A 106,307-nucleotide genomic window follows, 5' to 3' on the forward strand; every position below is an offset into this window, starting at 1 on the left:
GTCAATAAATGCTTAGCCAATGAGAGGAAAGAAACTAGAACTAGTATCATGGTATAAATCTAATTATAGAAGTTGAGTTACCTTGAGAAAGCACTGGGCACAGCCTTTGGGCAGACAAATGATGTCGTTGGACTAGACAGGAGAAATGGCTGTGTGCTCTTCTTTGAAGATCTCTAGGCTGGAAATGCCAAACCATTCATTTGTTTATCCATTTGCCCATATAAGTTCAGTTCAGTTGCTCAGTCGTGTCTGACTCTTTGTGACCCCATGAACCGCAGCATGCCAGGCCTCCCTGTCCATCACCAACTCCCGGAGTCCACCCAAACCCATGTCCATTGAGTTGGTGATGCCATCCAACCATCTCATCCTCTGTCGTCCCCTTCTCCTCCTGCCCTCAATCTTTCCCAGCATCAGGGTCTTTTCACATGAGTCATGTAATGGTTATTTCTTGAGCATGAACCGTGTGAGGTGCTAGGTGATGGTGACAATTCCAAGAAGTTTCAGTCCTCCCTGCCTTCAAGGAGCTTCGTGTCTCAAGAGGAAACTAAGATGTAAATCATGACAATAAAATGTGATAAAATTAAATTAATAAGATACAAGCCCAGAAGGGAAGTCCTAACTCCTCTGCCAATTTCATGTTTCACTCATTTGATTGAAGACTTGTTTTGGTATAGTTCTCTAGGTAGAAAATCCACCTGCCAATGCAGGAGACACAGAAGATGTGGGTTCTATCCCTGAGTTGGGAAGATCCCTTGGAGGAGGAAATGGCAACCAGCTCCAGTATTCTTACCTGGAGAATCCCCATGGACAGAGGAGCCTGGTGGGCTACATTCCACAGGGCCACAAAGAGTTGGACACAACTAAGCACATTCCTCTTCCTCCTAAGCTTTCTTGCTGTACATTTTATCCCTTTAGTCTTTAATTAAATGCCCACCAGGTGTCTGGTTCAAATAACTTGTTAGAAAGAAAGTGAGGGCACTCAGTCATGTCTGACTCTTTGCGACCCCACGAACTGTAGCCTATCAGGCTCCTGTGTCCATGGGATTTTCCAGGCAAGAGTACTGGAGTGGATTGTCATTTCCTTCTCCAGGGGATCTTCCCAACCCAGGGATCGAACCCAGGTCTCCCTTGCAATAACTTGTTGAATTAAACCAAATCCACTTCCAAACGTTTATCCAGCTAATACCCTTCTCTTTTATGGCATAACCTCAACTCCTGTGATGGAGGTAAAACAGGATAGTGTAGTGGTGAGAGCATCGTGTTGTGATCTGACTCGTTGTTCCTCTTCTGCCATCTGATCTCTGTGTGGCACTTGGATGCAACTTTAGGGGATTTCTATAGTAATCTGTAAATATCCCCGCAAAGCTGAGAGCCTCAACTCCTCCTTTGTGGTGTTCCACAATCTGCCACTGGAGGGCAGCATAGAGACTTCTCCAAGGTGTTTTCCTCCAGAGTCCTCCTTGCTCCTACTTGAACATCAAACACTTCCCCCGCCTCTGTCAGGCCCCACTAATGCCCTCTTAGTCGCCAAGGTGAGTCCTTTAAGGTGAGTCAGGTACATGAGGTGAAATGAGGCAGGCACCGGGGCCCTCAGGAAAATTCAGGCCAGGATGCTTGCCCTAGGGGTCCACACCTTCATTATCTATTTCATTATGAACTGAGTTTCCTCCATCAGCCAGGCAGGGCTCTGGAGCTGTGGAAGCAGTGGTGAGTCAGAAAGGAGGGTCCTGCCCTCACGAGGCTTACCTTCTACTGGGGGAAGTGAACAATGAGCAGATGCATACAGGATGTATGTGATAGGAAATCATGTCCAGAGCTATGGAAAAAAAGAAGGCAGAGGAAGGACATAGAGAATGATGGTCCCTGAGTGTGGGGATGGGGATGGGGGAGTACAATTTTAAATAGAAAAATCAGAGGCAGCTTCTGAGGAGGTGGCAGACCGCAAAGGACAGAATGAAATGAGAGACACTGCCAGGTCATGTAAATATCCGGGGAGAAGAGGAAAAGCTAGCTTGGTGCTAAGTATTGGCTACAGCATCAGGATTCCAGGTAAAGTCCCCAGCTTCTGGTAGTAACCGTCATCTTAACACCCTGAGCTTGTGTCTGCAGCAGCAAAGGATAAACAATAACCTCGGTCTCCTAGGAGCATTGAGAGAATTAAGATAAATCCGGCATGTGCTGATGTTGGTGATGAGCTGATTGTTACACCCCACCAGGGAGGAGTCAGTGTCCTTCTCTGGTTCTAGTCCTGGGGCCCCCAGAGCAGAGCTGGACACGGGATGCCAGCCTCTCCAATGGGATTCTGTGTTTCCTGCTGTGCCAACCTGCATGTGTGGGTAGTTCTTCAGGCTCCAGAGACACACTGGCGGGTAAGAGATGCTCCCTGCCCACAAAGGGCTCTCAGCGTGAGAGACTGAGACAGGCGGGAAGAAAGAGAGAAGACTGGCCCCTGCAGATCCCACCCCGGAAACTCCAAGGGCCACACCCTGCCTAGATGTCCCTCTGACACAATCCTTCAGCCTCACCCGAATACACATTCAGGTTGCACCGAGGTCCCCTCTCTCACCCTCTCCTGCTGGATCTGGAGGGAGCTGGGTCTGTAATTCTGGGTGACCAATAACAATAAAATGCATGAATGGCAACAGTGGAAAGAATGACTATTTAATAGCTGAGCGTAATGAGTGAACGATGAGCCTTGGTTTCCCTAGCGCTTGATCCACAGAACAGAGAAGAGGAAAAATATTGTTGTTACTCCGAGAGCTAATCATAGCCTCCACATTCACCTCCTCACAAGACAGGAAGGCCAGTGGCCAAATCAGATGTGGCTGAAACAGAGCTGTGAAGTCTCGGACTCAGGGAGCATGACCATCACTCAGCTGACTCCCTGATTCGTGCAGGAGGGCAGGAGGAGGAAGGGGAAAGAATGGGGCTAGGGGGACAGATAGCCTGGTGGGCAGAGCGCCCACCTGCCAAGTTCTTCCTCTGCGGGACTCACTGGCTGAAGTCCTGGCTCTGACCCCGGCCCTCACTCCCTGTCCCTGCTCTGGTACCCGGGTCTCTTGAAGTTTTTCAGCAGAGCTGCCAGGATGGTGAGGACAGGGCCAAGAGGAGCAAACGGGGATGCTGACGTGCTGACCAGGCCAAGTTCCAGGGGAATCAGTCTTAATGGAGAGAGTGATGGACCAGGTTGCCGAGGGGAGAAGAAGGGAGGGTATGGCTGAGTAGGGACCACACCGTGGAATATATATATGTATGTATGTAATATTTATTTATTTGGCTGCATCTGATCTTAGTTGTGGCATGTGTACTTTTAGTAACCGCATGTGGGATCTAGTTCCCTGACCAGGGATTGAACCTGGTCCCCCTGCATTGGGAGCAAGCAGTCTTAACCCCTGGACCACTGAGGAATTCCCCCATGGAATGTATTTTGAAGATCACTCTCCAGAGCAGTGATTCTCACATTACGTCGGGGTGAGCTCCCCTGAGTCACATAAGGGATTTTCTGACACAGAACCACCCCAGCATCAGATGAATCCTTGTTCAGGGGGAAATCCCAGGACTTCCTCCTCAGGGCCACGTGAGCTCTGCTCTCTGTTAATGGAAGTGTGCTGCGTCCCGCAGAAGAAAAAGCTCATCCAGGGGAGAGAGGAGAGGCTCAAGGGGGCCAGTCACTCACGAAGAATGAGGGCGGGACAGACGGGCCCACGAGAGAGCACAGCTGAGTGGCTGTGTGTCAGAGCCAAGTTCAAGTCCTCCACAGGTGGAGGAAGTGCGTTGGAGAAGCGGAGAGCAGGTGAGGAACATGGTTTTGGAGCTAAAGGAGGGGAGAGCCCACAGGCCCTGGAGCCCAGAATGGCCCCGCTGGCCTCTCCACCTCTCCCCGACACAGAATAACCTCCTCTTTCAGGCTTTTTCTCTTCCTATCTAAAAAAAATATATTTATTTATTTGATCTTTGTTGCGGCACTCAAGCTTCTTAGATGCGGCACGTGGGATCTAGTTCCCTGACCAGGGATCGAATCTGGGCCTCCTACATCAGGAGCACAGAGTCTTGGCCAAAGACCCACCAGGAAAGTCCCCATTTTTTTTTTTTTTCTCACTCCTTTTCCCCCTCAAGCATAAGCCTTAGCTCTACTGAGGACTGCTGCATGGAACATTCATTCTAGAACTGCTGTCATGGCCCATGCCTGCTGACTTTCAGGCCCGTGGGTGAAATGCAGAGAAGAAAAGGTTGAGTGGGAGGGACTTCCTCACTCAGGATTTAACTTCTGAGACTTCGATGACAGAGGAATTTGCACATCTTCTTACAGGGTTTAAGGATCCGCTGAAGCCTGTCCATGGACCACTGCCATTAATTTATGGCACAGGGCCAGCTGCATGAAGAAATGAGACCTGAGTGGACTGGGTTTGAGTCCTTTCCAAACTCTTTTGCTTATTTTCAGCTGGTTTGGGCAAATAATTTAAACTCAGTTTTGTCATCTGTGAAATGGGGGAGAAAAAACACTCATCCACAGGGCTGTTGTGAGGATTAAACACCAGAGCAGGTGTTGGCTATGTGGGACCAAGTCTGGCCCACAGTCGGCAATCAGGAAACCGTGGTTCTCTACTCCAAACCTCCTCTCCCCAGGCTGTTCCCACTCAGACCTCTCAGTTCCCTCACCCTCCTCTAACCTGGTTGTGGTCACCACCCTGCAGGTCCATTCCTCCAGCCTGCTATTCTTCTGTGTCTACGCTTCCCACACCGACCCAAGCCAGGGCACCTTCTAAATATTCTTTCAGCACTGGCAGGGCCCCGAGTCTGAGCTGCCTGCTCTCTCTCTTCTCATCATTCCTCAAGGGCCAGGGAAAGTCCTGCCGCCTCCTCAAAGCCAAGGCCGGCCTTCCTCCTAGGCTGTGAGTTCGCAGCTGGAACGCAGCTCCTCAAGGGCAAGGAAGGGTCATCATCCCCCACCCGTCTTGCAGTTTAGGACGGTGGACATTGAACCTGCACCCCAAGCAGAACACGACAGCCCCGGGGAGGCTTGGAGGGGATGCAGCCTGCCTTCCTCAGACACAGGGCAGGGACCCTATGGGCGGCACGTGCTTTAAGCTTGACCTTGTCTGATGGGGGGCTGTCCCCTGCCTCCCACACTCTCACTCCCTCCTTCCACGGGCAGGGCGCTTGCTGGCAGGTGAGAGGTAGACTCAGCGGCTGGAGAACACAGTGGACCCACCTATGCCACATGGGCCTCGTCTCACCGGTCAGTGTCCTGAGGTGGCCCTGACTTGGGCAGTCCCTGAGTCAGTGCCCTTTCCTGCCCTCCTGGGTGCCATCAGCTTCAGATTTTTGCTGCCTGAGCTGAGAGAGGGGTTAATGGGGAGATCCAGGGACATAGCAGAGTAAACCACGTCGGGGCTGATTTCAGAAAGAAACAAGGGGCTCAGAGGGCCCACGTGTGGCAGGCGGTGGAGGGATGGGGCAGACGTGGGTGCACGATGGGGTGGGAGGGTGGACAGGAGGACAGCAGTCGGGAAGAGGAATGTGGCCACATCACTGTGTCGTGTGGGTGGCTGGAGATCTGGCGAGAGGCCCAGAGAGACTGTGCCTCCTTCAGCCCCAGCCCCGCCAAGGTCAGGAGGGACGGGAGGGAAAAACAGGACAAACATCACCACCTCTGTTTGCGCTGGGAAAGAATAACCCACAGAGCTCGCTGTTCCTCCTCTTCTCGCCTCCCACGAAGCTCCTCTCCTCTCGGCCGCTCCCCTCTCTGCTCCCAGGGCCCCCTCCCTCCTTGCCCGCTGGAACTGGAGCCAGTGGGGCCTGAGAGTCTAGGAAGGAGCAGCATTTTAAATAGCACCCCTGTGTGCAATGTCTGCTGTCCTGTAGGAGGGGAAGGGGGCGGAGAGGAGCCTCCTCGAGGTCAGCTGGACTGGAGAGGGCCCGGGGCTGTGGGTGAGCCCAGCCTAGTCGCCTTCCCCCGGTGGAGGACACAGACAGGATACAGGCATCATTTAAAATACTCCCATTTTGCAGATGGACATATTGAAGTTCAGAGAGTTTGGGTGAGTTACCCAAAGCTGGGAGGTTAGCTGGGACTTGAACCCAGGTCATCCTGATTCTGAAACCAGTGGGTTTTTTTTTTTCCCTCCCCACTGCATCAAGCCTCTTCAGGGACTGCTGTCTGGCTACCCCCACGGTCCGCCCTCTCTTCCACTCTCATTTTGGGTACTGGCGGACACTCAAGGGCTAGATTCAACTGACTGTAGCCACTAGGCACATGCAGCTGTTTACATTTAAATTCAAATGAAAAATTCAGGGCCACCCTGGTGGCTTCGTGGTAAGGAACCACCTGCCAATGCAGAAGATGCAGGTTCCATCCCTGGGCAGGGAAGATCCCACGTGCGGCAGAGCAACTAAGCCCATGTGCCCTAGAGCCCGGGAGCCGCAACTACTGAGTCCACGTGCCGCAACTACTGAAGCCCGTGTACCTGGAACCCATGCTCCGCAACAAGAGAAACCAGTGCAGTGAGAAGCCCACGCACTGCAACTAGAGAAAGCCCGCACACAGCAGCAAAGACCCAGCATAGCCATCAGCGAATAAATCTTTAAAAAAGATTTGGTCCCTCCAGTCATAATAGCCCCATTTCACATGCTCAGTGGCCTCAACGTGGCGAGTGGCTACCATTTTGGACAGCACAGAGTCAGAACAATTCCATGGTTGCAGAAGATTCTGTAGACAGTGCCGAGCTGGATCAGGACCAGGACAGGAGATAGAGAAAAGGACAGAGGGGCCCGGGGCTCCGGGGGAAGGGCTGCCTCTGTGAGGAGACCGGGTAGTATGGGACTGAGAGTCCGGGCGAGGGGGCAGGGAGAGGCCTGGGTGGGCTTGGGAAGGAGGCAGAGAACCTGACCCGACTCCCAGGTCCCTCCCTCCGATACTGATACTGTGGGCAGTATCAGTGAGCAATTAATTGGCTGGGGTGGGGCCAGGGTTAAAGGCAGAGGGTGGGGAATACAGGGGAGAGGGACCACCCCGCTCTTAGCAGACCTCGGAGCTCTGCTCCTCCAGGCCTGCCCTTCATCCTCAGGGACCCCGGAGTCCGCTGACCCTCCTTTGTCCTACCCAGGATCCTACCCAGGCCGAGCCAGCTGCTTCCTGTTCGCTCATTCAGGCCAGGCAGCCAGTTAATGGGCGGCAGGGCCACCACCTTCCCAATTAGTCTTATTAGCCTCTTGCTCACCCACTGGAGTCAGGGTCACCCCTGGAGGAGGGGCTGTGAGTGGCCTGTGAGTAACCGAGGCCCAGCTATGACAGGGGTCCCCAGCCCAGGCCTGTCCTCAGGCTTAGGCCCTGGAGTCCAGCACCCGCGTGCTGTCCCTGGAGCCCCCCGGAAGGGAGAGGTCAGGGGGCTGGTTTTGGTGTGCAGACTCCGAAGGCCCACTCACTGATGGAACACAGAATAGGAGTGTGGCAGGCATGGGACCTAGGCTGTGACAGCAGGAGGTGGGGAGGGAGGAGGAGAGGGGAAGCTGAGTGATGGGTCCCCAGGAAAGGGACGAATCCAGGAGCTGTGGGTGGGATCCCAGGTGGGGTGGGGGCTGCAGCCGGTACCTGAGGGCAAGCTGAAATTTGAAAGCTCTCCATCTGTGCATGGAAAGAGAATGGGGTGTCAGACACGCCAATACTGGGGAAGGCAGAAGAGTGAGGGAGCCAGGTGACTGGGCCCCGTGGTGAGAGTGGCTGCTCCGGAGTGGGCGGCCGCTGGGGCAGAGCGCCTGGTTCCGGGTTAGGCAATGAGGAGCCAGAGCTGGCCGGCCAACTGGCCCCTTGGCCAGGGCACACGCCACACACTGCAGCCGGCCCTGCTGCTGAGTAGGCAGATGCTCAAACTGATTGCTTCAGCTCCTCCCGGCCACACCAACTTCCCCCAGGCACCTACCCCTCCGCCCCTCCTCTCCTCCCCACAGTGACTCCTGCCCCGAGAATGTCCTGCCCTGGCATAAAGGCCCTGGGTGTCCAGGAGCTGCCGTCAGTCAGGAGGCCACACGGTCCAAGATGGGCTCTTCGCGAGCATCCCAGATAGGGTGTGTGGGAGGGCGAGTGGTGCTGGCTTTGCTGCTGGCTTGTCTCCTCCTGCAAGGTAGGAGGTTGGGGCCCTGAGAGCGGGGAGAGTGGGGAGAGGAGGGAGATTCAGACAACCGGTCAGGGAAGGCTGGAGGGAGCCCTGCGGGGTGAGAGTCCAGGAGAGGACCCAGAGAGGGGGGTTTGGGGGAGGGCTGAGGCTCTGGAACCTGATGCTTGAGTCTAGAGGCTGCTTCTCACTGCCTTGGCACCTCAGGCAAGCTACTTAAACTTTCTGAGCCTCCCTTTCTGAAAGTTTTAAAATGAGCTTAATGTTAACACCTCGCTCTAGTTTCTCTATGAGCCTCTAATTAAGTAATGCATGTGACACTGCTGTGGAAATTCTAAACGGTTATATGTTGATGGATGTTGTTGTAATTATATTATTATTAGGGTGCTAGAAGATGAAGGTTGGATATTTAGTAGTCAAAATAATTGCTATCATTCATAGAGGCCCTTTTATATGCCAGACACTATTAGCACTATGTTTATTTTTAATTTTTTAATCATGCTGCGAGGCCTGTGGGATCCTAATTCCCTGACCAGGGATCAAACCTGTGCCCCCTGCATTGGGAGCACAGCAGTCTTAACCACTGGACTGCGAGGGAAGTTGCATGTACTAGCACTTTAAGTACGTTAGCTTTTTTAATCAGTAGAAGTACATTAGCTTTTTTAATCAGTAGAAGAATGGTGTGATAGATTTGTTAATTCCCACTCTGCAAAGGAGGACACAGAAGTTGGAGAGCTGAGGAAACTGGCGCAAGATCACAAATTAGAAAACAGTTAAGCCGGGCTCTAAACCCCAGGCTGGGTGACTCTGGGGCCTCTGTTGGGTGACCACAGCTGCGTGGCATGGGGGAGCAGAGGAGGATAGCGGGGTGCTGGCTGACCGGTGCAGTGGAGTGGAGGAGGCTGCAAGCAGAGCTGGGGGTTGGTGTGAAAGTGGATGTGTTGAATTTCTTTTTGAGGAGAGAATGGGGACCGCACGGATTGTGGAGACCCGGTTTTTGGTGGGGGTTGAAGGAGGAGTAATAAATCATGGATAATGCTGTCTGTTTTTGTAAAGCAGCTTCTAATAGATGATCACATCCATGGTCACAGTAATGCTGTGAGGAAGGCAGGGCAGATCTGGCCTCTCCAAATGTATAAGCTGAAGCATGTGGCTCTTGGGACCGGAGGGGTTCGAGGAGGGGAGCAGAGGAAGGATTGGGGGGGAGGGTGTGCCGGGGTGAGGAACAAAGGGTCAGTTCAGGAAAGACAGAAATGCAGGAGCAGTCAGATGTGGGCCTGGGGGCAGGCAGGCCTGCAGTACAGCTGAAGGTCAGAGGCCTGGGGAGGGTTTCGTTCCCATGTCCCTGGGCTTGGCTTGGGGTGCAGTGTCCCATCGCTGCGTGGGTACCAGCAGATTCTGAAGCAACAGTGCATGCCCCTGTCTTCTGGCCCCCGCCCAGGCTTCCTGGCATGGCATGCTGAGATGGGAAGCAGGATTTCTATCCTGTACCTGAGCCTGGCCTTTTGAGGGAAGCAGGTGACCGAATCATGGTCCTCACGTGTCCTGTCCTTTGCTGCAGTCCCTCTGCCTTTCTCCTGTTTCTCTTTTCCCTGTTTTCTTGTTTCCTTTCCCTGTTTCCCTGCTTCCTTTCCCCTGTTTCCCCTGTTCCTCAGCGTCCCTTTGGCTATTTCCCCTCGCTTCTCAGTCCTCCGTCTTCCTGTCTTTCTTCTCCTTCTATTTGGTCCCGAGGTCTCCCCCACCTCTCAGAGCCTCTCTCCCCCCAACTCTCTGTCTCTTTGCTGTTCTGTTTTTTAGACCTGTTCATTCCTGCCACTTCTTCATTCCCTCTCATCTTCCTCTGAGGCCTCCTGCTTTGGAGTCTCATATTCTTTTTCTCTGGTCGATCTCCGGCTTCCCTCCTGCCTCTTCTCCCAGAATAAGCTGCCATCTCATTTTTCTTCAGCTGTGAAAGCCACTTCTCCCTGCCTTTCCCACCCCAGACTCTCTCCCTGGGCTCCTCTCGGGGAGAGATCAGAGTGTCAGATGTCTGAGGTGGGCCTGGGAGGGGAGGGAGAAAGCCCAGCCTCTCTGGCCCTTACTAACCACTGCTTTCCTCACCAGGGACCTTGGCCAAGAGCATCGGGACCTTTTTAGACCCCTGCAAGGACCCCACACGTATCACCTCCCCCAATGACCCCTGTCTCCTGGGGAAGGGGGGCTCCAGCAGTTCCAGTGGTGGTTCCAGTGGCAGCTCCAGTGGTGGTTCCAGTGGAAGCTCCGGATCCAGTGGAAGCTCCAGTGGCTCCAGTGGAAGTTCCAGCAGTTCCAGTGGTGTTTCCAGTGGCCTGAGTGGTGGCCCCAGTGGTGGTTCCAGTGGCAGCTCCAGTGGCCTGAGTGGTGGCTCCAGTGGCTCCAGTGTTGTTTACAGTGGCCCCAGTGGTCGCCCTGGTGGTGGTTCCAGTGGCAGCTCCAGTGGCTCCAGTGGTGGTTCCAGTGGCGGCTCCAGTGGCTCCAGTGGTGGTTCCAGTGGCTTGAGTGGTCGCCCCAATGGTGGTTCCAGTGGCTTGAGTGGTCGCCCCAATGGTGGTTCCAGTGGCAGCTCCAGTGGTGTCTCCAGCAGTGGCTCCACTGTTGCCCATGGTGGTTCTTCTGGATCTTCATTATTTAAGCCAGGAACAGGGTATTCCCAGATAAGCTACTCCTCTGGATCAGGCTCTACTCTACAAGGTGCATCGAGCTCCCTCCAGTCAGGAAGCATCAGCTCCCAGTCAGGAGGAGGCTTGAGCTCTTCTAGTTCCCAAACCTCCTGGCTGTCCAGCAGCGGGGGCCAGAAGGTCAGCTCCAAGCTGCAGCCCTGTGGTCCCGACATCCCTGACTCTCCCTGCAGCGGGGGGCCCATCGTCTCACACTCTGGCTCCTACATCTCCAGCTCCCACTCTGTGTCCGGGGGTCAAAGGCCAGTAGTGGTGGTGGTGGAGCAGCATGGCTCTGGTGGCCCCGGTGGCCCCGGAGTGGGTCAAAAGGCCCCCTGCCTCAACGGAGGCCCTCCAGGCAAGCCCTGCCCCCCCATCACCTCTGTGGACCAATATGGCAGCTACGAGGTGGTGGGTGGCTCCTCCAACAGTTATCTGGTCCCAGGCATGACCTACAGTGGGGGCAAAATCTACCCGGTGGGCTACTTCACCAAAGATGGCCCCATCAAAGGCTCCCCAGGAGTGCCCTCCTTTGCTGCCGGGCCCCCCGTCTCTGAGGGCAAGTATTTCTCTGGCAACCCCATCATTCCCAACCGCAGCTCTTCTAGCTCCAATATCTACCAGTCTGGAGCTTCCTCGACTGCGGTGTTCCAGCCAGTGGGCTCTGGTGGGGTCCAGCCCTGCGTGGTCAGCTCCCTGGGCTCTAAGGGGCCCTGCTCCCTCTCCAGCTCTGGAGTCTCCAGCAGTTCCAGCGTTTCCAGCAGTTCTGGTTCATCTTTCCATCCCTGTGGTGGTGTTTCTCAGGGGCCCTGCTCCCCACCAGGCACTGGCTCCCTCGGCAGCAGCTCTAGCTCCCTATCTGGTGGCAAAATCATCCTTCAGCCCTGTGGCAGCAAGTCCAGCGCTCCTGGTCACCCTTGCATTTCTGTCTCCTCCTCGACCCTGAGTGGAGGTCCAAATGGCTCTCCCCAACCTGACCCCTCAGCTGGTGCCAAGCCCTGTGGTCCTGGCAACTCTGGAAAGAACCCTTGTCGCTCCATCCGGGACATCCTAGCCCCGGTGAAGCCTCTGGGACCCCAGCTAGCTGACCCTGAAGTTTTCCTACCCCAGGGAGATCTACCTAACAGTTCATAAAGCAGATTTTGCCTCCACGTGTGTGCAGGCATACACCCACACCCCCACTCCCCACACTCCATCTCCCAAGTGGGAGAAGTTCAGGGGTAGTCCAGGCATGGGGTAGCTCAATTTCCCTCCTCCCTCCCAAGAGAGCTGCCCCTACTTCCCCCATCGCCCCAGTGTGGCGGACTCTCCCTATCACTTCTTTTTTTACCTCCCCAAACTGTAGGCTCCAAATCCAAATCTCCTCTTCTACTGCAGTGCTTCCCGACCCCCACCAGATTTCCACTCCCCAGAATTTCCTCTGCCATTTCTTTGAGATGGTATAGTCTACTGGCTAACCCTACCCATTCAGATTCTTAACTGGGAACCCCCTGAAATCTCCTAGAGTTAACTGTGATGCCTGGACAAATCATCCCCTCCCCACCCTCATCCCTGCTTTGCCACATAAAGCACAAACCAAACGATTATTTGAAAACAATGACCATTTTTCACTGATCTCATTCCACCATCTGGTCAACCAGCGAGATATGCTATTGGGTTCTCACACTCCCAGTTCCACTCCCACCCTCCATTATAGGGCTCACCACGCCCTTTGTGAGTTCCCAAACACTCCTCCTTGTCTCTCAGTCTTCATCTCAGTCCCCTCTTCCTGGTTGCCACTTCCCTCAGCACTCAGATGCTTCGCGCCCTTTGTTGGGGGAGATACCAGGCTCTCTGCAGAGACTGGGACAGCCTCCCTGCTCTCACTGGGTCTGGCACAGATGTTTCAATAAACTGTGAGAACTAGATTAGACTCTTTGCCTTCTTGGTGTCCAGGGTCTCCTCTTAGGACCTGGGTGATGCTCTCCTATACCTCTAAAGGTCCTGTGTCCCCCACTTTTGTTTGTAAATTGGCCCCGGTATTTCTTATATCTTATATCTCCTCCCACAAAGAAGGAAAACAATAAATATTTGTTGAACCGAAAGCAGGAGGCCAAGCAACCTTGGTCTCCCAGATCCTTCCTCCCATGTCTCTTCTCTCTCTCTCCCCAGGAAATCCATTCTCTCCACCACCCATTCACCCTGGGGTCCTCCCCTTTCCTTACGAAGAGCCCTAATGATTTCCTCCCTGCCCCACACCCGCTCCTTCTCCTTTAGTTGGCCTCATCTTTTAGATGCCATCCTCTCTGGGTGTCCTGAGCATTGACTTCCTAGGTTTCTGGGACACCTGGAGCCTTGGGAAGGCTGGAACTCAACAGCCCAGACCAGATTCCTGGGGCCTGAGTAGGAGCCCAGGCGGGTGTTGTTTTGGGAGCTGTGGGTGGAGAGAGTAAAAGACAGAGAGGACGAGAGCACGACGGGTGTGCAGCCCAGCGCGGTGACTCACTGGCCTACACTGACATGCCCCAGCCGTGGTAGAACAGAGCCAGCAGTGTCCTTTCCGCCTTCACTCTCCTGCTGCCTCTGCGGTGGGTCTAGAGAGGTGAGAGGGGAGCGCTACAGTGGGAAGGGGGCGTGGCCTCCTCCAGAGAAGACCAAGATTGTAGAGAACGTACCGAGGGCCATGTGACTATGTCTTGGAGACAGCAGGGGAGATGCCAAGGCCAAGGCAGCTCTCACACCCCAAGGAGGGACGGTGAACTGTGCTTATCCCTACAGGAAGGGCCTCACCCCAAAGCACAGGGCACCTCCCAGAGCCTCTGCTTGGCTGCAAAGGAACTGGCCCTTGCCCTAGGAGCCACTTCATTCTCTCCTGTTGAGATGGTATTCAGTTCAGTTCAGTCGCTTAGTCATGTCCGACTCTTTGCGACCCCATGGACTGCAGCACGCCAGGCCTCCCTGTCCATCACCAACTCCTGGAGTTTACTCAAACTCATGTCCATTGAGCCGGGGATGGTGTTAGCTGGCTCCAAATTTTGGACTGTTGTTGAGATTCCTGAACCAGCAGAAATATGTTACATTGATCAGAAGTGACCTGGAGCAGTGAGCCAACCTGCAGGGTTGACTGAAGACAGAGGAGGGTTCCAGAACAGTCCTGTCTGTGTTATCACTGTGGAGTTGCCCTTGGTTACTATTACCTGGACTGCAGCCAATGACAGGAGTTAAGACCCTCACAGGCTCTGTGGACCACCACTGTGGGAGGGCTGCAGCCTTTGACCTGGACATTCCTCTAGTTTCTGGCATGATCCAGGTCAAAAAGTTTTGTAAAACTGATGGATGTCATCCCAAAAGGCTGCTGTCCTGTACCCACTGGCCAGATCTGCATCTTTTTTTTTTTTTTTTAATTTTTGTTGGAATATAGTTCCTAGTTTAAAAAAATTAAGCATTATTAACATTTACAATAGGCTATTCAGATTTGGGGCTGCCTTGGTGGCTCAGTGGTAAAGAATCCTTTTGAAAATTCAGGAGCCTCAAGTTCAATGCCTGAAATATCAGGAAGATACCCTGGAGAAGGAAGTGGCAACCCATTCCAGTATTCTTGCCTGGGAAATCCCATGGACATAGGAGCCTGGTGGGCTACAGTTCATGGGGTCACAGAGTCAGACACTATTTAGCAACTAAACAACAACCACAAATAGTTGACTTACAATGCTGTCCACTGGCCAGATCTGGAAAGAAGCTCTTCCAGGAGTCAGCCAGCAGGGCCTGGGGATGAGGATGAAATGGTAAAGTTTAGTAGCTAATATTTAGACTTCCTGCAACAAGGGAAGCCTAGTATGGGTGTGTCCTGGAAGCAAGCAATAGTAATAAAGGCATTTAGATACTTCTTATTGTAAAAATATCAAGCAGATTTAAGAGTAGACAAAATAGTTAATGAACCCCTATGTTCTCATCACTCAGCCTTAACAATGATCAACTCCTGGCTACTTGACAAGTGCATACCAATGCCCTCCTTCTACTTAGCTGGAAATATCTGTTCTCTCTCTGTCTCTTTCTCACTGTATCTCTTGTATTCTGTGGACATATTTGACCATCTGAGGTAGGCAGAACGGTGCCCTCCCCATCAGCTAAGATGTCCATGTCCTGATGCCTGAAAACTAGAGTATGTGAGGTTACATAGCAAAGGGAAATTGTTTGCAGGTGGAATTAAGGTTGTTAGTCAGATGACCTTAAAATAGGAAGATTATCTGGGATTACTTGGGTGGGCCCGATGTAATCACAAGGATTTTTAAAGAGGGAAGAAGAGGAGGTCAGACTGACGCAGTATGAGAAGATCCTACTACTTATGGCTTTGAACATGGAGGAAGTGGACCATGAGCCAAGGAGCCCAGGTGGCCTCTAGGAGCTGGAAGATGCAGGGAAATGGATTCTCCCCTGGGGGCCTCCAGAAAGGCTCTACCTAGACTTCTGATCTTCACAATTTAAGATAGTAAATTTGTATTGTAAGACATTCAGTTTGTGGTTACTTGTTAGAGCAGCCATAGGAAACCAATATACCACCATCTTTTAAGGATGGGAACCAGGTCTATTTCCCAAGACCCAAGGTCTCATCTAGGAGCAGCCGCTCAGATGAGGGCCATGCAGAAGCTCCTGCAGTTCGAGGCCATGATGATGGAGCTTTGGGGGTACATGAGAAAGGGGTGCTGGAAGGGATAATCTGGATCCCAAACAGAAAGAGAATCAAGTGTTTCTATTGCTAAGAAGTGAAGAGATGGAGAGAGACTCCAAGGGTGAAGGTCCCCATGTGCTTGGTGTAGGGAACCAGGAAGAATAGGGCTGGCAACCCGTGATGAGACTCAAGCCAGAACACCTGGATTCAGAAGGGGTGGGGAGGCTGAGGAAAAGAGCAGGGTGGGAACACCTAGCTTCCCTGGGTCATTCAAGTGGCACCTGTTGCCACAGAATGAATTAGAAATGAGGGTGGAATGTGGGGATTTATTGTCTCCATAACCACTGGCTCAGCCTGTTTCTGATGTCCCCCACCCCACAGACAGGATAAAGGGCTGGATGTCTAGGGGCTGAGGGAGATGCAGAGCAAGATGCAGGGCCGCGTGGTGGGGAGCCGGGCTCCTCTGGGGCTGCTCCTGGTCTGTCTTCATCTCCCAGGTAGAGAGGCTGTGCCGCTCCTCTAGCAGGAGCGGACTGGGGGTCCTCAGGGGAACTGGGATTGAGGGAAGGGGTAAAGGCGGGAGGCTATACACTTGGGTCCCTGAGGAGGTAAGAGTTGGCTCAGGGGAAGTGAAGGGACTTGGAAAAAAAGAGGCTCAGGGAATCAGGGAGGGGAGGGCATTGGGACCAAACATCTGGTCCACTGGCTGCCTCCTCTTCCCCTTTCCCAGGCCTCCTTGCCCGGAGCATTGGTGTGATGGAGGAGAAAGTTCCTCGAGACCTGGGGATCAGCTTGCCCCTGCTGGGACCACCTCCCTTGACCGGCCCCTCCAACACCGAGCATCCTCAACCCAAACCAGCCCCTGGGCCTAATGATTTGGCCAGGGCTGCTCTGAAGCCCAATCCTTCTCCACCACATGGCTCTCAACCTGTAGGAGGTCCTGGGGTTCAGGGCTGGCTCCCCTCTGGGGGGCTGCTCTCCATGGACTCCTGGCCCTCGGAAGACCCTTGGCCGATGATGGCAGCTGCGGTCGAGGACCACGTCGGGGAAGTGCTGCCCGGAGAACTGTCTTACCTTTCTAGGGTGACTGCCCTCCCAGCGGGCAGTGGGCCTTGGCCTGCAGGGCCCTCCGCACACCTCGGAGACCCCTCACGCGAGTCCTCACTCTTGCACCGGGACTCTGAGTCTAGACGGCCACTCCGTCCTAATGTGCTGGGCTCCCCGAGAGACATCCTTGCCCGATCCCCACTCTGGGCTCTCATCAACAGACTACGACAGCCACTTCTGCCTGGTCACCCCTGGGGGACCCTGAATCCCAGTGCGTCCTGGGGAGGTGGAGGTCCTGGCACTGGGTGGGGAACAAGGCCCATGCCATACCCTGTGGGAATCTGGGGTAACATTCATCAATACCCAAGTACCAGCTGGGGGAATATTCCTCTATACCCAGGTATTAATCGATTTCCTCCCAGAGTTCTCCGTCCTCCTGGCTCTTCTTGGAGCATCCCAGCTGGCTTCCCCAATCCTCAAAACCCTGGGTCACAGTGGAGTTAGGAGGATGGCAGAGCGGGGAAAACCCTAGTTAGAAGTCAGAGGAGGAAGTCTGGCTCCCTCCCCTTGTGGCATGAGCTAAATCAAGATCCTATCAGTTGTTTTCTAGCATCATCCCCACTATCATTGCCTCCCTGCTCTCTGTACGCTGATCTCCAATAAAACACAGCACTTACTGAATCCACTCCTTCTCGGTGTCTTTGTTTCTGGGTGCAAACTGGAGTTTTGTCCATCCCCATTTTCTAGTCATCTCCATGCCCCCCCCCCCAGGGTCCTCCTGATACTCTCTTTCTATCCCCATCTTTTGCAAAAGATCAAAGCCCAGGTGTCTGAGGGTAGGGCCTCATGGTCTCACCTGGGCCAGGTGGGAGAGCTGGCTCCACTGTCCTGGACTCTGAAAGGGAGAAGAGGGGCAGCAGGACTAACTGGATGGCACCTGTGGCAGGAGGGAAGGATGAGGTCCAAGTGGGGAGTGAATGCCCTTTCATTCAGAGACACAGAGGGGCAGAGAAAGTCATTTAGTCCGCATTTGTCTTTCTTCCCAGAAAGTCACGGTTCCTGGAAGTGAAGGAGGCACTGATCTCCTCCCTTACATGCATCACTTGGTACATTGTACCCCAAAGAATCACGGGCTTAGGGCATTTGCTGAACAAAGGGCAGACTTCTATGGAGGAAGAAAGAAAGGGAGAAGGGACAGGAACAGAGAAATGTGGAGCCAACAACCCCACCTGTGGCTGAGTTTGATGTTTTTGTCCCCATGTGATGACATGGCCTCTTCTTCTGGTCACACTGCCCTCCCTCTGGTTTTCCCAGGAGCTCTGCATCCTTGTACAGGAGTTGGAGTACAGTGATGAAGGCTCACTCTAAGAAAGTGCAGAAGGAAGTTAACAGAAGTTGGCAGGGGTGATGGGGTTTCTAGAAGGTGCAATCCCTGGTGTCCACCCATGTCCTCCCATCACCAACCACACGACCCTCTATCAACCTCCTCTCTCAATCCTTTCCCACCCTGGACTCTCAGTTTCTCCCAGTGCTGGGGCAGGCAATTCTGGTTCTGATTTCAGCACCTGTCTCTTCCACAAGCCCAAGTTCATTCTCTTGGGCTTGGTCTCATTTCTCTCTGTCCCTCTCTCTGGCTGCCTCCTTCTCTCTAAGTCACTTCTATTTGCACTTTTCTTTATTTTTTTGGTTACACCATGGCTTGACTGATCTTAGTTCCCCAACCAGAGATCGATTCCACACCCCTTGCATTTGAAGCACAGAGTCTTAACCACTGGACTGTTAGGGATTTTTAAATTCTGTCTCAGCACTCCCCTCCTCTGTTCCCCACAAACTCGGCGGGAAAGGGGGTTTGTTTGGTTCACTGAGGAACTGCCAGCACCATGGACAGCGTCGGGACCAAGGTCAGCACTCAGCAAATACCGAGGCAACACTCCTGTTTTCTCTCTTCTTCCACTTTATTCCTGAGCCACAAGCCTGCAGGTAGACTCCCAGATGCTACCCATCCAGTAGCATCTGGACTGCTACCGTGCCCTTCCCAGAGCCTCACTGACATCTCCCCAACAAAGCCTTTCTCAATCAGGAATGCCCTGTACATTCCATTCTTTAACCTTCATTAACAACTCTGAGGAAGGTGTTGTAAGTAAGATAAAGCAACTGAGGCTCAGAGAGATTAAGCAATTTATACAAGGTGACACAGCTAGCGTGTGACAGAGTCAGTGACTCAAACCAAATATTTCTCATTATCTGTCCAGGGAGTGTTCAGGTATAATATGCAATTAACAAAAACCCACCTAATTTTTATTGAGTACCTGCTATGTGCCAGACTCCAGATGAGGTGCTTTCATAATATCCTTCCAGCTAATCCCCAAAACAACTCCACTGGGTAGGCACTGCTGGGCCCATTATACAGGTGGAGATACTGACGCCCAGATACAGAAGTGAGCCAAGGCTGACAGGGTAATATAAAGCTGAGGAAATGGACTTTGTCCACTACTCGGTGCAGATGGAGGGTCCTGGGTAGCTGTGGTCAGCTTTGTTGGACTGGTCCTTGCTTTAAGGTTGTTTTGCTTTAAGTTGTTGCTATTTAAAATAGTGGGATTGGTCAGTGATCTGTGATATAATAAATGTCCTAAGGTTTGCAGTGAGAGCTGCTGCTCATGTACTGATTTGTATGCTTCTTGTTGTTGTTCAGTTGTTGAATCATGTCTGACTCTTTGCAACCCTATGGACTGCAGCACGGCAGGTTTCCCTGTCCTTCCCCATTTCCCAGAGTTTGCTCAAACTCAAGTCCATTGAGTTGGTGAGGCCATTCAACCATCTCACCCTCTGTCGTCCCCTTTTCCTCTTGCCTTCAATCTTTCCCAGCATCAGGGTCTTTTCCAATAAGTCAGTTCCTTGCGTCAGGTGGCCAAAGTATTGAAGTTTCAGCTTCAGCATCAGTCCTTCCAGTGAATATTCAGGGTTGATTTCCTTTAGGATGGACTGGTTTGATCTCCTTATAGTCCAAGGGATTCTCAAGAATCTTCTCCAGCATCACCGTTCAAAAGCATCAATTCTTCGGCACTCAATCTTCTTTATGGTCCAACTCTTATATACATACACGCCTACTAGAAAAACCATAGCTTTGACTGTATGGACTTTTGTCAGGAAAGTGATGTCTCTGCTTTTTAATATGCTGTCTAGGTTTGTCAGAGCTTTTCTTCCTGAATTACAAGGCAGAGTCTTTTTTTTTTTTTTTTTTTTTACAAGGCAGTCTTAACCACTGGACCACCAAGGAAGTTCTATTATGCTTCTATTAGTGGTTAACTGGTGGAAGTGGTGACTGGAGTAAACTCATTTCTTCTGCCCCAGGAGGGAAGGTCCCATAGTAGAGTGTGCTCGTCTGGAAGCTGGAAGATGAGGTTCCCTTTCCAGGTGCCTGGACGGCTCTCTCAGCTGTGTCAGTTTAGCTGATCACTTGCCTCTGCAGACCTTGCTTTGCTCATCTGTAAAATGGGATGAAAGCAGATGTCCAATCTACTTCACAAGGTTGTTATGAAGTTTAAGATAATAATAAAGTAGATTAGAGACTGAAAATGGAGCAATTGTGAAGATTAGAATTCAGGATGTTGTCTCAGTTCAGGAGATCCTGCTGGCATCACAGAGAAGGAAGTGTCTGTAGTTGACGTCACAGTTGATTGTTGAGTGTGGTGTGATGCTTCCCCCTGGGAATTACACCCAAGAGAATTATCCCAAGATCAAGAAGGGAGAGTCGGCTTCTACTTGAACTATTTCATTCCTTGAACTCTCCTCTTAGATGTTTTTCACTGATGCACTTTCAGGTGGTCATAATAATGGCATCGATTAATCACATATATACCATGAACAAAACCTGTTACAGGGTCATCTTACTTCTCACAAACAATTCTAGGATGCACTTACTCTGATTATTTATATTTTACAGGAGAAGAAACTGAGGCTCAGGAAGGTTAGGTAACTTACCAAAGGTCACAGCCAGTGAGGGGGAAACTTAGGTATGGTACCATTTGGAAATAGCAAGCAAAGGCAGGCCAACTGCACAGAGCAGGTGAAAGCGGGATTCTCCAGCTCCCATGGCTTAATCACCACCTGGAATCCTTCCTTTGACAAGTTCATCTTCACCCATTTTCATGTCATCTGAAGACCAGCAACCAGGCTAGTGGTTTCATCTCTCCGTCAAGGCCACATGTCTCCTATGTTCCTCTCATCCCACTGGAAAGATGTCCCATATTGCTTATTTATACCACTTTATTTCTTTCTTCCTACCTCCCTTCCTTCCTTTCCATTTTTTGGGTACTTTCGGGATCTTAGTTCCCCAACCAGGGATTGAACCTGCGTCCTTGGCAGTGAAAGTGCTGAGTCCTAAGCAGTGGACCCCCAGAGAACTCCCTCTACCCCTTTCTAGGTTGGTTTTCCCCTTTTGCTGCCAGGAAACTGGTGAACACGTCCAGAAGACACTCTTATGAACCCAGATCGTCAGACCTGAGAGTGAGTACACCAGCCCTTGGGAAGACGGGCCACATGCCAGGGTTTCGAGTTCCGTCCACTCACAGAATATCCTGGTCAAGGAGGTCTGCACAGGGACCTCCCTGGTGGTCCAGGGGCTAAGACCCCGGCTCCCGATGCAGAGGGCCCGGGTTTGATCCCTTATCAGGGAACTGGATACCACACGCCACAACTAAGAGTTTGTACGCTGCAGCTAAAGATCCTGTATGCCACAACCAAGATTGCAGATCTGGTGTGCTGCAACTAAGACAAGTTGCAGCCAAATAATTAAATATTTAAGAAAAAAAAAAACACAGCTCACTCTAACCTCTAAAAAAAAAAAAAGGATTTCTCTGAGTGGAGAATGGACTGATGGAGAGTGAATGTGAATGAGCCAAGGGGAAGATTTTGAAGATGGAGAAGCTTCAGTCCTATGAAAAATGGGTGCAGAAAAGGGCTTCAGATTTGTGGGCTGCTTGACTCCAGCTGGACAAGTCACCTGGAGAGGAAATGACTCCTCAGATGCCTCCTCGGGGCCTGGCACAGGGCATGTTTCATGCACAGGGAGGTGCTTTTGTTTAATTATTAAATTTGTTTCCTGTTTGTGCTCTTCTTTCTCACAGGGGGATCCTCATGGCCTCTGGCCTGGGTGGTTCCAGCCATCTCCTGATCAGCCTCTTACACACAGGCCTCATCTCCTCCAGCCCATCCTAAGTCAGCTGGAGCTGGGGAGAGCAGAGAACCAGGATGTATGGTTTAAAAAGTATAGGCTTTCAGACTTACAAGATGAAAAGAGTTATGGTGATGGATGGTGGTGACGGCTCCACAACAATGCAAATGTTTTTAATATTACTGAACTGTACACTTAAAATGGTTAAGATGGTGTATTTTATGTTACGTGTATTTTATAATAGTAAAACTTTGAAAAAGTCAGCTCTAGTCAGGCCACTCCCCTGCTCAAGGATCAGCCAGCTGCAGAGCCCAAAACCTGCACTGAAGGTCATCACCATGTGGCCAACTGCCCCTCTGACTTCCTCTGTTCCTCACCCTCATTCCTGGCCCTGATCTCTGCCAGGGCAGACACCACTGGAGGAACTCAGAGAGGCTTTAGAACAGATGAATGTAAGCAAGCAAACACTTAGCTCCCTGCCCTGCACACCCACGTAGAACCCAGCCTTTAAGCCCCTGGCCATTCTGTACCCTTACTCCTGTCATCCACCCCTCTTTTCAGCGAAAATGAGGAAAGAAAAAAAAATGATCCCAGGAAAAAAAGAGAGACATACAGCTAGATCTCTTTCAAGTAGTCTATTCATGGAGAAAGTTCTGTTAGGATGTTATTCAGGGGTTACTCCCTGGTACTGGAAGCTGAACTTTGTAACCATAAGCACTGTTTAAGGAGCAAATACATACAATCCTAGGTTTACAATGAAAATAAAGAAACCAAACCAACAAAGAGGCCGACCCATCTGTAAATGACTCCTGGTTCAAGGAGTCTTTCCTGACCCCTCACTGAACTCTCCTGCCCTCTGCCTTTTTTTGTGACATTGAATCATTATGGTTACAACTGCTGTAACTAATGGGCCAGGTACTAAACTCTCCAAACCTCAGTTTCCTAATCTGTATAAGGGGGACAGTCAGTTCCCATGTGATAGAATTGTTGAGATGACTCAAGCAAATAACTGCTTGTTAAATACTGACCAGAGCATCTGCCAGAATAAGAACTTAATAAATCTTTGGTTGCTTTTATTTATTTTTTTAATTTATTTACTTTTATTTTTTGGCTGTGCTGGGCCTTTGTTGCTGCACATAGACTTTCTAAATTTGCAGCGAGCATGGACTACTTTTCATTGCAGTGCCCAGGTTTCTCACTGCAGTGACTCTTGTTACAGAGCACAGGCTCAGTAGTTGTGGCTCATGGGCTTAGTTGCTCCACAGCGTGTGGGATCTACCCAGGACAGCAATTAAACCTGTGGGCCCTGCATTGGCAGATGGAGTCTTAACCACTGGACCACCAGGAAAGTCCTGCTCTTACTATCATTATAACTTATCCTAATCCCAAACAACCTTCCAATGTAGGCATTATCAACATTATAAATGATGAAAATAAGGCTCAGAGAGGTTTGGTAACTTGCCTAAAGTCACACAGCTAATAAAGGGCTTCCTTTACTAGTTAGATGGAAGTTCATCACCCATGAGTGAAAGTTGTGGCGAATTTGCACAGTACATGAGAGACCATCTGGGGATGAGACACCATCCGGGGAAGGAATTATAGAGGTGCTAAGGAAGTTTAGGAATAACTCAATCCAAACAAAAGAAACATGCCTGGCTGGAGACTAAAACTCAGGAAGAAAAAATTGATTTCAGGGTACTGGACTCTATCTGAAGAAAAAAGTGTGGATGCAGAAAAGGGTGAACTTCACGGGATCCAGGAAAGGGAGACCCAGGGGATACAAATTGTGAGTTGTTTAATTACTCCCTGTAGGGAGACAGGCTTGTTCTGGCCATGAGTATTCTTTCTGTTGTAACCCACTGTTAATCACACCAAATGGCTGTGATGTCAAGTGTATAATAGCACTGAACTAACATTCATGCTCTACGTATCAAAAGATGGGTGGAGAGAACTTCTTATGTCAGTTTGATGAAGAATTCATGATTACACTAGAATCTCTCGATGGGTTAAGCTGGACCAACAGCAGAGGCACATGGATTGCGTTATTTTGAGAGACTCTGCCTAAACGGGGTACCACCAGCCATCACAGGGACACTGTAAGAAATGAATAAATCCTGTGAAACTTGTATTCATGATAAAGACATGTCTGGGATTTTGTCCACTTTATCCCACCACTTCTATGGAGACCTCCTTGTCCCAGGAAAAGGAATAGCTGTGCATCTCCTGAGAGACTCTGGTCTCTTTTTAGTTTACAGATGCTGGGTGCCAGTTAATGACTGTGTTTCCCTCTTTGAACTGGCTGCTAGAGAGCTCAGTTACAAATTGGTAGTTTTCCTTCCAGCATGATGTATTATATTAACCTTACTCTTGGTTTTATTCCATTTTTCTAACTCTTCATTTCCCTGGTTGTAATTTTTATTGTTTATTTTAGATTATGTTTAAAACAAGACCCTCCTCCAGGGGAAATCTTCCTGACCCAGGGATCGAATTTTCATCTCCTGCAGCTCCTGCATTGCAGGCAGATTCTTTACTGTTGAGCTACTGGGGAAGCCCTGTATAAAACAAGGCTGGTATAAGTGAATACCATGTTTATTCCAGGACTGGTATTTACTGTAACCTGGATGAAATGTTTCCAAAGAACCCACCTCTCTTGATTCTGATTTCTTGGTCACCAAGCAATATTTTGATTGGCAGTCATCTTTTCTCTTCTAGGAATCTTACTACTAGGAGGGCCGCATGCTGGATAGTGGGTAAAAGTATTCCATCTCAGGAGCTAAATGGTTTCTAAACCAGAGATTCAACAATATCTTGCATGTGTCCCAGTTTCTCTTTGGGTGTGGGGATTATTCTAGAGCTCAGAAGGGAGCTTCCTGAGCAAAAGCACAATATAACCAGTTCTCTTATTTCATTTTATATGAGGTAAACCCCTCTGTGAAGCTTTCCAGGGGAAGACAGAGGAAGGAACCAGCATTAAGGAGGGACGGAAAGTACTAGTCAGCTTACTGTGTGAACACATTCATTTTGGTACTAGTAGCTGCTGACCTGGGGCAGTTTAGAGCAGCTAAGTCTTCATTTATAAAATGGAGATAATAAAGTCGCCTCCCAACTTGCAGCTTCCCAGGTGGCGCTAGTGGTAAAGAATCAGCCTGCCAATTGCAGGAGACGCAAGAGACGCAGGTTAGATCCCTGAGTTGGGAAGATCCCCCGGAGGAGGAAGTGGCTACTGACTTCAGTATCCTTGCCCGGGAAAATCCCATGGATAGAGGAGCCTGGTGGGTTACCGTCCATGGGGTTGCAAAGAGTCGGGCACGACCGAGCACCTGAACACCCAACTTGTATAGATTAAATAAGACGACTCATGTAAATCACTTAGCATAGCTGCTACAACTATTGCCATTTCTATAACCATCAATGATACTCACTACAATTCTGCGAGGTAGGCTGAGTGAAGCGAAAGTTGCTCGGTCGAATCGGACTCTTTGTGACCCCACGGACTATACAGTTCATGGGATTCTCTAGGCCAAAATACTGGAGTGGATAGCCTTTCCCTTCGCCAGGGGATCTTCCCAATCCAGGGATCGAACCCAGGTCTGCCTCATTGCAGGCGGGCTCTTACGAGGTAGGTTGAGATGATATATTTTGAAGACTGGACGCGGGTAATGCGCGTTCCTGTCACTCCGCAGGCTGCCACTAGAGGGCAGGCTGAGGTAGGGCATGCGGGAAAGAGCAAGGCCTATGGTTAGCTCTGTAAGCCGAAACAAGCGGCAACAATGGGGAACAGAAGCAACCAGCTCTTAACGAATAAGTGTGAGCCCCGCGGTTTTAAAAGTACTAGCCAAGGCTCTGCCTCTTTCTCCCCGTCCCTCTGCTCCTTAAGTCTGTCTGTCCGTCTCAAGGTCTCGGGTGGTCTTTTCTTCTTTTCCGATGACTCAGCTCACAGGACACCTAAATCCACCCCCTCTCATTCATTCTTCTCTCCATATTCTCTGAGACTTAAGGACTCTTTTACCCTCAGATTTCTTTCGCTCAAATAAGTAAATGAGAGACAGGATACCAAATCCCCACTCTGGGGCAACTCAGGTTTTTCCTGTAGGCAGAGCGACAGCAAATAACATGCATCATTCCGTCCTGTAGACCCTTGGATCCACAAACTCACTTGATTCCACCACCATAATTCTGGTGACGACCCCCGCCTAGAGCCTCGTCCCATCCTGCCTTCCACCCACACGCTCCAAGCCCCAAGGGCAGTCCGTATGCAGAAGCTTCTGGTAATAGGGTGAGTGTGGGGAAGGCCTCATGCCCTTCCGGGTGCAAAATAGGCAACATCGAGATTTAAGGAGTTACTGCTAGTGTATTCTAAGCACAATTCTAAATGCACCAATAGTTGCTCTTTCAGTCCTGGATTCTACTGGTAAAAATTACTGTGAATGCACGCTGTTTCACTTTTAAATGTCTCAGGCAACAGAAGGCATCACAGATTCTTCAGACCCACTGAGAAAGCTCCGGGCTATCCATTTAGCAAGAGGACATTTCAAGAGGGGACTCTGGCTCAAGAGGATTCTGGCCAGTCTGGTCCCCAGACTCCTAACACTGGAGCCCAGTGAGGATCCAGTACAGCAAGTTTGGTTCTGTGAGCACCACAGGGAAAGGGCCTTTTTCTGTTTCCAGGAGGAACCGCTATTCCTGTGTGTGGCTTGTAAAGATCACATACAGCACAAAGGCCACTGGGTGCTGCAGAAGGAAGACGCTGGGCCTCATGAGGAACGTAAACCCCTTTACTGTTAAACCAGGTACAAGCCCCGGGATGACTGGCTATATTACTGACCTATGTGCTAGTACAGAAAAATAAACTGCTCTATTCTCTAAACACAATTCTAGATGCAATAACAGTTGCTCTTTCAGTCCTGAATTCTATTGGTAAAACTTTCTGTGAACACACACTATTTCACTTCTAAATGTTTCAGGCAACAGAAGGCATCACAGCCTCTCTATCTGCAGAATCTATAACCCTGAGTGCTGCTCTGAGATTTCACACACCCTCCAGAATCCCCTTCAGATTTCTGAGTGTGAAGCGGACGTGATCGGACGTGAAGTTGTACAAATAAAAATGCTTACGATAAATAAGGCTTTCCTTGGGGTTGGCTCTATTATTTGGGCAAATAAAAGCTATGTTATTTCTAGAAAAATAAACCAGATATATTCATCAGCTGTGTTTCTACTGAAAGGCAGAAATCTGACTCAGGCTTCTCAAAGGGTAAGTCATTGTCTTACTGAACAAACCAAAGAAAAGCCAGGGAGCAGGTGAACCTCAGGTACAACTAGAACCAAGGGCTTGAATGCAACTAAGACTCCCCATCTCTTGTTTCCTCTTCTCTCCCACAGGGGAGCTGTATGGCTCCTCCCTGGAAGAATGAGGGCTCTATCCTGCTTAAATTAAGGCTACTAATGTCTACCACATTGATACAAAGTGGGAAAAGTTATTTTCCTAAAACAAAATCTTCATCATTCTCTACTTATTTCTTGGGATCCATATATTGGAACCTTGGGCAAATAGGCCCTAAGTTTTCCTTCAAACAGTAAGACTCTATTCCTAATCTCCTGTTGCTTCAATTGCCTGGAAAACCAAGGAGGTATTAACCTTGAGTTATACAGCTTCCATTTCTTTTACAGTTTCTTCTCTTCACTCTCAGCACCTGACTCTCCTTCCTCTACTACGCCCGCTGGCTCACTCTGCGAATCATCCTCTAAGCCTGCAGATCACCCGCTGTGCCGGATGCAGGCTCTTAATGTCATCAGCGAATCTGAGAAGCCATGATAATCCTGAGAACCAAGGAACACTTTTCTGCAGGATTCCAAATCCACGAATTAGAGAGTAGAGGCTTTTCCTCTCTCTTCCAGGAGGTGGCGCCAGAGGACAGGTTTCCGCCTTCACTCACTCGTGTTTCCTGCCTGAGACTGGGCACGTTCCACCCCTGCACCTCACTCAGTCCCCGGTCAAGGGTGTGGCCCCTCATTGCTTCTTGTGCCTCCAAAGTCTTTGGTTCCTTGTTGAAGCCAGTGCCGCTGGCATCGTTGCCTGGTAAACTAGGATAGTAGGTCCTTCGCTTGTGTCTGGGATCCTCTGACCCATAGGGGGAATGAGTGAATGGAGGCGGCTGGGATGGTGCAGGCATCTCTGCCATGTCCTGGGCTGTCAGGTTCTCCTTCTCCGCTTCTGTGAGTTGGGGGTGGAGAGGCCGAAGCCATGGGCATCTCAGTGGCTGGTGGGTTGGGGCCCCAGGACCCACTTCTGTGGCTGCCTTGTTACCTGGGGCTCTGGGCACCACTGAGGCTGGAAGGCTGGAATTCCGGGTCACCTTGCTGCTACTGCTGGGGGCTCTGACTCTTCTGGCTCCATGGCCGCAGCTGGAGAACAGGATCGGTGCACCGCCTCTTCCCTTCGCTCGGTTCCGCCTCCTCTCTGTGTCCCTGTCCACCCACCTTTACGCACAGTGTGGGGTTCTCCACATCCTGGGGTGTTGGGCAGAGGCACCTCTGTTTTGTTGTGCATGTTTATGTTTACTGGTTGTGTATGGAAGGGGAGAGACAAAGGCAGCTTTTTGCTCCTCCTTCTCCTCAGGTTCCAGTTTTATGTCCAGAATCTGCTGATCCTGTTTAGCTGGAGGCTTGACTCAGCTGGAGCCTGAGGGGCCCTGGGGAGCCTCCCTGACCTGTGACCCCCAAAGTCCTAGGTCACCATCAAGGTCAGAAATTAGATTTGGGTGCAGGACTGCAAGGCCTTTAATGTCAAGTTGGAAGGTAATCCACACACTGGAGATTTCTGGCTGCCTTTTCTTTTTATTGTACATCTTCCTGTTGCTGCCCAAGTGCTGGAGCTTTTTCTAAGTGGAGGCGCTCAGACCTCAGTGGCCTCATCCTGCACTCTCCAGATGCCACTTCCTGAGTCAGCTCACTCTCACACCTCCTGAGAGGCTGTTCTCACCTCCATTTCCCTCCTCAATCCTCTTCACTGTGTCCCACTCCCTGTTGTTAATAGTGAGCTTCTTAACTCAGAAAAGAAAAAAGGACTTAGGTGAGAAGTCCATCCTCATCCCTCACACTCCCACCCCTGCACCTGCATCCTCACCTTCCACAGTGATGATGGACTGGACGGTGCCCTCCTGTCTAAGGCCGCCCCTCAGCTTGGGCACAGGATCCAGCTTCATCCTCCCCTGTATCATCAGTTTCCCACGTTCTACTGGCTCCTTCAGTCCTGCATACAAATGTGCTTCAATTCCTTCCACTAAAAAAAAAAAAAAAAAAAAGTCCAACAAAACTAAATAAATATAACAAAGTCCTCCCATAAACATCCACCACTCTGTGTCCAGTTTCCTTCCAACTACTGCTCCATATCTAGGACTCCCCTTGCAGAAACAGTTCTCTTACCCACTGGGTTGTCTTTTTATTTTTATCTAATGAATATATGCACATAGATTTCAAAAGTAAAACTCTTCTGTAAGACTTGATATCAAGACTGATGTCCCTAATCTTCCATGTCACCCCATCTCTTGAATCTCAGAGACAGCTGTTTTAGTTATTTTGGCTGATTCTCTGATTGTCACCTCAATGCCTCTGAATAGCATGCCCCTTACCATACTCCTCTGTTTTTCAGTTTTATGTATCATTTTTCATTCTGGTTCTTTCACAGACCCCTCTCCTTCAGATATAATTAGAACTTTATTTTCCCTGAAATAAACAATATTTTAGCTTTGTTGTACTTATTTTAACTCATTCCCACCTCTCCTTAGAGTCCTGTCTTCGTGAGTATCTGTGAACACTTTCGATGTTTCACCAGCTTCAACTGTTTGCACAGACTCTCCTGCAACCCTCAGCGCTGCCCCATGGGGACAGGTTCCCGGCACACCTGGGGTCGGATCTCCTCATCTCAGCCTAGGCAGCCCTCTGCCTCTGGGTTCTGTTCCCCTGTGATCCATTTATGTTTATCCAGTGAAGGAAAACAACACCAAAAGCTCAATGTAATGTAGATAAGGATTATCTCCAGTGATGGGCAGTTTTGAACAATTATAACCTTGAGGTGAAAAACTTCCTTGTAGCTCAGTGGGTAAAGAATCTGCCTGTAAGGCAGGAGACCTAGACTCAATACCTGGATCGGGAAGATCACCTGGAGGAGGAAATGACAACCCACTCCAGTATTCTTCTCTGGAGAATCCCATGGACAGAGGAGCCTGGTAGGCTACAGTCCATGGTGTCGCAAGAGTTGGACACGACTTAGCAACTAAACTATGACAACTTAGCAACTAAACTATGACAACTTAATGTCTGAACATGCTAGTTGTTAAAACACATATTAATGAAATTTTCTGTGCATGCTACATTTTAAGACTCTTAAGAATTTCTATGTGAAGATTGTAATTTAATATGTATCAGCCTATGAGTCACACAGTATCCTTTGAGGGGAAGAAACTGAAAATTAAGAACACTCTAGATATGCACTATCCAATGTGCTAGCTACTAGCCACATATGGCTATTTAAATTAAATAAAATTAAAATAAACACAGACTTACAGATATAGAGAACAGATCTGTAGTTGCCAAGGAGGGGGGCTGGGGGAGAGATGGACTGGGTGTTTGGAGCTAGTAGATGCAAATTATTACCTATAGAATAAATAAACAACCAGGTCCTACTGTATGGTACAGGGAACTATATTCAATAGCCTGGTATTAAACCATAATGGAAAAGAGTATAAAAAAGTATATATATGTAAACCGAGTCATTTTGCTGTACAGTAGAAATGGATACAACATTGTTAATCAACCATAATTCAATAAAATAAATGAAATATTTAAAAACTAATTAAATAGAATTAAAGTGCTCAGTACAATGGCCACTTTTGAGGTGCAAAATAGCCATGTGTAGCTAGTGGCTACCTGCCTGGACAGCACAGATATAGAACAATTCCTTTATCACAGAACGGTTTGTTAGACTGGACTGCTCATCATGATTTGTGGCCCTCAAGTCAGATACATTAGACACATGGGAGATGAAAGGGCTAATATTATTTCTCTTAGACACTATGTCAGATTTCTGTATGGGATATGAACACATATTAAGCTGGTATGTAACAAAAGCAGACTAGGTTGTGAGTAGGTCTGGAGCCTTCAAGTACAAACTCTTCCCAGGTCCAAAGGAAACACCTGTCCCTCCACCTCCCTTCCCAGACTGAGGACACTCTCTGGCATCACTTACTAGGGGCTGAGTTCTCTCCTAGAGAACTCAGGAGAGAGTTCTCCTCTCCTGAGGAGAGGAGGGCAGGGCAGGGCCCTCAGCTAAGTTTGGGGAGGCAGTGAGTCCAGCTCAGGGGGAAGGAGTCTTTGAAATGAAGAGAAGGCAAAGGCAGGGATCAGCTGGGAGACCCCCTGGTTTATTCAGAAGAGCAATTCTCAGTGTGTGGTCTGTGGAACCCTTGACATCAGTGAGACCATTTCATGAGATCCATGAAGTGAAAACTACTTTTATAACATCACTAAGATATTATTTGACTTTTCACTATGTTGAAATTTGCTTTGAGGTATAAACAACAATAATAGAGACTATGGCGGGATACAAAATTAATGCACAGGAATCTCTTGCATTCCTATATACTAACAGCAAAAGATCAGGAAAAGAAATTAAGGAAACAATCCCATTTACCACTGTAATAAAAAGAATAAAATATCTAGGAATAAACCTACCTAAAGAGGCAAAAGAGCTGTACTCAGAAAACTATAAGACACTGATGAGTGAAATCAAAGATAACACAGATGGAGAGATATACCATGCTCTTTGATTGGAAGAATCAATATTGTGAAAATAAATATACTACACAAAGCAATTTGCAGTTTCAGTGCAATCCCTATCAGATTACCAATGACATTTTTTACAGAATTAAACAAAAAAAAATTGTACAATTTGTATGGAAACATGAAAGACTCCAAATAGCCAAAGCAACCTTGGGAAAGAAAAATGGAGTTGGAGGACTCAGGCTCCCTGACCTCAAACTATACTGCAAAGCTACAGTAATCAAAACAGTATGGTACTGGCACAAAAACAGAAATATAGATCAATGGAAATGGATAGAAAACCCAGAGATACACCAACACACCTATAGTCACCTAATTCATAACAAAGGGGACAAGAATATACAATGGAGAAAAGATAGTTTCTTCAATAAGTGGTACTGGAAACCTGGACAGCTGCATGTAAAAGAATGAAATTAGAGTACTCCCCAATACTATACACAAAAATAAACTGAAAGTGGATTAAAGACCTAAATGTAAGGCCAGACACTATAAAACTCTTAGGGAAAACATAGGCAGAAAATCCTCTTTTTTTCTTAATATATATATTTTTTTCTTGAAGTATAGTTGACCTACAATGTTTCAGGTGCACAGCAAGATGATTCAGTTATATAAATACACATATATTATTTTTCAGACTATTTTATGTTATAGGTTATTACAAGATATTGACTATAGGACACTGTTTGACATAAATTATCAGCAAGGTCTTTTTTGATCCATCTCTGGTAGTAATGAAAATAAAAACAAAAATAAACAAATGGGACCTAATGAAACTTAAAAGCTTTTGCCCAGCAAAGGAAACTAAACAAGATGAAAAGATAACCCTCAGAATGAGATAAAATGTTTGCAAATGAAGCAACTGATTAAGGATTAATCTCCAAAATATACAAACAGCTCATGTACCTCAATATAAAAAAACAAACAACCCGAACTTTTTGTTAAAAGTGGACAGAAGCCCTAAATAGACATTTCTCCAAAGAAGACAAACAGATGGGCAACAAACACACGAAAAGATGCTCAACATCACTAATTATCAGAGAAATTAAATAAAAACTACAATGAAGTATCACCTCACACTGATCAAAACGGCCATCATCAAAAAAGTCTATGAACAATAAATGCTGGAGAGGGTGTGGAGAAAAGGAAACTCTCCTACACTGTTGGTGGGGAGGTAAATTGATACAATCACAATGGAGAACAGTATGGAGATTCCTTAAAAAACTAAAAACGGAGTTATTGTGTGCATACTAAGTCGGTTCAGTTGTGTCTGACTCTTTGCAACCCTATGGACTATAGCCCACCAGGCTCCTCTTGTACGTGGAGATTCTACAGGCAAGAATACTGGAGTGGGTTGCCATGCCCTCCGACCCGGGGATCGAACCTGTGTCTCTTATATATCCTGCATTGGAAGGTGGGTTTTTTTTTTTTTTTTTTAAACCACTAGTGCCACCTGGGAAGCCCAGGACATATATTAAGTTAACCTCAAAAATGCATTCCAATATACATTGGGTGCAGAAAATACTGTTTGATTCCACTTATATGAGGTACCTAGAATAGTCAAATTCATAGAGTCAGAAAGTACATTGGTAGATGCCAGGGGCTGGGGAGTGGAAAGGTGGAGAAGAGGAATGGGGAGTTACTGTTTAATGGGGACAGAGCTTCAGTTTAGGAAGGTGAAAATTTCAGGAGATGGATAATGGTGAGAGTAGCACAACAATGTGAATGTACCTAGTGTCCCTGAACTGTACAGTTAAATATGGTTACAATGGTACATTTTACATTATGTGACTTCCACCATAATAAAAAAACACTTTTAAAAAGTGGAGACTAGGATAGCAAACTGACATAGTAATTATTTTCACCACCACCTACATGCAGATAAAAAGCAGGTTTGCTTTAATAACTCCTGATTGACACATTACTAATTCTTATCTTTCCTTAATAAACCACAGTGGTAAAAATATGAAAAATAATATATGTATAAATGAATCACTTTGCTGTATGGCAGAAATCAACACAACATTGTTATACTTCAGTAAAACAAAATTAAAATGTATAAAAATTCTTATCTTTCCTAAATTATCATCTTAAATCCACATTGTGAAAGTATCTTCTGAAGCCTCTGAGATGCAGGAGCTTCTGGAAACCCGCTGTCTGAGGAAAGGGAAGCTGGAGACTGAGTTGATCCCCAACTACATGACGCTTCCAACAGGGGAGCAGAACAAATACAATGATGAAAGCATCATTCTTTGAATAGGTTGATATAGAGCCCTTGTTTGAGTTTCCTGAGCCATACAGAAAATTCCCATTGGCTATCCATTTTACATATAGTAATGTAAGTTTCCATGTTACTCTTTCCATACATCTCACCCTCTTCTCCTTTCTCCCCATGTTCATAAGTCTATTCTTTATGTCTATTTCTCCATTGCTACCCTGTAAATAAATTCTTCCGTACTATTTTTCTAGATTCCATATATATTGCATTAGGATACAATATTTATCTTTCTCTTTCTGACTTACTTCACTCTGTTCAATTCCCTTTTTTAACAGTGATCAGAATCATTTATCTAATGTAAGGGAAGGAACCCAGATATCTGGTACCTAAAACAGAGGTGCAAATTTTTCCTTTTGTCTTAAAGCTTGTTCCTCAACACTTCCTAGGGAACAAACACAGCAGCCACTGTTGAAACTTGCTCTCAACTTGATGCAGCATAAAATGTTCTCATTTCTTCAGAAACAAATATAGGAATGTCCTTTGCTACAGTCAGACCATGTGTCTTCTGAGTTAGCAAGCAAATGCATTTAGAAGGTCTGAGGTGTACAAGGTCCAAAATTGAAATCTGAGAGACAGTGCTAGAATTTAAGCAAGGCAGGATTTTTAGAGACTACCCAAATGAAGATCTAAGTGAAGCATATAACATTCAGTTCTTTTTATTATTTTTCAATTGGTAATTGATGACAACATTCCCTGGTAAGGATGGGTAAGTGGTGTTATCGCCAGGTACAAAATATCCCAGCTACTTAAAGTAGGGCCCCCAAGAGGAGAAAGACACACAGTGGTCTCTGGAATTGTTTTTTGCCTTTTTTTTTTTTTTTAAAAAGAAATAGTAGTGTCAGTTGCACACCACTGGCTGAACGGGTTTTCATCCAAATGAGAAACTCTACCCCTTATCTCTAATGGGACAGGCACCAGGTTCCCAGAAGCAGCAACTCCCATGTCCTGCAGCATGGGGTCTTTGACCCTGGCATGAAGAATAAGCTGACACAGAGCCCTGACTGCTGGCATCCAGGCTAGATGACATTTCATGGCGTGCAATTGTGTGTCAAAGCTTTCAGGTTGGGGGCACTGGTCTGGTGACTACAGCTCCTGTGAGAAGTCACATCCACCTCAAAAACCTCATGAATAGCTTTTCGGAAACAACAGAATTTATAGTCTATTAAGCTTTTTCATTCAAAACTTTCTTCCCTATGGATGCAAACCAGTGCCAAAAATTTAGTCACCTCCTTTAAATACAGGACAGTTGTGTTATTCAGCTTGATGATGGCCTTGGACTCTTTGTGGTAAGCACTTCCACTACTATCTTTCTTTAACTCAAATATACAACACACATCAATTACAATATCAATCATGTCACAGCAAATTTCCTATGACTGCATATCCACAGGAGAACTGTCTGTTGCAATGTAGATTTTGCTGACAACATCAAATAAAAAAGCTTTTTCAATACCTGAATTTGATATAAAGATATTTAATAGGTTTTCCAAGGTCGGTAGCTGTGGGAAAAATTTTTGCAGCACCTTACTAAAGGCTGCAAATATTGAATGGTCATAAATACTAATAAAATAAAAGCTAAGATGGAGTTTTTCTATCCCAGCATCTGCAAGGTCATCATTGGCCCTTTGATGAATGTCCCTCTGTGTTTATATTTTGTAACCATCAGACAGACCATCAACGTTGTGAATAAAAACCTCAAAATTCATGTCTAGGTTAACTTTGTAGGCTTTAGAAACAGTAAAGTTTTGTTAAAGCTTCCATGTAGTCATCCTGCGCATCAATGACATATATCAGTATTCCTGTCCCCCTAAAGATGATCTCAAACCAAAAGCTGGGTCAAAAAAGTCCATTTGCCCAGGAAAACCCCATATTTGGAAATTCACAAAGGAGCTATTAGGAATGTCATTTTTGTAAGTCTTGCTGGTCCTTTCCAAAAAGAGGGTCTCATTGGGTGACATTTTATGAAACACCACCTTCTGAATGCAGGACTTGCCCGTTGCTCCGGAGGCCCATGAGCAGAATCCTTGACTTGGAGCTGTCAGCACCCCACTCGGGCTACAATCTTCGCCGGCCCCCGTCCCAACTCCGCCGCCCGCCGCCTCCCCTTCCTCCTGCTTCACGACATAGTCAAGTCCTTTGGGAACGAATCCGCCGCCAGGTACTTGCCTGCGAGGGGCGTCTCCTCCGCCCGGTACTGCAGGGACAGGGTGCTGAAGCCGCAGCCGCCCGCGCCCTGACAGGCCAAGCCAGACCGCTGCCTCCCCAGTCCGCCGCCGCCTGTAGGCAGATTCATTACCATCTGAGCCAATATAAATTTAGATGAAATCATACAGATAGGTTGAGTGATAATTTTCTAAAATGTTTTATTATTAATATAAACAGAAAAGTGCCATAAATTGCTTTGCTTGGGTAGACTAACTTCTCCCCAGCAGACCACAGAGCTGGGGTGTAGACAAGTGAGCCCAGGGTTTTCCCATCCTCCCCCTGCAGTTCCCCTGAGGCAGTGACCTTCTCTTAGTCTCCCCTCTAGGGCCTGACCCAGGGCCTGACTCAGGGGCTCAATCAACACTCCCTGAAACACTACACTTGGGAAATGGCCTCTTGTGTCCAAGTCAAGACAGTGACTTCCTCTAGTAGGCACCCCCAAATACTGACTCTTACAGAACTTTTGATTTGCTCTAACAGCAGGACTGTGAATGTGGCAAGTGTAAATGTTGGCTTCTTTTGCTGACAAAACCATGGAGCCGGCAGCACTTGTGCTATTTCACAGAAGGCCCCAGAGGACAGAGTATGGCTGCTTATGATAAACACTCACCCTGCGCCCCCCCGCCCCGGCCCCCTACTCAAAAGTTTTTTTTTCCCCAGTTAGCCTTAATCAGAACATGTTTGAACTTGGAGGATTTCTTGAAGGTACATTGATTTGCTTTTCTTCTTTCATCTCGCTTGGAAGCTAATAAAAGTCCACTACAAATAACAAATATAAGTTGTCATAAGTTGTCCTGTGACACATGGATGGTAAAATTACGTGTCCAGTTCTCAATCTGTATCTAGCCTCTGTCCATCCTCTCTCCATCCATAAACATCTATCTATGCAACAATCTATGTAATGTACTAGAGATGCTTTTCAATCATGTTACCAAGGATTTGTGACATGAGTCTCTGTGTACTAAGTGTTCTGCTCAGAAGACAGTGGGAATGTCCCTGACGCCATGTGAAGATGGGCAGTAGGTCTCAATGGGAGTCGTCCAAAGTGGAAGATCCACTCGGGGTAGTCAAGGTCAAGTTCATACTGTCTCCTGTCCCCAAAGCATTGAGTCTGCCTTCCTGGGGGAACTTTGTTAAAATCCTTCATATTCTAAGAAACATCAGGGTGCAAATAATGAGCAATATTTACAATAACTGTGGGAGAGAGATAAAGTGATGGTTTTAATTACCTGCTACTATGTCAACAACAACCTTCACGGTATTCCATTACAACCGCTACTCAGCCATGTGAGAGCAGAGTCTATACCTCGGTTTTCGAGTGTATTACAGACTCTCAGCCCAAAGTATGAGCCAAACTGGACAAAACATGTGTCAATACTGTTGGATGAATACATTTGGGATCAGGACCTGACAGATTGGAGAATGTATTTGATATCAGAACTCTTCTGGAGCCGTCCTGACAGGAAGTAATCATAAATTGTCTGCTACCTCGCCTGCCAGGCCCTGGACACTGTTAACCTTCCCATATCACCCCTCAGCCAGGACAACCCTGATCACAGGTATTCCCCACATGAAATCTCACTATCAACTCTAACTTCTTCGGCTCACTTTGGCCTCCTTGATTGTCCTACTGTGTGTTTACCACTCTAGGGATTCAGGGACACCTCTGATTCCCTTGGGGAACTAATATCAGATCCTATGGTTCCAAATAGGAAAAGAAGTATATCAAGGGTGTATATTGTCACCCTACCTATTTAACTTATACGCAGAGTACATCATGAGAAACGCTGGACTGGAAGAAGCACAAGCTGGAATCAAGATTGCTGGGAGAAATATCAATAACCTCAGATATGCAGATGACACCACCCTTATGGCAGAAAGTGAAGAATAACTAAAGAGCCTCTTGATGAAAGTGAAAGAGGAGATTGAAAAAGTTGGCTTAAAGTTCAACATTCAGAAAACTAAGATCATGGCATCTGGTCCCATCACTTCATGGGAAATAGATGGGGAAACAGTGGAAACAGTGGCTGACTTTATTTTTCTGGGCTCCAAAATCACTGCAGATGGCGATTGCAGCCATGAATTTAAAAGACGCTTACTCCTTGGAAGGAAAGTTATGACCAACCTAGACGGTATATTAAAGAGCAGAGACATTACTTTGCCAACAAAGGTCCATCTAGTCAAACCTATGATTTTTCCAGTGGTCATGTATGGATGTGAGAGTTGGACTATAAAGAAAGCTGAATGCCGAAGAATTGATGCTTTTGAACTGCGGTGTTGGAGAAGATTCTTGAGAGTCCCTTGGACTGCAAGAAGATCCAACCAGTCCATTCTAAAGGAGATCAGTCCTGGGTGTTCATTGGAAGGACTGATGTTGAAGCTGAAACTCCAATACTTTGGCCACCTGATGCGAAGAGCTGACTCGTTTGAAAAGACTCTAATGCTGGGAAAGATTGAGGGCAGGAGGGGAAGGGGATGACAGAGGATGAGATGGTTGGTTGGCATCACCGACTCCATGGACATGACTTTGGGTAAACTCCGGGAGATGGTGATGGACAGGGAGGCCTGGTGTGCTGCCGTCCATGGGGTCTCAAAGAGTCGGACACCACTGAGCGACTGAACTGAACTGAACTGATGGAGCTAAAGTTTAATGATGAGACTTAATTGACAAGGCAAGAATTATATGGACAAATAAAACTCGACATGACTTAACTTGATGGTGTTGTTTTCCTGGAGCAATGAATGGTAAACTTGATGGCATAAAACAGATTATGTTTTTTTCTTTGAAGTGAGTGTGCTTGGTGAACATTAGCTTTACTCTGATGATGCTGAAAAGGATCTGATACACTGCAAGAGGAACAGAAGTAAGCATATCATGTTATAACAGAGCATAGAGTGGTATGTTAATTCTACAATCTGCTATTATTCACTTGTGTTAGATTAACTTAAGAAAACCTGGTGTGAATATCAGCCTGTCAAAATTCTCATGCTTAGATGAAATTCAAAAGATGGTGTTCTAATCTTAACATAGGCCTTGCACAAATATTGCTATGTTGTATTTCCTATTGCAAAAATGAGCTGCTTCTTTTAGGAAAATCAAAAGGCTTATAGTCATATTTCAAAAGGCAAATTAAGATATTTTTCTAAAAAAAAAAACTTCTAAGATGACATAGGAAGTACACATCAAGCACTTCTGCTACATTCCAAAGTATTATATCCCAAGGAAAATAATTTGTCTGAGCTGAACTAACCTCTTTTTCATGGAATACAATGTTTATTTGAAAAAATGAATGATGCTGGAAGATCTACAAAACTTAGTGAAGCATTGTATTAGTTTAAAAAATTTATATTAGTATAAAAGACAGTCAATGTGCAACATAAACTTATGGATTTTAGTGTAATAGAATAGGAAATATTCAATAATATCATTTTAGGCCACTTTCAAAATAACTTTGAGAAACTACCACTTTTGTAGTTTTAGTTTTGGATCAAAGATGAGCTTAGATAATTATCTGAAAAGTGATTTAAAATACTATTACGTATGTGTGGGCTTTTTATTTTCATAGATTTCAACCAAAGTAATGGATTTAACATAGAAGCAAACATAAACATCCAGAGATCTTCTAATGAGAGTGACAAGAACAGACTTGCAAAAATATAAAAATGTAAAAAGCTCCACTGTTCCCACTGTAGTGTTTATTTGGGGAAATAGTTATATTCCATATTAACTGTGTGAGCTATTAATATTATTCTAAATAAATGAATAAACAAACTCTAACTCTATTATTTCTACTATGGAAAATATCGATAGAAGTAACTATAAACAAAATTACCCTTGGGGTCCTCACTAATTTGTTGGATTGTATAAATATTCTGACCAAAATGTTTTGAAAATCGCTGACTACACAGCCTCTGGGCCAGGACTCAGGGAGTGGGACAAAAAGCTCTCGGTGCAGGACAGAAGGGATCAGGACAGAAGGGATCAGGACAACGTCCCAGGTTCCCCGGAGGGCGAGGCGCTCAGGGTCTCAGGGTCAAGGGCCCTGTCTGGGGCCGGGACGCTCCATCTTGGGTTTCCCGTCTCCCCAAGTTTCACTTTCTCTCTCACAACCCGTGTCGGGCCCTCCCGCCTGGACACGCGTGACGCGGCCCCACTTCTCACTCCCATTGGGTGTCTGATTTCTAGCTGCCAATATTCATCTCCGCGGTCCCCGGTTACAAAGTGTCCATCCACACGCTGGACTCGCTTCTCCCCACACCCGCTCCCCAGACTCGCTACTCCCATCTCCCCAGGAGATGAGGATCAAGGGGAAGAGGACTCTCCTCCTGCTGCTGCCCGGTGCGCTGGATGTGACCGAGACGCGGGCGGGTGAGTGCGGGGTCGGGAGGGAACGGCCTCTGCGGGGAGCGGCGAGGGGACCCAGGGAAGGAACGATCCCGCCGCCCTCGGCCAGACCTGCCCCCTCCCCCTGTCCCGTCCTGTCCCTCCCTTGCTTCCCGCCCCCTCTTCTCTGCCCCCCAAGTCCTGGTCCTTTTCCGACATTTTCGGCCTCACGAGCCCCTCGCCCCTCCCTCCTCCCAGTTTGTCACCTCAGACCCGGGATCCGAACCGCAAGGAGGGTCGGGCCGGGTCTCACCCCTTCCTGCCCCCAGGCTCCCATTCCCTGAGGTATTTCTACACCGCCGTGTCCCGGCCCGGTCTCGGGGAGCCCCTCTTCATCATCGTCGGCTACGTGGACGACACGCAGTTTGTGCGGTTTGACAGCTACGACCCTAATCCGAGGATGGAGCCGCGGGCGCGGTGGGTGGAGCAGGAGCGGCCCGAGTATTGGGATGAGGAGACTCAGAGAGCCAGAGACGCCGCACAGACTTTCCGAGTGAGCCTGAACACCCTGCGCGGCTACTACAACCAGAGCGAGGCCGGTGAGCGACGCGGGCCCGGGTCCAGGTCACGACCCCTATCCCCAAGGAACGGCCGGGGTCGCCCTGAGTCTCCGGGTTCGAGGGTCACCCCAACACTGCTGAACACGCCCGGCACCCCGACCCGGGAGGAGCCGTCGGGACTTGACCCGGTTTCATTTCAGTTTGGGTTTAATCCCTGCGGATGGTCTGGGCGGGTTAGGGTCTCACACCCTCCAGGAGATGTACGGCTGCGACGTGGGGCCGGATGGGCGCCTCCGCGGGTTTGATCAGTTAGCCTACGACGGCAGAGATTACCTCGCCCTGAAGGAGGACCTGAGCTCCTGGACCGCGGCGGACACGGCGGCTCAGATCACCAAGCGCAAGTTTGAGCAGCGCCGTGTGGCGCCGTGTGGCGGATGACTACAGGAACTACCTAAACCGCGAGTGCGCGGAGTGGGCTCCGCAGATACCTAGAGAGCGGAAAGAACACGCTGCTGCGCGCAGGTATGAGGGGGGCGGAGCCTCTCTGATCTCCCCTTGGGCTGGAGCTAGCCTCCCACGAGGAGAAGGAAGTGGGGTACCTGTGGGAACAGCACCCCAACTTCTTATCTGGAGAGGGAGGAATGCACCCAGGTTTTCGTATTCTGTACAAGACAGTGACTCGCCAGTAGCTTCATTTCTCTGAAGGACAATTAAGGAATCCAGTGTCTTTGGAGAAGAAGCAGGAAACCATCCCTGAAATAACTGGTCAGCGGTGCCCTTTCACCCTGCCCGCCATCTTATGACTCATGACTTTCTCAAGGCCTGTTCTCAGTCTGAAGCAGCATAAGAGGCCAGACTCCAGCTTTTCTGAGTCATTTAGTTTCCAGCAAAGTCAGGACCATTGCTCTGTATTCTCCCCCTCAACGTGGAGCGTCCTACCTTGGATCTCACCCTGACTCCAGAACTTTACAAGGACTAGGAGATTTTCCCAGACCTCAGAGCCCAGGCTGGTGTCTGGTGTTTGTGCTTTTTCTTTTCAAACTCATTTTCTCATCATTTCTCAAAATGGTCACATGATGCTTCCTCCGTGGCCCATGGGAGTAACAAAAAGTGTGAATTTTCTGATTCTTCCTCAGACCCTCCAACGACACATGTGACCCATTACCACATCTCTGAACATGAGGTCACCCTGAGGTGCTGGGCCCTGGGCTTCTACCCTGAGGAGATCTCACTGACCTGGCAGCGTGATGGGGAGGACCAGACCCAGGACATGGAGCTTGTGGAGACCAGGCCTTCAGGGGATGGAACCTTCCAGAAGTGGGCAGCCCTGGTGGTGCCTTCTGGAGAGGAGCAGAAACACACGTGTCATGTGCAGCATGAGGGGCTTCAGGAGCCCCTCACCCTGAGATGGGGTAAGGACGGGGATGAGATGGAGCTTTTCTCAGATAAAGCAGGAGCCCTTCTGGATACAGTTCAGCAAGGTCAGGACTCAAGCCTGAGGTCAGGGCCCCTTCCTTTTCCTCCACAGAACCTCCTCAGCCTTCCATCCCCACCATGGGCATCACTGTTGGCCCGGTTCTCCTCGTGTTGGCTGTGGTGGCTGGAGCTGTGATCTGGTGGACGAAGCACTCAGGTAGGGAAGGGACGGAGGCATCTGAGTTTTCGTGTCTCACTGAGGGATTTCAAGCCCAGGTAGAAGTTTGCCTGCCTTGTTCCTGGGAAATACCATCCACACATATGGGCTTGCTGGTCTGGAGCTGATGCTAACATTGACCCTTTTGTAAAGTACATGTGAAAACGAAAGATAGATTTTTCACCTTCATAATTCCAATTGGGGCCTGTTTCTCAGCACTTGAAGGTCGGAGGGGAAGGTCCCCACTGAGGTCAGACCTCTAGAAGGGTTGGAGATGGTCCAGTCCCCCCACATCTCCTTTCTTTATATTCCTGATTCTGTCCTGGATTTTTAGTTACAGTTCCAAAAAGTTCTCTGGGGTCCAGAACTAGGGGGTTTCTCTAGGATATCATGATTCAGTCTTCTCCATGGATTCTCACGTGATGTTTTCTTCTTGCAGGTGAACAAGGAGGGAGCTACACTCAGGCTGCAAGTAAGTACAGAGCGAGTGTGATTCCTGAGACCCTTGTGAGGGTGCAGACAAGAGGCCATGGGGGCTCACCCTCCTCAAAGTTCCTTCTCTAGTTTCTCTCCTGTGGGTTCTGACCATATCCTGGTCTTGTTCTCCCCCAGGCAGTGACAGTGTCCAGAGCTCTGGTGTGTGACCAGGGCTCTCATGGATCCTAGAGGTGAGACCCTGGAGGGTCCTGACTGGGAGAGGAGTTGCTGCAGGGAGGGACACACTGGGTGGTGGGGGTCTTTGAGTGGGACATGTGAGCATGTGGAGGGCTGTTGAGAATGTGAGCACTTACATGACTGACCTACACTGGTTCATGAATCTTTTCTTTCACAGTGAGAGACAGCTACCTCGTGGGGACAAGATTCCATGTCCCATCCCTGCACTATGACTTCAAGATCTTCTGACTTCTCTTTCTGCAGAAGTCATCTGAATGTGTCTGTGCTGCTATTAGCATAATGTAAAGAAGTGGTGAGCCTGGCACCCACTCTGTTCACCACGACCCCTTCCCACACTGTACTGTTTTCTCTTCTCTGATGGTCCTTCCTGATCCAACAGAGGCTGGGGTTGGGCTGTCTCCATCTTTGTCTTAACTTCTTTTGCATTTTCATATTTTATTGAAAATCAGGATCCAAACTACAGGTTTCCCCCATGGGTCCTCATCTATCTTGTACCCTAGTGTTTGTCTATGTGGGTCTGTTTTGTAAAACTGTAAAGATGTTTGTACAGTTTTAGTATGTCTAAATGTCTTTAGTAATATTAAAAGCAAAGAAATTGCTTTTCCTTTATGATCAGTTTAGTCATCTTCATATATGCTTTATCCTTACTAATCAAGTCTTTTATTTCATTTTGCAGTTTTTTTTTCATTTCCCTCGAAATATCAATGTTACTGGTTTCTAAGAACTCATTTATGACTAAGGATAGTAGCTATTTGTCATGCAGCTTAAATGAAATACCATGTTTTATTGCCACCTGGTAAGCCCTTAAAGCAGAGTCTAATTTAGGTTTATATTTGGTTGGAAAAGGACAGCTCCAGGGAGGGTGAGGCAGGAGGCAGAGGGGCCTGAGGGGCTGGGCTGTGGCCCCAAGAGCGATGAAGGTGGCCAGTAACCTGGGGGAGGGGAAGGAGTGGGTCTGGGCCCAGAGTGCACAGAGGCCTGGTGAGGCCCCGGGTGGGGAGGTGGCTGCACCTGCTAGTGTCCCCTGGGAGGAGTCAGTGCATGCGCACAAGGGTCATGGGGAATTAGGAGTAGGGTGGCAAGAGAAGATAGAACTGAAAGCCAGGGTGCACATTGAAAGGACCTACATAGTGGGAGCAGTTGGAGGGAGTCCGCAGAGGGTTCGGGTCAGGCAGCCAGCACAGGGGGCATGGGGCTGGGAGAAAACCCCCTCTAGGGAAAGACCAGTTGACCCAGTGGCATAAAACAAAGATTTTGTTGAGGTAGTGAGAGCCCGTTGGGATGACGGTGATGAAGAGAGGGTGATGAAGGCCAAGGAGGTGGGCAGTGGACCAACGGCAGTATTCCTACTGTGAAGGAGGGGCAAGAGGATGCAGAGGAGATAGTGGTGAGGGTCTGGGACTTGGGGACAGGGGACGAACATGGCTCAGGGGTGACCCACCTTGGGTTAGGGTGAAGACAGGAGAAGAGGGGTGCCCTGGGTGAGGGAGGGTGAGGGTGAGGTGGTGATTTGGGGAACCACAAGAGGGGGCCTGTGATTAATTACTTGGTGAGGGCCCAAGGCACTCAGACAAGGGTGGGAGCAGGGCAGGGTGCCATGGGGGAAGCTGCAGAGGGACCAGATCAAGTGGAGTCCAGCACCTGTGGCCTGGAGAGTGGAGGAATCCAGAGGGTGAGGTTTAGGATGCAGGAGTGGGGGAGGGGCCGTGTTGGGCGAAAGGCCCCCCTTGGATGAGGGCCAAGAGCAGGTGCCTGCACGGGGGCGGAGATAGGAGGATGGGTGTCAAGTGGGGGACAGGTCCTCCCCCAGGGGCTGGGCACTGTGCTCAAGGCCCAGGGATCATTGGCAGGAGAGCTCCCCCTGGTGATGAAAATAGGGCTGTGAGGGTGGAGGGAAGTGCCCCTGAGCAAAAGTCACCCTGGGGGAAAATAAAGGCTAGTAAAAGCCGAGGGGAGGTAGGAGCCTTGCAGGTGACTGATCCTTGCAGGTAAAGACCCATGAGGGGAAGAGAGGGACCTGTGGTGGGAAAGGGGATATGGGGGTGGGGACTCCCTAGGAAGGGATCAGGGAGCTGTAGGGAGGAGGGGGCAGCAAGGAGGGGAGGGCAAATCCCAAAGGAGCACAGGAGATGGCAGGGGAAGAGGTAAGAAAACAGCTGTGGGAACACCAACACAGCAGAAAGTTTGAGTTCACATTAGTGGGGAGGTGGGATGTGAAGAGGGAAGTGGGGAGTGGAGACCACAGATATCGCAGGAGGAGTCTTTTGGCCACAAAACCACCAGACTAATTTCTGTCTATGAAAATAATAAACAGTCTGTAATAATAGAATGGAGTTTTATTTGAGCCTAACTGACTAGCCTATAAACCAGCTACTCAGATAATTCTGAGAAGCTGCTCCAGAGATGCAGAATTTTCAGCACAGTTTATTTTTTGTTGTTGCTCTTGGTTTATTTTGTTGTCTTTTGTTTTGGTTTTGGGTTTTTGTTTATTTTTTGGTGTTTTTTAGGCACACCAAAGTATTAGTTCCCAGGCCAGAGAATGAACTCGGGGCCAACAGCAGTGAAAGTGCAGAGTCCTAACCCCTCCACCACCAGGGAATTCCCTTTAAACAGAGTGGTATGTCTTGTCACAACAAAGAACATTAAACAAGTTAGGAATAGATTTCTCCAAGGTTCAAAAAACAAAACCCAGACCACACGTGCGGCACATGCAGCACGGCCTTGGCACTAGGAGGTAAGTCTTAATGAAAGGAGGACCAGGGTCTGCAGCCCAGAAGAGGGGCATTTAGTTTTTAGGAAGTGTGCTTCAGGCCTTCGTGTCCTTCCCAGAGCTCCTGGTCGCTAGAAAAAGACCTTTAACTCCAAGGACTGAGGCCCCCTGAGCAGTCAGCCTGGAAACTCCTTTATTCCTGAGATCAGAAATGAGAAGAGGGCAGAACTGGGAACAGAAGGAGAAGACAGCACTCAGGGGCCTCGGAGGGCGCCCCACGACTGCTGGGAAGTGGTCACCTTAGCCTCTGCCCTCCAGGAGCCCTTGCATGCCTCTGACAGGAGCAACGGGGGAAGTGGGGGGCAGCCTTCCCACCCAGGGGGGTCAGAGGATGGAGGTGCGTGAAGAGGAGGAAAGCGGGCAGGGGGTGCAGCAGGGAGAGCAGCCGTTGGAAACTGGGAAGAGACAGAAAAGCGGGATGTGCTGTGGTGGCAACAGGTGGTTGCAGCAGGCCGTGTGTAGACCTCGGCCGCTTCTCGACCTTACCTTGCCCCCCCACGCTCCCCATCCTCACACTCCCCCCATCCCCTCCCCAGGCCCCACCCCTCCCCGCCCCGCATGTGAGATGGTCCCCACGACACTCACCGAATCCCACCCACACCTCTGAAGCCGCCCCAGGCTCCCAGCTGAGGACCTCAGTGAACCCCACTCCCCAGCGCGGTAGCCAGGAGTTTCAGAAAAAGGCAGCGCGGGCCAGAAACGGCGGGACAATGAGCTGCCTCGCCGGCCGCGCGGAGCTGGACCGCTAGGTGGCGCTGCTTCTCGCCGGGCGATGCCGCCTCCTGGTGTGTGGTCAAGTGGAATCTGTGAGTTCCTTTGCCACTCGCTTCTCCTTTTTGCGCCTCCTCCTTCTCACTTGTTCTATTCTTTTTCCCTTTTTACACTCACCCTCAACCGTTGGAGGGTTTTAGCTGTGCTGGCCCAGGACCTGGGCATTTTATCTTTTCTGTGGGAAGACCTGTCTGGGGCTGTGATGGGAGGCCTTGATGCGGTGATGGAGGCCATAACCCGGCCTTGTCTCTGTTTCTTCGTCGCTTCGTCGGACTGGGGCTGTTAGGCGAACACCCCAACTAAGGCACATACGTGCTTGAATTTAACACACACGGTTGAGTTCCTGTGTTTCTGCGCCCATCTTTTTCAAGGAGAATAGTGTATCTCTTCAGACGGAATTTCATCCAGGAAAAATAAGTGGCCTGGAATTATTGATGTTCCAGGAATTACCCTCAGAGCCTGGACTAGACATGTTTCTTCTGTTTTAATGATATTTTACACCACCTAAACTCATTAGGAAACCCACTGAGGTGGGAAATGTCTCTCATTAAAAACAATCCAGGTAACTTCTCCAGTAACCACCTGCATTAGCCCACTAGCTCCCCTCCTTGCTGAGGGCCATCCCTGGATTATCTTCTAAGATCCATCAGTTCCACACTCTCTGGTGACCCTTTAGTGATTCTCAGCTCTTCCCACGCGAACTAGACCAGAACACTGTGGAGTCTTGTGCCACAAGCATTGGCTTGGATTAGACTCAAAGCACTTCCTCTTCAAAGGGCAGCACTTTGAAAACTAGGAATCTATCATGTTAGTCGTGATGGAAGGAGATTTCTGGAGTTGCAAGTACCAAGTCTACCAGAGAGGGAAAAAAGGATTGATTCCCGGTTTCGATTAACGTGCCATAGTATCTGAGATGCTTTCGTTGGGGTAAGTTGGTTGAAGGTTGAGTGGGACATCTCTATTTTTGCAATGATTTTTGGTGAGTTTAGGATTATTTCAAAATGAGAAGGAGGGAGAGAATCAGGGAGAGGAAGCAGAGAGAAGAGAAAGGAAGTGGAGGGGAAGAGAACAAAGAAGAGGCGGGACACTAAAAATGTCCTTAATGAAAAATTGAGGACATTTCAGGAAAAGGGGCTCTCTTTATTCCTGAGGTTTTGGCCCCAACTGTATTGTGACTTCCCACTTGAGTGAGTGAACTGGATTAGTGAACATGCCTGCTTACAGTGACTTTTTCCTAGACGAGGCTGGGTTGTGTGGAAGCCCACCTCACCATGTTCTGTCATGTCCCATAAGTCCTTCCCTCTTAGGCCTCCACAATAGGGGCACTGAGCCATCAGGAAGACCGTGGAGCTTATTTTTAAACCCACTATATGTCCTAGTGCTTTAACATATATTATTTCCCTGATGTGTTTTTGCTTATTTGACTGTTTTTTTTAATTTTTTTACCAAACTTGTACATGTATATATTTCTAAAAGTCAAAAAAGTCCTACAAGCCATAATGAAAAGCTGTGGTGCTTATACCACTTTCCAAATCTCTGATTCTCTTTTCCTAGATGGAAACATTTCAATAATCAATTGGCTTTTATCTTCTTGTTTTAACAACAGGTTATATCACAGGAGGAGAAATTGGGAGGTTGGGATTAACAATTACACACCACTGTATATACAATAGATAACTAATAAGGACCTACTATATAGCACGGGGATTCTACTCAATATTCTGTAATGGCCTATATGGGAAAAGACTCTGAAAAGAATGGATATAAGTTTATGTATAACTGTTTCACTTTCCTGTACACTTGAAACTAATTGTTGTTCAGTTGTTAAGTCATGTCTGACTCTTTGTGACCCCATGGACTGCAGCACACCAGGTTTTCCTGTCCTTCACTATCTCCCAGAGCTTGCTCAAACTCATGTCTATTGAGTCAGCGATGCCATCCAACTATCTCATCCTCTGTTGCCCCTTTCTCCTTTTGCCCTCAATCTTCCCCAGCTTCAGTGTCTTTTCCAGTGAATTGGCTCTTTGCACCAGCTGGCCAAAGTATTGGAGCTTCAGCTTCAGCACCAGTCCTTCCAATGAATATTCAGTGTTGATTTCCTTTAGGATAGACTGGTTTGATCTCCTTGCAGTCCAAGGGACTCTCAAGTCTTCTCCAGCACCACAATTCAAAAGCAGCAATACTTTACACTCAGCCTTCTTTATGGTCCAACTCTCACCTCTATACGTAACTACCAGAAATACCATAGCTTTTACTATAAGGACCTTTGTTGGCCAAGTGATGTCTCTGCTTTTTAATACACTGTCTACGTTAGTCATAGCTTTTCTTGCAAGAAGCAAACGTCTTTTAATTTCTTGGCTGCAGCCACCATCCACAGTGATATTGGAGCCCAAGAAAATAAATCTGTCACTGTTTCCACTTTCCCCCTTCAGTTTGCCATAAACTGGTGGGACCAGATGCCCTGATCTTAGTTTTATAAATGTTGAGTTTTAAGCCAGGTTTTCACTCTCCTCTTTCTCTTTCATCAAGAGGCTCTTTAGTTCCTCTTCACTTTTTGCCATTAGGGTGGTATTATCTTCATATCTGAGATTGTTGATATTTCCTTTGGCATCCTTGATTCCACCTTTTGATTCATTGAGCCTAGAATTTAGCATGATGTACTCTGCATAGAGGGCTTCCCTGGTAGCTCAGCTGATAGAGAATCCTCTTGTAATGCAGGAGACCCTGGTTCCATTTCTGAGTCGGGAAGATCCCCTGGAGAAGGGATAGGCTACCCACTCCAGTATTCTTGGGCTTCCCTGGTGGCTCAGATGGTAAAGAATCTGTCTGCAATGTGGGAGACCTGGGTTTGATTCCTAGGTTGGGAAGATCCCCTGGAGGAGGGCATGGCAACCTACTCCAGTATTCTTGCCTGGAGAATCCCCATGGACAGAGGAGCCTGGGCTACAGTCCATGGGGTTACAAAGAGTCGGACACGACTGAGCAACTCAGCACAGCACAGCGCTCTGCACAGAAGCTAAATAAGCAGCATGACAGTATACAGCCTTTACATACTCCTTTCCCAATTTGGAGCCAGTCCATTATTCCATATCCAGTTCTAACTGTTGCTTCTTGACCTGCATACAGGTTTCTCAGGTTATAGGTAAGGTGGTCTGGAATTCCTGTCTTTTTAAGAATTTTCCACGCTATGTTGTGATCTACACAGTCAAAGGCTTTCACATAGTCAATGAAGCAGAAGTGGAGGGTTTTCTGGAATTCTCTTTATCCAACAGATGTTGGCAATTTGATCTCCAGTTCCTCTGCCTTTTCTAAATCCAGGTTGTACATTTGGAAGTTCTTGATTCACATAATGCTGAAGCCTAGCTTGAAGGATTTTGAGCATAACCTTACTATCATTTGAGATGAGCTCAACTGTATGGTAGTTTGAACACTCCTTCGCATTGCCCTTCTTTAGGATTGGAATGAAAACTTACCTTTTCCAGTCCTGAGGCCACTGCTGAGTTTTCCAAATTTGCTGGCATATTGAGTGCAGCACTTTAACAGCATCATCTTTTAGGATTTTAAATGGTTCAGCTGGAATTCTCAGTCCATGGGGTCACAAACAGTCAGACACGACTGAGTGACTTCACTTTCACTTTTCACTTTCAGCTGGAATTCCACCTCCTCCACTAGCTTTGTTCATAGTAGTGCTTCTAAGCAACTAATACAACATTGTGAGTCAACTATACTCCAGTTTAAAAAAGAAAAGTTGTATCAGTCAAGGTTGAGTGAAAGAACTAGAGGTTACTCTACATATGTTAAATAAGAAAGGGTTTTACAGAGGCTGTCAGGAGCTTTTGACATCTTTAGAAGGACTGAGGGAACAGATTGCCAGCTAAGCCTGCTGAAACTATAACCAGAACAATGTAGATATATCAGATGTTCCTTTGACAGCTTGTCTATAGATTTGTCAGTAATTTGTCACCAAATTCTCCTTCAATCATGTAATTTTCCTCTCCATTCAAATGCATGCTAATTAATCAGTTTCATCTTTTTCTTGGACATAGCTTTCTGTAGCTAGTAAAAGAATTCTTTTTATTCCTGAGGTTTTGGCTCCAAACTCCTGTTTCAATCTGGACCTGTTGACCCCTGCTTAACATCTGAAAGTGACAAATTATTTCAGATTAGACATTTATGTATATAAAACAATATTGCTTAACACTTGAAGGTGACAAGAAAACTCTGGAACTTTCTTGACTCAGGACAGAAAAGAAAGATAGGACTGTTGGTTGCCAAGGACACTGTTTCCTTTGCAGTTTTGACTGTCATTATGTGTAGTTTGTGCTATGGAGAAAAATGTAGCTTTTCCTTGATATAACAGTGATCTAAACTAAGGTTGAGAGAGATTACACTCTGTTAAGGAGTGGAACTAGATTAGAACCCAGGTTTTCTGACTTTCTCTTCTCTGGTGTCTATTTTCACTCCATAACTTACCTACACTCAAAAAATGACTGACTCATTTGTGGCAAAAATCATCAGAAATCCTATAGTCACTAGAACAAAAACCCCTGCAGAAGTGGGACACCCTGTCATTACTGTAGCCTCAGTGCTGAAGTGAATCCCTGTCCCAGAGCAGGTGCTTAATAAATGTGTATAGATGAATGAATAGGTAAACGAATGAGTGGTGTGGCTGTTTATAAGTGGGAAAACACAACTCCTGAAATGTTAAGCACCTCGCTGAAAGCCAGTTATATTTTACAAATTACAAGACGTGTGTGAACATACGCTGTGCCCAGTGCCCAGCAAGTGCAAAACAAGGAGGGAGCTGGGGTGCGACCCTGTGAGATGTAATGCCAGCCAGCCTCCCCTGAGAGACCACAAATTTCCAGGAGAGGCTCACCTCTTAGAGGACCACTACCCAGCCATTGCCACTAGAGGGCGCATCGAGACATTTCATAAAGAAGATACAGGCAGCCCAGGAGCCTCTTTTTGTTCTGGCCGTTTGTTGTCATTGTCAGTTTCTTTGACGTTTTTTTACTATCCTTGTATTCCTTCTCCTTCGGCCCCCGCACCCCGTACTCCCCACCTCTCATTACTTCTTTTCCTATGCTGACTATATTTTCAAGTTAAATCTTCAGTTTAACAATTTTACCCCATCGAAATTTTCCTTATGCCAGTTTTTATCATCCTGACATTTATGTATTTGACTTTACTAGTGAGTTCTATTTTTTAAATACTTGCAGGTCTGTGATCCAGTTTCCAACCCTGCATTATACCTCAGTGCCATTCACAAACTGGGTATCAACTGCAGGCAGCTAAACACAAGCAGTGAATACTAATCAGAACAAAGAAGAATGGATCTGCTATGGTCTCAGCGTGAGAGAAAATGCCTCTGCTCAAGCGTGCATCCAGGCTCCCCTTGCTTGCTGCCCTTACAGTTACATGACTGATAGTAAATGTCACTGCTGAAGGCTCCATGACTTTTTTTAAGGTTCCCAAAGAAGGTGTAGCACATTAAGAAATTTAACAACTTTTGCATCTACCTGACAGTAATGTCCACCAGCTCCCCCCAGGCACCTTGAAGGCAGAAACTGTTTATATGTCTCTCCACTGTGTCCTCGGAGCCACACAGAGTAACTGGCATATGTGTCCTTAGTAAAGATCCGATGGATGGTTAAATGAATCACCACACACCATCTCTCCCACGGGTAGGGCACGGGAGCTGAAAATCTCTCCTGAATGGAGAAAGTCACAGTTCCGTGAATCTGCCCTGATTCAGGGCTGCTGCCTTGAAAACTCTTGGGGTGGGGTCCTGAACCAAAAACGGAGCAATTCAGCTTGTGTTCAGTCTTCAAATTCTTTTGAGGGTGGGGCCTGAGATGCTGCAACTATTTTAAAAAGCAGAATGCACCTGTCAAATAAATGCCCTCAATGTCAAAACTGAAGACACATTTCCTATTGTTCATTGCTCACATGAGCTCAGAAAAGTTTATTTGTGTCTGTGTGTCCCAAACTCATTTTCAGGCTGGGGTCTCCCCAAGAATGGGGAAGGTGTCCAGTTTCTCTTGCTTGGCTCAGAACTCAAAATAGGTTAAACACTAGGTCCGAGAACCTGTCACTGCAAGCCTAAAGAAGAAGAGGCTGAAGGATAACGGTTTGCTGAAGAGGGTGCTGAGGTTTGCTTGAGATTCAGCTCTAATGAGGAAAACAGTGGATGAGGACCTGAGTTTTACTCCGCCTCTTTCCGTCCCACTCTGCCACTCAAAATTCATGTGTTGTTGTTTAGGCAGTGAGTCATATCCAACTCTTTGCGACCTCCTGGACTATAGCCCGCCAGGCTCCTCTCCTCTGTCCATGGAGTTTTCCCACGCAAGAATACTGGAGCAGGTTGCCATTTCCTTCTCCAGGGGATCTTCCTGACCTGGGGATGGAACCCAAGTCTCTTGCATCTCCTGTATTGGCAGGTGGATTCTTTACCACTGAGGCACCATTTGGGGACAATTTATTTAACTCCTCTGAGCCTCAGTCTTTGAATTTCAAAAAGGGGGATGATTTTCCTACCTCACAGAGCCGATGTAAGGATTAAAAGAGACCAAGTGTGTGAAAGTGGCCCAGAGTGCCCATAGACATGTCATAAACCTCAGGTCAATTACCCTGTCTCCCTTGGGAAGATTTTCTGTGTCTGCAGCAGCTGAGGGACCCACCCTAGGCTTTGGGCTTCATCCCAATACATACTTCTATTAAAGTACCTTACAATGGAATTGTTGGTTTTCTTGTCTTCAAGGGCAAGAACTATGTCAATTCACTTCTGTTAGTCTGACATCCTTGTTCTCAAAAGAATCTACTGGACACTCATTAAAGGAATTTTAATTTCTTTGTGTTTCCGAACAAGACTAAAACTGAAGAAACAGCATCAAAAGCAAGCATGTGTTCATTTGTTTATTCCAAAATATGCTTATTTCATCAACTCTAAAAAGACACTGAGTTTAAGATACACCATTACTCATGTCACACTAAGAAAGAAAAAATGCTGCCAACTGAAGTAGGACATACTGCCAATGGCAAGACATGTCTCCTACTTCTTTATTTATTTGCACCTCCTTTCCAGTGTTCTATTTTAATGTCAAACTGAAATTTCAATTTAAAATGATTTGTTTTATAATTTTGAGTGCACACAGATAATAAATCCCCTAAAATGTAGTAAAGAATTAATATGGGAAAGACAATTAGCTAAGTGTTCTGAAGTTGCTCCAAAAGTGGGGAGGAGGGTGGTATATAGGTTTTGTATTTTTAGATTCGGGCATTTGTTTATATTATTAATTGGAAAATTTTTGTTCAATACAACATTGATCTAATGATAATTTCATTTAATATTTTTTAGAAGGAAAACTGTTACCTTATTAGTTTGTTTAGAAGTAGAATATAGTATGTTTTATTTCATCAAATTTTGGTCAAGACTTTTGATACTTTCTGATTCAGCACTTGTGTGTGGTTAAGATTTAAAATCTTAAAGCTTCTGCTCTCTGCAATATCTTACTATTTGTTATAGGAGCTTTCATTAATATTAGACAAAGGCAAATGCAGCAGTTAAAGAAAAGAGCTTAAATTGAAACTTTCTTTTTTAATTGAAACTTTTAAGATGAGACTACTCTTTTTTTCGGAACTGAGGTATAGTTGAGATACAATATTATATAAGTTTCAAGTGTACAACATAGTGATTCACAATTTTTCAAGGTTATATCCTGTTTAGAGTTATTATAAAATATTGGCTATATTCCCTGTGTTGGATATATTATAAAGGATATAAAATATCCTTTTATTTTATACATGGTAGTTTGTACCTTTAAATCCCTTCCCTTATCTTTCCTCTCCCCTCTGCCTTCTCCCTGCTGGTAACCACTAGTTTGTTCTCTATATCTGTGAGCCTGTTTTTGTTGTTGTTGTTGTTATAGTCACAAATTTGTTTTATTTTTTAGATTCCACATATAAGTCATAGCATATGGTATTTGTCTTTCTCTGTCTGACATTTCACTTCTTATATTGCAAGTTCATCCATGTTGTTAGAAAAGGCAAAATTTTATTCTTTTTTATGGTTGAGTAATATTCCATTGCGTATGTATACCACATTTTCTTTATGCATCCATCTGTTGATGGATAGTTATGGTGCTTCTATATCTTGGCTATTGTAAATGGTGTTGCTATGGACACTGGGGTGCATATATCTTTTTGAATTAGTGTTTTGGGTTTTTTTTTTTCTTTGATATATACTGAGGAGTGGAATTGCTGGGTCATATGACAGTTCTATTTTCAGGTTTTTTTTTTTTCTATTTTCAGTTTTTTTAGAAATTTCCATACTGTTTTCCACAAGAGGCTGCACTAATATACATTCCCACCTACACTCTACAAGAGTTTTCTTCACATCCTTGCCAACCTTGGTTATTTGGTTCTTTTTGATGACAACCATTTAGATTATGTTTAAAACTCTAATGTAATGGGGGAGAATGAAGAAAATGATTATTGAATGCCAACTCTTATTTCTTACATTGCTCTCAAGATCCCTATTCTCAAGGACCTAACATTCTAATGGAAGGAGATATACAGTGAACAATGGAAGGAGATATACAGTGAAATTAAAACAGAGATTCAACTTGCAAACTTCTGTTGGGATGCTCTATAAAGGAAAAAAGTGTGGTGATGTATAGACTCTAGAGTTAGGGGTTTTAGATAAATCACAGAAAAGGTCATGACTAGATTAGAAAAATAACTACATGTTATTAAGGTATCAAACAACACCTTCTGTAGTGAGAATGTTGAATCACTTCTGCTGGACAACTTCACCAAACATTCTCGTTTGTAAAGACAGGAGACTGGGCTGGAATGTGCACTCACAGACATTTCTGTGAGGGGTGACACACCCAAACGGGCATAAATCTTGTTCAGGCACAATTCTTTAAGGGGTGTGCTTGCTCGGTCTCCCCAGTCTGGGCAGCACAGTAACAGCATCTGGCAGTTGGGGTCACCTGGATTTTGTACTTCTGTGTAACAATACCTAAGGAAAGACTTTCTCAATACATTGGGCTAAAGAAGAAAAGAGGATTAGCTGAGTGGGGCTGGACTCACACTGGATGAACTGTATACAGTCGCTAAAGAGATGACACGCATAGATACGTGTAATAAATTATAGTGTCACAACGAGTATGAGCATAATATGACGTGGAAGCCACTACCCAAGCCTTGTATGCCAGGGTCCCAGGAGTGGTCAGGGAGGGATTTCCCTGACTCTTTGAGTCTTCCTATTTGTCCTTTGGGATGTTTCTGCAGCATCTTCACCTTGTCCTTTTCTACCTTCAGTACTATCAAGAGACCACATCTCTGTGGGCCCCCTTCCCAGCAGTACCTTGCAGAGGTGGTCACATTCTGGAGATGGAGGCTAGATGGTAAGATGAGAGAGGTGGACTTGGCAAAGCCCCCACGCTTTTGGCAGAACTGCTGACCCAGAGGGACATGGGTGTCTTGGGGGTAATTGATATGGGCCAGTTGACTCTAAGAATCTCCTTTACCCTGGGTATCCTTATGCCATTATCCTATGTAGTGATACAACCCCAGGATCCGTGGAAGCAGCAAAAAGAACGAAAATTGAATTTCCCTCTAGTCCACCTGGTATTCAGTACATACTTGATGAGTGACTAGTCGGCTTCATCCTGTAGATGACCCTACATCCTTAAATGTGTGCTCTTGAGAGAACAGAAAGCTGTATCCTTCAGCCAGATGGACCGAGATGAACAGACAGAAAGGCATGGAGTGTTTGACCCATGCTGGGCCCTTTTGTTAAAATGGCTGGATTTAGATACATGACCTAGACAGAAACAAGTATTTGCTTCATTTCTTTGATCAGACTTAGTGAATATCTCTTATATCTGAGTTATGTTTATCTTCCCCAAATAGTTTTCACATCCAAACCTGGTAGATAGGTAAAGGTAATTTTCCTGAAGACATAACCATGGCCAGAATTAGGTGATACTCAAAGTGGACGGCATTCTTCCGAGTGTCCCTAACATGCTTATTCTCAGGGCTGGCCACCTTCCTCATCTGGTGGTTCCGGGGCTCTAGACTGGGGGAGGAGAGTGGAGGCCTAAGAACACATATTCACACTTCGTGGGTTCTGTAGAGGCTGGGAGGAGTCTGGTTTGCTCAAGAACCAACCGTAGGCACTGTTGGGATCCTCCTCATGGTGCACTCCAATCCATGACGTGGGGATGATAAATAACTCTGGTGAATGGATTTAACGGCTGCAGGAAATAATTTTTCTAGGGAGAAAGAAAGTGGTTTGTTTTTAAGACTTTGTTCCTCTCTTAACCTGGTGGTTGTGGTTTATAAAGACCTTCCCATTCATTTGTATGACTCTTTCCTATTTGTCACTTTCTTCAGATCCCGGGACTTACTGCAGAAGATGCAGTTTCCAAAAACGCTGAAGTGATGTCAGCAAAATAAAACTATTTTGATCAGTGGATTTGGGGGAGGTATAGAAACACAGATGATTCTGTTTTTTTTAACTTTTTTGGTTAAATATTTAAAAGTTAAGAATTTAGTAAGTTTGGGAATACGAACTTTCCTTTTATTTCCTGTATCCTGGGTCTTTGGAATCGTCTCTTATTTTTAGTCTCTACAAGAGGTTAAGAAGGTGCCCTTGCTAGTGGCCACCCGGTGCCAGCACTCAGAGGCTGGCTTGGAGGGAGGAAAGTCTTCCCCAGCCTGGAGCAAGAGTATCTGACTTTTCATTGTGAGCCATGTGATCAAAAGGCCACTTGTTTGTGATTCCAGTGAAGTCAAGGGCCTCCATCTACTGAAGAATATTGAACGTGACTCATGCATGTGTCAAGTACATATGAAGGCTTTCATTTCTGTTTCCCTTTTGTCAGTCATCTTTCAGAACTCCCTAGTTTCACGGTATGCTTTTGGTAGAATTAAACATGAACACCTCAGCTGAATAAAGCCTTACGTTTGGCTTAATCACACAAACGGATCCTGTGCTATGAGTTTGCCTCTTGGGACAGAGGTCAAATGCACACTGCCATCAGTGACCAACAGGAATGAATGTGGTTTTAATGACCTGCGTGAGCTGGCTAATCATGTAAGCCGACCCTGCTGAGATTCCAATGTGCACTTCATCCTTCAGTCAGGATGGCCCCAAAGGGCTGGCCCTTCTGTGTTCAGCAGAGACCACAAGCTGAAGGCTTGGATTTTAGACCAAAGGTCAACAGGAAGTCTCAGGGCTGGCACAGAGTCCTTTTATCTCCTGTTTTAGAAACAAGGCCCCTCAGAGACAGAAAAACACCTAGAGCTCCCCTTTGAGCACTGACATCCATTGTCTGTCCAGGAGAGAGTAGCCCTGCTCATAAAAACCTACCCAATCTTAGTTTTAAGAAATCTGCAAAAAAAAAAAAAAAGAGAGAGAAAATCTGCAGAATTCCCCAGTGGGTAGCAGTTAATACAAAGTAACAAAATTTCTGATATGCTGCTGCTGCTGCTAAGTTGCTTCAGTCCTGTCCGACTCTGTGCGACCCCATAGACGGCAGCCCACCAGGTTCTGCTGTCCCTGGGATTCTCCAGGCAAGAACACTGGAGTGGGTTGCCATTTCCTTCTCCAATGTATGATGAAAAGTGCAAGTGAAGTCACTCAGTCATCCGACTCTTCACGACCCCATGGACTGCAGCCTACCAGGCTTCTCTGTCCATGGGATTTTCCAGGCAAGAGTACTGGAGTGGGTTGCCATTGCCTTCTCCGAATTTCTGACATGAGTGGATGTCTAAAATGCTTTCATTTTCTCCTCTTCTCTTATCCCTGCCTTAATTTCTCATCTTATAAAAATTTACAAATTTTTGCATCTGTACTTACTTAATAGTTCAAGCCTTACTCCAGCTCACATTATGTTTTAATATATTTGTGCTCTTACGGTCCTCTTTCTGTGCTCATTTTCTCTCTCCACATTTTCTTCCCCTTCCCTCCACTCTCCTTTTCCCTCTCTCGCACCTTCCTTTCTCCCTCAGTTCTGCCCTCAGCTTTTTAAGCTTCTTGCTCCTTTTTCTCTCTCTGTGTCTCTCTATCTTTGCAAAGCTCGCCCTCTGTAGGTTTTCTCACTTCTGACAGTTTTTTATGTTTCAGCCCCCCTTGCTCACCTCATCCTCCTCAGATGCTTTCATTCCCATAATGTCCTTCACATTTCAGGGCCAAATACTCACCACTAGGAAGCCAAATCCAACAAAGATTGCAACAGTGACAGCGGTGGCAGCCAGGGAAATGAGGATGATTTTGATGGGTGTCAGGAGCCCAGGGGGTTTCACTGCTGTTACTGAGTCTGTTCCCTCCAGTTGAGTGTCTGGATATTTAGTGGGGTAGTCGTCTGTGGTCCCTGAGTCTGGTGTGGTGTAGTCCTTCATGGTCCCAGGGTCTGGTGTGGTGTAGATCTCTGTGGTCCCGGGGTCTGGAGTGATGTAGTACTCCGTGGTCCCTGGGCCTGGAGTGGTGTAGTCCTCTGTGGTCCCAGGGTCTGGAGTGATGTAGTCCTCCGTGATCCCTAGGTCTGGAGTGGTGTAGTCCTCCGTGATCCCTGGGTCTGGAGTGGTATAGTCCTCCGTGGTCCCTGGGTCTGGAGTGGTGTAGTTCTCCGTGGTCCCTGGGTCTGGAGTGATGTAGTACTCTGTGGTCCCTGGGTCTGGTGTGGTATAGTTCTCCGTGGTCCCCAGGTCTGGAGTGGTGTAGTCCTCCATGGTTTCTGGATCTGGTGTAGTGTAGTCCTCCGTGATCCCCAGGTCTGGTGTGGTATTGTCCTCCGTGATCCCCAGGTCTGGAGTGGTGTAGTCCTCCATGGTTTCTGGATCTGGTGTAGTGTAGTCCTCTGTGATCCCCAGGTCTTGTGTGATGTAGTCCTCTGTGATCCCTGGGTCTGGAGTGGTGTAGTCCTCTGTGACCCCCGGGTCTGGAGTGATGTAGTCCTCTGTTGTGTCTGGATCTGGCATGGTGTAGTCCTCTGTGATCCCCAGGTCTGGAGTGGTGTAGTCCTCCATGGTTTCTGGATCTGGTGTAGTGTAGTCCTCTGTGATCCCCGGCTTTGGTATGGTATTGTCCTCTGTGATTCTCAGGTCTTGTGTGATGTAGTCCTCTGTGACCCCCAGGTCTGGAGTGATGTAGTCCTCTGTTGTGTCTGGATCTCGTGTGGTGCAGTCCTCCGTGATCCCCAGGTCTGGAGTGGTGTAGTCCTCTGTGATCCCCAGGTCTGGAGTGATGTAGTCTTCTGTCATGTGTGGGCTGTCAGTGACATGATTCTCAGTGGTCCCTGGGCCAAAAATGACAGAACTTTGGGACTTCTTTTGTGGTCCAGTGCTTGAGAATCTGCCTGCCAATACAGGGAACATAGGTTTGATCCCTGGTCCAGGAAGATCCCATGTGCTGTGGGGCAGCTAAGCCCATGTGCCACAACTACTGAAACCCCGGCACTCCAGGGCCCATGCTCTTCAACAAGAGAAGCCATCGTACCACAACTAGAGAGTAGCCCCCAATCTCCACCACTAGAGAGAGCCCACACTCGGCAAAGAAGACCCAGGGCAACTGAAAATCAAATTTAAAAATGATAGAGCTTTGTCTTGTCTTTGTGTCTCCAGGACTGGTCTCTGGGTATTTAGTGGAAACATTTTGGCTTGTTCCTACTCAAAAAAAAAAAAAATCTTCTAATGTGGATCATTGATGGTCCATCATCATCTGCTCTATTTAATAGTCTTCACAGCTATCTCGTCCTTACAAATAACACATCTCCCTAAATAATGGGATTAGATTTATTTGAGTTAAGGATCATCTGATATGTTAGACTTAATTCTGATAAAACATGTTCCAACAGCATTCTTGACAATATGGCATATCTAGAGCTAAGTCATGTCCTTAGAGGATCTTCTCATCCAGCCTTTGATTCTACCCTTTGTGGTTCTGGTCTCTTCCTAAACTTCACTTCCCTTATTGGTGTTTCAGCAATCTGGGTATTCTGACTCCAGGTTTGTATGTGTCTCCACTCATCCAGGTATGCCTGGGTCTCTGGTAAACAAGTGAGGCAGGAACCATGATTCTTACTAGAGACAGAATTCAGGTCATGGTTTGGTGTATGATTTAGAACGAGGCAGACCCTGGGTCACATCTGGGGCTGAAGTAGCAAGATTGAGGGGAGGTAATATTCAAGGTGGTTTGAGGTGGTGTGTGTGCTCAGTGTGAGATGGTGTGTGTGCTAAGTCATGTCTGACTCTGTGACCCTATAGACTGTAGCCTGCCAGGCTCCTCTGTCCATAGAATTTCCCAAACAAGAATACTGGAGTGGATTGCCGTTTCCTCCTCCAGGGGATCTTCCTGACCCAGAGATCAAACCCAAGTCTCCTGTGTTTCCTGCATTGACAGGCAGATTCTTTACCACTGAGCCACCTGGAAAACCCCATTTTGAGGATAGGAGGAGTCATAAGGGGCTGTGGATATGGTCTGGTTGGGGTTGACAGCAGCATTAATTTGGGTACAAGTAGATGGAAGAGATGAATCTTTCCACCTCCCACCATGCCCATCTGCAGGATATCAGAACTGGGAGATTATGCAGCCTACATGGCATGCATTTTGGAGTTCTGGGTTCCTCTGCTTAAAACAACTTCCCCCCTACCTCCTGCCAATTCCTCAGATGCCTCAAAAAGGGCTCAAATGTTTCATTTCCCAAGGGGAGTTGACATACAGAAACACAAAGTCTAAATAATAAAAAATAGAGCATTTCCTTAAAAGAGGATGTGAGAAAGATAATGAACAGGCCCATCGGAACCTGCTCCCCTTACCGGCAACTGGGGGCAGGTACCAGGGTCCAGAGCTCCCCAAGATTCTCCCACCTCTTCCACACCCTACCTCCAGGCAGGCCCTGCCTGAGTCCTAAGAGGTTCCTTCTCCAGGGATCTCGACCCCCAGCTCTCCAGATCCAGGGGAACCTCTGCACTCTTCTCTCTAAACAGTTCACTCACCCAATTCCAAACACCTGAAGAGAAGCAGCAGCAGGAGAAGGGAGGGAGCGGGGCCTTTTCTTTTCTTCATCTCAAGAGAATCCACATGGGCTGGAACCCAGGATGCCTTTTCCTCCTCCCTTCTCTCTAAGTTTTCTGTCTTTCCTTCTCTGCCAGCGCACAGCGGGTGTGGGGTTTATTTATGCTGCCACCAAGGGAATCCAGGATGCCTGGTTCTTCCTTCCTTCTTTCAGGGAGGAACAACCTACTCTTTTACTGTCAATCAAAGGAAGAAGAATCTGGTGCCGAGGAGTGGCAGGGTGGGAGAGAGCTGTCCTAAGTGCAAGAAGGAGATCTTGGTGCTGCCCAGAGACCAGAGTTGGGCAGTAACAGGGGATCAAGCTTGTCAGTGTGAGTGGCATTGCTTTCTGACTCAGAGACCTAGACAGACACCATGCATTGGTGCTCAGGGAGGGGCTTGGACTCCCTCTTCCATGGGTGGAGTGGTAAAGTTGGGGTGACCATGGAAGGTTAACGGCAGGCCTGCCTGAGGGATAGGGCATGGTGAGAAGACAGCAGGACATCCGAGGGTGTTCACAGAGCCCTTGGTCCTTACCAAAAAGGAGGATCATTGATGAAGGGGGAGAAATACCCAACCTCTCTATCTAAGAACTGCCCTCGTCTCGCAATCATTCACGAAAGTCCTTTCCAATAGCTCATCTCCCACTTGCAGATGCATCTCCTTGCTCCCATTACTTGAATGCCCTCAGCCCACCAAGTTTTCCTCAGTGACTAGATGAAATTAGTTCACCTCTGAAAGTTCCAATTGTCTTTTAATGAGAATGGCCGTTTGCTTCCTTTTCTGACTCCCACCCCGCCTCGTTCAGTGTTGTCCAAAAAACTGTAGCTGCCTGTCCTCATTCAGAGGTAGGAAGTTTCCTGACATTTGTGGGGCCTATCTCTTTCCCAGTGTCCTCTTAAGTGGAAGAGGAACTGGAGAATTACAGGAGGGCTGTAGATTCCTCAGATTCCTCAAAAAGGGCTCAAATGTTTCATTTCAGAGGGCAGCTGATTCCCTGAAAGTCAATTTAATGAATGGTTGGTTTACCAAATTTAATTGATTACTTCAACTACTGATTTTATTTGAATGGATTAAATATTTTCAAAGAGAATACTATTTAGATGAATTAAGAAAGTATTCTTATATGTTTACTATAACTAATGAATATATTTTAAAGGACTATCATAAGGAGTTCAGTTTAGTTGCTCAGTCGTGTCCAACTCTTTGTGACCCCATGGACTGCAACACACCAGGCTTCCCTGTCCATCACCAACTCCCAGAGTTTATACCTCTTGACTTATTTTTTAAATCAAGAGGTACAATTTGCATTTAGTAAGACCCACCTTTTTTCATGTATAGATCTGTGAGGCTTTCTGTTTTGTTTAAATTTTTAAAATTTTGAGATAATTTTAGATTTACAGGAGAGTTGCAAAAATAGTAATGAGAAATTTGAAGTTAAAAGACACTTGCTCCTTGGAAGAAAGGCTGTGGCAAATCTAGACAGTGTATTAAAAAACAGAGGCATCATTTGCCAATTAAAGGTCATAATAGTCAAAGATATGGTTTTCCCAGTAGTCATTACGGATGTGAGAGTTGGACCATAAAGAAGGCTGAGCGCCAAAGAATTGATGCTTTTTAACTGTGGTGCTGGAGAAGACTCTTGAGAGTTCTTGCAAGGAAATCAAACTGTCAATCCTAAAGGAAATCAATCCTGAATATTCATCATTGGAAGGACTGATGCTGAAGCTGAAGAAGCTCCAGTACTTTGGCCACTGATGCGAAGAGCTGACTCATTGGAAAAGACCCTGATGCTGGGAAAGATTGAGGGCAGGAAGAGAAGCGGGAGACAGAGGATTAGGTGGTTGAATGGCATCACCAACTCAATGGACATGAGTTTGTACAAACTCCAGGAGTTGCTGAAGGACAGAGAAGCCTGGGGTGTTGCAGTCCCTGGGGTCAAAAAGAGTCGGACACGACTTAGTGACTGAACAACAAATACAGTGATTAAAAACTAAGAAATTAATGTTGGTGTAACACTACACACTTAATTACAGAACTTATTCAGATTTCACATGTTTTTCCATTGATGTCATTTTTCTGTTCCAGGATCCAATCCAGAATTCCATGTGGCATTTATTTATACGTCTCCTTAGTCTCTTCTAATCTGTGACAGCTCCTCTTTGTCTTTCATGATGTTGACACTTTTGAAGAGTATCATCATTTTATAGGATATCCTAAAACTTTTTATTTTTTATTAGATTATAGTTGATTTACAATGTTGCATTTGTTTCTGCTGTTCAGCACGGTGTATCAGGTATACATATACATATACCACTCTTTTTTAGATCTTTTTCCATATAGGTCATGTCATTACAGAGTATTGAGAAGAGTTTCCTGTGCTATACAGTAGGTCACTATTAGTTATCTATTGTGCGTGTGTGTATATATATATATATACACACACATATGTATATATATAGTAATGTGTTTATGTCAATCCCAGTCTCCCAATTTATCCCCTACTTTCTTCCCTAGTGAAGTGAAGTCACTCAGTCATGTCCGACTCTTTGCGACCCCATGGACTGTAACCTACCAGGCTCCTCTGTCCATGGGATTTTCCAGGCAAGAGTACTGGAGTGGGTTGCCATTTCCTTCTCCAAGGGATCTTCCCAACCCAGAGGTCGAACCCGGGTCTCCTGCATTGCAAGCAGACGCCTTACCGTCTGAGCCACCAGGGAAGTCACTTTCCTCCTTAGGAATTGTCAATTTGTGTCGTCCTGTTAAGAAGGCTCTGGCAAAGGTCCAGACTTTGAGAACCACAGCAAAAGCCAAGTTGATGAAACAAAGGTGAGTGATTCCTTGGCATGAGGAAGGGTCAGCGAGTGTGTGTGATGAGCAAGTTGCACCAGAATCTTTAATGAGGCCTTGGCTTTCAGCATTGTTGGGTGCTGACACATGGATTTTTTGGCCCTGTTCTGAGACCTGGCTTTGTGGGAAGTGCCAAGAATTTGGCTCCTGACCGCAGAGGCTGAGCCCACCCTTGCAGAAACTGGGATCACACCTCTCTGCCCAGGATGGCTGCTGGGGCTGCGAACCCGCAGGCAAGACAGGTGCCAACTCACACCTGTCTTTCCAGTGAAGAGCAGACCTGTATGGCCAGGGAACCAGGCAATGTGCCACCTCTGGGGGCAACTCCGTCAGCAGCACCTTCTCTGCTTCACTATCTGTGAACTTGTGCTCTGAACTCACACAGAAACTATGCAACACAAACCTGTGAAGCCCAGCACTTTCTCTCCCCACCCTTTCCTGATTCCATTCTTCCATCAGCCTGGAGACCTTCAGGGAATGGGGAAGAGGAGGGGATAAATATACAGTCTGGATTTCACTCTAGGGATTTGAGAGCTGGGAGAACATAGGGAAGAAGGGTCTTTAGGAACTTTTATTCACAGCAATGTATAAACACACACCAACAGTGTCTGGTTCCACATATATTAGATGCATTTATTCAACAATTCAGTCACAGCTACAGCCTCCTTTTGTTGGGAGAATCAAGCTGGGAAGGAGGCTGAAGAAAAGTTGGGAGAAGCAGGAACGGGGGGGCACTTAACCTCTTGATCCAGGTCAGCAGCCTCTCTGCCCCCGAGGACTGTGGTGCTTCTGCCTTCAGGAACACTCAGGGCCACACTTGTCTCCCAGTCAGCTCTCTGGCTGCCGGAGAAGACAGCTCTCCTCTGAAGTCAGTTACAGTTGCCCTGGACCCTTCTGGGACTTCATAACAGCCGTGAGGGCATAGCAGTGGGAGTGGCAAAAGATCGACACTGAAGAGGTTTCTTAGGCTTGGAGAGTTTCTCTAGAAGACAAGAAGCTGAGTAGTTTCAGAGTCTTGTCCCCCTCCTCCAGCGCTCGCCCCTTCCTCATATTTCTTTGGCTCCCATCTTCCCCTCATCACTTTCCTCTGAAAGTCTTGGCTTTTTGACCCTCTCTTGCTGACTCTAACCTGCTGTTTCTGTCTTTCCTGATTTTCTTATCCCGTTACCCCTGCAGTCACCCTGCTGTCTCTTGCCTAGTTCCTCCCTGACTTCCCTGCTGTCTTTCCCTCAGAAAGAAAGGGGTTTCTTGCACATCAGACACTCACGAAATAGAAGAGAAGCCCAGTGAGGAGAATCACGGCCATCGCAACTGAGGCCAGAGTAACCAAGACGACCTCACCCGGCCTCAGGTGTCCGCTAGGGTTTTCCTCTTCCCTTGGTGGAGCAGTACTTGAGCTGGTGACACTGGAGATGGTTGTGTCAGTTCCACTGGATAGTGTGGTCGATCCAAGGGAGGTGGTTGTAGTGTTAGCAGTAGAAGTTACAGCTTATTAATAAAGGATGGCTGGTTAGTTCCATTGGAAGTTTTGTTTGATTCTGCAACTACTACTACCACCAACGGCAATGATGTGTGTGTGTGTGTGTGTGTGTGTGTGTGTACGCTCATGCACATGCACACGTGCTCAGTCACACTGCTGCTGCTGCTAAGTCACTTCAGTCGTGTCCGACTCTGTGCGACCCCATAGACAGCAGCCCACCAGGCTCCCCCGTCCCTGGGATTCTCCAGGCAAGAACACTGGAACGGGTTGCCATTTCCTTCTCCAGTGCATGAAAGTGAAAAGTGAAAGTGAAGTCTCTCAGTCGTGTCCGACTCTTAGTGACCCCATGGACTGCAGCCTACCAGGCTCCTCCATCCATGGGATTTTCCAGGCAAGAGTACTGGAGTGGGGTGCCATTGCCTTCTCTGGCTCAGTCACACAGTCAGTGGCAATAATAACTATCGTTTATTGAATAATGACTCTGCTCCAGGTGTTGTGCTAAGTGCGACATATGAATTAGTACTTCAAATACTCACAATACCTCCATGAGATAGGAACTTTTTAACACTCCCATTTTATAGATAGAGAAATTGAAGTTTAGAGAAGTTAAACCTGGTCCCAGGTTAGACAGCAGGTCATGGAGGAGGAATTTAAACCAAGGCTGACTGACACTAGCTCCAGCCCTTAACCTGTGTATTCTACATCCTAGGTCACATGACCTGGGAAGTCACATGACCTGGGGTCACAGGTATTATTCCTTCTCTAACTATTCATGATACTCTTCAGATAAAGAACATAAAAGAGCGAGTTGAAGGGTCCATGTGTATATACACGTGTATATATTGAGCTACTCTCCAAACAGAATTGTACCTGTCTTCCAGGGGAGAAATAATCAAGGGGAGGTTTGGGAGAGGAAATAGTGTGTATTTTCACTACTATCAAGTAATTCTAATGCACACAAAAGTTTGGGAGCTGCCAGGTATGGGACCCCAAGTGACCTTGACGCTTGGCCTGGCAGAGAACTTGCTGCGGGTAGCCCAAAATGATAAGATCTCCCAGGATTCTGGGAAGGGACCCAACGTCCTTACTTAGTGAGTGAGCATTAAGATGAGGCTTGTGCTTTTCCCCTCTATTTCATGTCTCTTTCCTACCCTGTTCTGATTTTCCATTTCAACAACAACCTAGCTCTTGGCCTCCCAGCTGCCTATATAACCTCACCTCATCTATGGCTCTGTTCTCCTACTGAGATGTGGTTTTCTTCCCCTTACTTATTCCTTCCATAGTATCATCTGGACTAACATAAATATCACAAATTTATATTTAGAGGAAGAGTCCAAAAATCCCTTGTTAATGCCTCTGATTAGGGTTATGATCAGGGTCAAGAGAAAAAAGAGGAATTTCCTGGCAATCCAGTGCTTAGGACTCTGTGCTTTCAGTGCCAAGGGCGTGGGTTCAATCTGTGGTCAGGGAACTAAAATCCTGCAAATGCAAAAGAGAGAAAGAGAGAGGGAGAGAGAGAAAAAAAAAACTAAGTGAGAAATTGAGATGAGAAGTTGGCCTATGGAGAGGGAATAGATTTGTTTTGTTCAGGGGCATAAAAAGATGAGTCAAAGTCATGATGGGGCAAATTCTAGAAAGAATTCAATCTGTGTGAGTGTGGAACACTTACAAGCTTAATTAGAGACTAGGTGACCACTGTCAGGGATGTTGGAAACAGGTTCCTGCCTACTGCAGGTGGTCAGACATTAAAATATCTTCCAACTCCAATGCATCTGTCCTTAGGGTTGATTTATTACAGAGGAAATAGGCCAGACTTCTGGGCAGAAGAGTTGTTACTGGGAACAGAATAGAGAGCAAAGGCTAGGTTGGATGGAAGAGAGTAAAGCAAAATATCTGTCCTTACTTCTTTAATGAGAATGGGAGCTAACAGGCAGAGTGTGCATGCCAGGACTGGACAACATTTTCCCCAAACCCTATTCAGACTTCAAGATTATATCACTCACCATTTCCTAAAAGTAGTAGAAGATGAAACAACAGCCAGCATTCAAGGGAAAAAACTTTTTCCTTCATCTTGAGATACTCTGACTGCCACGCCTGGAAAGGAGGTTTCCTGAGTCCCAGATGTGATTAGGCCTAGAATGGAAAGAAGAAATTCTGAGATTTTTCTTTCTGAAGAATCTCAAGGTGGAGATCTGAGGCTGGAGTTCTGGGAGCTCAGGTCTCCAAAGAATGGGTCCTCAACCTAAGAAAAAACACCAGTAGGGGGCACCTGGGGCTGCAGACTGGATGCCTGGTCCCTTAGGATCACTCCACAGAATGTCACCTCTTACTTTCTCTTTCGAAGAAGGTCTTTATAGTATCATCGGGGCTGGGCAGGGGCTGGGTATGTGACCTGTTGTTCTTCCGGCTATGGGCAGGTAACAGAATATCTGAACTCAGAGAAGAGGTCTGTAGAGGCCAGGAGATGCATAAGAATGGAAAATGACGTGGTCCCCTTAGGCAGGGCCTGGGGAGGAGCAGGAAGTTGTACAGTTCAAGGGGATCAAATTGTCATGGTGGAGGGAACTCCTCCTCTGAGGCACAGATGGGGCTAAAAACCTGTCCAGCTCAAGACCTTGCTTCCTGGAGAGAAGTCCTGAGTAACCGGGATGACTGGGCAGGGCAGGGAGTGTGAGAAGAAAGACTTGATGAACAGAACTTAGTTGGGAGGACAAATAAAATGCGATTCACTGTCACTGTAAATCTCATTGTCCAGTATCATCTGGACTAACACATCCGGATGATATGTTAACTTATCCACCCAAGGAACTTCAGTTGGTTCTTCTCATCAGTGCTGCATGCCAGACAAGTGGAATGATCGAAGAAATTCCTACACTTAGGACCGTGCCAGTTTGCCCAGGAGCTGAGGGCACATGACCACCTTGTTTAGACAGCAGATGAGACCAGCAGATAGATGGAAGATAGATGGAAGAGGAGGATAAAACAAAGACAGTAACGGGGCTTTGACAATCCCCTGACAGGAGATTGACAATGCCTTCATTCACAGTTCATGGCAAAAAAGTCAGGGAAGGATTCTATGGGAGTTTTAATTTGATATTATGTGTAATCAAAGCAAGCTGTCTCCACCTTCTCCAGCCACGGAGGTTTTCTGGTAGAGGAACCATTTCAGATCCTTTTTTTTAGGGGGGGCGGGTCATCTTATGGGATTTAGTTCCCAACCAGGGATCAAATCTGGGTCCTTGGAGTGAAAGTATGGAGTTCTAACCACTGGATTGCTAGGGAATCCTCCCATTTCAGATTCTTTAGATGTTTGGGTGAAAGAATATTCATTGCCTGTGAAGTCGGAAGGAAGTGAACTGACAAGCAGGAGATGTATATTCATCCCACAAATATTGAGTGGTTTCCTACTATGTGTCAGACATCGCACTCCAGTAAACAAAACAAGTTTGTGTTATTTTGGAGCTTATATCTAAGAAAAGAACTGTGAATGAATGAATTTTAAAAGCAGGAAGAGAAAATGAGGTGTTGGGTGGGAGGAAGCAGATTCTAGGATGTCCGAGGAAAGGCCTTGGTTGTTGATCTGCCCACTGTCTCTGATGGGAAGTCCCATGTGGGGATGGATGAAGAGTGTGGTCAGTAACAAGTTGATATTGGGATCTCAGGTAAAAATCCCAGGAATATTTCTAAGTAGAAAGATGTTTTTCTCTACAACATATTGGAGTAATAGGACTTGTCTTACAGCACAGGTTTACTTATATATTAGCTGTTTTTCTTTTTTTCATCTTTTAAAGTTTTTTATTTACAGTAAAATTTAGCAGTTATTATGGACTTAAATGGAGCAGATGTCGGCTGTGTATTAAGCATTATACTTCATTCCCTGAAGGTGTGCTCATCATCACTCAAGCTGCTTGTCACCCTCTGACTTCTGGTCCAGTCTACTCTTGTTACTCTTCATCATGTAGATGAAGAAAGTGAGGGTCTCCTTTTCATTCACAGGTATGCTCTGAAGTGTTGGCTGACAGTTTCTGCTAACTGGGCCTTTTTGAAGCCTAATCTGGTCTGCAAAGTGTGTTTATAACATCAGAGAGTGTTCACCTGCAGCTGAACAGATCAGCTTCAGGAATGTCTGTGTCGTGCTCAGGAGAATCGCTGCCATCGTCACCTGTCTTCCTCTGCCTTTTATTCTTACACTCTGGATGAAATTCTTGTGGAAATCGCAAATATACAGGTGCCTTACGCTCTGGTCGATGTCCAGCTTTTCTTCTGTGAGATGCTCTTCTGGACTCTCCCTGAAGGAGGCGTTGCCCTCCTCCATGAGGAGGCAGCTCAGGCCGTGGCTTGGGGCGGCGGCGGGGGCGACGGGGGCGGCTGGGGACCTTTCGCGGCATTTCTTCTCGGTGCTAAAGCCGTTCTTCTCCTCGTCCCGGCCGGCCTCTCTGGGGGAAGGTACCCTAGGCCACTCTGTAGCCGTGCTCCCCGCGGGGCAGGTCGCCGAGACCCCCGCACAAGAGAGTCCCAGAGCCCGTCTCCAGCCAAGGCGCTGCCCAGCCCCGCTCGCGGGAGTCCCGGCCCCGCGCCGCCGCGCTCCGGCTCCTTCGGTTCCCGGCCCGCGTCTCCACTGAGCCCCTTTCTCCCTGCTCGCGTCCCGGGGGTGGTCTCCCACGGCTTGCAGGGCCCCGCCGGGAGTCTCCCTGAGGCGCCTTCTGCCGGGGGACCTGGACCGTCACCCTTCGGCGAGGACGTCCAGGAGGGAGCCCCAGGAAGCAGCTGCTCCCCGGAGACTCCGGGCCCCGGTTGCCAGAGGGTTCTGAGGGCCCCCGCCGGCTCCAGGCTTATTTCAGCTGCGGAGCAAACTCGCCGCCGGGCGGCTGCCCCGGGGTGGCGCGGCCTCCCTGCGCGGCGCCCGGCCTCGAACCCGCGGCGCCCGGTCCCCTGCTAACTCGTCTAGCCCGCCCCAGCCCTACAGCCGCTCGGTTGCTCCCTGAGTCCCGAGTCCCGAGGCAGTGCCTGGGCCTCCCGGCCTCCGCCCGCCCGAGGCTCCGCGCCTTAGCTGTTTTTCTGAGTGACATTTTTCTCATCTACTTAATAGGGATCATAATTTGAACTTCATGGGATTGCTGTGAGGACTAAATGATGGTATATTTAAAAAAAAATCTTAGAATCACTCAGAAGCAAAATGATAGCAAAACAAACACAAAGTTAAAAAGATGAGCATTTCATCTAGATACAACATGCATTAATAAACTTATTTCTTAGAGTATGTATATTTCTTAGAGTGGCTAGGAATTTTCTTCATCACACAACGTCTGGAGGAGACACAAGAAGGGAGGAAGACTCTTCTTAAAGACAAAGTCAAGCTCTGGAGGGCACTGAAATGAACTGAGTGGAGGAAAGATGGGGAAGCAGTGACCATAAGAGTTGTTACTGTGCCCATCCCAATACCCAGTCAAGCAACTTTCTTGATCCTAGAATTCTAAGTTATGAGGAGAGCCCTGGGAACATACTTAACATCATTGCTAAGCCTGATGAAACTATGAGTCTCTTCTGAAACAACACTCTGCTCCAACACTGTAACTTTGGTTGTCAGACATGGGAAGGCCTTGCTTATTCTTGTCCTTGACACAGGCTATATAACCATGGCTATTTCCTGGGAGCATTCTGGTCTTCCATCATGACTCACTCCCTCATTATGGTAAATCTTTGTCTTCACCTCCATGATCCTCTTCTCCATCAAGGTTTCCTCCCTTAAAATGTCTCCCACTCCCCAGCATCTATGGCCATGCCCTCTTCAATGACTCCACTAAGATATGCTCTGTGGCTGTCACTGATGTGTCCTCTTCCATGGTTTCGTTCGTGACCCCAAGCCTGTGGTTTTCATCATGGCCTCTTCAGTAGAAACCTTGATGACTCATTTTCACATCACCTTCATGACTGTGACTCAATTCAGGGCCACATTGTAGCTTTCTTCATGGCCAAGGCCACAGGCCCCTCCATGACTCAGTTTATTGTCAAGGCTGCAGAACAGTGGACCCAGGCCAAAATCATGGGTATAATAAGTGTTTCTCAGAGGCAGAAGAGTATTTCACTAAAAGAGAAAGATGTGAATATTTTAAGAGAGTGATCCTCTCACATTTCACAATCCACCTGGTTGGTTGACTAAAATCACAAACTCTCACTTTTTTTTTTTTCTTCAGGTATTTATTTTACTGAAACTGAACTTGAAATTAACAACAGTAAGCAAAGAAAAGCACAGCAAATGTATAAGATCTAGATTAGAAAGTCAGAAGTATAAAAATGAATGGTTTATCCTTTTCCAAGTTTCTCCTACCTTGAGGATTTTTTAAAATTGAAGTATAGTTAATTTACAATGTTGTGTCAGTTTCAAGTGTACAGCAAGTTGATTCAGTAATACATATATATATATATAATATATATTATACATATTCTTTTTCAGATTCTTTTCCATTATAAATTATACTATATTATTATTATTATTATTACAGATATTGAATATAGTTCCCTGTGTTATACAGGAGGTCATTTGTTGTTTACTTTCTTTATATATAGTACTGTGCATATGTTAATTTCAAACTTCTAATATATCTCCCTCTCCCTGACTGTCTTTTTGGTAACCATAAGTCTGTGAGTCTATTTCTGTTTGGTAAATAAGTTCATTTGTGTCATTTTTAGGTTCTATATATTTAGGATTGGCTAGTATGAATAATTTCAGCAGGCTTGGGCAATAGGGGTGGTCTTTAGTTGTCTGGTACCTGACTCTTGGCGATGGTGGTTTAGTCTCTCTGTTGTGTCCAGCTCTTGTAACCCCATGGACTACAGCCCACCAGTCTCCTCTCCCCATGGAATATCCCAAGCAAGAATACTGAAGTGGCTTGTTATTTCCTTCTCCAGGGGATCTTCCCAATCCAGGGATCAAGCCTGGGTCTCCTGCATTGCAGGTAGGTATTTTACCGACTGTGCTACCAGGGAAGCCCCAAACCAAGGAATCTTCCCAATCCAGGGATCAAACCTGGGTCTCCAGCATTGGCAGGCAAATTCTTTACCACTGAGCCACCTGGGAAGCCATATAAGTGCTATCATATGATATTTGTGTTTTTCTGTCTGACTAACTTCACTGAATATGATAATCTCTAGATCCATCCATGTTGCTACAAATGACATATTTCATTATTTTTTTTATGACTGAGCAATAGTCCATTGTATATATATACCACATCTTCTTTATCCATTTATCTGTCAGTGGATATCTTCCATGTCTTTTATGGAAGTTTTCTTTCATGTTTTGGCTATTGTAAATAGTGCTGCTACAAACATTGGGGTTCATGTATCATTTTGAATCAGAGTTTTCTCTGGATATATGCCCAAGAGTGGGATTGCAGGATCATATGGTAACTCTCTTTTCAGTTTTTTAAGGAAACTCCGTACTGTTTTCCATTATGGCTGTACCAATTTACATTCCCACCAATAGTGTAGGAGTGTTCTCTTTTTTCCCTCATTTATTATTTATAGACTTTTCAAAAATATATTTATTTATTTAGCTGTGTTGGGTCTTACTTGCAACACATGGAATCTTCATCTCATCGTGTGGAATCTTTTTTTGTGGCACCTGGGCTTAGTTGCTCTGTGACATGTGGCATCTTAGTTCACCAACCAGGAATTCAACCTGCATCCCTTGCATTGGCAGGCAGATTCTTAACCACTCGACCACCAGGGAAGTCTGCACCCTGGAATTTTCTGCATCCCAGGGAAATGCACCATATAATATAGGGGCTGGAAGGTAAAGGGTGGGTGTCTGTAGAAGGGGAACTAGAAAAGTATAACTAGCTGATGTTTTGACCACAGGCAAAAAAAACCCATATGGAAGCTGAAAATTGGGAAGATGATTCCCACCTGTCAAGGCACCCCACTCCTGCATAACACTCTTTAGAAGCCTTCATATACCTCCAAGAGTATGCACAAACTCCATTTAAAGATCATTGTGCTAGGCCAGCAGTGCAAAAGTGCTTAATCCCATCCACTGCCTAGACCTCTGCTTGGGTCAAACCTGCTTGGTGAGCTGGGGTTTTGTCGGGTTCAAATGTGTTTCGTTCATGTAAGTGGATCCCACGATGAAACCTGAGTCATGATGCTTCTTAACCCTACGTACACACTCCAGTTGCTGGGAATAATGAGATGTTCACAGCGTAACTATGTGATTTAACCACAAGCTGAGTTACTCACTGTGGTGCTCTCACTTTTCATTTCCCTCTATCTTGAAGTGCCTATTGCTGTTTATCTTTGGAAATCAAAATTTTTAGTCACAAGTTATGCCTGCTGGGTAACATTTTTACAGCTTTATTGAGATATAATTTATATCATATATAGTTCATCTGTTTAAAATAGATATATTAATGAGGTTTGCAAAGTCGAGTGGGCCTTAGGAAGCATCACTATGAACAAAGCTAGTGGAGGTGATGGAATTCCAGTTGAGCTATTGCAAATCCTGAAAATGATGCTGTTAAAGTGCTACACTCAATATGACAGCAAATTTGGAAAACTCAGTGATGGCCACAGGACTGGAAAAGATCAGTTTTCATTCCAATCCCAAAGAAAGACAATGACAAAGAATGTTCAAACTACTGTACAATTGTACTCCTCTCATACACTAGCAAAATAATGCTCAAAATTCTCCAAGTCAGGCTTAAAAAATATGTGACCAGTGAACTTCCAGATGTTCAGCTGGGTTTTAAAAAGGCAGAGGAACCAGAGATCAAATTGCCAACAGCTGTTGGATCATCAAAAAAGCAAAAGAGTTCCACAAAAATATCTACTTCTGCTTTAATGACTATGCCAAAGCCCTTGACTGTGTGGATCACCACAAACTGTGGAAAATTCTTAAACAGATGGGACTACCAGACCACCTGACTTGCCTCCCGAGAAATCTGTGTGCAAGTCAACAAGCCACAGTTACAACCAGACATGGAACAACTGACTGGTTCCAAATTGGGAAAGGAGTACGTCAAGGCTGTATATTGTCACCTGCTTATTTAACTTATATGCAGAGTACATCATGAGAAAATGCTTTGTCCACCTGATGCGAAGAATTGACTCATTTGAAAAGACCCTGATGATGGGAAAGATTGAAGGTGGGAGGAGAAGGGGACGACAGAGGATGAGATGGTTGGCTGGCATCACCAACTCAATGGACATGAGTTTGAGTAAACTCCGGGAGTTGGTGATGGACAGAGAAGCCTGGTGGGCTGCAGTCCATGGGTTAGCAAAGAGTCGGAAATGACTGAGTGACTGAACTGAACTGAATTGAGGGGTTTAGTATATTTACAGTCATTAATAAGCCCTTTCTAATTGCAGACTAAATTCTTTCTTCCCTCTTGTTCTTTTACTCCCTTTGGTCTATCTCTTCCTTTTTTCCTCTATTTTGAACTTTACTACTCATGTGTTAGTCCTCCTGAATCAATCCTCTAAGTGTCTTCTATTTTCTGGGTGATTTTCACCTCTGATTTCTTGTGTCTAATTGAGTTACTTTTCCCACTTGATCTTCCAGATAATTAATTTTATTCTGGGCCAACTTCCTTAAATTTGTCTATTACAATTTAAATGTGAAAATGCATGTTTTGTAATTTTTAATTATTTAAATGGACTACTTTAAAATAATTCTCCAATCTCATTTGTTTTTACATTTTTCACATTAGACTTCCCACAGTTCACACCAGTGGGAGGCAACTTTCTAGGGGGTTCAACTCAGCTTATCCTTCTGGTTGCTGGGTCCCTTTAGGTAAGAGGATGGTGGTGGTGGTGCTGGTGGTGGTGGGCCTGCATATGGCTCATCATGGCCTCATTGATTAGGATCAACTCTCTGGTTTGCTGACACTTGAGAAACCCAGTGAGTGGTGGAAGGCAGAGCAGTTCCCACTGCTGTGAGTTGGGGTGAACCCACCAAAAACCTGCTAGTTCTTTCCTGAGGACTCTGTCCCAGGTGGAAGCCCTGTTACTGCCTCATGGATTCAGAGCCACTAGCCTTTTTCAACACAGCTCTTATCTGTCTTCCAAGACCTGTAGGATCAGGTAACCTTCTATCCTAGACCTTGGAAGGGGCATGTGCAGCCCCTGTGGAAGGGGAATTCATGAGAATCTTGGCTTTACCCCAGGTGTTCCTGCCGTGAGCCTCTTGGTAATGTCAGGAATTCTTTCCCTCAATAAAAATAGGAAGCACTTTCTCTCTGCTTCCAAAAGCAGCACTCTCAAGAGTGAAAGTATCAACTAGCACCTTTACTCTGACAAGTAATCCAAGTCAGGAGCAAGTGTAAATGGCATGGATACTGCGACTTTGAGTGACGCCGCCCTGCCCACAGGAAACCACTGCCTGTCATGCTCTGGGTTCTGCATGTGCTATAATGTAATCTCTATGAACCGCAGGCCTAATCCCATGAGCCTGTAAGATCCTGGCAGCTGCCCTCCTTTCTCGTCTCTCCCAATTCAGTTCCGTCAGTCTGGGAGAGTCTTGCAGACATAGGGTTCCTGCTTTGGGCAAAAAGGATTAGAAAAAGGGGACAGATATGAATGAGGTGTCCAAATTTTACCGTGGAGATTCTGAATGCAAAGTGGATTCCAGCATGGGGTTCTTTCATACAACCGGGAGATTCAACTCAGCGCAGCAGATATCCACTCATGTGCACACACAAGTTCTGTGATTTAATTTCATGTGTTTATTTCTTAGCTTAAAGACCAACAGAGTTTCTTTCCAACATCTAGTAAAAGCAAGAGAGAAAGAGGAAGTGTCTTCCCCAAGCCTGGCAGAGACCCAAATGAAGCTGGGAGGGGGCTCCTGGGGACGAATGAAAGGACACTCAGATCTCTGGTCCCCCAGGCTGGCTTTCTCTCTGAGGAATGTGGCTCCGTGGCTTCAGCAGCCACTCAGAACCCACTGTGACTTTCTCTCATCTCCATGGTTCCTGAGGATATGGGTCTGTTCCAGGGCCTGGCAGGGCTCCACCTAGGCCTGTGATGGGCTCCGTGATTCCCTCCAGGGCCCCGGCCGAGGTTGGGGCCATGGGGGTGGTAGACAGCTGTCAAGGACACTTCTCATGGACAGGGAGTTTCTCTAGAAAAAGAAGGCAGAATCCTTTCAGAATTGGGTCCCCCACCCCCAGCAAGCCTTCACCAGGGATACTTGCTGGAATCTTCTCCCCCTTTAAACCATCTCCCTCACATGGTAGTTCTTTCACCAGTCTTTACAGTCTTTATTTCTTCTTTTGCCCTCCTGCCCCAAAAGTCAATCGTTTCCTCTGCACATTGATTGGTTCCTCTGTTTCTAACTTTCTGTTTCTCTTTAAAACCTTTCTCCTGATCTTTCTTTCCTCCCTACTCACCCCTAACTTGATGGTCCTACTATTCACACTTCATTTCCTTATGTTCCTGCTACTCCTTCCCCCCAGGCACTTTTCTATGTATTAGGCACTCACCACGCAGAAGAAGAGCCCAACAAAGAATCCCATGACCACTACAACTGAGACCAGAGTGATAAGGAAGATTTCCCATGGCTTCAGGGACCCAGTGGGCTTCACTTCCTCCACTGGAGTTCCAGCACTTGTGCTACTTTTGTTAGACGTTGTGTGTGTTCCAGTTGTAAAAGGTGTATCAGAGCCTCCTGTGATTGCACTGGATCCAGTTTTGGAGGATGTGCTGGCCCCTCCAGAGATCACGCTGGATCCAGGGTCAGAGGTTGTGCTGGCCCCTCCAGAGGTCACACTGGATCCAGTACTGGAGGCTGTGCTGGACCCTTCAGAGGTCACGCTGGATCCAGTACTGGAGGTTGTGCTGGCCCCTCCAGAGGTCATGCTGGATCCAGGGTCAGAGGTTGTGCTGGCCCCTCCAGAGGTCACACTGGATCCAGTACTGGAAGTTGTGGTGGCCCCTCCAGAGGTCACGCTGGATCCAGTACTGGAGGTTGTGGTGGCCCCTCCAGAAGTCATGCTGGATCCAGTGTCAGAGGCTGTGCTGGACCCTCCAGAGGTCACGCTGGATCCAATACTGGAGGTTGTGCTGGCCCCTCCAGAGGTCATGCTGGATCCAGTGTCAGAGGTAGTGCTGGTCCTTCCAGAAGTCATGCTGGATCCAGTACTGGAAGTTGTGGTGGCCCCTCCAGAGGTCATGCTGGATCGAGTACTAGAGGTTGTCCTGGCCCCTCCAAAAGTCACGCTGGATCCAGTGTCAGAGGCTGTGCTGGACCCTCCAGAGGTCACGCTGGATCCAGCACTGGAGGTTGTGCTGTCCCCTCCAGAGGTCACGCTGGATTCAGTACTGGAGGTTGAGCTGGCCCCTCTAGAGGTCATGCTGGATCCAGTGTCAGAGGTAGTGCTGGTCCTTCCAGAAGTCACGCTGGATCCAGTACTGGAAGTTGTGGTGGCCCCTCCAGAGGTCACGCTGGATCCAGTACTGGAGGTTGTGGTGGCCCCTCCAGAAGTCACGCTGGATCCAGTGTCAGAGGCTGTGCTGGACCCTCCAGAAGTCACACTGGCTTCAGTACTGGAGGTTGTGCTGGACCCTCCAGAAGTCATGCTGGATTCAGTACTGGAGGTTGAGCTGGATCCACTGGAGGTCCCTTGGGATCCAGCATTAGTGGCTGTGCTAGGACTACCATGGATCGTGCTGGATGCAGTGTTCGAGGCTATACTAGTCTCACTGGAGGTTGCACTGGATCCAGTAGGGGCTGTAGTGGGTTCACTGGAAGTTGGGCTGGATTCATTGTTGACAGTTGTACTAGTATTACTGGAGGTTATGCCTAATGATAATTATAAATGATGACATATATTGAGCATTTATACCTTCTGCTCAACGCCTGGTTAAATTCATTACCTGGATAATTCTATTTAATGTTTCACTACAGCCCAATGAAATAGATATTATTATTATCAACAGCTAAGATGAAAAAATTGAGGCTTAGAAATGTCGACACTTGCCCAAGTTTATACAGCTAGTAAGTAGAAGAACAGGAATTTGAACCCAGGCTATTGAATCTACATTTTTAACCACCAAACTAGGTCATCCTCCACATCCACCTCTAAAACCAGGGTTACATGACCTAATTTCACTGAGAATGAGCTTATTCCATCAACTACTGTACAATATTTAACACAGATAAAAAGTATTATAAAGGAATTGTAGAACCCAGGTGAAATGTATATATTGGCTAATTCATTTTTAAATTGGTATAACTTCTTTCTTGAAAAATATTTCTGAGTGTTATTCAGAAACCATCTGTATCAGAATTATCTGGGAAGCTTGCTGAAAATAAAGATTTCTAGGCAAACCACACCAGACTAAATGAATCAGAATCTGAGATGGGACTAGGTATCTGGGTGATTATATATGTATTCAAGTTCCAGGAGCTCCTGATCACAAGGCAAAGATTGGAAAAGAACAAGTTATATGTAGCTGAAATATAAAAGATCTCCCAGGATTAAGGTCTGCAAATCAAAATCTACAGGTACAGGGAAGTATTTCCACCTTCCTGAAGGCTCAAGTGGAGTTAAGTTTGTGCCTGTTTTTTGCCTCTCACTACCTTGAAGGACAAAGACACTCAGGCTCCCCACATAAAATTTATCTCATTTCTAGTTCATTTTACTACTAACTTGGACATGAGTGCCTATCACCTCAGCCCACACAGGTGTGTTTTTACCTCAGGCTTATTTGAACTAACATAGAACTAGAAAGAAAGAAAGCGCTAAATTGTGTCTGACTCTTGGAATCCCATGAACTATAGCCTGCCAGGCTCCTCTGTCCATGGGATTCTCCAGCAAGCATACTGGAGTGGGTTGCCATTTCCTTCTCCAGGGGAACTTCCCAACCCAGGAATTGAACCCAGGTCTCCTGCACTGCAGGTAGACGTTTTATGTACTGAGCTATATAATATACGATTAGAACTTAGCTCTCTTTGGGGAAAGCCCCGCTCCCCACTGAAGTCTGCAATGGAGTACAAATTGGAGTTAAGATCAGAATCAGAAGTAAAACTAAATAAGAAACTGGGATGAGGACTTCCTTGTGGTCCAGTGGTTGAGAGTGTGCCTGCCAATGCAGGGGCACAGGTTCGATCCCTGGTCTGCAATGATTCCAGGTGCCACAGGGCAACTAAGCCCACTTACCACAACTAAGCCCATGTACCGCAACTTCTGAAGCCTGCATACTCCAGAGCCCTCAAGCCGCAGCAAGATAAGCTACCACAATGAGAATCCTGAGCAGAGCAACTAGAGAGTAGCCCTCACTTGCTATAACTAGAGAAAGCCTGCTCACAGCAAGGAAGACCCAGCACAGCCAAAAACAAATACATACATAAGGTATAATTTTAAAAAAGAAACTGAGATAAACAAGAGTAGGGGTGACATGTAAAAGAGGAAATGGCTTTGATCTGAGAAGTTTTGAAGAACAGAATAGGTGCATCAAAATTCTACGAGGGCTAATTTTGATTCAAAATGATGAATTCTCAGGGAGTTCCCTGATGTCTAGTGGTTAGGATTCAGCACTTTCACTGGCAAATGGCTCAGGTTCATTCCCTGTTTGGGGAACTGAGATCCTGCAAGCCATGTGGCACAGCCAAAATAAAAATTAAAGGATTCTCTAAGAAGTCATGCTTCCTAGTTGCACAATAGAAGATGGTCCAAGGAGTGTTTAATAGAGTGTCAGAAGTGTGGAACAGAGTAGGAGTTAGTTTTGACTCTTAAATCCTTTTCTCCTTGGTCTGAGGCTGACTTAGGCTGACTGGGGAATCAGGGTTAAGGACAGGAGAAAAATTAAGTCTATAGAATATAGAAGAGGGATATTTTTAAATAAGTCAATTCTTCTTGTTATTAATATTTAGCCCTCTAGCCATATCTCATGGATTATTGCCATTTTATAGATGCATAAACTGAGGCACAGAGCAGCTAACTAACCTAAAGTGCATAGATAACAGATGGAGCCATGATTCAAGCACTGACAACTGGACACCAAAGTCCACAGTTCTAAGCACTGTGCTTGACTGCCTCCTAGGTGATACCTTATTACACTGAAGTGACTAGAGTGAAATGACCCTCAGTCTATGGAGGAAAACCAGAGCTGTTCCTAATGGTGATCATCATCTCCCATAATCTCTCAAAAGTTCACAGACCACCCACCTTTAAAGAAAAGCACTCACCATGTTGTAATAGTAGGAGATGCAACAGTAAGCAATACTTAAGGCGAATGTTTCTTTTCTGCATCTTGATCTTCCTCTTCCTGGCTGGTAAACAAGGTGCTTGGATCCCAGATGTGGCCAAGACCTAGAAGGCAAAGAATAGTATCTTGAGAAAGGAGAGTTCAAGGTGAAGAGATAAAGGCTGGAGCTTCCAAGAGCTTAGGTCTTCTAAATATATGTTCTTGGAAAGAATCTTGAGCTTGAGTGGTGGGAGATGAGATGCCTAGGCTATTTAAGCTTTCTTCGCACGATGTTGTTGCCTCTTTCTTTATCATGGATAAGCTGCAGGGGCCTTTATAGCTTCAAATAGGTTGGGGAGGAGTTGGGAAATCGACCTGTTTTTCAACCAACTATGAGCAAGTAACAAAACAATACTGAGTCTGGGAAGGAATAGACTGGGGGGTCAAGAGGAAGGTGAGAAGGAGAATGATATGATCACAGTAGGCAGGGCATTGGGCTGGGTTTGAGCAGGAAGTAGGATTGGATAAAGAAATCAAGATTGTCAGAGTGGAAGGGACCCACCCTTGAGGCAAAAACGGGGTCAGAAACCTGTTCCAGTTCACGACTTTGTATCCTAGTCGCGAAGTGCTGTGTGTTTGTTTTAGCATGAAAGAAACCCTAACAGACTGAGCTGAAGGGGCAGGACCCCACATCTCCGAATCAAAAAAATATGAGACTTCAAAGAGAGTAGTAACTAGGGATCTGGGCTCCTGGGATACAGGCAGAAGACAGATGGTGCATTGCTGAGTATGCAGTAGGCACTCAACAATGCAAAATGACTGAACAGGGAAAGAGAGACCCATGGGCAATGTAGTTATCTTTGGGGTCTCTAAGGCATGGGGGATGAGGGTGGGAGAGACTGTTGAATATGCAGAAACAAACTACTTGTCATATTCATAGCAGGTGAAGGGGTGATATAGGCCCTCCCTTTTAAAAATTTTATTGAAGTATAGTTGACTTACAATGTTGTGTTAATTTCTGCTGTAAAGTGATTCAGTTACACAGCTATATAGATTCTTTTTCATACTCTTTTTCACTATGATTTAATATAGTTTCTTGGCCTATACAGTAAGACCTTGTTCTTTATCCATCCTATGTAGAATAGTTACTATCTGCTAATCCCAAACTCCCAATCTTTCCCTCCCCACCCCCAAGGGCCGCCTTTTGAACCATAGGGGTTCCCTTCTTGTTTGTCTTCAGAGTAATTCACAGGAGCTTTTCCTTCCTGGGACCCTTCAAATGTTCCTTCTCATCAGCCTTAATGAAGCATCTCCCAGGAGGGTATAGCATGGGAACCACATCAGGAGACCTCAACTCTGTTGGGGGAGGGAGATACATGGTCCAGGTTCCTTAGGAACTTCGAGCTGGGTGTGGACGCAGATCCAGCAGGAGAAAGGACATGCAGTTGGCTAAATGAGCAGGACTGTAGCAATGCAAATGAGTGGAGGGTTTGAGGAGTTCACGGAGAAGACTTCTTGGGGCCAGGGCAAGGGGGTGAGGTTGATGGGAGTTCCAGGGCTGTCCGCAAGATCAAAGTCAACTGTCTCCATTCCCTGTCAGTGAGGAGAAGCTTCATGGAAGAGGAGACATCTCGGGTAGTTTATTTATAGGTGAACGGGCATCTTTAACATGTCAGATCTGCTACAAAGAAGCTGGCAAGCAGGAGGTGGCTGGAAACATGAAGGTGCTTGGAATAATTGAGTCTGAGAGTCAGAAGGGAAGAGTGTGCTGGGAAAGGCTTGCATGCACGCCTGGATGGTTTCTGAGGCTGAGGTGTGAGGTGCCAGTCAGGAATGGGTGGGTTTCTGGACCCCCAGTAATCCTGTCCTGTGGCCAGAAAGCCAATAGCACTCTAAGAAAGAAAACTTCTTCCCTCTAGAATTATTTGGAGGAGGAGGTCATGAATTCAATTCCAGATTTCACCTTTTAGAGTTTTCCTAAAAGACATGCATACTTATCAGTCTAAATGTAATTAATATCTTTATGCTCCTTCAAACAATATAAGGACCTTGGAACACTTTCATTCTTATTACATCTTATTATGTCTCCCAACCCATACTCTTACATTATCAAGTATGTTAAATCTATATTGTTTGTTTTTTTTTAACTTCACAAGAGATTATTGCTTACACACCATAAGAATATAGTCACACAGTTGACCTTTGTTGGCAAAGTAATGTCTCTGCTTTTTAATACACTGTCTACGTTTGTCATAGCTTTTCTTCCAAGGAGCACGTCAGTTCAGTCGCTCAGTCATGTCCAACGCTTTGTGACCCCATGGACTGCAGCACGCCAGGCTTCCTGTCCATCACCAGCCCAAGAGTTTGCTCAAACTCATATCCATCATGTCGGTGATGCCATCCAACCATCTCATTCTCTGTCATCCCCTTCTCCTCCTGCCTTCAATCTTTCCCAGCATCAGGGTTTTTTCAAATGAGTCAGTTCTTCGCATCAGGTGGACAAACTATTGGAGTTTCAGCTTCAGCATCAGTGCTTCCAATGAATATTCAGGACTGATTTCCTTTAGGATTGACTGGTTGGATCTCCTTGCAGCCCAAGGGACTCTTCAAGACTCTTCTCCAACACCATAGTTCAAAAGCATCAGTTCTTTGGCGCTCAGCTTTCTTTATAGTCCAAATCTCACATCCATACATGACAATGGGAAAAACCATAGCTTGGACTAGATGGGCCTTTTTTGGCAAAGTAAGGTCTCTGCTTTTTAATATGCTGTCTAGGTTGGTCATAGCTTTTCTTCCAAGGAGCAAGTGTCTTTTAATTTCATGGCTGCAGTCACCATCTGCAGTGATTTTGGAGCCCAAGAAAATAAAGTCTGTCACTGTTTCCATTGTTTCCCCATCTATTTGCCATGAAGTGATGGGACCGGATGCCATGATCTTAATTTTCTGAATGTTGAGTTGTAAGCCAGCTTCTTCACTCTCCTCTTTCACTTTCATCAAGAGCTCTTTAGTTCCTCTTCACTTTCTGCCATAAGGGTGGTATCATCTGCATATCTGAGGTTATTGATATTTCTCCCAGCAATCTTGATCCCAGCTTGTGCTTCATCCAGCCTGGCATTTCTCATGATGTACTCTGCATATAAGTTAAATAAGCAGGGTGACAATATACAGCCTTGACGTGCTTCTTTCCCAATTTGGAACCAGTCTGTTTTTCCATGTCTGGTTCTAACTGTTGTTTCTTGACCTGCATACAGATTTCTCAGGAGGCAGGTAAGGTGGTCTGGTATTCCTATGTCTTGAATTTTCCACAGTTTATTGCGATCTACACAAAGGCTTTGGCATAGGCAATAAAGCAGAAGTAGATGTTTTTCTGGAATTCTCTTGGTTTTTCGATTACCCAGTGGATGTTGGCAATTCGATCTCTGATTCCTCTGCCTTTTCTAAATCCAACTTGAACTCACCATTCATAAACTGTTGAAGCCTGGCTTGGAGAATTTTGAGCTTTACTTTGCTAGAGTGTGAGATGAGTGCAATTGTGCAGTAGTGTGAACATTCTTTGGCATTGCCTTTTTTTGGGATTGAAAGGAAAACTGACCTTTTCCAGTCCTGTGGCCACCACTGAGTTTTCCAAATTTGCTGACATATTGAGTGCAGTGCTTTAACAGCATCATTTTTAGGATTTGAAATAGCTCAATTGGAATTCTATCACCTCCACTAGTTTTGCTCATAGTGATGCTTCCTAAGGCCCACTTGATTTCAAAAATGTTTTTTTTAATTTCATGGCTGCAGTCACCATCTTTCATTGATTTTGGAGCCCAAGAAAATAAAGTCTGTCACTGTTTCCATTGTTTCCCCGTCTATTTGCCATGAAGTGATGGGACAAGATGCCATGATCTTAGTTTTCTGGTTGTTGAGTTGTAAGCCAGCTTCTTCACTTTTCTCTTTCACTTTCATCAAGAGCTCTTTAGTTCCTCTTCACTTTCTGTCATAAGGGTGGTGTCATCTGCAAGTCTGAGGTTATTGATGTTTCTCCTGGCAATCTTGATTCCAGCTTGTGCTTAATCCAGCCTGGCATTTCACATGATGTATTTTGCATATAAGTTAAATAAGGCATATATATATGCCATTATCTAATATAATGGTATATAGTCACACAGCTACAGTAAGCTGCAAGAGAGTCTGGGAAATATAGTCCTTTGCTGGGTGGACATGTGCTCAGCTAAAACTTGAGAATTCTATTGTCAAAGATGGAGAGTGGATATTAGTAGACAACCATAAAGCTATGACAATACTTAGGATTTTTTGTGGATCTGATCCTGCTATTTGTTTTGTTTTGTTTTGTTGCTGGCTTTCACTTGTGGTACCTCATTAGTGCTTTGAGATTTATGACTATAAATTTATTTTTCTTGCGTTATTATGTGTGTAAGTCCTTTGAAACCCGAAATGAGTTCTGACTCTCCACAGTAAATTTGCATGTTTTTGCCAAGCATAGGGAGGTAATACCACTTGAAGATTCCTTTAAATTAAATCATAGGCTTGAGTTCTTTTGAATTATCAAGTTTGCATGATTTGGGGCTGCAAACCATGTAAAGTATTGTGTACAAATTGTTTCTCAAAAGGTATTTCCCCATCCTTCCTTCCTCTGCATTGATTTTAGAGGCAGACGATTTTGCTCACATTTCCTTAGAGGAACAGTGGGTTAGTTTTTACACTCTCCCTGAAGGTTTCAATTTTATGTGACGGTCTATGTAGAGAGTCCTTACTTGGGTCAGTCTGACTGAGGCTGTGCTACCGGAAGCTTAAGTTCACTGGTTGGGCAAACGTTGGCTTGAGTATTCCCCTTGCTCCTTAGGTTCCTACTTTAACTTTAGTCTTTCCTTTTAGCATTCCTTATTGTCCTGCTGAGTCACTGATACATCTAAGGAGAAGTTTTAGTCCACCACCTTTAGTTTTTCAATGTATTTTAAGTCAAGGCTGGGAGCCCATTTTAGAGCCAGACATTTAAGTTTTCACTGGATTGTTCTGAGAAATAAGTGATGATGTATTTAAAGGCAAAGCACAGTGTTTGGTGGAGGTTTCCCTGGTGGCTCTTTACTGCTCAGCGGGAAAGAATCCGCCTGCCAATGCAGGAGACGCGGGTTTGACCCCTGGGTCAGGAAGATCCCCTGGAGAAAGAAATGGCAACCCACTCCAGTATTCTTGCAGGGAAATTCCATGGGCGGAGAAGCTGGGCAGGTTACTGTCCATGGGGTGGCAAAAGAGTTGCACATGACTTAGCGACTAAACAACAACAATATTTTGTACATAATAAGCAAGCAATAATAAAGGACAAAGGAAAAGCATAGATATATAGATGCTAAGTGTATTTTGAGATTTTAATTGTAGCACATGGCAGTGATTTTCTCCTTACTTGTCATATAGCATTTGGAAAAGACAAAGTGGGGAGTGAGAATCTCCCCCAAAATAAAGGAGACCTGGAGGATATGAGTAGGTCAAAGGTGGCTTTCTGTCTACCCAGTTTGTATGATTTGGAGCTACAAACCCAAACGAAGAATGTCATGCAATTACAAATTTTCAGGGGAGGTTTTTAACTCCTTCCACTCAGTGGCAAGTTTAGAGACAAACATTTGTGTCAATCGCCAATACGCAAAGTGAGCAATACAATTTCATTCTATTTAACCACAACACTGAGGCTTTAACCCTTTTAGGTCTCAGCTTTCTTTAGAGTCTCCTGTTAGACTCCACACCTTATGTAGGTCCTGGACTTTGTTTTCTGTACCTTACGTGCAAAGAAACTGTGAAAAGGTAAATTTAAACACAAATATGATAAATGCCTTCAATATGAAGGTTGGTTCAAAGCTTTCTTCAGCCTCTCTGAGTCTCCGCATTCTCTTGGTTGCTGATCTAAACATTACTTACTATCTACCCAGCTGATTGATAGTTTCTACCCAGGTGACTGACACATTTACAAAGATTTTTTTCAATATTTTATCCAGCAATGTTTGTTGCTTTCATTAAGAGGGGTGGTTAATGCATCCTGTCCACTAGTAGAAAAGTAGAAGTTCTCAAAAGATTGTTTTGAGATTACAATTTCAAACTTGTTAAATGATAGTACATTTAAAGTTACCTAGTACAGTGCTAAGCACATAGTAAGCACTCAGTAACAAAGGGGAAAAGGAGGGGAAAGAAAGAATGCTCAAACAGGTAAACGAAAAATAAGTCATCTTGCCACCAGAAATACGAGTTGGTGTGTTTTTTTAAACTGTAATAATGTTATCCTTCTTCCTGCCAGTCACATTGTGTCCTGAGGAAATAAAAAACAATTCCAAATTGAAAAGGGCACAGGTGATTACTTGTGCATTACTAAAGCAGAGAAATTGTTGCATGGTTGGTCACTGTGACTTCTTAAGAGGTTCTGAACTATGGTGAAGCCTTTGGAAGTATCTTAATTTGAGCTCATGTCCAAATATGATGAGGCTGCAGGTCTCCTCCAGAACACTCTGTGTTTCTGGCTGTTCTGCCTCTGTGACCTCTGTCTTTTCTCTGGCTCTTGTTTTTTGTTTTTTTACCTTGCTCATGACCATCTCCATGGCCAGTTCTCTGAAGACCATTGGAAGCCCATCTCGACCCATTTTATAATCACTCCCCTCTCTTCTATAACCCCCTTCTTCTGCAATATTTCCTTTTCCAAAGCCTCCCTCATATCCAGTCTATGTCCACACTCCCCCTTCCTCTTAGTTTTCCTTAGTGGCCTTGTCTGTGATCCACTTTATGTCCCTCGTCATGGCTCCCTCTATGTCTTTGACTCCCTCCAGGATTCATGCCATAACCACCTCCTTCGTGGTTGTTCTTCAGTTGCTCAGTCGTGTCCAACTCTTTGCAACCTCATGGACGGCAGCATGCCAGGCTTCCCTGTCCTTCATCAATTCGTGGCACTCTCCATGGCCTACCCTGTATCTAAAGCCTATGCTCCTCCATGAACTAGTTCATTTTCTAGGCCATGGAACATTCCAGAGCCCAATCCTGAGTCAAGGTCCAGACCAATGCCACTTCTGTGGTCATGGAGGTTGTAAATGCCTCTTTTTCATCAGGGAAATAGAAATGTCCTTCTAGGGGCTTCCCTGGCGGCTCAGTGGTAAGGAATCCACCTGCCAAAGCAAGAGACACAGGTTCGATCACTGATCGGAGAAGATCCCATATTCTGCGGCGCGTCTAAGCCCATGCCTACAACTATGGAGCCTGTGCACTAGAGCCCAGATGCTGCAACTACTGAAGTCCGTGCATCCTACTAGATTCTGTGCTTCACAAGAGAAGCCCGAGCAACACAACTGGAGAGTAGCCCCTGATCTCCACAACTAGAGCAAAGCCCACACAGCAACAAAGACCCAGCACAGCCAAAAATAAATAAATAAAATTATTTTTAAAATTCTTATAAAGGAGAAAATTATATAATTAAAGTTAAATCTTTTTCTTTCAGATCTTTAAAACTTGGATTGCCAAAAATCACAATTTTCTCTTTTTATCCATTCTTTGTGTGTGTCTCTCTTCCTCTTATTTATTTATTTATTTTTTCAGCATCTCTGAGAAAACAGCCTTCCTGATTACTGCACTTACATATTCTCTATGTAAATGCTACAATCATTGCTCTCTATCTTGGCAAATCCACAGCCAAGAGTAGAGTCTCCCACAAATAGGGAGGCTTTCATTGTGTTTATCAACCAAGAAAGTCACATGTTGATGAGGGCAGGTAAAAACAAGAAGCTTATGAGAGTTCATAAATTAGAAGTCAGAATAATACTTAGTTGGTTGGGCAGGTATTGACAGGAAGTAGACACCAGAAACTACTCAGATGTTAGGAATGTTCACTATTTTGAATGGGTTGGTGGTTATTCGGGTACGTACACATTTTTAAAGTAATTAAGGTGTACACTTGAGATCTGTGCACTTCTTGTAGGTTATACTTCAATTATTTTTTAAGATAAAGGAAGGCCTATTAAGAACTAAAAGTTGAAGAACCAGCTTTAAACACCGAGGCTAAGAGCACAGACTCTCCTGTGAAGCAGACTTGGGTTAGAGCCCCAGTTCTGTCACCACCTCGCCCTGTGATCTTCAACAAGCACCTTCAGTCTCTGACTCCAGTGTCTAGCCTGTAAAATGGAATAATAAGAGTACAAACCCCAAAGGTGAGTAAGCAGAATTAAGGAGAAACAATGCTTTCTTGTACTTTAGACCAGGACCTCGCACCTAGTACACAGTTAATAAAGTACTAGTTATTATTGTTACATCTTTACCTTAAACAATTAGAGGATCGTTCATGGCTAGTAAGTCACATTTTGTTCTCCCCACTGGGAGGGATCAGAGAATCTGAAATAAGAAATGCAAGTATGTTGATTATAAATTATGCCAGCCATTTGTGGCTGGTGTGTGGATTTTTCATTTATTTATTGTGTATTTATTCTGGCTTATCCTACATACGTTGAAGTATACTTCAGGAGTATATACTGCCAAAAAAGGAAAGTGTATATATATGTATATATTTTTTTTTAATTTTTTGTCTGCACTGGGTATTTGTTGAGGTGTATGGGCTTCTCTATAGTTGTGGCTCATGGGCTTATAATAGTTGCCCTGTGGCATGTGGGATCTTAGTTCCTCAACCAGGGATCAAACCCACATCTCCTGCATTGGAAGGTAGATTCTTAATTACTGGACCACCAGAGAAGTCCCTAGAAAGTATAAATATATTTTTAAAAAATAAAACAAGAGGGATATATTAGAGGGTTAAGACTAGGATGGAGAATAGAATGCAGAAATTCTTTCTGCCACTGGCATGTGGCTGTCACTCTTGTCCCACCCCCAGAGAATTGTAGGGGGCTTTAGGCCTCCAAATAGGTCAGCTCTCAAAGCTCAGAAGCCTCCTCTATACAAGAACGGGTGTTTCCGGGGCTCTGTCCTTGCTAAGGGCATTTTCTTGTTATTCTCCCTTAGTGTGTTCAACTTATTTGTGTAAGACATAGTTTTGGCGAGGCAGAAAAGGAAAGACGACCTCAACAGAAGTAGGTTACCTTTATTCAGGCAAGGAAGGGAGACAGTTGGCCTAACGACCAGGCTGAGCGCCGCCGAAAGGGATCAGGGAGGCTTCATACTTATAGGGAGGTTTGTGGAAGCGATAAGGGAAACGTCAATCAGGCGGGCTATTTTGAGTATTCTTTTGTTGAGATGACACTTGTAGTTGGGCAGGGGGTGATAAGTCTTCTGGGCGGGTGGAGGGGGTGGTAGGTTTCCGGACAGGGGGTGATAAGTCCCAGATAGATGCAACTGGCCCGGAGCATCAGGATGGAACTAAAGTTATGCTTTGTTTTCTCCGAAGTTAGATGATTCAGCAAAGGGCCTTTGAGACTGTTGTTCTCTTTTCTAGGCCCAAAAGACTCCTTCAATTTGAGGTGTGCTAAGAGGTACCCCTGGTGGCTCAGACGGTAAAGAATCTGCCTTGCAGTGCAGGAGACCCACGTTTAAAGCCTGTGTCGGGAAGATCCCCTGGAGGAGGGCATGGCAACCCACTGCAGTATTCTTGTCTGGGAAATCCCCCGGACAGAGGAGCCTGGTGGGCTACAGTCCTTGGGGTCACAAAGAGTCAGACATGACAAGAGTGTCTAACATACACACACACAAGAGGCACCCACAAAAGTGAATTTCTTTTCACTTGGGTAAAATCATAAAAAGAGGAGAAAAGAGCCCCTTACTCTCATCCTGGGAATTAGCATGTGGGGATATCTATGATAGTGAAAAATCTGTTGGGGGCCAAATGTTCATCCCTTTCTAAAGATCCCCTTTTTTAGTGCATAGTTCTAGCTTTTTTTTTTTTTTTTTTTTTTACTGCTAAATGTTATTTTATTTACAGTCACATTCTTGGATGGGTGTGTTCAACATGAATGGCAGCCACACTTGAGGATCTACCTGGGAGTACCAAAATGAAAATCACAGCCAGACATCACCTTAAAATTACTGGGATTCAGGACGTAGGGAAGATGTTTTGAATTTATAGTGCTTCATACTCCATTCTAGACTTACACCCAGATCTGTGCATAAAGGTCAGGTCACATCAGTTATTAAAATATTAAAATTCTTCTCTATCAGTTGATAAATAACCACTGTACACAGCCCCCTGAGCAAAGTCCCTCCAATCAAAGACCTTCCCTCAGGACCCCAGGACTTGCCACAATCAGATGAAAGAAATAACCCTGACACAGTAAGATTCTTCTTAGGCTCTGCACCAAAACCAAGGCCTGTGCCATTCTGCTGGTAAATATTTTAAATTTTGTTCCTGAAATGAGAAATGGAGAACCTGAGTGGACTGGATTTTAGATAAGATCAATTTAAGAAATGCCCCTTTTTATATGTGCTTTGGATCCTTTACAAAATCATAGTGGAAGACAGACTCTATTATGAGTCTACTGTCTCATTACAGGATTCATGTGATAAATTTCTTGATTTCTTTGAGAGTGCCTTTTTTCTGGAAATGCAATTTGCTTCTCAGGAAATCTCTTGTGTCTTTAGTTTGGCAGACGGAATACATTACAGTGTAGTCTTTTTGCTTTGTCTTTTAGGAATTACAGAATTAAAATTAACACTCAGTTTTAGTTCCAGCTATTTTTTTTAAAAAAAGATATGCTTTCCTTTGTCCTCGCCTCTATCCACACCACACAGACTCACGTACTTACCTCTCTTGTGCCCCCACTTCACTTTGTTTTCTTTTTTTCTACTTCTTGCTATATAATCTATCATTTATATTTTCTGTTTTGCTCCCTTGTGTGGCCTTTGTATTAAGTCATGTGAGAAAGTAAAAATCTGATGGAGAAGGTAACAAGTCTATCTTACAGTTCACCAGGCTGGGATGACAATGTAGATCAAACGAGATGCAAAGATCACTGAAATTATTTTTCCCAAGGATATGCTGCAGCTGTGAAGCATCAAAACAGCCCCCTTCTTTGAAAGACTTACTCACTTTCGATGATTTTGTCAATGAAAAATTTAGTTTTGTGAAATCATAGACTATCGCAAATTTGCCATTTGAAATTTTATCAGTAAGAAGGAAATAGCCCATTCTTATCTGGAGAATCTAAGTTACTCTGCCATAGAAAAGCAGCCTGGAATTTCTACCACCAGGGGAGATGAGACTTTCTGAATAACATTCCAGGTCTCTTGTAACTTTGTAGTTTCCATAGAAACCGGGTCTACTTCACAGTCTCCAGTTGCTGTGGATCCTTGTACACACAGTTCTGCTTTGTTCTAAGCTTATTAAAACTGCTTCATTTAGCTTGCACCCAAACTCCATGCTTTCCTCAACACTACAGTGCCTCTTCCTTAGTTGATAAGAAGCTCTTTAGTCCCTCTAGTGTACAGTCTCCTTTGGTGCAACAAGCCAATAAATCTGACTTAGTGAGAATACAAGTTTGCTCCTGCTGTACTGGTGTTGATGAGGCTAGCATTTGTGTGCCTTGCCACACACTGCTTTCTAGTTCTGAATATCTTACTGGTCCCAGCTCTATTATTCCATTCCCATTCATGATCCATCTTCTAGGTGGGTCCCCTCATCTCCATGCACAGTAATTCACCAGACAAAACTCAGTCCTGCGTTTGTCCAACTCAGCCAGGGCTGCAACCAGAGAATGAGGATGATGCCTCAGGGCTGCAAATATCCACTTGGTTGAAGCACATGTGTTGGCATATGGATCACACTAACTGTGTCTGTGCCCGTGCCGACAGGGCTTGTTTCAAGGGAGATGGTGCTGGTTCCAGGACTGGTGGTTGGCTCATGGGGACATCCTGTCCTGGGGGTCCTAGTCCCTGCCACTGTGGTGGTGGATGATGCTCCAATAATGGATGTGCCCAGGCCAGAGGTATATGGGGCATCAGGGTTATCCCAGGGATGTGGAGTTCTCTCCAGGCGCTAGGGTGACAGAGATGCGGGTATCTGGGTTCTGTTGCAGGGATCCTAGTGCCTAGGAAATAGATTACCCAACATGATGCACTTGTAGTGGAGAAAATTAATGGAGAGGCAGGTGTACTTAGAGCAGAGGTTGACTCTAACACAACTGTGGTGCTGGTTGGAGGGGAGGTGTTGTGGTGGGAAGAGAGACAGTAGAAAGTGATTCTCCCGAGGCCACAGTCCCCAAATAGAGATGAGTGTCTTACAGAAGAGGAGGTAGAATACGTGCATGGATGGTACTGAGGATGGTGGAGGCATCCATGGCTGATGGAGAAGTGGGAGATCTATTCAATTATGGAAGTGGCCACCCACAGAGAAGAGGGTGTGCGGGGATAAAAGGAACAGGGTCTGATACTCTTGTGATCTAGTCACTGGGTATAAGGATAGTGCTGGAGGACGAGATGACAGAATAAGATTTACCCAGGGATGAGGCAATGGTCGTGACTTGGAGCAGAGGTGATATAATTGAACACAGTCATGGTGATCAAGAAAGTCGAGCTGAGTGTGCTCCAAATAGATGTGGAAGAACCTGACCCACATGAAGAAGATGGTGACCCCAGGGACTGGGGCGGGAGGAGGGGGGACTCAGACAAGGAGGGAGGACCTGATACAGAAGAGGCATTAGAGATGGTGGTGTCCGCAGCAATGTTGTGTTTAGATGAGAAGTGGCTACGCTGATAGAACAGTCTCAGTCACTGGAATAGCAGAAAGTGTCAGAACAAAGTGGGTAGAATCAGTTCCATTATGAGTGCTGATGGCAAGTGCAGAGATGGGTTTTTTATTTTATAGCAAGTGCCAGAGTATGAAAAAAAAAAAAACTAGTTTTGGTCTTGGACTAGAACAAGGTTGGCAAACTCTTCCTATAAAGAGCTAGATGGTAGATTTTTAGGCTATTTGGTCACAGTCTCTGTCACAATTATGCAAAGTAACTGGAAAGCAGCTATAGATGTAAACAAATAGGTGTGGCTGTGTTCCAGCACTTTATTTAGAAGACAAATAACAAGCAAGATTTGACTTGTGAAGTATCCTTTGCATCCCCTGGACCAATACCAATACTCAGTATTTTGAGGTGGCCACAGTAGTTTCAGAGGCCTGGGTGGGCACAGACTCCACAGGGGTTCCTGAGGCTATGGTAGAAGTGATGGTGGGTGTTCTCAAAGCCTGTGGTGGGTTCATTGGTGGAGACCGTGATGGGCACAGATGCCAGCATGGAGGCTGTGGTGGTCTCAATGGGCACTGTGGTAGCTGTGGAGGGCACAGAGGTTTTAGTGGAGACTGCTGTGGTATCAGAGGCTGTGTAAGCAGCTGTCCTCCTCAGGGTTGGGGGCGGAGGCCATGGTGCCCTTAGATGTTGTGGTCCTGATGGTGGAGGCTATGGTGGACACGAACGTTGTTGCTGGGGCCCAGTAGTCTCTGAGACTTTGGAGGAGGCCTGGGTGGATTCAGAGATGACAATAGAGGGTGCCGGAACTTCCCCGGTGGTCCAGTGGTTAAGACTCTAGCGCTTTCAGCACAAGAGGCTGGGGTTCGATCCCTGGTCAGGGCACTAAAATTCCACAGCTTTCCTACACAGCCAAAAACCAAGTCATGGGCGTGTCGTGGGCACAGATGTTACCTAGAGGTTGTGGGGCTCTCAGAGACTGTGGCTGAGGCCAGGAGAGGGGACTCGCCTGAAACAGCCCCCCTGCCCGCCTTCTCCCTGGTCAGAGGGGCTTCCGGGTGGTTGGAGGGCATCGGCCGGAGCCCACCAGGCCGGGCGTTCAGCTGGGGGAAGCCAGGGTGGTGAATCTACAGTGAGGGACTGTCGCCCTCTGGTGCCGCCCTCCGCCAGACGGTGAGCCGGATTCGGGTTCCGCAGCCGCAGGTCAAGTGGGGCCTCCAGGGACGGAGGGCCGCGTCCCCGCCTGGGGCACCCAGTGCCCGGGCTGCTCAGGCTCCCCCTCTGCTCTCGCACCCGGAGCCCCCTCCAGCCCTTGGGGTCTTGGGCGCCCCCGGCCAGGTCAGTGCTCTCCTCTCCCCCGGACTGGGGCCTCCGGGAGCGGGGGACAGCGATAAGCCGGTGAGCCGGGAGCCGATTCCTTGGCTTGCCACTCACTCCGTAAGTAATTTTTCCTAACCCGAGCCCAGCTCCAGAGCTTGTTAAAGGACTTGTCCTTAGATTTCCAAGTGATCATTATCCTGGAAGAGACAAGTGGGAAGGGAGACATTCAAGGCCGCGCCCTGCGGCTCAGAGTCCCTGTTTGCTTTGGGGAGATGAAGAACCTCCCCCACTCCCCCAAACGGGCGCCCTTTGACCCCGAGTGCTCCATTTTGGTACCTTGAGGGGGAGGCATTGGTCGGGTTGGCTGTTTTGCTTTGTTTTGTTTGAGTTCTTTGATTAGGGTCCCGGCTGGGAAAATTCAGTGTTTAAGAGTCTGGGGTTAGAGGTATCTGCTTTCCTCCCAGGGTGGGTGACCTCCTGTCCTGGCAGCTGTCACGTGATCAGTCACCATCTGCCAAGAGTCTGGAACCCTAGCTGCCTCCTCCCTTTTTCCTACAGCACCCCAGCCTTCTCTGGGAACCAGGCATCCCTCTCTGGCTCCAGGCTCTCTCTAGGCACACATGTTGGGGCTCCCTCTGCACCTGGCTTGCCTGCTTTTCAGAACCCACGTTACGGATCTGCAGCAGGAGATGCAGAGAGCTCCTCGGGCCTGAGGGCCCTCCCAGCCCAGAGCTGGGTCTTGGCAGATGACCCAGTGACAGGAGGATCCAGACCAGGACTGGTGTCCGTGATGGCCTTCCAGCCTCCCACAAAGGGGGTTGCCAAAAAGCTGCCCACGACCCTGCTGCTTGATTCTGGACTGAGTCAAGGTTGGAAGGCCTTTGGCAAACTAGAGAGCCTTTCTCTTGCCTTTCTCTTTCACTCTTGCCTATCCTCTTCTAGCAAGGGTGAGACTCAAGGCTGCATGGATGGTGGGCAGGTGTTCTGTTGGGACCTACGTCTGGACACAGAATGATTTTAAAGCAGGGCTGCTGTCTTAATGAGTACCGGACGTGGCAGATGTACATAAATTTGGGCTTAATTCATTGGAGTCTTATTTTATTTCGTGTAGTACTGCCTTGTGATAACTCTTATTGAATTACTTAATTCCTACTTTCCTGTTTTGGTGTCTCAGATGAGAGCAATGTCTTATACTTCTTTGTAATCCTCAACAGAATGTATAATAGGTACTTAGAAATACTTGCTTACTAATCCATTTTCTCCTCATTTTGTCACCATGCAAATGAGCCAAGCATGAAGTCAGACTGACTCTTCTCCAGGAATGAGCCATTTTAGGAGCAATGGAAATTTAGCCTTCTCTTCCTCACACTCCAAAGAATCCTTGACTTCTAGCCACTCCTGCTCAAGGTTCTCTGCAAGGTCACAGCTAAAGCCAGGAACATGTCAGGACTTTCTCCCAACTGATAGTCCAGTAATTATTATGCTTTACTTTATAACTATTTTACATTTTATTATAGAAAGACCAATGGATAGAAAGAAGCTATCTGTCATCAGCTGATTCTCCTTCTGCCCAATCAGTAATAGATGAAAGAGCTTTAATAAATTGGAGAGAAAAACACAGACAAAATGTCTGTAAGGAGAATTGGGGTGAAGGTGTGAGGAGAGAGGATAGGGGCAATAGAGAAGATGGGTGACTCCTACAGGAAAAAGCCAAGACTTTGGGGCTTTAGGGGAAGAGATAGGAAAATGAATGATGAGTGGGAAACACTGTCAGGGAAGGCCTGGGGTGGAGATCTATGGAAGAGACTGCAGGCCAAACAAAAATCCCTCCCTGCGTGCCCACCCACAACCCAGCAACAGGATGCCCACTGTAGAATTTAGAAAAACTAAGGGATTCAGAAGGAAGAGGGATGAGCCATCTCTGTGGGAGCTATCATTCTGTGGGGTGATCTTTCCTGGAATTTTTCTGAGAATGTAAAGGGTGGAGAAGGAAATACTCTTTTCTTCTCAGATCTTTTTTTTATTAAAAAAAAAAGTCAAGGGCCCTGGGAACTGAGAGACAAACCTGTCCACACACAAACTCTGAGTGAGAGGTGGAAATAACATAGGTTGGTCCTGAAACCCAGAGGCTCTGTCTTTTGACTCCCCCTGCCTATAATCCTGACTTGGTCAGGTCTGGAGCATTGCTTTCTAAGGCTCCCCACCTGTGCTGCCCCTCCCAGGACTCAGAGTCCTATATTGATCTCCACCCCATACATCCATCAAACACCTTTTCGTTTTCAGATCATCATCTTCTTCAGAGAACACTCGCTTGTGTTATTCATTCTTTCTTTTCTATACCCCAACCTCACATCCTTTTTGCTTATCACCTTGCGCCTTGACTGGTTTAAATAAGCACAGCAGTTGAAGTGTTAGCGTTTTAACTCTCAGTTCTTTGCCCTTCTTGGAGTCCAGGAAATAGGAACTGTGGGTCCCACTTGTGGGACTCACAGTTGTGGGTCCCTGTTATATGGGTCTCATCCAGGAAAGGGATAGGTCATGGAAAAGCTGGGGGTGAGCAACTTCTGAATGATCATCGTGGGCCAGGGGTCTGGGATGGGCCGAGAGTCTGTTGCTCCATCAGGTAAACTGGGTAGGAATTGGAGCCCCCAACATTCTCCAAGTCATTAATCTCAGTGTTCTGGATCAGTGTACGGCGTGTTCGAGCCAAGTAGCAGGCCTGTGATTGAGAGGAGAAAAGAGAAGTGAGTACCATCTGCCATGCCATTTGCTTTTATCAACACCCATAACTCAGGTCCTTGATTCTGTTCTCCCTGACTTTGGACCTTTGACTCGCTCCTTTCCCAAGATTCCATTCAAACCGTAATCCTTATTCCAGTCCTAGATTCAGTATAGAATTCCAGACTTCATTTCCAGTTTCCTCTTCTGTCCTATTTTCTTTATCCGAATGTCGCCTATTCTCACCCCCAGACTGTCTCCAACCCCTACATTTTCCCTGCTTCACAGCTGTTTTTTCTCAGTCACTGCTTGCTTCCCAATTCCATTTTTCATGTCCCATGCATCTATTTTTTTTCTCCATTGTTTCCACCCTCTATTATCTTTTCCCACATCATGCCACTTTTCCTCGACTTATCATTCCCTCCAGTTCTGATCCGTAACATCATCTCAGCTCCCTGTTCCATGGATTCACCCCCTGGGCATTACTCTCTCTTACCAGGACAATCAGGCCTATGAACACCAGAAGGAGAATCACACTCAACAGGATCACGACCACTATGGCCCATGCGGGGAAGGAATCACTCCCTTCTGTTTCTCCCTCATGGACACCTCCTTGTAACTCATCTTTGTTCTGCTGTGAATGGCTCTTGTTGTTGGGGACTTCTGACACAATCAACCTTGTGGATGTAACGGAACCAGTGGGTACACGCTGAGAAGCCTCAGTGTTACTGGTACAAGGAGATGTAGTGCTGATAGATGCGTCTCCTGTGACCTTCACTGGAGGTCTTATGTTCTCTGTGGCTGCTGTGTTCTCATGGCCCGATGTGATCTTTTCTCCGTGTCCTGTGGGGCCTCCAAAGGTTTCAGTGGTCCTCTGATGGTTTGATGTGGTCTTTCCTTCGTGTTCTGTCGACTTTTCTGAGGCTCTAGTGGCCCTCTCATTGTCCCCTGTGGTCTTTCCTTCATGTTCCGTGGACTTTTCTGGGGTTCCTGTGGTCCTCTCATGGCCCCCTGTGGTTGATTGCTTGCCGTCAAACCCTTTTCCTGGTTTTTGTGTTGTCTTTTCAGTAGTCTTGTTTGAGGTGGTACTTGATGTGACAACTTTGGCTGGTTCACTTGTCACTGTTGATCTGCTTGTTGTGCTCTTAAGACAAGTGATCTTCTTTTTGCTGGATACTGTAGTTGTAAGTCTTTCGCTATCTGACCGTTTATCTGTTTTAGCGGTGGCATTAGATTCAGAAGCATATTTATTCTCAATTCCTTGTTTGCTGGAGTTCTGTTCAGAAGCAGGAGGAGCAACTTGAGTTGTGGAGCTTTGGGAGTTGTTTACAGTGTGGTGAGCCAGCTTGCAGCGGTGCGTGGTAGTGCATCGATGCTTTGGCTTATGGGTTTCTGTAGATGTCAGGGGGTCTGGAGAGCTGTGTTCTGAATGAAGGGCTATGTGGTTAGAGGGGGTAATGGAAACAGGGGCTGAAGTCAGAGAGAACAAATGATCAGATGTGGAGGATTCGCCACTTTTCCGGGGTTCTTGAAGTGTGGCAGCACCTGTGAAGGGAGAGAGGCAAATAAGAAACTTCCTCCATGCTCTTCCCTGCTTCCCTTCTTATGTCATCTGTAGGGCTCCTTTTGTTATCCCAGATGTGTCTCCCCAGCCAATCTCTTTGGAACACCCTGCTATCTAATTCCCGTTCTCACCTCCAGTCTCTGGACCTCTGTGTGTGGCTGTGCTTTCAGCAGGAATGCCGCCTGTCTCCTCTCCACCTCAGCTCCTCACTCCTCAATTTTGATCTTCCTAGCTTTATGGCCTTTTTCCTAATCTTTCTAAGCAAATAAGCTCCAACTTCATCTCAGTGCCCAAAAAATTCTGTTAGTTACTCTTTCCTGCTACCTTCAGTGTGACATGCCAGTCGTTTGTGTGACTGTCAACTTCTACCCGGGCTTCCCAGGTGGCACAGTGGTAAAGAACCCAGCTGCCAATACAGGACATGCAAGAGACACGGGTTCAATCCCTGGGTCGGGCAGATCCCCTGGAGAGGGAAATGGCAACCCACTCCAGTATTCTTGCCTGGAAAATTCCATGGACAGAGAAGCCTGGTGGGCTACAGTCCAGGAGTTGAGTAGAGTTGGACACAACTGAGTGAGCTTACAACCTCTACCCCTGTCCAGTTTATCACATTGTAAGATTTTGAGAGGAATTATTGACTGGTGTTTTGCTTCACCAGTGTTGCACTAGAGTTCATATACTTATGGAATAGAGTTGTCTTTCCACGGCAGAGCTGAGTGGAAAGGGAGTAAATGTCCTAATCTCCATCTTTCCATAATAGTCCAGCTCCATTCCATTTGTAACTGTGTGAGAGACTAAGAAAGACTTCTAGCAAAACCTCCCACAGTAAGTAGACACCGGTGACTCACGAGAATATAAAAAGAGGGACAGAGGGTGGGTAGAAGAGGGGCTGGGAAACTTTCATTATGGTGATGAAGGTGGATCTGGATCCCAGGAAGCAGAAGATAGGACTCAACCCTTATGGTTCCCCACTGACTCCCCCTTCTCACACACCTGAAGCCCTCTGAGACAGATGAAGGTGGCCCTTTTGAAAGAAAAAGAGATTTACTTGGGAGTCCTAGGAGGTGTGAATGAGGCAGCTGGATTGGCAGGGACCGAGTATGTTTAAGGACAGGGTGTGAACCCCATCAGTGAACAGATATGGGCCTTAACTCTGTGGACGAACAACCAATGGAGACAGAGGAGATGTCTCTGATATCTAACCAGGAGAGTAAGGGCCAGGAGAGCACTGAGGAGTGAGAGATAGCGTCGTTACATAACTGAGCTTTCTAGGCTCTGTTAGCTCAAGGAGGCAACCAGAACCTGGACGCACTCCCAATCACAGGAAACCACAATCCACCCACCCGCCTGCTGACTGCTTAGGAGGGCTGATGGTCGAGGAACTCAGTCCTTGAAAGAAATATGGGTGGACAAGAAAGGGTCAAGAGTAGGAAGGAAGCCCAAGTCCCTTGATGGGATTTGAGGTTGGGGGGAGAGAGGAGGGCTGAACCATCAGGCCCTCTCTTCACTGGCTGGAGTCATTCTCCGACTTTCTTGGCAGCAATACTGATCATGTGTGTGTATGTATGTGCTCAGTCACTCAACTGTGTCCAATTCTTTGCCACTCCATGGACTGTAGCTGGCCAGGTTCCTCTGTCCTTGGGATTCTCCAGGCAAGAATGCTGGAGTAGGTTACCATGCCCTCTTCCAGGGGATCTTCCTGACCCAGGGATCGAACCCATGTCTCCTGTGGTCCCTACATTGGCAGGAGGGTTCTTTACCACTGAAGCACAAGGGAAACCCATGGCTATCATTTATTGGGACCCTTCTTGGGGCCAGGCACTCTGCCAGTTGCCTCATAGCCATTCTTTCTGGGTTGTCTTCTAAGGTAATTGATCTCCCAGCTCCCCACAGGCATCTCAGAAACTGTCAAAGTCCCTGTTTTACAGCAAAGAAACTCGAGTTTCTTGGAGAAATGATAACTTGCACACAATGGTGACTTGGCCACGGCAATGGCCAACCTTTCTGGAACACTTACAGGCAGGTCTTATGAAGGAGGACATGTATTAACCCATTTACTTCTCACAGCAACTTTTTGAGATTGAGAATTTATTATCCTCTCCTTTTTATAGATGAGGAAACAGGTTAAGAGAGGTTAAGCAATCTCCCCAAGGACACTCAGCAGATAAGAGGTTGAGCCAGAACTGGAACACATATTCTGGGCTCCCAGGCCAAGGCTTTTACTGGTGAAGACCACACTCAGTTCAGTTCAGTTCAGTTGCTCAGTCATGTCCAACTCTTTGCAATCCCATGGACTGCTGCATGCCAGGCCTCCCTGTCCATCACCAACTCCTGCAGTTTACTCAAACTTATGTCCATTGAGTCAGTGATATAGCACAAAAGTCAGCCCAGTCTCTTGGGGAAGAAAGAACACTGACATTGGTGGGATCCCTGAAAGATGCTGTTCACATACTTGCTCATTTAATCTTCACCATGAACTTGTGAGGCAAGTATATGATCTTATTATTTTACAGGTGAGAAAAGGGAGTTCAAAGAGGGTGAGTAATTGGCAAAGATAGGCTTTTCACTACACCGCAGATGCTTTTAAGTGTGATAAGGGATGACTAAATATCCATGGAGTGAAGAAATAGGCAGACAGGCAGTTCAGAACAGCCAATTCCACTGGCCTTAAGGAGTCAGAGGACAGGATGGAGTCCAGGCACTATCCCTCACTAGCTTTGCATCTTCACTCAGGCCACTTAAATGCTCTGAAGGCTCATGTCCTGAACAGTAAATAACAATGTCAACCTACCAGTTTAGTGTGAAGACTAGGAAGTATGGAGCACTGAAGATTCTGAAGTGTAGAAGACTCTTTAAAGTAGTAGTCTTTGAAATTGTAGTCTTTGAAACAATCTCAGCCTTGCCTGTTTTTCTCTTGGTAGTAAGGGAAGCCTGAGCCTGTGGCCTTGCCCTCCAGCCTTCTACAGCCCCAGGCGTCTCTCCTACCTGCCCTGGTTTCTACACCTCTGTGCCTACCTTGACCACACCTTCAAAATGGCAGCCCTCCACATTCCTGAGCTGCTTCCCGTTTTATCAACATAGCACTCATCACCTTCTAATGTATAGTAAGTGCAGTTTAATTCCCCCAGTGGCAGGGACTTTTATGTGTTTTATTCATCACTATGTCTCTAGCCTAGAACAATGTCTGGGCCATAGGAGGCACTTCATAAATATTTGTTGAATAGATAAATGAGGGAATTTTTTAAGACTGATGAAAACTTTTCAGAACCCATGCCAATAGCTTTTCATTATGCGTATTGAGTAAAAAAAAAAAAACACATAATTGTGACCTCCAAAAGTTGGGAGACTAAGGGTTAACTTCTGCTGTGTTAAGTAATGGAGCCCTGAGATGAAAAGATGTTGAAAGAAGACCTCTCACTCACCAGTTTTGGGATATCGCTTATTTATCCACAGTAGCCACATAGTCAATAACTAGACCTAGATAACTAGATTTTAGAATTCCAGATTTACATCACATAGCTGTGGAACTATTGATCATAAAATCTGGAGCTGAAGCTCAAGGTAACCCATGGTCCTGAGTCTTGAGGCAAATCAGTGACTAAACCTCCGGGTTGAGATGACTGTGTCTTCTGCGCAGTAGGTCTACCATTGGTAGCAACTTGCTTTTCCTAGGAAATTTTCACCATGAGATATTCATTTTGCAGACTATAAAAATGATTTGAAGAGAACTGTTTTGGTCCCTGAGGTATAGACAAAGATGAAAACCTGGCTTTAGCACAAGACACTGGAGGTAGATACTCAGCCTGTATAAAAGAATGAAAACAAATCTTACAGTATCAAAACTGTGTGTACAGTTCCAAAGGTCTGTTATATTTGCTTCTTTCACTAGTTTGAAAAGAATATGGACATCCTACTGAGTAACTTGTGCCATGGGGTCTCTGTCATAACAGCCTCACCCAAAAGAGTATTTCTGATATTTCTTGATGTCCCATCCCTCAAAAATGGCTTGCTCCATTTGCTTGCTTGTTAAAGTGTCTATATAGTTTTAGGTCACAACATGTGACCTAAAACACAGACATAGTAAAAAGATGAAAGAGAAACACACTCAAATATTTGACTGAGCAACTGGGGTTTATTAGAAGAGATTTTCTATTTCTATTTTTTCCCATTTTCCAGTTTCTAGGATGAGAATATATTATTTTTGTCATAGAAATTAAATTAAATGACACTTACTGTAGGAAAATGGTTTTTTCTAGATTCTCCCTAGGACCTCAGCTCTATCTGTGCTTTCTGCAGTGATGATTTAATCTAGATTCTGCACCTGTGGTTCTGTGGTGGCATGATGCAGACTCTGGGGTTCTAGGATCTAGTTATCTGAGTCTGAGTATTGATTGGTCCTGAGGGTAAATGACAGGGCGTTGTGGGCTAAAGGTCTTCATCCACTCCTCTTGACACTCTTCCCTCCCCACCCTGGCCTCACTCTCTGCTGGACACAGTCATGTCCTGGCCCTGACTCACACTCCACTTCCCTCCCAACCTCACCCCAGCTTCAAGCCCTCCCCACCCATTACCCCCTTGTTCCACTCTGCAGGATCCGAGCACCCAGGGGAACTTCCTTCCCCACCATCTCCTCGGTCCCAGCCAACCAAGCTCTAGCATGGCCGTCTCCCAGACCACACCCATAGAGCCCCGTGTCCTGCTCCAGAATTCACATTTCAAGGGTGTCCTGTGCCTGTCCTATGCCCTAGAGCAGGGGTCCCCAACCTCTGGGATCTAATGCCTGATGACCTGAGGTGGAGCTGATGTAATAATAATAGAAATAAAGTGCATAATAAATGTAATGTGCTTGAATCATCCCGAAGCCATGCCCCCTCACCATCCGGTCTGTGGAAAAATTTTCTTCCATGAAACCAGTCCCTGGTGCCAAAGAGATTGGGGACCACTGCCCTAGAGTAAATCTCCCTCAAAAGTGAAAGTGAGAAAAATAAAATAAGTGAATGTGTGCAGAGCTGATTCGAGACTCATTCCCTCCTGCCTCTACAGGATCCTCTTCCTGGGCAGAAGCGTGACAGAGGCAAGGAGAGCAGCAGGTCAGCCTAGCGGGAAGGGGACGAGAAGGTGGGTGAGACCGGGGTGGTGGCTCAGGGCAGCTCTGGTGCCTCTGAGGTGGGGGGGAAGGGCCTCCAATCACAGCGCTGCTGAGACCTGGTGGAGACGCTGAGAAATTCCTCGGCCCCTGCCCCTACTGTCCACCATCAGCCCCATCACCTGCTCCCGGCCCCTCCAGCCTCAACGTGACCCTGAGCTCAGGGAAGGAGAAATATCACCTTCGGTCAAACACCTATTGGAAGGAAAAGCTGCTGCCTCCCCTGCCCCAGAGTGTCCATACTCAGGCCTTTCTGGGCCCTGGTTTGGGATCATCAAGGATATTACCGTGAATGACTCTATGCAGTACCTAGAGAGTCCCTCGGAACCTATTTCTGCCAATTGTCTACCTTGTAAAGACCCTCCTCTGAATTGCCCAGGCCCCTCCAAACCGCCCCGATGTTTGGGCATCTCTGCTCCTCAGTTTCGGTCGCAGAACTCTCTCTTAATTAAGTGAACTAATTTTGCAATTTCACTTTACCTGGTGAGGTCTATTTGGCTTGTCAAATTTTTCTTTTTAATTTTTATTGGAATATAGTTGACTTACAATGTATTAGTTTCAGGCGTACAGCAAAGTGAACCAGATATATCTCCACTCTTCTATTTTTTTTAGATTCTTTTCCCATACTGGCCATCGTCAAACTTTTCTATATTCACTTTCTTCCCAAAGCCTTGGGATGTTTCCCAACTGTAAAATGGGGATAAAACCACACACACCTATCGAGTTATCATGAGGATTAAGTAAATAAACGTAGATGAAATGCCTAGAATGACACTTGGTGTGTAGTAACCAGTTGGCCAGGTGCATCCTCCCATTTTACAGAAGCCCAGACCAAGTACCTGGGCCAGAGCCAGGGCTGGAACGCAGGTCGGTGCAGAACAGGGAAAAAAATGCTCTTTATGCACCCTGAGGACAGTGGTGGGGGTGGCATGGCAGGATCCCAGCTTGCCTTTATGATTTTAGACAAGAATTTTACCTCTCTGAGTCTCACTTTCCTCACTATAAAATGGGATATCATTAATCACCTCAGGCGATATGAGGACATAAAACAAGATGAAGTACTTTGAACACCCGTGAATTCCTTGCACAAAGCAGATGCTCAGGGAGTGTCAGATCCCCACTGCTGCCCGCCCAGGACTGCCAGCAGCCAGTGTCTTCATCCAGACGGGAAGAAACCCCCCTTTGGTGTCTGCAGCCTTGCAGGCCACGTTTTAGCAGAGCTAAGCAGAGCATTGGCTGTGTTTCATCTCCAACATGCCCCTCAGCTGGCAAATTTGAGCAGTGTACATCCTAGAGAACCGTATGCAGCAGCTCGGAACCCACCCCTCTTCCCACCACATATTCACTTGCTGTTCATTTCTATGATTGGTCAACCATATGCATGCTAAGAAACAACTCCTCTCTGTTTTTTATGCCCCTGTGTGATGGTGACCCCTCGCCTCTGAGGGCATCTTACCTGCCTCCCAAGAGGTGAGAAGGAAGAGGAAGAAGCACTGGAGGCCAAAGACGGAACGGATGCAGCGGGCTGGCTGGGCCATGTCGGAGCTGGATGGCTGCTTGAGGCCGTGGGTTGGGGTCCCCTCAGCTTATATGGGCCCAGCTTTGACGTCACGGGGGCTGGGGCT

General features: G+C 46.5%; 4 protein-coding genes, 1 long non-coding RNA gene and 3 pseudogenes across 6 annotated transcripts; 3 read left to right on the forward strand and 5 right to left on the reverse strand.

Annotated features, from left to right (window-relative positions):
• Positions 1-7,979: 7,979 nt before the first annotated feature.
• On the forward strand, positions 7,980-12,691 carry CDSN (corneodesmosin). The gene is made up of 2 exons (XM_020908922.2): positions 7,980-8,120; positions 10,215-12,691. The coding sequence occupies exons 1-2, from the start codon at positions 8,036-8,038 to the stop codon at positions 11,918-11,920; spliced, it is 1,791 nt and encodes a 596-aa protein (XP_020764581.2). The 5' UTR covers positions 7,980-8,035; the 3' UTR covers positions 11,921-12,691.
• Positions 12,692-15,821: 3,130 nt separating this feature from the next.
• C27H6orf15 (chromosome 27 C6orf15 homolog) lies at positions 15,822-17,165 on the forward strand. Its single transcript, XM_020908929.2, has 2 exons — positions 15,822-15,931; positions 16,165-17,165. The coding sequence occupies exons 1-2, from the start codon at positions 15,853-15,855 to the stop codon at positions 16,983-16,985; spliced, it is 900 nt and encodes a 299-aa protein (XP_020764588.2). The 5' UTR covers positions 15,822-15,852; the 3' UTR covers positions 16,986-17,165.
• A 17,632-nt stretch (positions 17,166-34,797) lies between these two features.
• On the reverse strand, positions 34,798-36,062 carry LOC110147452 (ras-related GTP-binding protein C pseudogene; annotated as a pseudogene).
• A 4,096-nt stretch (positions 36,063-40,158) lies between these two features.
• On the forward strand, positions 40,159-43,775 carry LOC110147448 (BOLA class I histocompatibility antigen, alpha chain BL3-7-like; annotated as a pseudogene).
• Positions 43,776-53,537: 9,762 nt separating this feature from the next.
• On the reverse strand, positions 53,538-60,069 carry LOC110147451 (soluble scavenger receptor cysteine-rich domain-containing protein SSC5D-like). Its single transcript, XM_020908923.2, has 2 exons — positions 58,927-60,069; positions 53,538-56,993 (listed from the first exon to the last, which is right to left on the reverse strand). Exons 1-2 carry the CDS (start codon positions 59,983-59,985, stop codon positions 56,913-56,915), a joined length of 1,140 nt encoding a protein of 379 aa, XP_020764582.2. The 5' UTR covers positions 59,986-60,069; the 3' UTR covers positions 53,538-56,912.
• A 5,165-nt stretch (positions 60,070-65,234) lies between these two features.
• Positions 65,235-68,433, reverse strand: LOC139031484 (uncharacterized). 2 transcript variants are annotated; one of them, XR_011483988.1, is made up of 4 exons: positions 68,377-68,433; positions 68,111-68,240; positions 65,895-66,115; positions 65,235-65,609 (listed from the first exon to the last, which is right to left on the reverse strand). It is a non-coding gene; the product is annotated as an uncharacterized lncRNA (long non-coding RNA). The 2 variants fall into 2 exon arrangements; XR_011483987.1 differs by having other exon boundaries at positions 65,895-67,586.
• Positions 68,434-69,927: 1,494 nt separating this feature from the next.
• LOC139031506 (histone deacetylase complex subunit SAP30L-like) lies at positions 69,928-71,795 on the reverse strand (annotated as a pseudogene).
• A 5,294-nt stretch (positions 71,796-77,089) lies between these two features.
• Positions 77,090-89,791, reverse strand: MUC21 (mucin 21, cell surface associated). Its single transcript, XM_020908925.2, has 4 exons — positions 89,579-89,791; positions 81,292-81,415; positions 77,585-78,903; positions 77,090-77,223 (listed from the first exon to the last, which is right to left on the reverse strand). Exons 2-4 carry the CDS (start codon positions 81,353-81,355, stop codon positions 77,116-77,118), a joined length of 1,491 nt encoding a protein of 496 aa, XP_020764584.2. The 5' UTR covers positions 81,356-81,415; positions 89,579-89,791; the 3' UTR covers positions 77,090-77,115.
• Positions 89,792-106,307: the final 16,516 nt, after the last annotated feature.

The sequence above is a fragment of the Odocoileus virginianus genome, chromosome 27, assembly GCF_023699985.2.
Source record: "Odocoileus virginianus isolate 20LAN1187 ecotype Illinois chromosome 27, Ovbor_1.2, whole genome shotgun sequence".
NCBI lineage: Eukaryota > Metazoa > Chordata > Mammalia > Artiodactyla > Cervidae > Odocoileus > Odocoileus virginianus.

Excerpts from the sequence above, each read along its gene's own strand:
- LOC110147451 (XM_020908923.2), bottom strand. The coding sequence starts at position 59,985 with ATGACAGAAGACTACATCACTCCAGACCTGGGGATCACAGAGGACTAC. Across the intron at positions 56,994-58,926 it reads TTGGATTTGGCTTCCTAGTG|AAAAATTATTTCCTGCAGCC; the intron begins GTGAGTATTTGG and ends CTTTCTCCCTAG.
- CDSN (XM_020908922.2), top strand. The coding sequence starts at position 8,036 with ATGGGCTCTTCGCGAGCATCCCAGATAGGGTGTGTGGGAGGGCGAGTG. Across the intron at positions 8,121-10,214 it reads GGCTTGTCTCCTCCTGCAAG|GGACCTTGGCCAAGAGCATC; the intron begins GTAGGAGGTTGG and ends TTTCCTCACCAG.
- C27H6orf15 (XM_020908929.2), top strand. The coding sequence starts at position 15,853 with ATGCAGAGCAAGATGCAGGGCCGCGTGGTGGGGAGCCGGGCTCCTCTG. Across the intron at positions 15,932-16,164 it reads GGTCTGTCTTCATCTCCCAG|GCCTCCTTGCCCGGAGCATT; the intron begins GTAGAGAGGCTG and ends CCCCTTTCCCAG.
- MUC21 (XM_020908925.2), bottom strand. The coding sequence starts at position 81,355 with ATGCAGAAAAGAAACATTCGCCTTAAGTATTGCTTACTGTTGCATCTC. Across the intron at positions 78,904-81,291 it reads TCTCCTACTATTACAACATG|GCATAACCTCCAGTAATACT; the intron begins GTGAGTGCTTTT and ends AATTATCATTAG. Across the intron at positions 77,224-77,584 it reads TTGGGCTCTTCTTCTGCGTG|AGAAACTCCCTGTCCATGAG; the intron begins GTGAGTGCCTAA and ends TTCTTTTTCTAG.